At 43.9% G+C, this 144,179-nt stretch overlaps 2 protein-coding genes across 3 annotated transcripts; one reads left to right on the forward strand and one right to left on the reverse strand.

Annotated features, from left to right (window-relative positions):
- Positions 1–13,105: 13,105 nt before the first annotated feature.
- On the reverse strand, positions 13,106–51,376 carry RBM22 (RNA binding motif protein 22). Its single transcript, XM_040353677.1, has 11 exons — positions 51,236–51,376; positions 44,986–45,039; positions 38,468–38,497; positions 34,799–34,931; positions 33,844–33,944; positions 33,327–33,499; positions 30,902–31,102; positions 30,645–30,809; positions 29,037–29,125; positions 22,628–22,750; positions 13,106–13,536 (listed from the first exon to the last, which is right to left on the reverse strand). The coding sequence occupies exons 1-11, from the start codon at positions 51,287–51,289 to the stop codon at positions 13,409–13,411; spliced, it is 1,251 nt and encodes a 416-aa protein (XP_040209611.1). The 5' UTR covers positions 51,290–51,376; the 3' UTR covers positions 13,106–13,408.
- Positions 51,377–54,955: 3,579 nt separating this feature from the next.
- Positions 54,956–114,450, forward strand: RIOK1 (RIO kinase 1). 2 transcript variants are annotated; one of them, XM_040353679.1, is made up of 17 exons: positions 54,956–55,142; positions 57,246–57,426; positions 63,745–63,835; positions 66,869–66,938; positions 67,977–68,019; positions 69,017–69,109; positions 69,611–69,723; positions 74,122–74,202; positions 78,545–78,631; positions 78,979–79,116; positions 80,804–80,907; positions 85,823–85,929; positions 87,321–87,386; positions 106,399–106,506; positions 110,094–110,147; positions 110,924–111,064; positions 113,745–114,450. In XM_040353679.1, exons 1-17 carry the CDS (start codon positions 55,108–55,110, stop codon positions 113,853–113,855), a joined length of 1,623 nt encoding a protein of 540 aa, XP_040209613.1. In that variant the 5' UTR covers positions 54,956–55,107; the 3' UTR covers positions 113,856–114,450. The 2 variants fall into 2 exon arrangements, with proteins under 2 accessions (XP_040209613.1, XP_040209612.1); XM_040353678.1 differs by having other exon boundaries at positions 54,957–55,088.
- The last annotated feature ends 29,729 nt before the right edge of the window (positions 114,451–144,179 follow it).

Raw genomic sequence — 144,179 nt, forward strand, 5'->3', positions numbered from 1 at the left:
ATCTGAGTCTCGACAGGAACCGGAGAATAACTGGAGTTGGGGGAAAAGCATAGGCTTTGTGGAACATCCACTGATCTGTTAGAGCATCCACCCCGAACGCTTGGGGGCAGCGATTTCTTGTGTAAAATTTCTCCAGTTTGTAGTTGCACGGGGATGCAAATAGGTCCACTTCCGGTGTGAATCCTAGTGACAGGATCCAGACGAAAACCTCGCTGTGGAAAGACCACTCGTTGTTGTCGAGTGTCGTCCTCGATAGGAAATCTGCTTGAATATTCTGAGTTCCGGGGAGATAAACTGCTGTTAGATCTGTCAGATGTGTCTGAGCCCATGACATAATCGGCTCCACCTCCCTCAGAAGGGACAGACTGCGAGTGCCTCCTTGTCTCTTTATGTAAGACACGGCTGTCGTATTGTCCATCCTCAGAAGGACTGACGACCCCTTTACCAGATGGGTGAAGGCTTGAAGGGCACAGAAGGCTGCACGGAGTTCCAGGATATTGGATACTACCTTTCGAGATGGGAAATCCCACTTCCCTTGGGCTACTTCTTTCAGGCAAAGGGCACCCCAGCCGTTGCTGCTGGCGTCGGATGTAACTGTGATCCAGGAGACAGGGGCTATTGAGAGACAATTGAGGAGATTTTTCCGCAGAAGCCACCAGAGGAGGCTGTCCCTCATTGACTGAGTTATGCGGATTAATTGGTCCTGGGGCCTCGGATCCCATTGTTGGAGAAAACCCTTCTGGAAAGGACGCATTCGCCATTGTGCCCATCTGACCATGGGAGTCGTGGACACCATGGTGCCTATAATTTTGAGACAGAGTGAAGCTTTGAGAAAAGGGGACTCCAATGCAAGACGAACTCTTTCCCGGATGACTGGGATTTTTTCTAAGGGTAGAGAAATTGTACTCTGGATCGTATCGAACTGGGCACCGAGGAAGACTAGAGACTTTGTGGGTTCTAGATGACTCTTTTCCCTGTTCAAAAGCCAGCCGAACTCGGTCAAAGTGAGAATAACTTGAGCCCGATGTATCAATAGCTGTTCCCTGTTCTGTGAAAGTAACAGCAGGTCGTCTAGATAGTGGTGTAGACGGATGCCTTTCATTCTGATTAAGGCCACGACAGCCAGTAAGAGCTTTGAAAACACTCGCGGCGATGTTGTAAGCCCGAATGGGAGACACGTGAACTGTAGGTGAACACTGCCCACTGCAAACCGAAGGTATTTCTGAAATTCTGCCGCTATGGGCACGTGGAAGTAGGCATCTTTCAAGTCGATTGACACAAGCCAGTCGCCTGGCAGAATGGTCTGACGAATTGTGAGAAGTGACTCCATCTTGAATTTTTCCTTTTTTATAAAGGTGTTCAAATGCGTCAGGTCTATCACTGGCCTCCAAGAGCCGGACTTCTTCAAAACCATGAACAGAGGTGAGTACATTCCCTGAAATCTTTCTGCCGCTGGCACTTGTATAGCGGCGCCCTGGGACAAGAGAGTGTCTGTGTATGTTAGAAGGATATTTCTCTTTTCTTCTGAGTGAGGCAGAGTTGTGGGGACAAACTGAAGTATAGGAGGGTTGACAAAGGACCAGGTGTGACCTAGGGATACTGTCTTGACCGTCCAAAAGTCTTTTATTGAGGCTGCCCAAACGTGCCGGAATTGCAGAAGCCGAGCTCCAACCCGCTGCGTCTGAGCGATCCCAATATCAAAAGGACTTAGGGGTGTCACGGTTACCCGAAGTTGCCCCTTTTGTGGGTTTTTGACCCGAAGGTTGGTTTCTTCTCCAATTTTTCCTGAACTCTCTTCCCGGCTTGTATCGACGAGCCTCTCTAGCACGATCTTGGTCTTGCCTAGGAAAAAATTTCCTTTGGTTGAAGGGACGACGGTCCTGGGGAAGGAACCCCGATTTACCCCCTGTGGCACGGGAGATAGCGCTGTCAAGTTTGTTCCCGAACAGGGAAGACCCTTGAAAGGGAATACGGCACCATGCCTGTTTAGAGGCTGGGTCGGCTACCCAAGGACGGAGCCATAGGGCGCGTTTAGCTGTAACAGATGAGAGCATGACCCGCGCCACTAGGCGGATAATGTCAAGGGAGGCCTCACCCAGGAAGGCAGCAGCCATTTTTAGTTCGTGAACTGGTAGGTCTCTGACCAGAAGACCAGGCATGTTTGACAGAGTAGAATCTACTTCATCCGTCCAAGTCTCCATTGCCTTGGAGAGGGCTGCAAGGGCCAGTGCTGGTTTACACGCCATACCTGCTGTGATATATATGCGTTTTAAATCTGTATCAATTTTCCTATCCAGAGCATCCTTAAAAGAAACTGTGTCTTCCAAAGGAAGGGTAACATGTTTAACCAGTCTCATTAGAGCGGTGTCTACCAAGGGAGCAGACTCCAGGTGTTTCACTTCTTCTCGTTTAAACGGGTACATCTTTGATACTTTGGAGATTAAAGAATTTTTCCTTTCAGTGGTGGTCCACTCATCAGTAATCATTTCACTGAGTTCACCCAAAAGGGGAAAGCTAGGACGCTCCTTCTTGAGGTGTTTAAAATATTTTCTCTGTTTGTTAGGAGATTCCACCGGGTCTTCCCATTTTAAAGCGACTTTGACTGCCCTTACCAGATTTGGGACTAGAGAAAAGTCAAATCCTGTGGAATTGACAACACTCTCCACCTCACTAAAGGAGGACATACTTGAGGAACGATTGCGCTGAGATGGGCCCGGAACCTCAGAGTCATCCTGTAGAAGGACTGGAGCTGGGACTACAGGTGAGAGAATGTCACCAGTGGGATCAGGTTTATTCAGGGACTCCTGGACCACCTTCCTGACCAGAGCTTCAACTTGTTGGTCACTATCCACCCTTTCTCTTGCAGCACGAGAATAGCAGGGATCACAAAGAGATTTCCCTTCCGGGACCTGGGCCTTGCACCCCCAGCAAGATCTTCTTCCGGAATTGCTGGAATGACGGTGGGAATGGCGGTCAGAAGTGGATCTATATTTTTCCCCATGATGTTTGGAGGGTGACCTGCTCTTTGGTCGCTTAGAGCTTGACCTGGAATGATGGCGATGTGATCTAGTGATATCAATGTCTTCGTGGACTGAGGGCTGATGATCAGACCTAGAAGGGCTGATGGTGAAAAAAGAAATCAGGAAAAAAACATGATAAAAAAACCCCAAACAGACAGGCAGAGGAAAGAAAATTTCCATCCTACCTGCGGCGTAAGGGTTGGCCACCGGGGGGCGGTGATACATCCATAGTGGTGAGGAATACACTGCAATAACCATTAAGATAACCATAAGAGTAAGGCATAGGCAATACAACAGCAGAGGAAACTGACAGTACACAGGACAGAGTGCCACAGGGCACCTTACCTTGTCCAGTCAAGACCTGTGCCTGGAAATCCAAGGAGCATCTAGGAGTTTCCCCAAAATCAGCTGTCACTGACAGCTTTTTAAAATTGCCACCCTTGATGATGTCACCGCGCCCCACGCACACGCCACGCACCTGCGCTGTGTGCGGCGTGACCCTGAATGCCATGTGCGCATGCGCGAACCGGCAAATAGGCGCTACTGCGCATGCGCGAGCCGGAGACTCGCGTGCGCGCGCACACAACCACAAGGAAGCTGAAGGAGGAAGGAGTGGAACGCAGCATGCGTTCCAGAAGCCATTAACCAAAACGGTAAGGCTAAACGGCGCAGACACACAAACACACATAAACAGCTGCCATGTGTAGCAAAAGAAAGACAATACATTACCAATCCATCCGGTCCAGCCTGGGATAGGGAGCAAAGATACATCACCTGGGCATCGTTTGTAGGGAAAAAGGGCCTCCTGCTAATAGCCAGGATGAATGACCAAAGTTGCTTGCCAGCCAATGGCTGGATAATAAGCTCCACCAGGAATCAATTTGTACCGCACACTCCACCCTGCTAATAGCTGGGACTTGTTGGACTTCAGTACACATACTCTCCCATAAATATCACCAGGACTGAACTTTAACATATAAATATATAGGTCCTAGGAGGAGGACAAAAAAGGAACACTGTCCATGGCCAGGAAGCAAAGCTTTATGGGAGTAGGGTCCTATGAGGTATGAGAGGCGGGGTTAACCCACACGTAGGCTGCCATGGAGTCTGTCAGGAAACAGGCTTTTTCAAATCTCACTGTGCCATTACATTACATGCCCAGACTGTGCCATTACATTACATGCCCAGACTGTGCCATTACATTACATGCCCAGACTGTGCCATTACATGCCCAGACTGTGCCATTACATTACATGCCCAGACTGTGCCATTACATTACATGCCCAGACTGTGCCATTACATTACATGCCCAGACTGTGCCACTGTGCCATTACATTACATGCCCCCACATTGCCATCACTTGCCCCTCACTGTGTCATCACTTGCCCCCACTGGGCCTGAACTTGTTGCCCCCCAGTGCAATAACCGCAAACACTCACTTTTTTTTTTCCAGCGGTGACAGTCCCCCATGCTGCGAGCGCGAGCGTGAATGATTTCAAAGCCGCGCCTTCACTTCAGAGTGTTCTGTGATAGGCGGCACACAAATTTTCCCAGCAGCGCCTCTGTTCTGTTTTCCGCCTATCACGGACGTCTTCTCATCTCGTCCGAGGATGAGAAGGCATCTGTGATAGGAGGAACACAGAACAGAGGCGCTGCTGGGAAGATTTTTGTTCCTCCTATCACAGAACACTCTGAAGAGAAGGCGCGGCTTTGAAATCATTCACGCTCGCACTCGCAGCATGGGGGACTGTCACCGCTGGAAAAAAAAAAGTGAGTACTGAGACCGTACCCGGCGTATAAGACGACCCCCGACTTTGGATGCATGTTTTTGCATCCAGAAAGTCGTCTTATACGCCGGAAAATACGGTAGTTGTTTCGGCCCTAGTTCATTTATCACTTTTGGAGAGTGGGTGTTTTAGATGGTGTGGAGTTGATGCTCTCTCTTTTTTTTCTTCCATTTTTATTTTTTCATGTTAACTAATTTGTCTCTTTGAGGTGCATCAAGGTCTGTTTCTGTAAGATTAAGAAGTATAACTGAAATGTTTAATTAGGACAGTGTTGGATCATTAAATATTTGTTTTATTTCTTCTGTATTAAAACTTTTTTTTTTTTTCGTTCTTTTGACAAAAATGTATTACACAAATCTCTGAGACAAGCACACACTCCACACAATACTGCTGTGTACTTTATTGACATGGAAGTTACAGAAGGCATCACTGAACACTGGAGTGACTAAGATCGCACACAACACTTCACCAAGAAGACAGCATCAGCACACAATCCCCAAGCATTCGTCCCTTCTGCAGTGTGACTGATATAAAAAAAAAAAAAAAAAAAAAAAAAAAGACTCTAAGGCCCCTTTCACACGGAGCGGATCAGTAATGATCCGCCCCGTGAACGGGGGCGGACTGACCATTAGGACTCTCGGGCACTGCCCGAGGGCCCCATGCCACTAAGGGGCCCCATCAGGGTTGCCAGGCTCAATAATACCAGGAACAGTATGTAAAAATATGTGTTTTTTTTACATCTGTCCTGGATATGTCTGAAACCGACATGCTTTTGATGTGAAAATCCGGAGATTTTAGCTGCCCTGCCTCTGCACTGCCTCCTGGCGTGGTGGCCAGGGGCCCCATAATCTTCTATTGCCCGGGGGCCCCATGAGTTGTCAGTCCACCCCTGCCCGTGAACCTCCGCTTGCTCAACAGGGATCGCTACGTTGATCCCCGCTGAGCCGGCGGATAACAGGGAGGTCCCCACACACTGTGCAGGGACCACCCTGTCTTTTCTCCGCTCTCCCCTATGGGGGGATCGGATGAACACGGACCGTCTGTCCATGTTCACCCGATCCGATCCGCCAGACGGATGGAAAAGTAGGTTTTTCCTCCGTCACACTTTGGCGAATCGGATGTCAGCGGGCATGTCACCGCCGACATCCGTGGCTCCATAGAGAAGCACGGAGCGCCTGTTCAGGTCCACAAAAAAAACTGTCAGGCGGACCTGAACGTGTGAAAGAGCTCTTAGTAGTTCTAATACCAAGCTGTTCAGTCCAAACAGCCTATGCACAAAGTGAGTCTTCAGAGACAGGGCAAGAGCTGAGACAATGCCACAACTCTGGACCTGGAAAAAACGTTATGGTATTACCAGTACACAAAGGTTTGGAAATTGCCACAAGCAAAAACCTAGTGCTTGAAGGTCACATTGCAGCCCAGCTCTCCAACATGTAGTCCAGTGGGGTCCAGGTATGGCGCTCTAAAATTAAGCCAAAAAAAGACTTGTCCGAATAGCTCCATATAGAGACCACCTATGCAATAATGGAAGAAATCTTGATTCAAGAGCAAAAAGAAAATGCTTTAAGAAAGCTAGTAAAAAAAAGGACTGACTTTTCTCAGCAGAAAGGAAGTAAAAAAACACTCATCGTCCAAGCACACTAGCAAAATAAGCAAAGCATGCTGAAAGTAGGAGTGGTTTTCCTAAACTAGTTATATAGTTAGTCAGGTTGAAAAAAGATACAAGTCCATCTAGTTCAACAAAAATAAATAATACAATCCCATATACACAATCCTTCACCCACAGTTGATCCAGAGGAAGGCGAAAAACCCCAGCAAAGCATGATCCAATTTGAGGCAATTGAATTTTCCCTGGATCAACTTTACCTATAAATGTTAGTACCAAGTTATATTATGTACATTTTGGAAATAATTCAAGCCTTTCTTAAAGCAATCTTCTGAGCTTGCCAGAACCACCTCTGGAGGGAGTCTATTCCACATTTTCACAGCTCTTACTGTGAAGAAACCTTTCCATATTTGGAGATTAAGGGCCAGATTCACATAGAATTGCCCAGGCGCAGCGTATCAGAGATACGCTACGCTGCCGTATCTTACCTGGCTCTAAGTCGAATCCAGGAAGATTTTGCGCCGTAAGTTACAGCGGCGTAGTGTATCTCTCGGCGCGTATTTCAAATTGGGCGTGTAGGGGGCGTGATTCATTTAAATGAAGCGCGTCCCCGCGCCGATTGAACTGCGCATGCTCCGTTTTGAAATTTCCTGCCGTGCTTTGCGCGAAATGACGTTGCACCGACGTCATTTTTTGACCTTAGACGTGAGTTACGTCCTTTCCTATTCACGGACGACTTACGCAAAAAAAATAAAAAATTGGACGCGGGAACGACGGCCATATTTTAACATGGCAAGTCTATCTATACGCCGCAAAATAGCAGCTTTAACTATACGCCGGGAAAAGCCGACTCGCGACGACGTAAGAGAATGCGACGGCCGCGCGTACCTTCGTGGATCGACGGAAAAAGCTAATTAGCATACCCGACGTGGAAAACGACGCAAACTCCACCCAGTGGGCGCCGAAGTATTGCACCTACGATCCGAAGGCGTACAAAGCCGTACGTCTGTCGGATCGAAGCCAGAAGCCGTCATATCTTGGTTTGAGGATTCAAACTAAAGATACGACGCGGGAAATTTGAAAGTACGCCGGTGTATCAGTAGATACGCCGGCGTACTTGCTCTGTGAATCTGGCCCTAAATCTTTTTTTCCTCTAGACAAACAGTGCCCCCTTGTCCTCTGTGATGACCTAAACTTGTATAACTCAACACCAAGTTCACTATATGGAACACTTATGTATTTGAAAATGTTGATCATATCCCCCTTAATCTCCTCTTCTCAAGAGGGAAAAGATTCAATTACTCAAATCTTTCCTCACAGCTGAGCTCCTCCATGCCTCTTATCAGTTTGGTTGCCCTTCTCTGCACTTTCTCCAGTTCCCCGATATCCTTTTTGAGAACTGGTGCCCAAAACTGAACTACATATTCCAGATGAGGTCTTAGTAATGATTTGTACAGGGGCAAAATTGTATTTCTCTCTCTCTCTGGAGTCTATACCTTCCTTCTTACCACTCTCCCATAAAGGCCAGTTTTGTGGAGTGCATGACTAATAATTGTCCTGTGAACAGATTCTCCCACCTGAGCTGTGGATCTCTGCAGCTCCTTCAGAGTTACTATGGGCCTCTTGGCTGCTTCTCTGAATAATGCTCTCCTTGCTCAGCCGGTCAGCTTAGGTGGATGGCCATGTCTTGGTATGTTTACAGTTGTGCCATACTCTTTCCATTTTCTGATGATGAATTGAATAGTGCTCTGTGAGATGTTCAAAGTTTGGGATATTTCTCTTCCGTTAATGGACGAACACAGCAGCCTTTGACTGTAGGGTTATATCCGCTTCCTTCCAGGAGAGTTAGGCAGAAATACAGCACTTAAAGTGTCAACAACTTTTCTTCAGTGCAGCTCCTCCCAGGGGGCGTGGTTCCCTGGGTATAACCCACACCCTGCTCTAGCAGCCTCAGTTTTTCTCTGCCTAAAGACAGGAGGGGACAGGCCCTCTAGAGTCCTGATTTTTTTGCTTTTTATTGTTTTGTTCCTGCATTTTTGAATTCTGTGATTCTTCTATCAACAGCTGACTGGGTGACAGGCTGGGTCTTGACTCTTGTATTCCCCCCATGTTCGGCCATCGAGCGTGTGCCGGCCCTCAGCTCAGCTTTGGGTCATCCACGACATGCCCCATTGCTCCAGAGGTGGAGAAATTCTTGTTCCAGGGCACACATATGAACGGTCTCTATGGCTTTGTCACAGTGTGTCTGGCCGACATTTATGCTGTTAGTGGACGTTGGTTCTGTCTGGGATACCTCCAGCCGGTGGTCACTATCGCCTGATTTACGCCTTCCCTCCTCTGAAGCTTCTAACTCGTCTGCTGCACAGAGTGGAAGCCGAGGGGATTCCAACAGTCCTGATCGCCCCAGACTGGCCGCGCCACTCCTGGTATGCGGACCCCCTGGCGTCTACCCCTGTGAGAAGATCTTCTGTCGCAGGGTCTGATCTTCCACCCTGCTTTACAGTCGCTGGCTTTAACGGCATGGCTGTTGAGAGCCAGGTGCTAAAGGACCGAGGCCTATCAGGCTCGGTGGTTTCTACCATGCTGCGTGCACGGAAGTCTACCTCACGTGGGATTTATCATGGTACATGGAAGGCCTACATCTCTGTGTGAGGAGATGAAGTGGCACCCCCGTACATACGCGCTGTCCCGGATTCTGCGGTTTCTACAGCGGGGAGTGGAACAAGCTCTCTCCTTAAATACGGTCAAGAGTCAGATTTCTGCTCTGGCTGTTTACTTTCAGCATCCCTTGGCAGCGCACTCCTTGATACGCACATTTGTGCAGGGGGTTCGGCGTGTGGCCCCTCCGGTGCGCCCTCCACTGCCCCCATGGGACCTGAATTTGGTCCTCTCGGTGCTTCAACAAGCTCCCTTTGAGGACATTCGGAAGATCCCCTTGTAGACTCTGTCACAGAAGGTGGTTTTTCTGGTAGCGATTACCTCGATCAGACGTGTATCTGAACTGGCGGCCTTGTCCTGCAAGGCCCCCTACTTGGTCATCCATAAGGATACGGTGGTGCTGCGTCCGCAGCCTTCTTTTCTCCCGAAGGTTGTTTCGGCTTTTCACATTAATGAGGACATTGTTATTCCATCCTTATGTCCTCAGCCAAAAAAACAGAAGGAGGCAGCTTTACATTCCCTGGATGTGGTTCGGCCCTCCAAGTGTACTTATCGGCGACGGCTCCGTTCGGGGGGGTCGGACTCACTGTTCGTGTTGGTGACTGGTCCTAGAAAGGGCCTGGCAGTCTCGTCGGCCACCATTTCTCGGTGGATCCGACAGGTTGTGCTTCAGGCCTATGCCCTGAAGGGGCGAGCGCCTCCTTTTCGGGTCACGGCGCATTCGACCAGGGTGATCGGTGCCTCTTGGGCTTTCCGACATCAAGCCTCTGTGTTGTAGGTGTGTAAGGCAGCAACCTGGTCGTCGGTCCACACTTTTTCAAAGTTTTACAAGGTGGATGTGAGTGCATCTTCTGATGCCTCCTTCAGCCGCAGGGTGTCACAGGCGGCAGTTTAAGGTTGGAGTTTCTCCGTTGAGTAACTCCGGTTTTATTTGGGGTGAAGCTTGGTTTGCTGTGTTGTTTTTCCCACCCCTCAAATTTTTTTGACACTGCTTGGGGACATCCCTACAGTCAAAGGCTGCTGTGTCCGTCCATGAACCAAAGAGAAAATAGGATTTTTGTATTCCCCGTAAAATCCATTTCTCCAAGTTCATGGACGGACACAGCACCCACACCTCCTTTGTTTATACTGCTTGCTACCAACTGAGGCTGCTAGAGCAGGGTGTGGGTTATACACAGGGAACCACGCCCCCTGGGAGGAGCTGCACTGAAGAAAAGTTAACACTTTAAGTGCTGTATTTCTGCCTAACTCTCCTGGAAGGAAGCGGATATAACCCTACAGTCAAAGGCTGCTGTGTCCATCCATGAACTCAGAGAAATGGATTTTACGGTGAGTACAAAAATCCTTTTCTTTCTATAACCTAACCCTTCTTTAAATGTCTCCACAACTTTATCCCTGACCTGTCTGATGTGTTCCTTGGTCTTCATGATGCCGTTTATTCACTAGGGTACTCTAACACAGTGGACATCAACTGCGGTGGAGATAGTCACCGAGGAACATAGTCCAGAGGGTAGTATTGGGGGCATTAGTGGTAGGTTGACAAAAGGACATAAAAGTTAAGTATAGTAATAAGTGCTAGTTGCAATCTCGGGGAACACATAAGAGGATAGTATGCAACCGGTCTTTCAGAGACTTGGTTTAACAGCTCTCACAATTGGCTGGCAACCATTCAAAGGTATACCCTTTATCGCAGGGATAGAGAAAATAATTAATTAAATTAATGTTAGAGATATCACTAAGGGAGCTAGGGAGAAGGTGAAGAATCCTTATGGGTAGAGCTCCAAAGAGATGAAGCCAAGGTGAAAATACTGAGCATATGCTATAGGCTTCCTGACGACATCAATAGATGAAACGTACATCAAGGCATTCCTGGTCATGTTCAGCTACTTCCAGATTTGGCACAGCGAGGCGGTGGAACACACACTACACCTACCCACGAGAGCAAGACAGGGTGCAGCTGGTGCTCCACGTCACAGCTAGCTGTAACAAGCCTCGATTCCTTAGTGCCAAGGTCTCAGCACTTACACAAAATATCAGAAGTGTACAGTGGATTTGATCGATTCTGCAGGAGGATAATGATCGGTGGATTAAGTTGTACAATGCCCATTGAACTCAACCTTTTGGTGAGTAGAAACCCATAAGGGGAGTGTGACACACTAGAGGAGCGTGGAGTGTACATGGTGGAAGCTGTTTTCAGTGGAGACTTGACTTTACCTTAAAAGCACTCTCACTGGACTGTTAATAATGACAGTTCTAGAGGACAGAAGATGTGTTATCAGTATTATTTTTCTTATGGACTATCATAAGAAAGAGTAGTCATGCTTGATTTGTGACAACTAGCGCTGCTGGAATAACTAACAATTTTTATCAGATTACTTGTTATTGGTTTACCTCTCTTTTGTGTTGTATGCTATAGGCCCTCTAACCTGACGGAGGAGGGGGAGGAAGACCTCCTATCACAATATGGATTAGCAGCAAGGATAGAAAATGTTATCATAATGGAGGATTTTAATTATCCAGACATAGACTGGGGGGAGGGAACCATGCATGCGTCTAAGGCTCGCCAGTTCATAAATGTCTTGCAGAACAATTTCATGGGTCAGATGGTAAACGCACCAACTAGAAACAAGGCTGTACTAGATCAACCATATACCAACTATCCAGACATGATCACGGATGTGTAAATACGGAGCAATTTAGAAAACAGCGATCACAGGACAATTGGCTTCAGTATAAATGACACAAATAGGAAACAAAAGGGAAAGACACTGAATTTCAAAAGAGCCAACTTCCCGAAAACCCAGGTTTTGTTGTTAAATAATGTACTACTGACATATAAATCGCACACATAGGATGGACTTGTGTCTTTTTTCAACCTCACCTAATTAACTGATAGCTGGCTAAGGCACATTTTTTTTTTTTTGCGCAATTTTGATGCAACAGCATATGGCATACCTTTCACTGGGCTGTATTACACACGACAAACCTGCCAAAAAAGCATCTTCTTCTAGCTGTGTTTTGAATGCCATCAAGAAATAAATTGTTTGTTAACTTACTTATATAAAATCATACCATCCCCTCAGTAACATACCAATAAGTGTCCCTGTGTTATACAAAAAAAAAAATATGCTCGTCTGTATTAGCTTGGCTCCCAGCCAGTGCTCATCTGACTCTTCGGGTCTCTCCTGCTCACAGTTCCAGTGGGTGGGGCCGAGCACTTCCACCCACATCAGCTGGAGAGGAGGGCGAGAGTCGACAGTCAGCAGGGAACCACGCTGATATAATTAAGCATATATTTTTTTATATAACACACAAACACTTATTGGTATATTACAGCACGAATGGGAGCTTTTTATATATGAGCGGGGGGTGAGGGCGAAGACAGGTAGAGAGGGACAGATGAGACACCTACACAGGAGAGCAGGGCTGCGAATGATGGAGGCACGTAAACTGACCACGGCCATGATACACCGTTGGCAGTTTACGGGGGAGGGTATAGCCAGGCAAGTTCAGCCAGATATTAAAAGTGATACAGGGTGCCAAAATTACACAGCACAATCACTGTGCTGTGTGACGTACTTTAAAAGGAACAGAATCTGTGTTTTTTTTTCTGGGTTAACCAACGCTTTAATGGCATGCTCCCCAAAAAGGTGTGAATTGGGCCTAAAAGGCAAAAAACTATCAGCATTGCCCTGATCATCATGACAGCTTACATGTCGTCACTACAGATTAAAGTATTTAAAAACAAAAACATAAAAAAAAAAAAAAAAAAACACACTAGAAACTTGTTCCTTAAATAACCAAAAATGCATAATGGTCAGCTTAGATTAAAAAAAAAAAAAAAAAACACACACACACTATGGAATACAATAAACGTGACATTCAAAAATAAAAATAACAGTGCATTCTTGCTATAGATAAAAGTTTGAGATAAACCATTTTTTTTATTTTTTAACAAAATGAAAGTAGGTTGATAGATGTTTATTGACCAAGTATAAATGAAATGGAAGTTTTGATAATTTATTACAAGAGGGGGGGGGGGGGGGGGGGTGGGAAATAAAAGTTGAGGGTAAAAAATACAACCACGCTTGTAATGCATCCTGCTTGTTTTCCCAATTTCTGCTTCTCCTTGATGTGGAAACAAAAATTTAAAAGCTCATCACATCCAAAATAAGTCACCATTTTGCTTCAGATATTAGAAGGGTCCTTAGCACAGTGACAGACAATACACCAGCACCATCAGTGGATTTTATATTACAATGGATAGGGTCTGTGCTTGCAATGACACTGCTTGATCAAGCCATCATTCAGTTGGATCAAAGAAAAAGATCTTATATCTAGGAACTGCTGGGCTTGCCCGAGTGTGCGCCCATCCGTTGGGGATCTTGAGATGGATAATGTATATGACCAGGAGCCCGGAGGAAAGGAGGAGGTGCCATAGGAGGGAACATATGTGCGCCAAATCCTGTACAGGAAAAAAAATAAAAAATAAGTTAAAAATGTGTTGCTTGCTTTTTTTGCCAAAGTTCCATTTTAAATAGATTATTTTTGTAAAAACGTACATAAAATTAGTTTTTTCTTTTAATTGCAGAAAACACATACTGTCTTTCTTGCAGTAAAAGACTCTTACCACTTTGTTTGCAAATCTCATTGTGTGCCAACACTTTTTAAGCAGTCACAGAAAGTTTTTTCACTTTTTGGAATAAAGGCTCTAATAAAAAGCTGACAATTTTAAGCACCCCTTCTCAGTGCTAAATGTTTTCTCTCAACCCTCCAACTCTTACCGTTTCTGCAGATAAGCAATTGGAGCAAAAACGCTCTATGGCAGAGTCTGGAGCTTAAGGCGGAAGTCCACCTAAAAAAATATATATATTAAAAGCCAGCAGCTATAAATGCTGCAACTGCTGACTTTTAATAAATGGACACTTACCTGTCCAGCACGCCCGCAATGTCAGCAGCCGAAGCCGACCAATTGCTCGTCTCTCGGCTGCCCCCGCCGCCATCCTCGGCGAGGGAATCAAGAAGTGCAGCATTGCGGCTTCAATGCCCGGTTACCTACTGCTCATGGACGAGTCGCGTCCTAACTGGTCCCCGCTGTCTCGTGGGACCAGTGCGTTTCCCAGAAGACAGAAGAGAAGAGGCGCACATCAATAGAAGTCCAGATGGAGGACAGGCCGGGAACGTCACTTCACGGATGTTGAGTGGATACATGGGCTCCTTCAGACCTCGGGGGCGCCATTTTGGAAAAGAGCTTACATAGACACAACTGGGGTGGCAGCCTGCTAAGAGGTCCTGCCCCTGTATATGGTGGGTTCTACTGAGAACACTGAAAATTCTAACCAACACAATGGCTGAATGCAGAAATGGGGAAACTTAAAAACAATGCAAAAAACTTCCTTAGATTAAAAATAGAAAGAATGAAAAAATAAAAATAAAAAATTTAGATAAAAAGTAAATACATAAGAAATAAAAAATAGAAAAACATCTTGATATTGTAAATATATAAAAACAATATTACATTTCTGTGTAGATGGAAAAGTGATATACTGTATAATGATACAAATGAGACAATCATTATGCAGTATACCACTTTTCCATCTACACAGCAAATGTAATATATCTACAATATTAAGATGTTTTACATTTTGTATTTCTTCTGTATTTTTTTTCTATATATTCTTGTATATTTTTTTACTTTTTCATTCTTTGTTTGTATTTTTAATATAAAGATAAGTTTAATGCATGTTACGTGTCCCCATTGCTGCATTCAGCCATTGTGTTGGATAGACTTATCCTGCGTTATCACTATAATCCATCATATGCGCATATACAGGGGTAAGACCTCTTAGCAGGCTACCACCCAGTTGCGTCTATTTAAGCATTTTACCAAAATAGAACCCCCACTGACTGCAGGAGCGCATGCTCCGCAAACATGTCGCCGACGTATCAGCGCCACATCCGGGAAGTGACATCACACCAGCATACCATGGAAACAGGAAGTGTCCCACCGGACCACGGGCAGACACAGCCTGTTCTTCTGGGCTTCTATTGGTGTGCGTCTCTTCCTTTTCTTTCCTCCATTGATGTCAAGACACCCGATGTGCAATGCCATCATTTTTATTATGCCTATGACCATTCACAATGTGCAAGTAATACTCTCTTTACTTCATTAGAGTCGATAAAGCTACACTTAGTTGGCGAATGTGTTTTCTCCTAGTGCTCTCACTTTTTCTGCACAGCCTGGTCTGTTAAAAGAAACAAACATAACAGTAGGATGGACAGAAAAACCAAAAAAATATGAAAAAAGGGATTTTTAATACAGCTTACCTGTAAAATCCTTTTCTTGGAGTACATCACGGGACACAGAGCGGCATATTCATTACTAGTGGTTATATGGAGTACCTTCAGGTGATGGACACTGGCAATCTCAAACAGGAAGTGCCCCTCCCTATATAACCCCCTCCCATAGGAGGAGTACCTCAGTTTTGTAGCAAGCAGTATGCCTCCCAAAATGGTCCCCATAAGAGGGGTGGGAGCTCTGTGTCCCGTGATGTACTCCAAGAAAAGGATTTTACAGGTAAGCTGTATTAAAAATCCCTTTTTCTTTATCGTACATCACGGGACACAGAGCGGCATATTCATTACTAGTGGGATGTCCCAAAGCAATGCTTACAATGAGGGGAGGGAGACATCTTCCCAAGACAAAAGGATTTAATTTAGAGATATACTCAAATCATAATAAATCCAACTTAGTTGAGAAAAATAAATTTAAATTTTAAATTTTACTCAAAAGGGAGCCCCCGGAGTCCGAGGGTCTCAAACTGCAGCCCGCAGCACTGCCTGCCCAAAGGCTGCATCAGTATTCCTTCTTACGTCCAACTGGTAGAACCTTGTAAACGTGTGGACAGAAGACCAGGTTGCCGCCTTGCAAACTTGAGCCATAGAGATCTGGTGGTGTGCTGCCCAGGAGGCGCCCATGGCCTTAGTAGAATGAGCCTTTAATGATAACGGAGGAGGCAACCCCTTCAAGCCGTAGGCCTGAGTGATTAACTGTTTAATCCACCTCGAGATGGTGGATTTTGCAGTTGCCTGCCCCTTCTTGGGCCCATCCGGTAAAATGAACAACACATCTGTTTTCCGGATCTTCTCTGTAGCTTTAAGATAGGCCTTCATGGCCCTGACAATATCCAAGGTATGCAGCAACCCTTCCTTTCTGGAAGTAGGTTTAGGAAAGAAGGATGGTAATACCAAATCCTGGTTTAGATGAAAACTGGATATAACCTTTGGTAGGAAGGAAGGATGAGGGCGGAGAACGACCCTGTCCTTATGTAAAATAAGATATGGTTCCTTACAGGATAAGGCTGCCAGTTCCGATACTCTTCTGGCGGAAACTATGGCGACCAAAAATACTAACTTCCTTGTCAGTAAAACCAAAGGAATTTCAGCCAACGGCTCAAAAGGTTGTTTCTGTAAACTTGACAGAACAAGATTTAAATCCCACGGACAAAGCGGGGATTTAACTGGAGGATTAATACGCAAGACCCCTTGAATGAAGGTCTTAACCAGCGAGTGGGTGGCCAGCGGCCGCTGAAACCATACTGACAAAGCTGAAATCTGTCCTTTGATTGTGCTTAATGCCAGTCCTCTACCCACTCCTAGCTGGAGAAAACGTAATACTCTATCGATGGTAAACTTACGAGAAAACCATAACTTGGACTCACACCAGCCTACATAGGCCTTCCAGACCCTGTAATAAATCACCCTAGAGACCGGTTTCCTGGCTCTGATTAGGGTAGAGATTACTTTCTGAGACAGACCTCTACCCCTGAGAATCAGGGATTCAGCTTCCAGGCCGTCAAATTTAGATGCCGTAAGGCAGGGTGGAGGATCGGACCTTGCGATAGCAGTACTGGCCGTAGAGGAAGAGTCCAAGGGTCTCCCACTACCATCCTTAGGATTAGTGAATACCATGCCCTTCTGGGCCATGCTGGAGCTACCAGGAAGACTGGTATGTGCTCCACCCTGATCCTGCGCAGCAGGCGGGGTAGTAACTGGAGCGGGGAAAATGCATAAAGAAGTTTGAACTGATGCCAAGGGCAAACTAACGCATCGGTTCCGCAGGCCCTGGGATCCCTTGTGCGGGACATGAACCTGTCTAGCTTCTTGTTCAGTCTTGATGCCATGATATCCACGTCCGGCACTCCCCATTTCTGGCAGAGTGTCTGAAAGACCTGTGGATGCAGAGACCACTCCCCCGGCAACAGAGTCTGGCGACTTAAGAAGTCCGCCTGTAGGTTGTCGACTCCAGGAATGAATATAGCCGATATGCAGGGCACATGGGCTTCTGCCCACAAGAAAATCAAGCTCACTTCTTTCTGAGCGGCTTGACTCTTGGTTCCCCCTTGGTGATTTATATATATATGCCACCGCCGTGGCATTGTCCGATTGTATTTTCACCGGGAACCCTTGTAGTTTGGACGTCCAAGCCCTGAGGGCTAGTCGAGCAGCTCTGAGCTCCAAGATATTGATGGGCAACTGCTTCTCTGCCGCTGCCCAAGAGCCCTGGCGAGTGCAACCATCCAAAATTGCTCCCCAGCCCATCAGGCTGGCGTCTGTGGTTACTATCTTCCAGGTCACAGGACTGAAAGTCTTTCCCTTCAGGAGATTCTGAGGGTTTAACCACCGCTTTAGACTTTGCCGCACTCTTGGTGAGAGTGGCCAAGGAATTTCTAAGGCCTGATGCCTCTTGCTCCAGGCTGACAGGATGGCTGCCTGCAGGATGCGAGTGTGGCTCTGAGCGTACGGAACCGCCTCGAATGTGGCCACCATCTTGCCTAGTAGCCGCATACATAGGCGAACGGTTGGCCTTCTCTTGCTTAGAACCATTTGTATTAGCTCTTTGATGGCCTTTAATAGGGGTAGAAACACCCTCTGTTCTTCTGTATCCAATCTCATGCCGAGATAATCCAGCTGCCTTGTGGGCAGGAATGCTGACTTGTCTAGATTTAGGACCCAGCCGAACCTCTCGAGGTACTGAACCGTGAGGGCCACTGCTCTTTCCAGGCCAGGAGACGAATGGTCTACGACCAAGAGGTCGTCCAGGTAAGCCAGGACCGTGACCCCCTGGATCCTTAGATTGGCTAGGATTGGGGCTAGGACCTTCGTGAATACCCGGGGGGCCGTAGCCAACCCGAAGGGGAGCGCCACAAATTGGAAATGACGCTGAGCCACCGAGAAGCATAGAAATACTTGATGTGGCTGAAAAATTGGCACATGAAGGTAAGCATCCTTTATGTCTATGGACGCCATGAAGTCGTCCTTCTGGAGCACGGCGACAGCTGACCGAATAGTTTCCATCCGGAATGAGCGGACCTTTAGATACGCATTTACTCCCTTTAAGTCCAAAATTGGCCTGACATCGCCGTTGGGCTTTGGGATGATAAACAGGTTGGAGTAGAACCCCAATCCCTGTTCCCGGACTGGTACTTCTACTATCACTTTCTGGCATGGCAGATGATTCAATGCCGCCATCAATGCGGCTCCTTTCACAGGGTCGCCTGGTACTCGACTCCTGGTAATGAGGAGGAGGGAATTTTAGAAATTCTAGCTTGTAGCCCGTGGTCACGGAAGACCGTACCCAGCAGTCGGGAATGGTGGCCTCCCAAACCTCTGCAAAGAGACGCAGCCCTCCCCCCACCATCGTGGGTAGTGGCGCCCCTTCATAGGGCCGACTTGGGGGCTGGCTTCGCAGGCTTGTGGTACCACTGCTTCTTGCCCCCAGTGGCTTGGCCCTGCGGCTTATTGTTAATGCCTGATCTTGCAGGAGGCCGTCGATACTGTTTGGTATTAGAGGGCCCCTGCACCGGGGAGGGCTGGCGCCTAAATGCGGGCTCTCAGGCCTTCTTCTTGACTGGCAAGAGAGTGCTTTTGCCGCTTGATATAGTCTGAATATATCTATCCAAGTCTTCTCTGAAGAGACGTCCTCCATGGAAGGGAACCCTACCAGGAGTTTTTTGCACGGGGGCTCAGCCTCCCAATTCTTCAACCATAAGAGCCTTCTCATATGGATTAGAAATAAGGATAAACGTGACGCCTGCTGGATGGAGTCCTTGATAGCATCCACCGTAAAGCGTATAGCCCTGGGTATATCCAAAATTCCTCTGCCTGCTGGGCAGGGATAAGTTTAAGCATTTGCTTAGTCTTATCTGATAATGCTTGGGCCACTCCAATAGCAGCCACAGCGGGCTGAACTATCGCCCCTGCTGAAGTAAAGGAGGCCTTAAGTAATGTTTCCAAGCGTTTATCAACCGGATCCTTAAACACCTGCAAGTTTTCTACAGGACAAGCTAAAGATCTGTTCACACATGAGATGGTTGCGTCCACAGTAGGGACAGCCCATCTCTTTGAAAACTCTTCCTCTAAGGGTTACCTGTCTGGCTTAGCCCAGTCCTGAAAAATCAGGTCCTTTAACAAAGGATGTACCGGGAATACCAAATTGGCTTGGGGCGCTTTCAGGGAGCCCAATGAGGATACCACGGAGGCCAGAGGCTGAGGCACAGGCATCTTAAAAGCCAACCGCACCATATCCGTTAGGGACTGAACCCACAGTCTTTCTGCGTGAGAAGCTGAAAAAGGTTCCTCTATTGTAGAATCCTCAGAACCTAAATGGTCAAGGTGATCCTCCAATTCGTCAGTCGGAGAGGATATCCTCCTCCAGAGACTCAGACCTGGGAGACGGGGATCTAACCCGCTTCTTCCCTGCCAAAGATGCCGTAATTAGATCGGCCATCCTCCTTTCCAATCCACCCAAGGTGGAGGCTAACATCTCTTCCGTTACATAGGAAGGAGCTGGTTGAGTAGGGCCAGCCATAGCACCTAGCAACCCTGATGGCTCACCTAGGACAACAACTTCCGGGCATTCCGGAGTAGTAGGGGCCACTAGATTTTGGATATCCTCAGAGCCCGATGGAGAACCTTTTGGTTTTTTAACCGTTTTAGCGTTCTTAGCGCTACCTGCACCCTTAGGAGCCATAATATACAAATTCTGAGGCACTCCGCTAGTATACAACTGACTGTAATAGCTGGAGAAAATAATCATATAATCAAATAAATGTGAAACAATAGGATAGGGTAATGTTAGAGGGACTCCAAACCTCCCATAACCTATAAAAAGGGAAAATCAATACTGAGCCCCAAGGGCTTCAACCAGAAAAAAATCTTTTTTATCTGGTATTGACCCCCTAATGCTGGGCTAGGTGAGCACCCTAAGTGTTCAAAGGTGCTGCTTAGTACACAGGCTTGAATGCAAACTTTTAAGCCAGAGGCTCCTTAGTAAGGTGTACTTCCCACAACTGCCACCGGGTGTCACTGTGCCAGAAAGCTCTGTCAAACCTTCCTATGCTGTAGCCAGCATCGCTGCTCCGTGTCCCCTCACAGCCTTTACAGACTGAACAGCCCTCCAGGATTTATCCTCCCTGTGTGTAACACACAGGGGGGAGGAGCCGCCCGGCGTCAACCGCCCCCTCCCCGCGGCGTCGCCGCGCGCGCATGCGCGCACAGATAAGTAAAAGCGCGCGCACGCGCGCGCGTCAAACGCCGCTAGGGGAAGCAGGAAGCCATGTGGAGAGGAGACACCAGGACCCTAGACGCTGGAGCAGCAGACACAGGTAAAAGGGAAGCTTTAAACTGTCTCCCTAATGGTATGGTTCCTTCTCTGTGGAACACCCTGCCCAAAAAAAGGCCCTCCTTGTGACAGAAGCAGCAGCAGCCTACTAGCCCAGCCAGGGGAACCATACCTGGGTGTTTTGAGCCATCCCGTTTGAAAACTTTGTGGTTCTCCTTTGCCCATGCACAGAGGCATAAATAGGCTGCCCAAGAATCCCCTGTAGGAAGCCTACTGACAAACCAAGTTCCGTAGGCCCCCTGCTTACCTTTCCACGCCGCAGGGTATTGCTCTGCAAGAGGCCCAATCTTCACCCTTCACCGTGGGTATGGTCATAGACCTTCAGGGACTGGGGTCTTAAAAGAACACCACAACCTGGACCTATACAGCACCACTGGCAACAGGTATTCTCTAGGTTAGAAACCAGACCTGGAACCCAGGGTCCAGCCCTCCAAGGAGAGGCATTATAGGCAAAACCCCATCCACGAATTGGGGCCCGGGTACCGTCCACTTTGGCTATGAAGCACCTTGGACAGATCCGGTCAGCTGGCCCTGGTCCCAAGGACTACTACAGGCACAGCCTCAACGTGCACCAACACCTAAGACACTGGCGAAAAAACTGAGGTACTCCTCCTATGGGAGGGGGTTATATAGGGAGGGGCACTTCCTGTTTGAGATTGCCAGTGTCCATCACCTGAAGGTACTCCATATAACCACTAGTAATGAATATGCCGCTCTGTGTCCCGTGATGTACGATAAAGAAAACAAAGCCTGTTTTATATGTTAGTGAGAGACTCTTATTGGCAGCCCCTGCTCCTATAAATCTGTGCAATTGCCCACGCATGTACAAAATGTGTGGTGTGTGAGATAGCAATAAGCACCAAGAGGACAATAAATAAAGCAGAAGATGACATGCACACTTGGGCGCTTCGATCCAGGGCCTACAGCCATGGGTATGTAGTTCGTGAGGAAGCTGGGTTTAAAAGGACTAAAAAACTGCTTTGTTGTGTCTCCTGAATCAGTGCATTTCAGTATATTATACTAAGGTGTACCTTAGTTATGGACGACACTCAAATGTTAACACAGTTAGGGTTTATATATAATTTAACCTAACACTTAACATTATTTGCTCCCTTTTAGTCTGCCAAATATACCACAGGAAAAATGTTGTTAAAACCTGTGCAATAAAAAAAAAATAAAAAAAAAAAAAATAAAGTTTATTTACTGAGAATCTTAGAGCTGTCCGATGTCAATCACCACCGTTTTACTTAAAGTGGTTCTGAAGGCAGAAGGTGTTGTGCATTAAAAAACCTTATGTGCAGCAGCCCCCCTAATACTTACCTGAGCTCCGATCTCAATCCAGCGATTTTGTAGGAGAGTCTCGGCTGTCCGGGACTCTCCCTCCTTTTTGGCTGAGACAGCAGCGGGTGGGTCAATAGGGCCGAGCCGTGGCTCTGTGTCTGAATGGAAACACAAAGCAGCAGCTTGGCTCAGGTGCCCCCATAGGAGAGACCGCGATGGACCCGACAAGAGAAGGATCTGGGCTGCTCTGTGCAAAACCATTACACAGAGCAGGTATGATGTGTTTGCTATTTTTAAATAGAAAACAACAAAGACTTTAATATCACTTTAAAAAAGAGTCCTTGTTCTCATCATGGACTACAGAATGATTAGCCTTTATTGCTATGGATATCTGATAGTAGGAGTGCTTCAGTAGTTTAGCAAAAAATATTAGGTAGGGGTGAGAACTCTACATTTTCTACTCTTTTAAAACCGTCAGCAAAAATCTTATAATATAACCTAAAGCTTGTCTTAATTTTCCAAACAAGTTGTTGAAATCACTGATGGGTTTTTGGTTCATACTTTAATAGAAGCAGCCAAAAAACAATATTACCTGGAGGTGGTCCAGTTAAGCCAGGAGGAGGCAGTGCTATGTTAACTAAAGCAGGAGATCCATTTGGAGGAAGATTAAAGTAATTAGCAGTGGCTTCCTCTTCTGTTGGCGGAGGTGGCAAAGCTGTAGATAAAACAAAAATTTACAGTGTAAACAATAAAACCAAAGCAGATCTGTAAGGCTGGGTTCACACATACTGGTGCAAATTATATGCCAGTTTTCACTGTGAAAAAACAAACAAAAAAACACAGCATTTGTTCAGCAGTTCAGATGCATTTTTGATGCAAATTTGCAAGGCTCAAGGATGGATTTTTGTGAAAGCCATGATTTCAGTGCATAGTAAAGGGTGTTAATCTTCTGTAGGAGACCAATTAGTGCTAAAATGCTGAAGACATGTGCGATTCAGAGGCGCTTCCATGGAATTTAATGAGCCTGAAATTTCGCACCTGAACTGCACCGCATTGTTTAGAAAAGGCACAGGACTCTTAAATTTACACTGGAGATGCACCACTTTTTGTGAACAGCTTTAAAAAGGAAATAATTTTTTCACAGGCCACGCAAATCAGATGCGGTTCAAACGCACCTAATTCACATATATATGAACCAAGTCTCAATGAAATAACTATTGGCAAATAAAGTGAGAATAGAGGGGATGTATCAAATGGAGTAAACATTATGAAGCAGTGTTACAGTGGAAGAAAACCCCAACTATAACCATTCTTAACCACTTGACCTACAAAAGTTTTACCCCCATCATGACCAGGGCATTATTTTCTATTCACCACTATGTTACTTTAACTGCCAATTGCTCGGTCATGCAAAACCGTATGCAAGTTAAATTTATATAATTTTCCCCCCACACAAATAGCTTTCCTTTGGTGCAATTTAAATCACCACTGGGGCGCACCCGGGTAGGCAAGCCTTGGCAAAATGTGATAAATATAGGTGTATAAACGTCCATGTAAAAACAGCATGCGGGCTACAGGAAAATGGCCGCCGACATAAAGAGCCGCGTCACCGCTAAAATGGCGGCCGTACACGCGTTTAAAACACTAGAAACACAGCAGACATGTCCAGCATAAACAGCACATAGCACAATAAAAAAAAATAACAGCACCCCACAGCAGCACACCCCCCGCCCCCCCCCACTCGGCAGTAACTGAGCCCCCCCTCAGGTGGACCCCCCACCTCACAGCCGCCACCCAGAACAGGGAAGGAGGGAGAGGAAGGGAGAGAGGAAAGCAGGGCGGACCCTCAGTCGACCTCCCCAGGAATGCACCAGCCGAGGCAAGGGGATACTACTTACCCATCCTGCGACCACCGGCTGGAGGCATTCCAGACAGACCCAACGTCCGCAGGTAAATACAGCATGGCTGTCGGCCCAACACACTGTGACACAGCCATAGAGACCAGTCATATGTGTGCCATGTAGCATATAGCTCACCAGCCGCCCCTGGAGCAACGGGGCATGTCGTGGACGGCCTAGCTAAAGGCTGGCACACGCTCGATGGCCGAACATGGGGGGACTACAAGGATCAAGATCCAGCCTGTCACCCAGTCGGCAGTTGATAGTAGATCCCAGGATCCAAAAAAATGCAGGGAAAAAAATCAAATAAAAAGCGAGAAATCGCAAAAAATCTCCAGAGCACATGGACTCCAGAAAAGGGCATGTCTTCTCCTAACGCTAGGCAGAAAAAAATGGGGCTGGATGTTTCCAGAGAGTGGGATGTACCCGGGGCATACGCCCCCTGGGAGGTGCTGTACTGAGAGAAGTGTTTTTAACACTTAAAGTGCTATTTTTTCTGCCTAGTCTCTCCTAAAAGGAAGGTATATAACCCCAAGGTCAATGCTGCTGTGACAGTCCATGAACGGAAGAGAATGGGGTGTCAGCTTGAGATGCGCAACTAATCGTCAAATTGAAATCTCGGTTCAACCCCCCTCACGATCCCTATGCAGAATTCATGTAAGGGCTCTGTCACACGAGCAGACCGTTCAGATCCACCGGTCAGTTTTTCAGGTTGGACCTGAACAGACGCTCCATACATCTCTATAGAGAGACGAATGTCCACTGACATGCAATCTGCCCGCTAAATCCATACGGATGGAAATCCTATTTTCCATCCGCCTGGCAGATCAGATGAAAACAAACTCTAGGTCCATTTTCATCCAATTCCCCCATAGAGGAAAGCGGAGATCTGACAGGTCTGTTTCTGCACAGTGTGCAGAGACAGCCTTGTCATTTGTCGGCTCAGTTGGGATTATTGGAGCAATCCCCGCTGAGCAAGCAGATGTCTAAAAAACGGATTCGGTAGTGTGAAAGGGCCCTAACAAGCTAGAGAGTTCTCACTCAGCTGTCAAAAAAAAAAAAAAAAAAAACAGGGCAGCCTGCCAAGTTTTTCACAACATTGTCTGGGCTGGTAGATAGCTAGAGACATTGTAACTTTGTATTCTTAGATCAAAGAAATAAACTTCTGTTTGTTGAGGGAAGTTTTACCACTTGTTTCTTGCAAAAGTTAAAATCAGTATTTTTTGATAGAAAAATTATATTAATACATAAAAAGAAAAGGATTCCAGATCAAACAAGTGATCAAGATTGAAAAAAAGTCAAACGTCCAACGGATGTACATATAATACGAACAAAAAACAAAATGCAACAATTCATGTAAAATGACAAAGTTACTCTCCAGTAGGTAGTATTCCCAAATCCCGACGCGTTTCGAGTTTAACATCTTCGTCGGGGGTATATAATAGAGATGGGGGTGGTCATAAAATGTTTTTAATCAATTGGAGCAATTCAGTGAAAAAAAGTAGATGAGGCAGCTGTCAAGACGGTGGTGCAGATGGTGTTAAACTGGAAACGCATCGAGTATTGGAAAATACTACCTACTGGAGAGCAACTGTCATTTTACATGAATGGTTACTTTTTGTTTGTTCGTGTTATATGTACATCTGTTAGACGTTTGATGTTTTTTTAAATCTTGATCATTTGTTTGATCTGGAATCCTTTTTATGTATTAATAAAATAATTCTACTTAATCCAGTGTTTGTGACCTTTCAAGTCCCATTGTAGGGGGGATTTTTCCTTTTGTTCTATACACGCCAGAGATGTGGCTACTACACTGTTTAAAGCGGTAGTTCACCCACAATCCCATGATTTTACCATCGAGACAGGCATTGTAGCGCGAGCTACAGTATGCCTGTCCCGATTTTTTTAACCCCGTACTCACCTTGTAGTCGTCCATCGTAGATTTCGGCTCCCGCGGGGAATGGGCGTGCCTATGGAGAGGGAGGATGATTGACGGCCGGCCCTGGCACGTCACTCTCCCCGAAGACAGCCGGAGTAGGTCTCGGCTCTTCACGGCGCCTGCGCACAGGCTATGCGCACGCGTCGTGAAGACCAAGCCTATTTCGGCTATTTTCGGAGAAGCGTGACGCGCCAGAGCCGGCCGTCAATCATCCTCCGTCTCCAGAGGCACGCCCATTCCCCGGTATCTTCGATGGACGACTACAAGGTGAGTACGGGATTAAAAAATTCGGGACAGGCATACTGTAGCTCGCGCTACAATGCCTGATTTTAAGGTAAAATAAAAAAAAAAAAAAATTTTCCCGTCGATAGGGTGAACCCCCGCTTTAAACCTAACATGGTGAAACACTTTCTTCTAAAGTATCCCTAAAGGTCATATATAGGTGATACTCGAAAAATTTAAATATCGTACAAAAGTGAATTTATTTCACTAATGCAACTTAAAAAGGTGAAGCTAATATGAGATAGTTCAAGCCGTGAGGTTTCATAATTGTGATGATTATGGTTTACAGCTCATGAAAAACACAAATCCACAATCTCAGAAAATTTACATATTGTGAAAAGGTGCAATATTCTAGGCTCAAAGTGTCCCACTCTAATCAGCTAATTAAGGCATAACACATGCAAAGGGTTCCTGAGCCTTTAAATGGTCTCAGTCTGGTTCAGTAGGAATCACAAACATAGAAAAGACTGGCGACCTGATAGTTGTGCAGAAAACCATAATTGACACACTCCATAAGGAGGGAAAGCCTCAAAAAGGTAACTGCAAAAGAAGTTGGATGTTACCAAAGTGCTGTATCAAAGCACATTAATAGAAAGTTATGTGGAAGGGAAAAGTGTGGAAGAAAAAGGTGCACAAGCAGCAGGGATGGTCGCAGCCTGGAGAGGATTGTCAGGAAAAGGCCATTCAAAAGTGTTGGGAACTTTCACAAGGAGTTGACTGAGGCTGGAGTCAGTGCATCAAGAGCAACCATACACACACGGATCCTGGACATGGGCTTCAAATGTCGTATTCCTTTTGTCAAGCCACTCCTGAACAACAAACATCAGAAGCGTCTTACCCGGGCTAAAGAAAAACAGACCTGGTCTGTTGCTTAGTGGTCCAAAGTCCTCTTTTTCAAAAGAGAGCAAATTGTGCATATTATTTGGAAACCAAGGACCCAGAGTATGGAGAAAGAATGGAGAGGCACACACTGGAAGATGCTTGAAGTCCAGTGTGAAGTTTCCACAGTTTGTACTAATTTGGGGAGCCATGTCATCTGCTATTGTTGGTCCACTGTGCTTCATTAAGTCCGGGGTCAACGCAGCCGTCTACCAGGAGATTATGGAGCACTTCATGCTTCTTTCCGCAGACGAGCTCTATGGGGATGCCGACTTCATTTTCCAGCAGGACGTGGCACCTGCCCACACTGCCAAAAGCACCAAAACCCAGTTCAATAACAGTGGGATTACGGTGCTTGATTGGCCAGCAAACTTGCCTGACCTGAACCCCATAAAGAATCTATGGGGCATTGCCAAGAGATAGATGAGAGACATGAGACCGAACAATGCAGAAGAGCTGAAGGACGTTATTGAAGCATCCTGATCTTCCATAACACCTCAGCAGTGCCACAGGCTGATGGCTTCCATGCCACGCCGCATTGAGGCAGAAAATGCTGCAAAAGGGGCCCAAAACAAGTACCGAGTACATATGCATGCTTATACTTGTTCTATGTACAATCCTTTTTTTATTAATGCATGTAATATTCAAATTTTCTGAGATTGTGGATTTGGGGTTTTCATGAGTTGTAAGCCATAATCATCACAATTATGACAAATCACGGCTTGAACTATCTTGCTTTGCATGTAATGAGTCTATCTCATATATTAGTTTCAACTTTTAAGTTGCATTAGTGAAATAAATTAACTTTTGCACTATATTCTAATTTTTGGAGTATCACCTGTAGAACTTGGAAGAAAAGCCATCCTGACCCAGACATTTACCCGCAGGGATAGCCAAAATAGCTGCAAGCAAGCAGCTCCTCTACAGAAAAAGGGGTCATCCAGCAAGTCTCTAGTGTCCACATTGAGCATCGGCAAAGCTGTTTCGTTAATTGTAATCAGGCAAGCATTCTTTAAAAGGATGCAGAGGTATCGTCGTGTGGATGGGGGAGCCAGTTGTACAAGCACGAGCAATAATCCTGGAAAATGTCAAGTAGACCGAAATCAACTCGTCTGAAGAAGTTTTTATACTGGATATAAAGTGTGTGCTGTAGTAGACAGAAGCACGTTACTGCAGTACACTAGTTTTCAGTGGTTCTAATGCAAGGCACTGGAAGCAACTGAAGAGTTTAACCCTTTTACCATTTAGGCTGGGTTCACACTATTGCGAATTGGATGCAGATTTCTCTGCATCCAATTCACATAACTGGAGATTGTGACCAGCTCTCTTGTGGAGCTGGTTCACACATCTCTGCATTGGCTCCGGTGCAAATTGCACAAGAGTTGCGTGTCTTTTGGTCCATTTCAGGTGCAAATTCAGCCCAAAATGTTTGCTTAAATCGGACCTGAAATGGTAAATGAAGACGCACCGGACTCCTGCTGTGAGCTGGAGCGTGCTGCAGTGTGAACCCAGCCTTAGCCAAACATTCTACATTAACTCGTTAAAAAAAAAAAACCTTCCCCAACTTTAACACTCCCTAAACAGATACCTACCCTCTATGCATTATCTATAGATTTTACTGCATCAATATCTCACAACAAAATAATTTGTGTTGCTGGCAAGTCAGTTCTAAGAAATATCTCGTTCTCATTCCTTTCTGCAGATTATAGCTCTCTCTCCAGACTGTCCTGTGCAGTTGTGGCACTAACTCTGTCATGTGTATTTACTCCATTGGACAACCACACAATAATCCACTTTGAAAACCAATGATCTTCTGATGAAGAGTAGGAGGTTGTCAAATCTTACATGTGCTCTATATAGACTGCAAGGGAAAAGCCAATATATCTGTTCTCAGTATCCCCAGCAGTATTGTTAACTCATTTCCCTACAAAAAAAGTGTAAAAATGGGAAAAACAGGAAAAAAAACATAATGAAAAGATTTTGATCAAAATCAAAAATTGTACCTCCAGGGAGACCAGGGACAGGTTCAAGTTTCAATCCAGTATCCGTAACACCTTCTCGTTCTCGCTCTTTCCCTCGGGCAGCCTGAGATCTACAATATCAAACAACGGAAATCAGAATGTGCGACTTTAACAAAACCAGGATGCTTGAACCAACTGCTGATGGATTGCCATGCAAACTTAACGCGGTATTAAACCCAAAACCGTACAAATTGCAGCTGATCATTAGATGCGATGTTGCATTCGTTTTCTTTTTAGGCTTTTTTCGACTCTGTTTTCACCTAATGATCTGGTCAGTAACACACCTGCTGTATTACAGTGCCTCCACTCTGGACGAAGGAGAACAAGGGAACCTTTGGACAGCAGCATAGTTAGTTAATCTGGGGAGGGGAGTGTTAGATGCACTAGCAGATTTAGATAAACTAAGAAATTGAAGTTGAACTCAGCCAACACCTTTGAGGCTGGGTTCACACTGGTACAACAAATGCTCTGACATTGGGAGCTCATGTCGCATGACGTGTGAAAATCAATGTTTCCCTATGGGAGCCGTCTTAACTGGTCCGACACAAGTCGGTCGACTTTAAAATGCTCCCTGTACTACTTTGGCCAGACTGTGATCCTACTTCAGACCATTGAATATCACTGAAGTCAGATCGCCTTCTTGACTGATCTGACTTTGGCATGCAACTTGTGCTCTGATGATCTCTAGGGTGAACTTCTCTCCAAGCTTAAAATAAAAAAAAACACTGTAAAGGGTTCCCCCTCCTACGGTCTGGTATGTATTTTAAGGGAACCCCCATATGCCGAAAAAACAGCACGGGGGTCCCCCCCCCCAAAGTCCATACCAGACTATTATCCAAGCACGCAGCCCGGCCAGGCAGGAAAGGGGGTGGGGACGAGCGAGCGCCTTGCCCCCATGTTGATGACAAGGACCTCTTCCCGACAACTCTGGCTGTTGGTTGTCGGGGGGCTTATCCGAATCTGGGAGCCCCCTTTAATAATCCTTTGGACACGATTTTAAAGACTTTAATCATTCATCTTTCGTTGAACATTTTTTTTTGGATTGACTTTTGTCATTTTTTGTACTTTATTATCACTTGTATAGCATGGCAATTTATGTTTTATATGTTTTTTTTATACAAACTGTTCTGTTGTGTGATTGCCAGCCGCTTTTTTGTCATTAACATATTGTTTTCACCTGCGCAATATCAATATCCCACAATATTTATTCATGTACTCCAATTTAAATGTTTTCCCGTATCAAATTTGTATATGGACACGTGGCTTGAGAGTCTTGGTTAAGTATAGGTAATGCTCTTAACCCAAAATTGCTGATTTAGGTATGACTGGAGTAGCCTCAACGCTATTTTAAACAATCATCTTGTAAAACAACCCAGTTGAAGATGGAAATTTTTTTGGATTGACTTTTGTCATTTGTGTTTTTGCACTTTATCAATTTATGTTTTACATCAATAAATATGTATGAAGGTAATAAAACAGAAGAAAGAATCCAAGTACCCAAATGCACATCTAAAACAAAACTAAAATAAGTATTGACCATAATAGTTTTATTTTTTCATTTTTTAATTGGTCCATTCCAAGGTCACTCACCTTCCCCACTTGACATTGAGTCGACGACCATTAACTATTAGCTTGTTAAATGATTTCTCTGCTGCTGTTTCTGCCGACTGCCTGGTAGCAAACTGAATAAAGGCACACTGTTGTCGCTGAACTACTGTAATCGTTCGGATTTCACCAAATTGGTAAAAGTGACTCCTATGTGAGGGAAGAAAGAGTTCATTATTTTAATTACCAGTTATAGAAAACCAGGCTATATAAAATCTAAGACAGACGAAACAAATACCTACCTAAGCTCAGACTCGTTTATGTTATCACCTAGCCCTCCGACATATAGAGTGGTGATGCTTTTGTCTTCTGGAGGGTCGAGACGGGGCATTGTAGAAGCCCGTTTTAATAATTTGTCTGCTACAGGGTCATTAATACCATAATAACGGTCTTTGATATTCTGATCTGCAAGAGGGTCATCAGGATCTGTTGGTTTCTCATGCCTGTAAAAGAAAAAAAACGGGTGTGAGAAAAGGAAAGTTTTATAGATTTTCTTTTTATATAGCCATAAATAAAAGTACAACCAATGACCTCTGTATTACACGTTAAACAAATCCCAAATCCATTTACTATGCAATGCACAAGCCTCAAAAGTAAAAAACAGAGATCCTTCCACCCTTCACCTGTGTTTTCCATGATCCCACTCAATGCAGCAACAGAGGCAGTTCTGTCAATGCAGAAAGCAGTGGACGGGACTAGGCGTTAGCCACTGATTAGCAAGCTACATATTTGTGAATCAGCAGTGACAATGCCCACTACTTACTGCATTAGGTGGACTTCGGTGGCAGACTCCACAGGTTTTGTAAGAATTTTTACCACCACAATGGACCAGTGTGAAGACATACATAGAATTTAAAGGGATGCATTTTTCTTGAGCCTTTCTTGTGTTAAAGTGCCAATAATGGCCGACAATAAATGTATATTCATTTAAATTGAGATTAAAAAAGTTGAATACAAATATTTTATATACAATGCTGTGAAAAAGTATTTTCCGGCTTTCTGATTTTTTTTGTATATTTGTCACACTTCTATTAATGCAAAAAAGCTGTCCAAACCTGTCTGGCTTTATGTAAAAAAGTAATTGCCCCCTAAACCTAATACTGTAACTGGCTGTGCCACCCTTGGCAGCAACAACAGCAATCAAGCGTTGACGATAACTGGCAATGAGTCTTTCACATTGCTGTGGAGCATTTTTGGCCCACTCTTTTGCAGAATGGTTTTAATTCAGCCACATTGGAGGGTTTTCCAGCATGAACGGCCTGTGTAAGGTCATGATGCAGAATCTCAATTAGAGTTCCACGATTCTAGCTAAAATGAGAATTAAGATTTTTTTTGTTTAGAATAAAGATCACGATTCTCGCGGCGTAACATCTTTTACATTACACAAATAAAAAATTATATATTACATTAAAATTATTTTTTAAACTGTCGTTTTGGTTTTCGGCACCAAAATTTCCATTCAGTGCACCTTTAAACAACAAAACCCTTCACCCATGTCAAAATGAAGGTCTGCCTTATTTACATAGACAGATCCCCGCTCTGTGTGCTTTACATCTAGTGTCTGGCACCCGTAGATCGGCTTCTTCTGTGTATATGCAACCCCTGCAGGCACAAGTGCAGATTCACACACATTGATATAGAGGGCTCGCATGAGGAAACAACTCTCCTAGTCCTGAGGGAGAAGTCGAGGCGGAGCTCTATCATCTGTATGCTGCCATGCATAGGCACCAGGAAAGGAAAACAAAGTTATGATACAATTTTCTGTTTTTTTTCTTAGTTTTGGATAGAGTAGAGAGAAATTACAATGCTAGGTTTTTATTGCAGTGTGTACACCTACGGTATGAGAGAATCACTCGCTCGATCCAGTTACCATATTCAGAGTTAAATGAAAAGAAAATACCAAATTCTGGGTTGTTACCAGAACAGGATTAGGAGGGGAAATCCAATGAGAATATTAGTTCTGCCAACATTTAAAAGGATTCCCCAATTTTAGAGAGATTTCCGCTCACTTCCTGTTTTGGCTATGGAACAGGAAAGGAAGAGCAATCTCTTCAATGAGACAATTGGATTTTTTTTATAATATATATATATATATATATATATATATATATACACACACACGTGAGAGATATAGAGATTATATATATCGTATGTATGTATGTATGTATGTATGTGTATATATATATATATATATATATATATATATATATATATATATATAAATATATATATATATATATATATATATATATATATATATATATATATATATATATATATATATATACACACACACACACACACACACACACACACAATTTTTTTCTTTCAATTTTTTTAAAGCTAGTGCATTTTTCTTCACTAACCTTTTCCTTTGATTTCCCTTCTAAATGTTTTTTTTCTTTGTCTGAATTTCTCACTTCCGGTTCCTCCTCAGTAAGCTGTTCTGGCTGACTAACCCCCAGCCAGATGATGGGGGCAAGCTTACTGAGGAGAAACAGGAAGTGAGAAATTCAGACAAAGAAAAAAACATTTAGAAGGGAATTTGAAGGAAAAGGTAAGTGAACCAACAATGCACTAGCTTAAAGGAACCTATTTAGAAAATAAAAAACAAACCTTTACAACCCCTTTAACTATAAAACAAAACAGCTTGGCATTAGTACTCACCTGTATGGGCACTCCTCGCCTCTTTTACATTCTCCTTTCACCCAAAATGAACAGATGTGTGGACGGTTACGTTTGTAGTAAGGGGTAGTACGAGCCAGTTTTAAGAGCATGTCACTGCTTGATGTGGCTTTGCCTAAAGCTCCAACTGCACGACTGCCATCAGAATTTGAAATCTATCAGGAAATAAAACCGAGGTTTTAAAAGGGCAGAAAACAGGTCTCACTCTGAAATTTCACTGAACACACCAGAACCTTTTCTGATGCAGCTATTCTGTCTAGGGGTTCTAAGGTACAGTTACGATTTTAGCATCTATAAACAAAGTGTTGCAGATGCTATTTTTTATGATAAAAAAAAAAAAAATACATATTAGCAGCTGCAGGCACACCGTGAGATTTTTATCTATTATGCACAAGAACTGCATTTCTTATATTTTCTTTACTATGCTATTTGATCCAGTCTTTTACAACACACAGTTATAAATATACATGCTAGTTTCAAGGATGGCTCTCAAACTTACCTCTCTTTCCATGTTCTGAGTGTAGTATTCTTTGTTCACATCAGACCTAGGCATGTCATCCTTTAGGGAAACTCCAGCATCGCGTACTTGGATTGGCAGTCCTGTAGAAATGTTTTATCTTTGTTATTGTAAGTGATCAAAATAACATTTTATAATATTTTGGGGAAATGCAGTAGAACCCTATGCCATTGTAAATCTAAAGTGAAGCAGCTACACAAAATCAAATAGCTCTGCCAAATTTTGTATTCTGACTTCATAAACTTGATACTAGTATTGCAAATGTAATTCATGTACTGAATACTATTTCACATGTCTATTTTTCCCTACATTTACATACAGACCAAACTGCAGCAAAATTGTCAGTTAGGACTAGTTGTAGCGTTGTATGCATATGGGAAAGTGCTGCTTACAACTAATCATAGAAACCAATGGCTCTGACAAATATGCCAACACTTGCATAAAGACATACATTTCTGGACACAGGTAATCTGCATCCAGGTTCGTACATCAATACATACATTTACATAAATAGCAGCGCATAACAGCGTACAACTATTGATTTCTATGGGGGAGTGTAGGACGGGCCTGTGGCTCTTTAGTGGGAAAATACTTCTGAATTGTATGTTGTATGATCAAAGGCGCCCATGTGCATGAAGGCCTAATACTTCAAATAGGTACTTGGGAAGTTGCAGGAACAGTTTATTTAAAAGAAGATTAAAAACATATATGAATAAAAAAGGCCACCACTTGGTCTGCATGTTAAATGCATAGAAAAATGTTTAGATAACCACAATTTGAAAGGATATGAATAAATTAACCACCTACAATTATAAAAATACTATGTTTTTCATGATATTTGCAAGCTCAGAAACCATCATTTTCTTGTATATAGCCAATGTAAGTAACTGCAGATTATAAATACTCAATATAACCATCTTGCTAAAGTGCCACTCACCATACTCCAGATCTAGTAGACAGGTCTGACAGACATTTTTCAATTTGCTACATGTCTGGCATACCTCCGTCTTCTTAAAGCGCATGCGCACCCCTGGACACCAGCGAAAAACTGTAAATGGTCGAGCACATATCTGAAAAGGCAGAATCAATGCAGTTAAAAGCTGAACTATTCCAATAGAAAAAACACACATAATTTGTATGGCAGTAATGGTTGACAGTTGTAGATTACTGGAAAATGGCTTTGACACAGCCTGAAGTGGAATTTTAGGCAAACGGCACATACAGGGCCAAAAACTCGAACCTGACCAATTTTTATGTGCAAAGAAAAAAACAAAAAAACTGCACTAATTACAGGTACACAAAAATAAAAAATAAATTCTCAGAAATGAACTGAATTTACTAAAATCAAAAAGGCAGCAGCTTGCATGCGATACACAGAGCAATATAGAAAATTAAAGCTGCGCCACTAGACAGAATTGAGAATAAAAAGTCCACTGAAACTTAAATATGTAAAGTCCCAATGTGCACCAATATTGTGCACACAAATGGTCAATCCTGAAGATAAAATCCTTCAAAACTTCAACACCACCGTGACATCAAATGTGTTTTCACACTGAAGTGAAGACCCACCACCAAGTATTAAAGCCGCTTACCAGAAGGGCAAGCTCGATTAGCAATTGGCTATAGCCCAGCCGCGGCCTTTAGAGACTGTAGTGGACTCACAGGGTTAAAAGTTTCCAGATAAAGCTTCCATAGGTCTATGACGAAACGTGTCTGGGAGGACGCGTAGTGACGTCACCACACCAAGGAGGAAGGGCTCTGCTTGTTGCCGGCCGGCATTTGTTTTATGTCCGATGATTTTATCTGCTTTGTAAGTACCCCTTACATCTTTTTTAAATAAATATGTTTTTAAGGAATTACGCTATGGTGCACCTTTTCTCTATCCATGTTCATCTGGACGAGCCTGTGAATGCGCTGGAAGCTTTATCTGTAAACTTTTAACCCTGCGAGTCCAAACCGTACAGGTGATCAAATACCACCAAAAAGAAAGCTCTTTGTGAAAATAAATGGATACAGCATGCGCAAATTGTCAGCTAAATCAAGACAGTGCCGTATCGCAAAAAACGGCCGGGTCATCAAGGGGTAAAACCTTCTGGGGCTGAATTGGTTACAATTCAATAAACAGAAGTTTACAAAAAAAAGGATTTGCAATTCTGATGAGCCAGCTTTATGATTATACACATTCGCCAACAGCGGCATGGTTGTTTCCTGGTTCAGCAAAGCAGCTTATGTCATGTCTCCAGCCTGTTTACTCCATGAGCAAACAATATCTCTGCCCAATGACCAGGAAGTCTGCCCAATCACCATGAATTTGCATGGTGGGAATGCCCAATTTGTCCCTATTGGTCAGATATTAGAACCCAGTTCAAATCTATCCTAGATTTGGACATACCGGATTTCCCGCTACATTTTCTGCTCTATGTCCCCACCATTCCTCTCAGTCATTACAGGAAATGTTTGCTGCCACACCTCTTGAACGCTGCTAGACAACTGATCCAAATTTATTGGAAAAGATCCCAAAGTGCCTAGTTTAGACTGGATTAAGACGGTGACACATATTATAGATGCTGAGGAAAAGATGGGTACATGTAAAGTGAGTGAACTATGAAAAGTTTTATGAAGTCTGGCCAGTGGCCACCTGGATTCATTACAGCTCCATATTCCAGGGTTCTCTTCTGGGGGTTGACCGATATAGTTTTTTTGACCGCCCTTAAGGCCGATATTCTGTAGATTTGTTTTTACACTGTCCTCAAATTTTTTTTTTTTAAAGCACTTTTATTATAAACTTCCCTTGTGACAGTAATAGGCAGTGACAGGTACTCTTTATGGAGGGATCTGGGGTCTAATAAGATAAGCATTTTTTAATACTTTCTATTTTTTAAAACTGGCACCTTTAGAATGAGAATTCATGACATCGCTTCCGGGTTACTAGATCAGTATTTTTTGGGTCTCTTGCCAGCTAGCGGATGTACCGGTTGGTCGCCCAGGTCTACCGGTAGGACAGGAGACCCTGACTGAGCAACGTTCCCCCCCCCCCACTACTTGTGATAACGGGCGAGCAGCTGCTTAGCCGCATCGGGTATTAAAAGAAAGCGGACCGTCTGCTCTAAGAATGGTACCGGGGTGATGCTTTCAGCTGCATGCATCACCCTGGTAAAACCACTTAAAAGCAATATTTGTAAGTTTGCAACCGATACATAAAAAACAAAGTGACTACGGGCCGCCAATAATCGGTCTTCCCAAATGCCCACCACTGCCACAATTAATGCTGACCTTAGTACATCAGTTTAAAGTGGACCTTCAGTCTCGTCCACTACTTTCCTCCTCTGTAGTTATTGCACTGTTTTTTTCAGGCAAAAACATCAGGCTCCTGTCTGCACATGCCTTAGGTGGATAACGTGCACACTGCCCACTGTGCCATAACCTTCCATTCAGAAAAAAAGGGGGCAGGCCAATCACTGCATCATAGGAAGGCTCACCCGCTGAACCAGGAAGATCAGGCGGGCCTCTCGACGTCAGAAAGAACATGTCAGCACAGAGCTTTAGTCGGGGCATGAGGGGATCTCAGCTTGACATTGCTGGATCAGTTGGATGGGTGCGTAATAAAAAAAACACACACACACACACACACACACACACACACACACACACACACACACACACGGGGAGAAAGTCAACGGGTGCACTGAGTGGTAAACAGGCATCCCATTTGTGCTATGTTTATATTTCATTCTCTTTTTCTGTTTGCCCTATTGGTACATGGTTAAGTTTATGGTCACTCTGTGTGCAACTTACTAAATTCTTACAACACTATCTTGTCGCCAGAGTCATGGGAGACATCTTATTATATAACAAGCGTACTATATGAACATGCCTGTGAAACTACCGGAAACCATGGATACTATTAGCACTTTTCCTCAAAATATGTTTGCTTTGTGAGTGCTTGTTTTATTTGAGATATAATTTACTTTTGCCTTTTATGACTTGCTATGCTGAATGGAGGACATGTTCGCTGAATTTTGTAACGTTTTATACTTTTCTATTGTACGAGAATAATAAGCATTACATACTTAAAGTGGTTGTAAACCCACATTTTTGACTTTTGCCTACAGGCAAGCCTATAATAAGGCTTACCTGTAGGTATAAAGAATATCTCCTAAACCTGTACGGTTTAGGAGATATTCCCCTCTCAATGCGCCGCCGATTGCAGCGGCGCAGGGGGGATCCTCGGCTGAAGGGCCGGCATGCCATGAAGGAAATCTCCTGCGCGCGAGTGACGTCATCACCGCTCCAGCCAATAACAGCGCTGGAGCGGCAATAACCGGAAGACACGCTCGGCGTGGACCAGGCAAGTTCCCTACACCTCGTTCCGAGGCAAGTATTTCATAATGAGCTAATATGCGGTGCATACTAGCTCATTATGGCTTTTGCCTTGCAGGTGTAAAAAAAAAAAAAAAAAAACAAGTGGGAATTCTTTCATCAAGATATTTCCATCATTTAGTGACAGTAATAAGACAACCTTCTGCATCTAATTATCAGGATAAACACAAATGTATAAAAACAAATGTATAGGATGCATTCATAATCAGAGTGGATTGTATTTTACCTTGCATTCTTTTCCATACTTCTCTTTGGTCTAGAAAAAAAAAAAACAACACACTGAAATTAATGAAGTTAGATTGCAGGAACGACTAGAATCATGAAGCCTTTAGTTTACTACAAAAATGGATCTGTACAAGAAACTCTTCATTTCAGACCTGTTCCCATTTCAAACCGGAAAAAGAAGGACCAATTACCTTTTCCAGGAAAATTATGTGGCAAACCTTAAAAAAGTAGAAGTCTAGCTAAATCTGTTTGGCTGTACTTCTAGGGATCACGAGAGTGCAGTTCATTTTGCACTCCTGTGACCCGTTTTCAGCAGAGAGCGGACTGAAGTCCGACACCCGTCTAAGCCTCTCAGCAAGCCGCTGAGAGCCCGAGACGGCTGCTCTGCCTCTCCACAGCTCAGCACTCCAATGAGCAAGGACAGAGATGAGCAGAGAGCTGTGACTGGCAGTCTACTGGCTCTAAGCTCGGGGAGCTCTGAAAACCAAGTTTGGCGATGTTCAATCGGTTCTCAGTGCAGAAGCATCGGAGGACCAATGTTGCATCCACCTAGGCAAGGGAAAAAAATAAATAAAAATGTACTTTTAAAATTAGAGCATGTTGTATTCTTCTGTTAATCAAACAACTTTTTTTGCCATATTCATATCAATAAATGTGCCCTTCTTGTGTTACTAAACCTTGGAACATACATTCACTATATCTCGTCTTCCATAGTACACGGAAATGCAATTATTTTAGTAAAATGCTAAATACATTTGCTCATCAGCAGTATATAGCAGGAAAACCTTGCGACTCCTATCAGTTCCTGGTTAATGTTTGTAGGAGTTTTCATACTGCACTGAGCTGTCCTATTAGGATCAAGGACCCCTGACCCTCTGTCTTGGGCAGTGCTGATCACATGCACTCTCCCAAGAAATAAAAAAAACTAGCAATACACACTAAACTGAGCATGTGCAGCCTGACTGTCTTACCCTGTTCTGGAGTCAGTGGAAGGAGGATCTGTGCATACAAGATCAAATAGCCTTTTCACACAATGCAGAAGATAAACCCCTTAGGTTCCACAGCAATCGCATGCATGCTTTACTGCATATACAGACTGATTTTACTGTTGTGGGTTTAGTAACACTGTGTGTATGAAAAAAAGAAAATTTTCTCTGAAACTGACAAAAGTAATTGGCATTCATCATGGTTTCTTACACATTTAACCAATTTATCTGAAAATTGCCTGGACATGCAACACTGCACCCAAAATGAAAACTGGAGTTAGTAATCACCGGTAACTCCTTTTCCAGTAGTCTTCCAGGACAGCCCTTGAGCGATGGAGTCCCTCCCATTAACACAGGAAACACATTGCCAAACAGTTCAAGAGGCGGTCCTTCAGGTCCCTGGTCAGTCGTTTACCAAGAACCAAAGGATGGAACTGAAAAATATAACCACAATAGTTACGTTAATGCATCTACATAACTTAAAAGGGTGGGATCGTGCTGTCCTGGAAGACTACTGGAAAAGGAGTTACCGGTGAGTACTAACTCCAGTTTTCCCCAGTCGTCTTCTAGGACAGCCCTTGATTGAGAGGATCCCCAAGTACTCACCAGATTAGGGTGGGACCACAGCTTGGAGGACTTTTCTCACAAAAGCCTTATCCTGGCTGGACATTAAATCCAGTCTATAATGCCTTGTAAAAGTGGAGAAGCTTGACCACGTGCCTGCTTTACATATTTGCTCCGGGGTGGCACCAGCTTTTTCTACCCAGGATGCCGAAAGTGCCCTTGTGGAATGGGCTTTAACAACCCCAGGAGGATCTTTATTTAGTATTTTATAGCCTTCTGCTATAGCTAGCCTGATCCACCTAGCTATAGTGACCTTGGAAGCTTTTTGTCCCTTACGCTGTCCAGAAAAACAAAGAATCTGCCAGTCTAAAAGGTTTGGTTGCATCTAAGTACTCTAGAATACACCTTCTCACATCCAATATAAGAAACTGCCTTTCTTTATCATTAGAGGCATTCTGGCAAAAAGAAGGGAGAATAATGTCTTGGGACCTAAGGAATTTGGATGCTACCTTCGGCAGTGATTGCCACAAGGAGTACCGTTTTGAAAGTAGTCTTAGGGCCCTTTCACACACATACAAACGGTCCGTTTACGGACTTGTAATGTAACCCTATGGGATTGCAGAGGTTAGCGGATGATGAATCCGCTAACGTCCACAACCATCCGCTTCCGCAAAGATCCGCTTTTGCGGATGGAAGAAAACCCTATTTTTCTTCCGTCCGGCGGAACGGATCGGATGAATACGGACACACGGTCCGTATTCATCCGATTCCCCATAGGGGAGAGCGGAGGAGAGACAGGGCGGTCTCTGCACTGTGTGCGGGGACCGCCCTGTCTGCCGACAGCTCAGCAGGGATTTACAGGGGAATCCCCACTGAGCCAAACGGGCTAACGGAGCAGATCAATACAGATCCGCTCCGTGTGAAAGAGCCCTTAAGGAGGCCTCTGAGATAGGTTCAAATGAAGTTCCCAAGAAGGCTTTGAGGACAACTGACAGGTCCCAAGTTGGATTTACTTTAACTTTAGTTGGTTTCTGTCTAGTGATTGCTTTACAGAACCTGAAAATAGAAAGATGCTTGCAGGAAGATCCTCTTAACACTTAGTGCCGCTATCTGTACTTTAATAGTACTCTGGGTTAACCCCTTGTCTACCCAGTCCTGTAGAAACTGCAAGATATTTGTTATATCCTTGTTAGGTTTTCCCTGGTCCGCCAACCAGGAATTAAATTTTGTACCGTAGATCGCTTGAGTAACCGGTTTTCGACTCTGAAGCAGGGTTTGAATCACTCTGATAGTCCAGTCCTTTGTCTCTCAGACTCTCTTCCTCAGTAACCATGCTGCAAGTTTCAGCATGGGTACTTGAGGGTGCAAGAGGGGTTCCTGTGAGAGGAGGTCTTGTCTGCATGGGAGCCTCAAAAGGTGGTTGATCTGTTAATTTCAGTAATGTTGTGAACCAAGGTCTCTTGGGCCAAAAAGGTGCCACCGGTATTAAACATGTTGCTTCTACCAGAAACTTGGACAAGACCCTCGGAATGAGATGAAGCGGTGGAAACGCAAAGGCTAGACTGAAAGTCCAGGGTATTTGTAATGCATCTACCTCCCATGGTTGATCTCTTGGGCATAGAGAGCAGAAATTCGGAACTTTGGTATTCTCCTTGGTTGCAAACAAGTCTATCTCTAGGGTCCCCCAGTGAGTTGTTATGAGATTGAAGACTTCCATATGTAGAGACCATTCTTGATTCAAAACTAGTTGTCGACTGAAGAAGTCTGCAGTGTTGTTCTGTTTGCCCCTCAAGTATATTGCGAAGATGGACTTTAGATGAATCTCTGCCCATTGAAACATCTGTTTTGCTACTAACATTAAACAAGGACTTCTGGTACCTCCCTGCTTGTTTACATAAGCTACTGCCATCATGTTGTCTGATCGGACATGAAGGTAGTGACTTTGTAGTTTGTCCTGGAATACTAGTAGAGCTCTTAGGATTGCTGGTAACTCCTTCCAATTGGAAGAAAACCTTCCTTCTGGTGTCCACCTGCCTTGTGCCCAGAAGGTGTTGAGATGGGCTCCCCAGCCCCAACTGACCCAGAGAACCCCTTTGTTTAGGTTCTCTCTGTCCTTCCACCACCAGAGCAAATGTTTTACCTTGGTGGGGAGCGATACAGATTCTTCTAGATCTTTTTCCTTCATTTGTTCCAACAGGAAATTCTGTAGATCTCTCTGGTGGAACCTGGGCCATTGCACAGCTGGGATGGCTGCAGTCATCAGACCAACTTCCTGACATGACCTCCCTTACTGTGCAATAGTGACGAAGGGACTTGAAGGGTTTGAAGAAGGGACATCCTCTGATGTAGGTTGGATATCTTTTCTTCCGGCAAAACTATCTTTTGTTCCACAGATAGTATTTTGTAACCCAAGTACTGAATGTTCTGTGTTGGAGTTGTTTTGGATTTTTCTAGACTGACAATCCACCCCAAGCATCTCAGGTTGTGTTGCGTCAATTCTAGATCTTGGCAGAGTTGCTTCTCTGAATGGGCTGTGAAGTAAATTGTCCAGGTATAGAATGATTGAGACTGACTGAAGCCTCAAGGGATTTAGTGCCTCTCCAAGAACATTTGAAAAAATTTGTGGAGACGACAGGCCGAAGGCAGAGCTCTGCACTGAAAGTGATAAATCTTTGTATCTATCTGAATCGCCATGCGAAGGAATTTCCGACATTCCTTTCTTATAGGGATATGTAGATAGGCGTCCCTTAAATCCAGGGTTGCCATAAATACTTATTTTTGAAGAAGATTTCTTATCGAATAAATTGACTCCATCCGATATCTCTTGTAACGGATGGAGAGATTCAGGGTCGGAGGTTCATAATCAGTCTGAACTTTCCTGAGGGCTTTTTTACTACAAAAATGTGCGAGTAGAAACTCTCCCCCTGTTTGTGAATAGGCACTGGTGTCAATATTTCTTGATCCACCATGTCTCCTATTAATAAGGGTAAAGCCTTGGCTTTCTCTGAGTGACTTGGTAATTTTGTCACCAGAAACTTGGATGGCGGTTCGCTGTGGAATTCCAGTGTGTAACCTCTTTTGAGGATTGATGTTTAGAACCAATTTGTTCTAGGTTGTTTTTTCCCCACTGGGGAAGAAAGTTCTTGAATCTTCCTCCCACAGGGACCCCAACGTCACTGGGGCTTGGGCTCTTGACCGGGGCGATTAAAAAGTATGCCCCCTCTCCCTCTTTGCCCTGCCCAATGTTTTTTGGGCTTGAATTCTTTCCCTGTTTTTTCAGATTCCTTAGGGGGACAAAAAACTTTTTCTGAAAATGTTTATTTTTGATGGGAAAATATTTATGTTTGTCCGTCGTTCTCTCCAGGGCGGTCTCTAGTTCAGGCCCGAAGACTAGGTCTCCAGTGAAGGGGACACTGCATAGCTGCGTCTTGGATGCTGTGTCACCCGTCCACGTCTTCTGGCTGCCACTGAAAGAGCCGCAGACTTGGCTGTAAACTTTAAAGCATCAGTCGCAGCATCCGATATAAAACTGGCTGCTTTGAAGAGCATAGGGAATGTCTTTAGAAGATCTTCCCTAGGAGTACCTGCTTTGAGGTGTTCTTCCAACTGAGATAACCAGAACTCTAGGTTCCTAGCAACACAGAAAGTGGTTAATGCTGGTTTTAGCCCTGCCATAGAAGCATCCCAGGCTCTTTTTAGGACGTCAGTCTTCCTATCCATTGGGTACTTTATATGACCTATATCTTCAAAGGCCAGATCCGGCTGTTTAGATACCTTGAAAAGTGGGGCATCAAGTTTTGGACTTTTGTTCCAGACTGCCTCTAGGTTCTCGTCGAAGGGAAACCTTCTCTTGAGAGAGTTTGGGAAGAAGGCTTTTTTTATCCGGCTCAGCCCATTCTTTGCGAACTAGATCAGAGAGCATACTATGAATAGGAAACACTCGGGCCTTCTTTCTACCCAGGGCAGCATACATTTTGTCATGCCTGGATAATAGAGTTTCTTCCTCCTTGATCTCCAGTGTATCATAGATGGCACTGAAGGGACACCCGTGCTGCCATCGCTATAGTTTCCTGGGACAGTGACCCCTGATGGAGTAACTATGCCCAGCCACCACACTTAGCCTACAAACAACACCAGTACAGGGCATGCCCAGCAGCCTACCTGGGTTAAGCTGGTGCCTACGTCCTCCGGAGTGTCCTGGGGATTAGCCTCCATGGTGACCCCTTCGTATCGCACCGCTAGTCCGATGTTGCTGGACGCTGGTCAGGGATGTGTAGGCCCAGCGTGGCTTTTTCAAACCTCCACGCGCCATCAGGAGACCCAGAACCGGAAGTCTCGGCGCACAGTGATGATGCGATTCTGCCGGAAATGACGCATCAGTGTCTCCGACCCCCACCGCGATCGCGGCAAAGAGCTGGCAAATGGAGATCCACTCACCCACTCCTGGGGGAACCGCGTCATTCTGCCAACTGGCTCACATCGGCACCGGGAGGAGGAGAAAACGGGTCTGCTCCGGTGTTGCTGGACAGTACCCGAGCCCAGCACCAAAAAGGTGCGACTTCCCAGGAGCCGAACGGATGGGACCTAGTCCTCCTATATGGCCTCCCTTCCCTGCAGGCAGCCCCTGAGAGATGAAGTCCTTCAGCATGTTCCTCTGGCAACATGTTCCTCCGATGGAGGAAACACAATGACTGACCAGGGACCTGAGGGACCGCCTCTTGAACTGTTTGGCAATGTGTTTCCTGTGTCGATGGGAGGGACTCCATCTCTCAAGGGCTGTCCAGGAAGACTGGGGAAATTTGTATCTTTCTTTTTCCCCCCCACACAAATGTTTTCCTTTTAGTGGTATTTGATCACCTTTAGGTTAACTTTTTGCTATATAGAGGACCAGGGTAGAGCAAAATCTTGGAGGTATTGATTCCTTCAATGTCACACAATTAATATAACCAATTGTTTAATAAGGTCTTACCATTCGGATATATGGATTCTCTCCCAGGCATGTCTGACAAAGAATTGGAAAGTCCTAAGAAAACACCAATAGGAAATAGATAATAGGTTAATTTATATGAAAAATAAAAATGTAACATATTACAGCATACCAGTTCTTAGAAGTAGTGTCAGCGTTTGTTTTTCTTTTTTTTTCATGCCTTTCCTCCATTATTTTCACCTAGCGATTCTGTCAGAAACACCTTCCTAGGGTGACAACACATACTAAAATAACTAACCACTTCAATACAGGGAACTTTTGCCCCCTTCCTGTCCAGGTTAATATTCAGCACTGTCACACTTTGAATGACAATTGTGCGTTCATGCTACACTGTACCCATATAAAATTTGTATCAGTTTTTGACAGATAGATCTTTCTTTTGATGGTAATCACCACTGAGGTTTTATTTTTTGCTAAACAAACAAACCAAAAAAAAGTTAGTCTTAGTTTTTGTTACACAATTTTGCAGTAAAATTTTCTCCTTCACCGATATGCTCGGATGAGGCTGCAATCACTGAACACGCTATTCTGGGAGGAAGTCCATGGATGCCCTCCCAAAACTGGACAATCGCACTGTAGCCATCTTTTGGCTATAGCACAGTCAGTAACTCGTTAAAATGATTGTAAAGGCTTGTTTTTTTTTTTTTGTTATGTTTTTTAAATAACAAACATGTTATACTTGCCTCCTCTGTGCAGTTGGTTTTGCACAGAGCAGCCCAGATACTCCTCTTCTAGGGTCCCTCTTTGCTGCTCCTAGCCCCTCCCTCCTTTGAGTGCCGCTCATCCAGCAGCTTGCTACAGGGCGGCACCCAAGCCGAGTCAGAGCTCTGTTAATCCATTCAAACACGGAGCCCTGACCTGGCCATCCTACTCTCTCGATTGACAGCCAGGGGAGCCAATGACGCCACTGCTCTGTCTTAGCCAATCAGGAGGAGTGTCCTGAATGGCTGAGGGGTTCGTGGACATCACTGAAGAGACAAGGGGTTCAGGTAGGTAATTAAGGGGTGCAGGGGGGCTGATACACAGAAAGTTTTTTTATCTTAATACATAAAATGCATTAAGATAAAAACCTTCTACCTTTACAACTCTTTTAAAAAGGGTTATTAAACCCAGGACCCTGAATTCACTATATCTGGTTTTCCACAGTGCGCAGAACATGGAAATGTAATTATTTTTAGAAATATAAACTGCTCAATACCCTTTTTCATCAGCAGTATATAGCAGTCTTGTCACTTCTATTAGTGTCTGGTTAAAGCTTGTAGAAGGAGTTTTCATTCTACTCTGACTGACCTATGAGGCTGTAGGACTCCTGACCCTCTATGAACAGTGCTGATTGGCCCTGTGCCGATCACATGCACCCTTCCCAAGGAAGAAAATAAAACTCTAGCAATACACACCAAACTGAGCAAGTGCAGAGTGACTCCAAAGGTTCTGTCTTATTAGGAGATTGGGGACAGTGGAAAAGGTGAAAGATCAAATAGAATGCAGCCGCCGCGCCCCAAATTACATCAATGGAGCTGCCTGCAGGAGATGCAGGTAACACCTTTGCAGCTTAATACAGCCTGTAGTATGCATGATCGTTTAGACTTGAAGTTGCACCCCCCCCCCCCCCCCCATCAAAAATATGTGGTTATCAGGGGTTTAAACTAGGGCTGCAACTAACAATTCTTTTCAAAATCGATTAGTTGGCCGGTTTATTGTTTCGATTAATCGGATAATAGCCTTAAAACATTTTTTTTTATATTTTTTTTGGGCCAATTTGTTGTTGGGCAGATTACAAAACACAAATTGACGCAAAAACACATTACATGCTTTTCTGCAGCTTCTCCATTGAAGTATATTGAACAAAAGAAAAAAAATAGCACAGTTTTGCGTTAAAAAGTCCTTGCCCTTTCCAAATACGCAGCAGCTGTAAAAAAATCATGGATGTGAACGTGTCCCATAGGAAACCATGTAAATGAACTGTAGTGTGTTTCTGCAAAAAGCACCAAAAAAAACAGAGGTGTGAACCCAGGCCTGAGATGTTTAGTAACATAATGGGGTTAAAAAAAAAAAGAAAAAAAAAAAAAGAAAAAAAAGAGCAAATAATCGCTACTGTAAGGGGTTCATTTTTTTACTGTGGGACAGTGAAAGTAATATTTACAGTAGCGATTTGCTTTTTTGTACTATAAAGGGCCAATTTTTGTTTTTTTTTAACCCTATTATGTTACTGCCTGATCTATTATGAAAATTGTAATCGATTAATTTCATAATCGATTAGCCGTTTCGGCCCTAGTTTAAACAGACCACTATATTATCCCCTGAAGCACGTGAAGCTGGCAGGAAGGGAGAGGCTGAGAAGCCAGCAATTGCACAGGAGCCACAGGATATAGGGGTGAGGGGGCATTGGTGCTGCAGGGGATCGGCAAGGAAGAACAGTAAGAGTGTGGAGGGAGTGCATTTTAGCCAAGCGCAGGCAGGGATGTAGAGGAGCAGGAGGAAAAAGGGCAGAGAAGTGGTGTGTGCATGTCACATTTTAGGTGAATAGCCCTGATCAGCAGCTTGTTAGACGCTAGTCAGAGCTATTGGTTTGTTCAGCAGTCTGCTAAACAATTTTGCTATATGCTCATGGTTAGTTCAGTGACCACAAACTTATAGCAAAAGGAGGATTGCAAAGTCCAAACATCGCACGGACCAGGCAGCAAAGGGGTTAAGTAACAATTTATTTATTTTTGTTTTAACTAGAATTATGTGTCACATTCGCTATGTGGCAGAAAATGTATTCAGTACCTTTTCCCCAGGATTGTGAACGCAGTGACCGAGTTGCTTTGAGTTCAACATAATTTTTGGTATATGGCCAAACCGTCCTGTTCACAATGCAGGATGGCATGAACATTAGCAGAGGCTGGATGATCCCAGCCTCCGGTGCTCTCCGATATTAACCAACAGTCCTCCAAACTTGGGGATAAGGAAAGGACACACTCGACGCACAATTTTGTTTTTAGACCACAGAAAACACTACTATTCTTGAGTCGGCTGCTGTTAGAAATCACAGGGCCCTGTACATCCTACCTGTTTTTCCAAAGCTGAAACCAGATTAGAAGAATTCTTCATAAACAACAGACCAACATTCTCACCAATAACCATGCCAAATTTCCAAAGACCTGGTATCTACGGATCACATCTAGCCATCCTGCCCTTTCAGTATAGCACTTGATTGTTCATCAGGGACCCATATGGCGATTGGGAATCCTCAGCATCCTGTCACCCCACCTCTTCTCTATCCTTTCATACAGCTATGGCTTTTTTTGGGGTTATTAGCTTTTCGGACCCTGTTAGTCAGCTGGTTTTGAGCTGACACCATTTCTTTGACCCTGACCCCAGGCCTTACAATTTAAAGGGATTGTAAAGACTCAAGAAGGTTTTTCACCTTAAAGGGTAAGCTCACCTTTACAGATAACGCTGTAAGGTGAACTTACACTGGACCCCCTCCCGCTGTCCAGCGATCTCCCATTCTGACACATCGTACAGCTGCTTTACCAGTCCGGGGATTACAAATCCCATTGGCTTAATCTCCTAAACGTATCTCGTAAAAGGTATGTATAGGAGGCATTCTAATTGGCCGGCGCCATCACATGGGCAGCGCTGACCAATCAGAACCTGCGTAGCCCGGTAAAGCAGCTATATGATGTGTCAGAACGGGTGATCGTGGGACTCCAGGTTAGCAGGACCGGGTGTGATGGGGAGGGGGTCCGGTGTAAGCTCACCTTACAGATTTCTTTTTTTTTTTTTAACTCACAATTGCGCGGTTGTGAGACGTGGCTCCCAAACAAAATTAAGCGTCAATTTTGAAAAAAAAATAAAAAATGCAATATTTTTTACTATAATAAATATAAAAAACATTTTTTTTCCCTCAGTTTAGGCCGATACGTGATCTTCTACATATTTTTGGTAAATGAAAACACAATAAGCGTTTGATTGGTTTGAGCAAAAGTTATAGCGTCTACAAAATAGGGGATCGTTTTATGGCATTTTTAATATTTTTTTTCTTTTACTAGTAATGGCGGCGATCAGCGATTGTTATTGTGACTGCGACATTATGGCGGACACATCGGACACTTTTGGCGCTATTTTGGGACCATTCACATTTATACAGCGACAGTGCTATAAAAATGCATTGATTACTGTGTAAATGTGTCTGGCAGTGAAGGGGTTAACCACTTGGGGGCTAGGAAGGGGTTAAGTGTGTCCTAGGGAGTGATTTTGTTATGGGGCATGGCTACGAGTGACACGTCACTGATCGCTGCTCCCGATGAGAGGGAGCATACGATTAGTGTCAGTAGGCAGAACTGGGGGATGATTGTTTACACTTGCCTCTCCCCGTTCTGCAGCTCTGTGACCCGATCATGGGACACTGGCAAACAGAATCCGCGGGTTCTGTGGGCACGGAGGCAAATTCAAAGTGACGTAAATATACGTTGATTTGCCTGTCCGTGCCATTCTGCCAACATATATGTACAGAAGCCAGTCGTTAACCGGTTAAAGCGGGAGTTCACCCATAATTTTTTTTTTACCTTAGATTGATGCTCATTTTGTCTAGGGGAATCGGCTAGTTAATTTAAAATCTAAGCTGTACTTACCGTTGTAGAGAGATCTTCTCTGCCGCTTCCGGGTATGGTCTTCGGGACTGGGCGTTCCCATTTTAAATGACAGTCTTCCGACGGTCGCATCCATTGCGTCACGAGTAGCCGAAAGAAGCCGAACGTCGTGCGCCTCTATACTGCGCCTGCACACCGACGTACGGCTACTTTCGGAAAATCATGACGCGATGGATGCGACCGTCGGAAAGCCTGTCGGAAGACTGTCAATCAAAATAGGAACGCCCAGTTCCGCAGCCCATATCCGGAAGCGGCGGAGAAGATCGCTCTCTACAACGGTAAGTACAGCTTCGATTTTAAAACTAGCCGATTCCCCTAGACCAGGGGTCTCAAACTGGCGGCCCTCCAGCTGTTGCGAAACTACAAGTCCCATCATGCCTCTGCCTGTGGGAGTCATGCTTGTAACTGTCAGCCTTGCAATGCCTCATGGGACTTGTAGTTTCGCAACATCTGGAGGGCCGCCAGTTTGAGACCCCTGCCCTAGACAAAATGAGCATGAATCTAAGGTTAAAAAATGGTATTTCCAGGTGAACCTCCACTTTAAAATTACGGAAAACTGTTACCGTAATTTTCCTTTCCTGGCCGCTCATCATGTCAGCCTAGGGTTCGTAGGATGACATGTAAGGATGAGCTCAGGCATGTTTGCAAATCCACTAGCCCGCCGCCCAGCAGGAAGCGGACACTCCGCAGCGCTAATCACCGACAGTGAGACATTTCCCGATCCGTGGCTGCACAGATCGAGAAATGTCTCGCTGCCTGCGAATAGCACTATGCGGGGTCAGCTTCCTGGCGAGCGGATTTGCGAACATGCCTGAGCTCATCCTTACTGACACGATTTGCCCCAGGAATACGGAAAATTGTTAGCGTACTCACCGTAATTTTCTTTTCCTGAGAGATCATCATGTCCCCCCATTTCTTCCTATAGCTCCTCAAAATTGGGACTACTGCATTTTTTTAACGTTTTTAGTGCTGCACTTCCTTCCTCCCTCCCCATGGTCATAGAGGCGCACTGTCGTATTCTGCACATGCGTGTCTTTAGGATCCAGCAAAGAGCTGCAGCATTTCTGTTCAGCGCAGTGGGTAGGGTGCCCCAGATATGCACACATGGCACAGGTATCAAGGTACCAGTCTTCAGCAGGGCGTACACATGCACTAGATACCCCTCACACAAGTGCAGATTTCTGGGGTTCCAAAGACGATGGGAGATTTTCAAAGATGGTAGCGTGAGACCAAAACACCAGGGGACTGAAGTTCCATATTAAACTAGTATGGGGTTGGGCAAGGTCCTCACAGCATACATTACATACTGGTAAGCGAAATTATGAGCGAAGCAAGCCACAATCACACCCCAGGGATAGATCATATCACATAGAGCGCACAGGTCCCTGTACACCTAGAACAAAGGGCAAACCTCGAGGGCCCAGCACTACACATAATGCACACTACTCGTCCCATCATACTGGCCACCATGTGTGCATACAGGCGAGCTGAGGCCTACAAGTCAGGCTTCACCGAGCCCAGCTCATCGTGTCACTGCCTATTATTCCCCGAAATGCCTGACCACACGCCGTCACCCTTTACACCCCTCTACTTACCGCGTCCTCCCAGTTTTGCCGGTTGTAAGTATTTGATCCAAGGGACGTAGCCATCTTGCCTAGCTAATCCCCCTCGGTAACCGGCCGCTCAGCCCGTATTCTACGCATGCGCCAAGCGCCACTACCCACGTACAATTGCTGCAGCGTTAGGACAACGACGCTCTACGTTCCATAGCGTGTTTCATATAGCGCCCTCGTGCGGCACCAGATCGTATTTCTACAAGTTGTGGTCATTGATACACAGGGAGAAACTCCTGCACTACAGTATATTAAATCTTGGTGGTATACAGTACTAAAGTACTAATAAATACACTAAAGTACAATAAATACACTAAAGTACTAATAAAAACACTAAAGTACTAATAAATACTTCAGCCCAGAAGGATTTACCCCCTTAATGGGCAGGCCATTTTTTTTGCGATTAACTGACAATTGCGCGGCCGTGCGACGCTGTGCCCAAACAAAATTGATGTCCTTTTTTCCCCCACAAATAGAGATTTCTTTTTGTGGTATTAGATCATCTCTGCGGTTTCTATTTTTTGCACTATATGCAAAGAAAGAGCGACAATTTTGAAAAAAATATATATATTTTTTACTTTTTGCTATAATAAATATTCCCCAAAAATAAATAAAAAAAAATTCCCTCAGTTTAGACCGATATGTATTGTTCTACATATTTTTGGTAAAAAAATGTCAATAAGCATATATTTATTTGTTTGCGCATTTTTTTTTTTTTTTTTAAATCAGAAACAAGTTTTTTAAAGAACAAATGTTTCACAGTATATTTACTACAGTATATTTTTTACTTTTTGCTATAATACATATTCCAAAAAAAATAATATATATATATCCAGCGGGTGTGGACATTTTCCTGGCATCAGTGGGACTAAACAGCTGGTATTAGAGGGAGGAATAGTGCCCCATCGTTGGAATCATAGGGAGGAATAATGCCCCATTAGTGGTGTCAGTGGGATAAATGGTGCTCCACTGTCGGTGTCAGATGGTAGAATAGTGTCTCGTATCAGTGGGAGGGATAGTGCCCCAAGGGCCGGAAAAAGGCAAGCAAAGGGCCGCATCCGGCCCTCGGGCCGCAGTTTGGAGACCACTGGTTTAGGCCAATATGTATTCTGCTACATATTTTTGGTATATATATATATATATATATATCCAGCGGGGGTGGACATTTTCCTGGCATCAGTGGGACTAAACATCTGGTATTAGGGGGCGGAATAGTGCCCCATCGTTGGTATCATAGGGAGGAATAATGCCCCATTAGTGGTGTCAGTGGGAGAAATGGTGCTCCACTGTCGGTGTCAGATGGTAGAATAGTAACTCGTATCAGTGGGAGGGATAGTGCCCCAAGGGACGGATAAAGGCAAGCAAAGAGCCGCATCCGGCCCTCGGGCCTCAGTTTGGAGACCACTGGTTTAGGCCAATATGTATTCTGATACATATTTTTGGTAAATAAAATGGCAATAAGCATTTGTTGATTGGTTTACGCAAAAGTTATAGCGTCTACAAAAAAAGGGGAAAGATTTAGGGACTTGTGATTTTTTTTTTTTGTGATTTTTTTTTTAAATAGTTTTTACTAGTAATGGTGGGTATCAGCAATTTTTAGCAGGACTGCGACATTGCGGCAGACAAATCTAACCCTAAGTGACACTTTTTGGTGACCAGTGAGACCAATACAGTGATCAGTGCTATAAAAATGCACTGATCACTAAATGGCACTGACAGGGAAGGGGTTAACACTAGGGGTGCTCAGAGGGTTAAGTGTTCCTTAGGGAGGTGTTTCTAATGCCCTGTACACACGATCGGTTCAACCGATGAAAACGGTCTGATGGATTTTTTCATCAGATATCCGATGAAGCTGACTTTCATCAGTCTTGCCTACACACCATCAGTTAAAAAAACGATCGTGTCAGAACGCGGTGACGAAAAACACATCGACGTGCTGAGAAAAATTAAGTTTTCCGAGCATGCGTCAACTTTATTCTGAGCATGCGTTGATTTTTAACTGATGGATTTCCCCACAGACGATCGTTTTTTTCTATCGGTTTTTTAACCATCAGATCATTTTAAAACAAGTTCTACGTTTTTTCACCGATGGGAAAAAAACGATGGGGCCCACACACGATCGGTTCGTCTGATGAAAACGGACCGTTTTCATCAGACGAACCGATCGTGTGTACGCGGCATAACTTTCAGGGGGACAGACTGACTGGCAGTAGAGAGAGATCACTGTTCCTGATCATTAGGAACAGCAGATCTCTCTCTCCTCCCTTGTCAGAATGGGGATCCGCCTTGTTTACATAGGCAGATCCCCGTTTTGCCTCTCATTACCACGATCGCCGGTGGCGGGCGGACAGAAAGTATGTGCGGAAGATGGTAGGCATGTGGTTAAATGAGTGACAGCAGCTACTATTTATGTGACATAACCATAGAGTATCTCAATTAAATATAAAAAACTTGTGCTAATCAGAATATGGACCATCAATACTATATTAACAAAATAAAAAAATGAGGATTTATATGTGAGATCTGGCATCAAATCTCACATGTACACTTGAATGCAATAAAAAAATTGTCCCTTTAAGGCCGTTGGGCAGAAGTGACGCTTGAGGTTGCTCCCGTCATCCAATGGCATAGAGTCAAGTGGGGGCCATCATTCCCTAACTCGACTTTCTGCCACTCAGCATCGGATCGTCACTGCCTCTACCGATGGATCCGGTAAGTGGCGGAGACAACTGGGACGCATCAGGAGGGGAGTGGGCATCTCTCCCGCCCCCGTTAAAAGTGATCTTGCGGTAAATCCACCATGGAGACCATTTGTATCTAAAAGCGGACCGCCCGCTGTTGAAGAAAATACCGGGGTTATGGCAGCTATCTGCTGCCATAACCCCGGTAGTTAACATCAAAGTAGCGACGTAAATCCACGGTGGGCGGTCCAGGAGTGGATTTTGATACTTACTCATCCCGCTGCCCACACCACCATTTTCCATTGTACAGTACAGTACTGTATTTTAGGGCACCAATGTTGAAGGGCTTTAATTTACTTCAAGCAGGTTTTGCATTCACAAACAAATATGCGATAAGTTAAGCAAACACTGGTTGTAAAGGTTCAGTTTATTTTTGTTTATAGCGCAAAAAATAAAAACCGCAGAGATGATCAAATGCCACCGAAAGAAATCTCTATTTGTGGGGAAAAAAGGACGTCAATTTTGTTTGGGAGCCACGTTGCATTGTCATTCAAAGCGTGACAGTGCTGAAAGCTGAAATTTCGCCTGGGCAGGAAGGGGCTATATGTGCCCAGTAAGCAAGTGGTTAAAAGTCAGCAGCTGCAGTATTTGTAGCTGGTGACTTAAAAAAAAATAAAAAATTCCAGCGGAACTCCGCTTGAAAGTAAAGGCAAAATTTTGTTTTTCTTCATTTTATTTTTATGACATACTAGTTCTACATTCACCTCACAAGTATTTATGGGAGGGATCGACTAAAAAGAATATAATGGTTCTCCATTACAGAACTCTTGCTGTATATGTGTATTGCACTTTAGTGCAATTACTGTTTTCTGGTAAGAAACATTGTTACTACATTGTGCTCCAGCAAGGATAGCGGAAGTCATCGTTGCAGTGCGGTGGCACGCTATTGATCAAAGACATGAGTGAGGAGTTTCCTCAGCACATGAGGGAAGTGTTAGCCTCCGACTGCGCAAGTGCAGCGCCTGCTCAGTTGAGGTCGGAACCTATCAGCTAGGGGACTATCTCGACAAGACACCGTGTTGTCACTTTGTCGGCCACATGCGCACACATGCGAGCACCAAGATGGCGGCGGATCCGGAACAACTGGAGGAGATGTGAGCAGTTAGAAGTATAATGAATTATGGGGAGCACGGGTGTCCGCATACATTGTATGTGATATGTACGCCTAATATGCGAAGTGCTAGCACTGTCACCCGATCCTTATATAATTGTATGGCTCCTGTATACATGCTCTGTATAGGGTAGACAGGGCTAGATGTATGTACTGGGTAACATCTCGCCGGTTGTGATCTATACAGATTGTGGGGAGTACAACGACTTTCTATATAGGTTTTACTTGTTTTACTGTCATTCTGAACATCCCTTTACCATTTATGTATATCTAGAACATTTGCGTGTGCCCAGGAACACCCTTATCACCCTGTGCTGTGCCAATTCCCCCTGCTTCCTGGTGCCCCATGTCTCACCCCTGTAGTGCTTCCTTCCGCTCCTGTGGGGATGATGATGATATGAATGAACACAGTGTCCGACTGCGCAAAATTGCGTACCTGTACGTGATTTGGTGTAGGGGGCGCGCACTGCTCCCACTATGATTGGATACAGCAGGAACCAATCAGCAGGTCCGTCGGCCACGATTGCCGCCACGACCTGCCAATCATTCAGGGGAGACACTGATCTGTCAGCGAGGAAAAGAGAGATCTTCTGTTTGGATCTCTGTTTTCCTTCAATGTCACAGTCCTGCAAAAAATTGCAGATCACTGCCGTTACCAGTAAAAAAAATAAAAAAATGCCATAAATCTAACCCATAGTTTTGTAGAGCTAATAACTTTTGCACAAACGAATCAAACGCTTATTGGGATCCCCCCCCCCAAAAAAAGTAGCAGAATACGTTTTGATTTTTTTTATTAGGAATGTTTTATAGCAGAAAGTAAGGAATATTATTTTTTATTCAAAATTGCTGCTGTTTTTTTTGGTTTATAGAGCAACAAAAAATCGCAGAGGTGAAAAAAAAATGGGCATCAATTTTATTTGAGCACGTCACATGACCTCTCACAATTGTCAGTTAAAGGGGAGTTCCAGCCAATATTTATGTTTATTAAAAGTCAGCAGCTACAAAAAGTGTAGCTGCTGGCTTTTAATAAACAGACACTTACCTGCTCCAGCGTTCCAGCATCGCGCCGGCCGGGGCTCCGCTCCTCTCCCCCCCTCCCCGGCCGGTGTCTTCATTGTCACTGTGGGCACCCGGCCGTGACAGCTTTCGGCTTCACGGCCGGGCACCCACTGCGCATGCGCGAGCGGCGAGCTGTTTGATTGGACAGGCGATCGCCTAGGACCTGTCACGTGTCCTAGGCGATCGCCTACAGGGAGGGGCTGCCAAAAGGCAATTAAGCTTAATCACCTTTGCAGCCCCTCGGCGGAAGGAGGAAGTGGGACAGGAAGTCCCCTTCTCCTAAAGCTCCCACTCCCCCCCCCCCCCCCAAAAAAATTACATGCCAAATGTGGCATGTAAGGGGGTGAGGAGTGGGATAAGCGGAAGTTCCATTTTTGGGTGGAACTCCGCTTTAAAGCAATGCAGCGCCGTATCGCTCCAAATGGCCTGGTCAGGAAGTGGGTAAAACCTTCTGGGGCTGAAGTGGTTATTGCAGTAGTGAACTGCAGCAGTTGAAAAAACTAAAAAAAAAACACCTTCAAAGGCAATTGCCTGATTTATGAAATACGTACCCTAGAATGAGGCCCTCTAGTGGCACGCTGTCACCACTGACGGGGCTTTCATATTCAGCCAACAAGATCCACCCAGATGCTTGGACCGGCAGCTGCCTTTTCCTCTCAGCAAGCTACTGTGAGCCTGAGCCAGCCTCTCCTATCCCTTCTACAGCTAGGTGCTCCAGGGAGTGCTGGAGGGGCAGAGCAGAGAGCCAGTTACTGAGCCGCTCACCGTCTCTCTGCTCCCTGAAGCCCGAGAAGTGAGTGATCAGCGTCTTTTAATCGATCAGTTCTCGGTCTTAGAGGCGGTGGGGGGCAGATGCCGCATTGGATCGATGCTGCATCCACCTAGGTGAGTATGATTGTTTGTTTTTGTTTGTTTTTTTAATTCCCAAACTTCTCTTTTAAAATCCTAATATAAATCACCCGTTTAGTTTATATCTGAATTTTTTCTAATATTCATTATTGCAAATCAGGTATTTATAAATAGTCCTGGGATTAATTTTGATAACAATGCTGTATGTTATTTTTATTTTTTTATGTAATAGTGATGATGGTTATGAGAAGTTTCTAGAGCAGAAAGAAAAACTTGCTTCCCTTGAAAATTCTGGTGACGCGAGCGAAGAGGAAGTAGAAGATGAAGAAGATGAAGATGATGATGGATGGTACTGGGAAGATGAGAGAACAAATCTTGTTAAGCACTTATGTGGAAGAGGATCTAACCCTCAGGTATTGCTTTGTTTATTCCTAAGTACTATTCATAAAGTTTGCTTGTGTTGCAATTGCTGCCATATATTAACACTTAGATTAGAGCAGTATTTTTCATTTTTTTTTTCAGTCAAGGCACCCTTAAAATTGTGCACAATCCTGGGGTACACCAGGAGGTGTGACCGAGCATGTGTGCTTTTTTGCGCATTCCAGCACGTTGCATTTTGTAACCACTTAGAAGATTTTAACCCCTTAAAGCAGAGTTCTACCGCTTTTTGGAATCCCCCCCCCCCCCCCCCCATCCAGTGTCACATTTGGCACCTTTCAGGGGGGAGCAGATGCCTGTCTCATCCAAGTATTTGCTCCTACTTCTGGGCATAGATTTCAACAGGCTCCGCAGCAATCTATGCCATGCCTGGCCCCTCCTCCGTCCCCCCACTTTCTTCTGGGAGACATACAGGTCCCAGGAGTCAGCAGGGACCAGTGGGATCGCGCATGCGCAGTAGGGAACCAGGCTGTAAAGCCGCAAGGCTTCACTTCCAGATGGTGGTGCCTTCACCTGAGGGACAGATCGGCTTTAGGTGAGGACATCGCGGGCGCCCTGGACAGGTAAGTGTCCATATTTTAAAAGTCAGCAGCTACAGTATTTGTAGCTGCTAATTAAAAAAAAAAAATTGGTGGAACTCGGCTTTAATGACCAGAGCATTTTTTGCGATATGACACTGCGTTGCTTTAACTGACAATTGCGGGATCGTGCAATGTTGTACCCAAACAAAATTTAAATAATAGAGCTTTCTTTTGATGGTATTTGATTACCTCTGCGGCTTTTTATTTTTTGCGCTATAAACAAAAATAGAGCCACAATTTTGAAAAAAATTCAATATTTTTTACTTTTTGCTATAATAAATATGCCCCAAAAATATATAAAAACGTTTTTTTCCTCAGTTTAGGCCGATACGTATTCTTCTACCTATTTTTGGTAAAAAAAAATCGCAATAAGCGTTTATTGGTTGGTTTGCACAAAATGTATATCGTTTACAAAATAGGGGATAGTTTTATTGCATTTTTTTTTATTTTTTATTTATTTTTTTTTTTTTTTTCGTGACTGCGACATTATGGCGGACATTTCGGACAATTTTGACAATTTTTTGGGACCATTGTAATTTTCACAGCAAAAAATGCATTTAAAATGCATTGTTTGTTGTGAAAATTACAATTGTAGTTTGGGAGTTAACCACAGGGGGCGCTAATGGGGTTATGTGTGACCTGAAGTGTGTTTACAACTGTAGGGGGGTGTGGCTGTAGGTGTGACGTCATCGATTGTGTCCCCCTATAAAAGGGATGACACGATCTATGCTGCCGACACAGTGAAGAACGGGGAAGCCTTGTTTACACACGGCTCTCCCCGTTCTTCAGCTCTGGGGACCGATCGCAGGACTCCAGCGGCGATCGGGTCCGCGAGTCCCGCAGCTTCGGACCGGGTCGCGGGAGCACGCCCGCGACCCACGGCTGGGTACTAGTACAGGACGTACATGTGCCCAGCCGTGCCATTCTGCCGACGTATATGTGCAGGAGGCGGTCCTTAAGTGGTTAATGAGTGACATAAGTATTTGACCCCTTCGCAAAACATGACTTAGGACTTGGTGGCAAAACCCTTGTTGGCAATCACAGAGGTCAGACGTTTCTTGTAGTTTGCCACCAGGTTTACACACATCTCAGGAGGGATTTTGTCCCTTTCCTCTTTACAGATCCTCTCCAAGTCATTAAGGTTTTAAAGGCTGATGTTTGGTAACTCGAAGCTTCAGCTCCCTCCACAAATTTTCTATATTATTAAGGTCTGGAGACTGGCTAGGCCACTCCAGGACCTTAAAGAGGAGTTCCACCCAAATTTGGAACTTCCTCTTAACCCACTCCTCTCCCCCTTACATGCCACATTTGGCATGTAATTTTTTTGGGGGGGGAGTGGGGCCTTCAGCACGAGTGGGACTTCCTGTCCCACTTCCTCCTTCCTGTAGGCGACTAAGCTTAATCGCCTTCAGGAAGTGGCTGCTGTAGGCGATCGCCTAGGACACGTCACAGGTCCTAGGCGATCTCCTGGCCAATTACACGGCGCGGCGCCGGGCCGCGCCGCTCGCACAGTGCCGCTCACGCTTGCGCAGTGGGTGCCCGGCCGTGAAGCCGAAAGCTGTCACGGCCGGGTGCCCACACTGAAAATGAAGACGCCGGCCGGGGAGGGGGGGAGAGGAGCGGAGCCCCGGCCGGCGCGTCGCTGGAGCAGGTAAGTGCCTGTTTATTAAAAGCCAGCAGCTACACTTTTTGTTGCTGCTGACTTTTAATAAACATACAAATGGCTGGAACTCCCCTTTAATGTGCTTGTTTTTGAGCCAGTCATTTGTTGCCTTGGCCATGTGTTTTGGGTCATTGTCATGCTGGAATACCCATCTACGACCCATTTTCAAGGCCCTGGATGTTGACACCCTCTCATCAAGCTGATTGGAAATGGTCTTGTAGCCCATTCCTGCCTTGTGTAGGTCTACAATCTTGTCCTTGACATCCTTGGACAGCTCTTTGGTCTTGGACATGGTGGAGAGATTGGAATCTGATTGCTTCTGTGGACAGGGGTCTTTTATACAGGTAACAAACTGAGACTAAGCGTACTCCCTTTAACCACTTCAGCCCCGGAAGAATTTACCCCCTTCCTGACCAGAGCACTTTTTGCGGTTCGGCACGCATCACTTTAACTGACAATTGCGCGGTCGTGCGACGTTGCACCCAAACAAAATTGATGTCTTTTTTTTACCACAAATGGAGCTATCTTTTAGTATTATTTGATCACCTACTGCGGTTTTTATTTTTTTGCGCTATAAACAAAAAAAGAGCGACAATTTTGAAAAAAACACAATATCTTTTACTATTTGCTATAGTAAATATCGCATATTTAAAAAAAAAAAAAATCTTTTTTTTTTTTCCCCCTCAGTTTAGGCCGATTATGTATTTTTATACATATTTTTGGTAAAAATCGCAATCCGCATACATTGATTGGTTTGCGCAAAAGTTATAGCATCTACAAAATGGTTTTATAGAATTTTTTATTTTTTTTTATTTTTTATTGGGACTGCGACATTATGGCGGACACTTTTGACACTATTTTGCGCCCATTGTCATTTATACAGCGATCGGTGCTATAAAAATACACTGGAGGAGATTCAGATAGAGATACGACGGTCGGATCTATGCGACTGATTCATAAGAATCAGTTACGCATAGATCTCCCTTAGATCCGACAGGTGTAAGTGACTTACACCGTCGGATCTTAGGCTGCAATTCCCCGCCGGCCGCTAGGTGGTGCTTCGGTTTTTTACGCGACGAATATGCAAATGCCGATTTCCGCCGATTCAGAAACGAACGCCCGCGTTTTTTTTTTTCGTCGCTTGCGTTCGGCTTTTTCCGGCGTATACTTACCCCTGCTATGTGAAGCAAATCATATGTTAAGTATGGCCGTCGTTCCCACGCCGAGTTTTGAATTTTTACGTCGTTTGCGTAAGTCGATTCAGAATACGGGCGGACGCAAGTTACGCTAACGCCGAAACCAATGACGTCCTTGCGGCGTAAATTCGAGCATGCGCACTGGGAAATATCGCGACGGGAGCATGCGCAGTACGATCGGCGCGGGGACGCGCCTGATTTAAATAACACTTCCCCTAGCCGCGGAATTTGAATTCCGCCGGGGGATTTACGATCCGCCGGCGCAAGTTTAGAGGCAAGTGCTTTCTGAATACAGCACTTGCCTCAAAAACTTGCGCTGGCGGATCGTAAATAAGATAGATTACGCGGATCTAAAGATCCGCTGATCTTTCTGAATCTAGCCCACTGATTACTGTGTAAATGACACTGATATGAAGGTACCCTGTGTCCTGGGATGTAAAATCTTTTTTTTTTTTGTGAAGTACATGACAGGACACAGGGATTCCACCCCTCATTTATTGTTATTACATGGCTTGCTAATAACTAAAGTTTTATCTAGCTGGGAGGAGTTATGCCTGGGAGGATATCTCCTGTGTCCAAATACCTGAAGGTGGCAGCTTAACTCTATCACAATAGATATGAGGGTACCCTGTGTTCTGTGATGTACTCTAAGAAAAGGATTTTACAGGCAAACCAAAACCACATCTTTCTATTTTTTTATTTCTTCTACACAGTTGGATGTCTGTGTTCAGGTCATCCAACTTTAGTAAATCTGTTCCTTAGTTTTAAATGAACAGAATGTTGCTTGTGAACATTATATATTTATCCCCTGTGTACAGAACCAAAAGAGCCCCTCAAGTTTTCTGAAACCCCCTTGGTGTCCAGTAGATAGAGATGGGTAGGGCTAGTTCACACCCAGATCACATAGCTACACATGCTGCTTTCCCGTGCTATGCAATTTTGCAGCCCATTCAATTGAATTATCTGCAAATAGGAACATGGAAAAAATAGTGCATGCACACGTGGCGCACGAAAATAATGGTACTACAATACCATGCAATTTGATTTCTGCAAACACACAGCGTTTGCAATCTGCATTTTGGGGTGCTATACACATTACATTGGCATGCAGTGTAAGAAACTAGGGTTGTCCCGATACCACTTTTTTAGGACCGAGTACAAGTACCGATACTTTTTTTCAAGTAGTCGCCGATACCGAATACCGATACTTTTTTTAAATGTGTCCCCAAATGCAGCCATGTCCCCCCCATATGCAGCCATGTCCCCCACATATGCAGCCATGTCCCTCTAGCCATGTCCCTCACATATGCAGCCATGTCCCTCTAGCCATGTCCCTCACATATGCAGCCATGTCCCTCTAGCCATGTCCCTCACATATGCAGCCATGTCCCTCTAGCCATGTCCCTCACATATGCAGCCATGTCCCTCTAGCCATGTCCCTCACATATGCAGCCATGTCCCTCTAGCCATGTCCCTCACATATGCAGCCATGTCCCTCTAGCCATGTCCCTCACATATGCAGCCATGTCCCTCACATATGCAGCCATGTCCCTCTAGCCATGTCCCTCACATATGCAGCCATGTCCCTCACATATGCAGCCATGTCCCTCTAGCCATGTCCCTCACATATGCAGCCATGTCCCTCACATATGCAGCCATGTCCCTCTAGCCATGTCCCTCACATATGCAGCCATGTCCCTCACATATGCAGCCATGTCCCTCTAGCCATGTCCCTCACATATGCAGCCATGTCCCTCACATATGCAGCCATGTCCCTCTAGCCATGTCCCTCACCTATGCAGCCATGTCCCTCACATCTGCAGCCATGTCCCTCTAGCCATGTCCCTCACATATGCAGCCATGTCCCTCACATATGCAGCCATGTCCCTCTAGCCATGTCCCTCACATATGCAGCCATGTCCCTCACATATGCAGCCATGTCCCTCTAGCCATGTCCCTCACATATGCAGCCATGTCCCTCACATATGCAGCCATGTCCCTCTAGCCATGTCCCTCACATATGCAGCAATGTCCCTCTAGCCATGTCCCTCACATATGCAGCCATGTCCCTTACATATGCAGCCATGTCCCTCACATATGCAGCAATGTCCCTCTAGCCATGTCCCTCGATGCGGCGGCGCAATGCGGCGGCAGCGGTGGGGGGGGGAAGTATTCTATTTAGGTATCGGGGGTATTTGCGCGAGTACGAGTACTCCCGCAAATACTCGGTATCGGTCCCGATACCGATACTGGTATCGGTATCTGGACAACCCTATAAGAAACTCACAGAATTTACCTTTCCTGCACTGCATTCTGGTGTACACTGGCCCTGAAACAGTTGTTTATTTTTTTATTTGTCCCCCCCCCCCCTTTATTTCTGAACCTAGAAGCACTCTTTTCTAAACATTTGCTGGTTCAGTCTTTACTGGAAGAGACCTGTGAGCAGAAACTTACTGACGCTTCCATTTACAACACTGAGTTGAACTGCTGAGTGTGATCTTGGTTTTAAAAATGTTGGGGAGGCTGTCTGGTTATCAGGGGGTTCCTTGGAGTAAGCACCAGACCAAATAAGGTAAGAACTGGCTATAAATGTCCCCCTCCTTTGTTTAAGCCCTTTGTTTACTGTGACTTCCCCTTTGTCATTTGCCTGAACATGACAATACAGGACACTTACTTTTCAGTTCTTGTAGGTAAATTAAAATTCGTTAATTTTATTTAGACCAGGAATTTGATTACAGCTACAAAAAACAAAACAAAAAAACATACCAGCATGATTACAATTCTCTAAAATACTCTGATTCTTTGCAACTAATTTGTATGTTTTTTTTTTTTTTACTAATGTTTTTATTTTAGGCCAACAGGCAAGATATGCAACACGGTTCATCTAAAGTATATACAGTGACGGATAAGGTTTTACAGAAGTATGAAAATAAAATTAATCTAGGTAAGTATATGTGATTTATCATAAAAGGAACTAATGCTTATACAGAACACTCAATTTTTTTTAAAGTTCTTAAAGCAGTTGTTTGGGCTGCTTTTGTGATTTTTACCTACAGGTAAGCCTATAATAAGGCTTACCTGTAGGTAAAATGAATATCTCCTAAATGTACGCCGGTTAGGAGATATTCATCTTGCATGCATCCGATAACGTCAGCAGCGCATGCGCTCTGAAGGTCCGGTGTATTGTTACGGAGCTTCAGAGCTTATTGCCGGAATCGCGCATGCTCGAGAGCGACGTCATTGCGGCTCCAGCCACTCACAGCACTGGAGCCCGCGAACCCGGAAGAGATGCCAGGGGAACATGTCAGCCCCCTCATCGTTGACCAGTCGCTGCTGCGGGGGCTTTGTTCTAAGTAAGTGTTTCATAATGTGCTAGTATGCAATGCATACAAGCACATTATGCCATTATCTTGCATTTGTTTTTTTTTGGGGGGTTTACCCAGGATTTACTACCGTTTTAAAGCTAAACTTCAGGCAGATATATAAAATACACACATTATTGCAGCTCTGTAATCATTAATATGCTATTGAATGTATTTTTATCTTTTTTAATCCAAGCAATGTAAGTACCTGAATTTGACTTAAAATCAGCCTCTTACACTCTACTCTACAGCAGAGATTAAAGAATGGTGAGGGAGAATCCACACAAAAAGACTGTCCAGCTACAGGGTAGGGGTGGGGAGGAAATTTCAATGTAAGCAGATCAGACTACCTGTCATTTTAGGCAGGTCTGTGGTCTGACAAAGCTGTGGACTGGATGCATAGAAATGACAATACTTTGGCAATAGAAATTGGTCTTGTTAATGTATTTTATTTATGTATTGAGCTGTTTGCCTTGAGCTCAAGTTAAAGAGGAACTTCAACCTACCTAACCCCCCCCCCCCCCCCCAAAAAATAAAAAATAAATAAACCCTAACATTTGTCCTTGTCTCAAAAAAAAACATACTACACTATGGAGTACATATTTTGTCTTGCTTGAAACAATAGTTCTCCCATAGTCGCTCCTCTCCAGCACTGCCATCTTTAATGGAGATCCAGTTTATGTGCAACATGCTGAAAATCTTTGCCTTGTTTGTATGCACCAAGTCCCTGATGCATGCATGCATGCACTTCATTGCAATCTCCCATGTATCTGGCAGAAAATCTGGCCTGTCTAAGCATGCATAAGGCCAGTCTGTGTTAGTACCTATGTTTTATGATGTGTATAACTGCATGTCATGTGAATGGTATGGAGTGATGGGTGAAAATAGCCAGGTCATGTTAATATCCAAGTTATATGTATAACTGCATGTGATGTGAACAGTATGGGGTTAATGGGTGGAAGTAACATAAGTGTACCCACCTTACTGTTGAGGGCAATCTATCTAGATTAAGGCTATAAAAGTGAGGCTACCAGCCCAATGTTTATAATCCAACAATATTCCATGTGCATATACATGGGTATGGTCTCATAACTGCAACCCATAATAAAGGTGGAGTAACACGGTAACAAAAATACGAGAGAGCAAGCAAGTAACATGAAACTCACATCAGAAGTTACTTTTAAAGACTAAGCTCACCTTAAAGTGGTAGTAAACCCGCAGCTGCTGGGGGAGAAAAAATAATGCATTGCATACTAGCACATTATGAGAAAATTGCCTTAGAATGAAGTCCTCCAGCGTCGAGATGTCCTCGCTGAGAGGGCCAACGTCTTTCCCCATCTTCCTTCCAGGTTTGCGGCCTTCAGCCATGTAAGTGGCCAGGTGAGCAATGAAGTAACTTCTGTGCATGCGTGTGGGAGCTGCCGTTTCAGGCACGGGCTATGAAGGTCCGGCACTATGAGCCGGACCTTCAGAATGCATGCGCCGGTGATGTCACTGGCTGCATGCACTCTGAATATCTCCTAAACTGTGCAAGTTTAGGAGATATTCACAGTACCTTACAGGTAAGCTTTATTATAGGCTTACCTGTAGGTACAAGTTGTGTAACAGAGTTTACTTCCACTTTAAAAATAAATTCTCATATTTTTGCAGGAAGAATGTGCATTTATTTTTTTCCACAGAAGCCTACAAAGCCTTGCACCAGGGATCAGTGGATCGTGCGTGCAATGCCAGACTCCTGCAGGATATATCCTCCAGCTCCCTGTCTGTATTGAAGTACAGACTTTCAGTTGGAGCCCTGCAGGAGGAAGGGACAATGAACTACGAGTGCAGTGATCACCACACTTGTATTCCATAGGAGTTGTTTTGCTTTTATATATGTGCATACACGCCAATATTCAACAACACTGCCTCCAGGTCAAACGGCATCCCTTCCCAGAATGTTAGGGAGTGCACTGATTAGATCACAGGGGACAGCGTAGGTCCTTGCCACTGTCAAATCCTTCCTCTGTGGACGCAAGTAGAGTCTTCAGTAGTGTCAACCAAGAGCATGCACACAAAGTGGCACCATTGAACCCTGCAAGACCCCTTTCACACTGAGGCGCTTTGCAGGTGCTATAACACTAAAAATAGTGCCTGCAAAGCACCCTGAAAGCCGTTTCTCACACTCCAGTGTGAGTCCTGCTAGCGGCATCTTTGGAGTGATGAAGGAGTGGTGTTTATATCGCTCCTGCCCATTGAAATGAATGGGCACTGTGGCTATACCGCCGCTGCAGCAGCGCTTTGCGGGTGGTTTTAACCCTTTTTTTTCTAGCAGCCAAATGGCACCGGAAAATTGACAGTAAAGCGCCGCTATTTTTAGCCGACGCACCCACCGCCCCAGTGTGAAAGGGACCTAAGGGAATGATGCCACCTGAAAACGGATATCTTAGAAGAGAGCAGTTTGATAGAGGGAAATCAAATTGAATACAGGCTTGAAAATGTTTAAAGGTTTATTAACAATTTAAATATTGTTGTGGCGCCTAGAAGCCTTTTGTAACATGTTTTTAGTGCACAATTTAGCAATGCATTACCAAAAAGTGTTTCAGTGAAATATTTGATATTTTTATGATTTTTAGGTAGACTTAATCTGTCTGATTCGGTTATGAATAAAGTCACAGAAAAATCCAGACAAAAGGAATCAGACATGTAAGTAAAACAGTTTAATGGGTTTTGTTTATTTGAACTGATATGGTATACAGAATAATTCCGTGCTGCGTTAAGGATAAGCTGCTAACACACCAAGTAGACCAATTGCAACAATGTGGAAACAAAAAAGTGTAGTGCTAATTTGAATATATAAATGAATAAGTATGTAAAAACTTGATAAAATAAAAGTGCTCAAATGATAATAGTGAACAATGTGAATAAGAATGTCCTCATAAGCACACTATGAAAGTCTATATGCAGGAAAATCAAAACGGGTGCAAAAATGCAGACCTTAAAAGTCCTTAAAAGTGACTAAACTTTGGTGTTGACAAAGTTCAAAATATGGTGACGACTTCAAACCATGCAAATCTGTGCAAGTGAAGAGGTGATGAAGTGAAGGGAACCACCCCACAGGTAAAAGGCTTACCAGAATGTTTGAACCTTAGAGAACCTACGTTCAATGGGTCAAACAGGCTTGCGTGGTGGAACCACAATGTACTTTGGGCGATCCTATGGACTTCAGGCTGTGCCAGGGATGACAAAACGGCAGCAGGATGGAGAAAGTGACAGAGAAGAGGGGCTTCCTAGTGGGTTATCTCATAAGTGATGGTCCAGGGAATCCCAAATGGATGTAGAAGGGTTATGTCATATGACGGAAGAAAAAAACGGCCACATAGCGTAACTCTGTATTACAAATCAAAAGTTTAATGAAGTCAGAACACTTACATTTGTGATGATATTCAAGCACTTTGTATAAAATGTATAAAACTCCATTGTTGCCACATTTTATACAAAGCGCTTGAATATAACTTTAAGTGAATCGCTTCAACCATGGCATACTTATTAACCAAAGGATCTAGGTAAGTGTCTTTCTAGCAAAACAAGGACTTTGACAGTCCCTAAACTTAGTGACAGATTCCACATTTCTGTCCTGGCAGGTTCTCTTTCAAATTATTTGCAAGCAAAGCAATAAAGTATATAATTATAGGAATATGCAAGTGGCATATTTCTTAAACAAACCTTTTCTTTTTTTAACAGGTATCGAGTTAAAGATAAATCTGATAGAGCTACAGTTGAACAGGTATTCTATTTTTCTTTTTGATTTTACCATAGAACTATATTAGTCCACAAAAACTGTTGTTTTAGGAGTTGTGTTCTTGGTACTGGCAGTAGATGCAGCATCATAAGAATTCAGTATGGCTGAATTAGATAAATTATGGAATTCAGTGTAAGAGGTTACAATTAACCCGTGCTTTGCCCACCGAAAGCTCAGTCTTTACTAGGCTAGTGTTGGTTTCAGGGGTTTATTTTAACTTTTTTAAGATTTAATATTAGGATGTAAGAGTTTTAAGAGTTGAAACTGAACTCCAGCTTTACTTTAACCACCTGCCCGACGACTTTTTACAGCTACAATGTGGCTCTTAATTGCCGAGAGGCAGTCTATATTGAATTTGCATGTTGATAAGAGGCGAGTGAGGAGCCAGGGAAGGAAAAATATAAGCAGATTAAACCAAGTGGTTGTAAATCTTGACATTTTATTTTAAACAACATTTATGGCATATGTTCCTGCTCTGTGCAGAGCATCCCAGATCCTCCTCCCTCCCGGGTGCCCCACCGACACCTCTGGCTCTTTTACCCCACCCCTTTTACCTTTATAACCATCGGCTCTGGGGGAAGGCGCCAGCATCTTCACTAAGGGAAACAGGAAGTGAAGCCTTATGGCTTTACAGCCTGTTTCCTACTGAGCATGTACGAGTCGCGCTGCGCTCTCTGAATGGTCCCGCTGTTTTCTGGGACCTGAGGGTCTCCCAGAAGGCATCGGGGGGGGGGGGGGACTTTCATAGATAGATTGCACAATGTTTGCAGCGATCTTACCTGGAAGTGGAAATGGGTACCTGGTTTTGACAGGTATCCGCTCCCCCCGAATGGTGTCAAATGTGGCAGCGGAGGGGGGAGCAAAAAAGCGGAGCACTCTGCTTTAAGCTATAAAGCTTTTTTTTATTTTTATGGGTTTGGGTATTATGTTAAAAGAAACATCTGATCATTGCTTACTCATGTTAATCTGATCTGTTTATAAGGTGCTAGACCCGAGGACACGGATGATTCTCTTTAAGATGCTTACAAGAGGGGTAATATCTGAAATAAATGGCTGCATCAGCACGGGTAAAGAAGTAAGTATACAGCTAAATGCTTTACGAACTCTCATCTTAATTTCTTGTGTAGTGTTTGTGTATATTTATGTGCATTTCACAGAAAATGTCATCATTTTCGAAATTGGTTTGGTGAATAAACATTTGCTGAGATTCTATAGGGTTAAAATTATAATAACTATATATTTTCAAAATGTGGCGATAAGTGGTTCCCAGTAGGAAAAATGTTATATTCCGAAACAATTGGAATCTTTCTTTCCTGAGTTTAACCAACAGAAAACAATTTGACTGAATTGGCTAGATTATTTTAAAGAATTGTCCTTTCAAATGGTTGATACTTTGTATATTCTAAAATGAAAAATATCAATGATTATTGCAGTTATCATTTTGCTTTAATTGTATATACTGGTACTGGAGGGTGTGATATAAAAATCCTGTAATTTTTTCAGTACCAGAGCTCTTATTGTCATGTGTTGTTTTTACTGAACAGAGGCATTATTATGAAGTATTCTCTCTCTTTAGGCTAATGTCTACCATGCAAGTACTACAGATGGACAAAACAGAGCCATAAAGATTTATAAAACCTCCATCTTAATGTTTAAAGACCGTGATAAATATGTGAGTGGGGAATTCAGGTGAGAATTTTTTTAAATGCATGTGATTATCTTGTCAGGGTGTTACTGTTTTACTGCATTATGAATCCTATGTTGTCTAAGTAGAACCTGATCACTAGAGGGTAGGTCACTTAGGCCGCCATGGCCTAGAGTGCCACCACTGCTAGAGATGACTGATTGCAGCCTAAGATTTTTTATCTTGCACCCCTATCTGCCACCGTTATCGTTTTATATGCTCATATAGAGCCTGTAAACAAACAAGTAATTGATTGCCACCTTCAAATGTATTATTAGTGGGCCACCACTGCTAATAATTACCCCAAGTACAGATCTATTGGCATTTCCTTAAAATCACCCCCAGTGGGTGGGTGGGGGTGTTTTCTGGGCAGAAGCTGACCTCAGACACAGAATATGTGCCTTTTGCAAGCTGGCTTGCTTAGCTGCTTTACACTGTGCAGAGCTGAGCTTGTCTGAGGTGTGTAATATAAAATTGAGATATGCTTTACTGAGCATAGCTCTGTTTTTTCATTTGGTGATTGGTAGTTTGTTTAAAGTGTAACAGTTTTATATTGCATTTATATTCTTACTATGATTTTCTTTAATATATGTTGCTTACTGTCATTTTTGACATGCTGACTTCATCTTCAGTGCTGTTTTAAAGTACCTTTGAAAACATGAACCCATTTATATTCAATGCTGTTTTGTTATGTGTACTTATTGAATGAATTGGGGTTCAACCACTTAAGACCCGGACCAATATGCAGGTTAAGGACCTTGCCCCTTTTTGAGATTCGGCACTGCGTCGCTTTAACTCCGTGGCTCCTAAACAAATGCAATATTTTTAACTTTTTGCTATATCCCCAAAAAAGATATACATTTTTTTTCCTCATTTTAGGCCGATACGTATTCTTCTACCTATTTTTGTTAAAAAAAAATCGCAATAAGTGTTTATCGATTGGTTTGCGCAAATTTTTTTAGCGTTTACAAAATAGGGGATAGTTTTATGGCATTTTTATTAATATTATTTTTTTTTTTTTTTACTACTAATGGCGGCGATCAGCTATTTTTTTTTGCGACATTATGGCGGACACATGGGACACTTTTGACACCTTTTTGGGACCATTGTCATTTTCACAGTGAAAAGTGCTATAAAAATTCACTGATTACTGTGAAAATTACAATGGCAGTGAAGGGGTTAACCACTAGGGGGCGCTGTAGGGGTTAAGTGTGACTTTGTGTGTTTGTAACTGTAGGGGGGGCGGGGCTGGACGTGTGACGTCAGTGATCGTCGTTCCCTATATCAGGGAACAGATGATCACTGACATTGCCACAGAGAAGAACGGGGAAGGTTTGTTTACACTCGCCTCTCCCCGTTCTTCAGCTTCTGTGACCCGATCGCATGATACCCGCTGCGATCGGGTCCGCGGGTGCCACGGTCACAGAGCTTCAGACCGGGTCACAAAAGCGGCGGCTGGGCTCTTAAAGAGGACGTAAATATACGTCCATGTGCCCAGCCGTGCCATTCTGACGACGAATATTGTCGTGCGGCGGTCCTTAAGTGGTTAAACAAGAGAACAACACATAGAGTATAGGCAATAATAAAGAAGATGCACAGTAAGAGAAATGCCATAATCAGGATTCCATATAAATGCAAATAGCTTCTTAACAGTATGATGGTAAGCAGAAAACGTAGTATAGCACAGTAGTTTAGATGTCATTAAAGTTGTAAGTGATCTAATAACCTTGAATGTTGACTAACATAGCTACTAAAAAACAGTGTGGTGGTGAATATTGTAATGTAAATGTCCGTTAGTTATAGTAATTTAGAGTACAAGGCCTGGTAGATACTATAAAAATACACTGCTGCTGAAACTAATAGAGAGAGAAAAAGATAGAAGGAAATGGGGAGTAAGAGTAAGGGGGAGGGGGAATCAGTTCCTCTGGGAACAATATGGCACTGTATGCTTGAGGCATGGAATAATTACAAGGTGTGCGGGAAGAGCCATCATGGGAGCAATAATGACTCAAAACTAGGGGGCAAGTAGTGAAGTTACTCAAGGATGGTAGAGTTTAGTTTAACAAATTAGTTGGGCATACAGGATGGGGATCACATTTAAACACAGTTCAGGCTGGTAGGTAAGGGACATAAAAGGGTCTAAAAAGCTCAGAACGCGGAAGCCCGTGACTTTTTGTAAAGTCGTTATGTTTATGTAACGCTTGTAATCTTGTCACCGGCTGAAATTTTACAGCAACAGCAAAAGGGAGCTGGCCTATGGGAGAAAAACGTATCCATCAGTATCTAGGAGTCTGTATTGAGGGGATTTTGCTACTTCTGTCTCCCCTATAGTGGTAATACAAAAGCAGCTTGAAGTTGATGAAGTGCAGGTCAGAAGGACATCATCTGCAGGCCCTAATGAACCTCTCGATGAATTCAAAATCTCAGAAATGTCTCAGCTTGATGTCAAAAGCAGGCTGCATTTGCCCATCCATACAAGGCAATCAACGTGGTCCAATGAAATCAACCTGACCTTGCCAAACATTCTAAAGTAACCACTCTGTGGGGGCACCACAAATCATTGCGCTTTCAAAATTATCACTTTATCCCTGTTGGAAATTGAGACTGCCAATGGAGAAGAAAATCACTGTGGGCAAATCTTTCACACTTAAACGTGGCCAAAGAAATTAGTTGGAATATCAGCAGTATAGAGTTGGATCTGGAAATCAAGGGATGTTTGTAGGCCTTCTAAAATCTGTGCAGACATCCCAGACTAATCCAAACCAATAGGTAGCCCCAGCTGAATTTCATGAGACATGACTCTGTTGCCGAGACTAGATTTGAAGCCAAGGAGGACTGTATAGTGCTGACTTATGGTTGTGTGCATCACGTATGGAATTTCTACACGTGCCTACAGACTCTTGGTACTAAACATAAAAAAAATACACTGATCAGCCATAACATTATGACCATTGACCGGTAAAGTGAATAAAATTAATTATCTTGTGACCATGACCTCTGAAATTGGGTGGGATATATTAGGCAAGTGAACCTGTTTTCCCTGAAGTTGATGTGTTGAAAGTCTATTAAATGGACAAGCGTAAAGATTAAGCGACTTTGACAAGGAACAAATTGTAAACACTAGATGACTGTTTCAGTCACTCCAAAACAGCAGCTCTTATGAGATGCTCCTGGTCTGCAGTAGTCAAGATCTACCAAGCTCAAGGAAGGATAACTGGCAAACTGCTGACAGGGTCAAGGGCAGTCAAAGGCTCAGTGATGCATGTGGGAAGAGATAGCTGGCCTGTGTAGTCTGATCCAATTGAAGTCCTACTGTAGTTCAGATTGCTGAAAAAGTTAATGCTGGTTATGATGTTGGAACATACAGTACATTGCAGTTTGTTGCATATGGGGCTGTGTAGCCGCAGACCGATCAGGGTGCCCATGCTGACCTAATCTGTGTCCACAGCCAAAAGCGCCTACTATGGGCTTGTGAGCATCACAATTGGACCATGGAGCAATAGACAAAGGTGGCCTAGTCCCACAAATTCCAGAATGGTTTAAGGAACACCACAAGAAGTTTAGGGTGTTCTCAAAATCTCAATCAAATCAATCGTCTGTGAGTAAAGCTGGAAAAACTAGCCTGGTCCATGGAGACCCTACTTTGCAACTCACAGGACTTAAAGGATCTGCTACTGATGGTTTGTTGCTGGATACCACAACATACCTTTTTAGAGATCTACTGGCTTTCTTGCCTCGACAAGTTATATTGGTTAGTCCTAATGTTATGGCTGATCAGTATATGCTGATCAGCCATAACATTATGACTACCCACCTAATATTTAGCAGGTCCCCCTTTTTCTGCAAAAACAGCCCTGGCCCATCGAGGCATGGACTTTACTTGGCCTCTGAAGGTATGCAGTGGTATCTAGAACAAAGCCATCAGTAGCAGATCACTGACTCCGCCAGCTTGTCTTCTTCTCATAGTGCATCCTGGTGCCATCTCTTCCCTAGGTAAGTGATGCACATGTCCAACCACATGATGTAAAAAAAAAAATGGGATTCATCAGACCAGGCCACCTTCTGTAGGTCTTTTTGGCTGTGGACACAGGTTAGCATCTATGTAGCCCCATACACAAAAAACTCTGACACCTTTCTGTCGGTACCAACATTATCTTTTTCAGCAATTTGAGCTACGATAGCTTTTACAATTGGGCCCTTGTAAAAGTCATCCAAATCCTTGCAATTGCCCATTTTCTGCTTTCAGTGTTATTTACTTTACCTGTGTTTTAGTGTTATTTACTTTACATGTCAGTGGTCATAAAATATTTTAGCTGATTGGTGTAGTTTCAGGAGAATTTGTGCAAATACCAAGCAAATTTTGGATAAGGTTTTTAATTGATGATTTTTTTTGTATTTTTTAGATTTCGACACGGCTATTGCAAAGGGAACCCGCGAAAAATGGTGAAGACCTGGGCAGAGAAAGAAATGAGAAATTTAATAAGGTAAATTAATCTGGGCTGTGATCACTTTATCACATTCATAAGGTGGGTATTTTGTACACCAATGCTGTACTTGTTTATGCCATCCATGTATGTAGGGTGAGGGTTATTGTCAAAAAGGGTGGATGGGGCAGATTGTGTAGTTGATAACCTTGGTGTGGAAACCAAAAGCATAGGTGTATTTATACAGCCATGGCCAAATGTTTTGAGAATGACACAAATCTTATTTTTCACAAAGTCTGCTGCCTCAGTTTTTATGATGGCTATTTGCATAGACTCCAGAAAGTTATGAAGAGTGATCAGATGAATTGCAATGCCTCTTTGCCATGAAAATCAACTTAATCCCATAAAAAAAATTCCACTGCATTTGTGAAGGCTTCATAGCGCCCAAGAAAGTCTAGCAAGCGCCAGGACCGTCTCCTAAAGTTGATTCCGCTGCGAGATCCTGGCACCACCAGTGCAGACAGGAATGGCAGCAGGCAGGTGTGAGTGCATCTGCGCACACACACAGCAAGGGGAAGACTTTGAGGATGGCCTGGTGTCAAGAAGGGCAGCAAAAAAGCCACTTCTCTCCAGGAAAATCATCAGGGACAGACTGATATTCTGCAAAAGGTACAGGGATTGGACTACTGAGGACTGGGGTAAAGTTATTTTCTCTGTTGAATCGCGATTCCGATTGTTTAGGGCATCCGGAAAAAACTTTGTCCACAGAAGAAAAGGTGAGTGCTACCATCAGTCATGCCAACAGTAAAGCATCCTGAGACCATACATGTGTGGGGTTACTTCTCAGCCAAGGGAGTGGACTCACAATTATGCCTAAGAACACGGCCATGAATAAGCAAAGGTACAAAAAAATCCTCTGAGACCAACTTCTCCCAACCATGAAAGAACAGTTTGGTGACAAACGATGCCCTTTCTAGCATGATGGAGCACCTTGCCATAACGCAAAAGTGATAACTAAGTGGCTTGGGGAACAAAACATTGACATGAAACTCCCCATACCTTAAAGGGGTTGTAAAGGAATTTTTTATTTTTTTTTCATAATAAGCATCCTTTACCTGCAGACATTCCTCTTTTCACTTCCTCATTGTTCGTTTTTGCTCAGAAGTTGCTCTATTTCTTCTCTGTTCTGTTCACTTCCTGCTTGTCTGATTTTACTCACCACCGTTATGGGAGGCTTTACTGCGGTGGTGAGTAACGTGCTCGCCCCCTCCTGGGAACTACATCTGTGCGGCAGGACGCTCTCTACGTGTTAGAGACTTCAAGCAGGTGTGAATTACTGGGCGTGCAGCAATTCATACTGGGAAATGTAGTTCTCGCATGAACAAACGATGCAAACCAGGAAGTGAATGAGAGAACAGAAACTAAAATGCCAGAGGTGATATAGATGAAGGAATATAATGGGTATTTACTTGTTTTTTAACAGAATCATTACACTATCCTGTCTGTCTACCTTGCAGACATTAATTTTAGGCACATTTTTTTTTTTCCCCTTTAGTGACCCTTTAATCCCCTTGAGAATTTGTGGTCAATCCTCAAGAGGCAGTGAACAGACCCCCCCCCCCCCCTCACAAATTCTAACAAACTCCAAGTATTGATAATGCGAGAATGGGCTGCCATCAGTCAGAATGTGACCCAGAAGTTGACTGAGAGCATGCCAGGGCGAATTGCAGAGGTCTTGAAATAGAAGGGTCAACACTGCAAATTTTGACTCTTGAATAAACTTAATGTAATTGTCAAAAGCCTTTGACACTTATGAAATGCTTGTAATTCTACTTCAGTATACCATAGTAACATCTGACAAAAAGATCTAAAAAAACCACAATCTTTCTGTCACTCTTAAAACTTTTAACCATGGCTGTAGATAACTTTTTTTTTTTTGTAATACCCAGGGCCTGCTATTTTGGTTTTGTAGCTTTAACCTCTTGGCAACCTACTCACAGTAGATGTATTGCGACTTCTCCGTTTAGCAGCACACATGTGCGTGCACCCCCTGCTAACCTGTGCTGTGGTTGGAGACTGTGATTTCAGCCAATGATATAAGGCTGAAACCTGCTAATCGGCTGTGGACAATCACAGCACAGTGTTCTGTGTTGACAAACGCACAGAACTCTGGGCACAGACAGTGATCTGTCTGTTTATTCTCCCTGAAATCAGTTGGAAAAAGAGCAGACAGGTTTGTTAGTAAAAGCAGCACACTTTAGGCTGGGTTTACACTAGCTGCGGCCGTGGCTTGCAGCATGGGGTCCGGTGCGTCCCTGTTCTCCATTTGGGGTGCGAATCTGGTCCGAATTATTACCTGAATTTGGACCTGAAACAGAGGCAAAGATGCACAGGACCCTTTTCCAGTGTGGATCGGTCGCCCCGGAGCTGTGTGAACCAGGTCCATGGAGAGGCGGTTAATAGGCGTGGATAGTAGGAACCCCTTAAGGGGCCTAGACAGACAGCTGGTGAGGTTCAGACACTGATCAGGATATGGGATTTGTGGGGGACATGGCGGCAGGTCCTGCTAGTTTTCTAGTGACATCACATTGAGTGAGAAGACTGGTGCGAGAAGGACTATGTGTTGTGGGAATTTCAGGGAGTAGAGTAAAACTGGCCATGCACTTTTATTTTATTTTATTTTTATTTTTTTATCCTGTCTATTGTATTTTGACAGCCAGTCCCACTGGCTGGTCCCTTTTGATTTTTTGATCGGGGAATGTCACTGAGCACATTTCCTGAGGAACCAGCTAATTTATTTTTTTACTGTATGGCCATCTTAACCACTTCCCGACCTCCTCATGTACATATACGTCAGCAGAATGGCAAGGACAGGCACATGTACGTACCTGTACGTCCTCTGCTAGACGTGGGTGGGGGGTCCGATCGGGACCCCCCCCCGGTACATGCGGAGGTCGGGTCCGCTCGGGGAGCGATCCGGGACGACGGCGCGGCTATTTGTTTATAGCCGCTCCGTCGCGATCGCTCCCCGGAGCTGAAGAACGGGGAGAGCCGTGTGTAAACACGGCTTCCCCGTGCTTCACTGTGTCGGCGCATCGATCGCGTCATTCCCTTTATAGGGAAGACACGATCGATGACGTCATTCCTACAGCCACACCCCCCTACACTAGTAAACACACACAAAGTAAACCCTAACTCCTACAGCGCCCCCTGTGGTTAACTCCCAAACTGCAACTGTCATTTTCACAATAAACACTGCAATTTAAATGAATTTTTTGCTGTGAAAATGACAATTGTCCCAAAAATGTGTCAAAATTGTCCGAAGTGTCCGCCATAATGTCGCAGTCACGAAAAAAATCGCTGATCGCCGCCATTAGTAGTAAAAAAAATAAAAATGCAAAAAAACTATCCCCTATTTTGTAAACGCTATAAATTTTGCGCAAACCAACCGATAAACGATTATTGCGATTTTTTTTTTTACCAAAAATAGGTAGAAGAATACGTATCGGCCTAAACTGAGGAAAAAAAAAATGTTTTATATGTTTTTGGGGGATATTTATTACAGCAAAAAGTAAAAAATATTGCATTTTTTTCAAAATTGTCGCTCTATTTTTGTTTATAGCGCAAAAAATTAAAACCGCAGAGGTGATCAAATACCACCAAAAGAAAGCTCTATTTGTGGGGAAAAAAGGACGCCAATTTTGCTTGGGAGCCACGTCGCACGACCGCGCAATTGTCTGTTAAAGCGACGCAGTCCCGAACTGTAAAAACCCCTTGGGTCTTTAGGCAGCAATATGGTCCGGGGCTTAAGTGGTTAAAGCACTTTTTTTTTTTTTATTATTTTATTTAAATTAAGTCCTACTTGCTCTGTGCAAGCCTCTGCTCTGTCTCTTCTCTGTGTGCCCCTTTAGAAAACTGCTTTGGTGGCACATGTGTGGATGCGCTCCCAAGCCAGGGTGTGTGCTTCCATAGATTCTCTCTGTGTGGCTCGGCCCCCACTCCCTTCTCATTGTATTTGACTCACCGCAGCAGGAGCTAATGTCTCATACTGCACTCAGCCAAGTCTGTGACAGAGGGGGGAGAGAGAAAACAGTATAGACACTTTTTTTTAATGTTTTTACACAGCTATACCTTTTATTGAAGCTACACTTACTGGCAGAAGGGACCCTGGCAAAGGGTTATTACCTGTGCAAGATAACAGTCATAGGCAATGAGAAGTATTTGGTTGCTTTGTAAAAAGTGATTTTCGTTGTCCTGTTTTGGTCCTAGTAGAGTCTGCATGAATGTACTTTTCCTATTGTTAAAAAATCTTTTTCCTCGCATCAAAAACACTGATTTCACAAAACCGTTAAAATGAAATGACCATAAAAATCATGTTCATTGTCTGCTTTTATTATTCAAGGCTAAACACTGCAGGAATTCCTTGTCCGGAGCCCATTTTGCTAAAGAGTCATGTCCTCTTGATGGAGTTTATTGGGAAAAATGACATGTGAGTAACTTTTTAAAACTCCCCTTTCAAAGTGAACTTTAAGAGGATTCGGTATCTAAAGTATTTATTTAAGCAAGTAGTGCTTTGTGAACCACTTTTTCCATTGGCAGTCTGTGTTTTTTAAGCTGTGGGTATCAAAATGCCTGGAATATGCGTTGCCCTGTAGCAATGGATCTAATTCGGTCCTGCTTTTGTAAATGGCAGTCCAGTTATAAGGGGGAGCTCAGACAGCTCTCTTTACAGTTTCAGACGAACAAATTTAGACCCATTTATTTTTTTTCTAAACCTGTTTCTCTTATATTTTTTATTTACCTCTGTTCTCAGCAATCTTTTGCTTACATTTTAAGGCCAGCTCCCTTGCTGAAGAATGCCCAGTTATCGGATACCAAAGCCCGAGAGATTTACTTAGACATCATTCAGTATATGCGAAGGATGTACCAGGATGCCAGGCTTGTTCATGCAGATCTCAGTGAATTTAACATTCTGTAAGTAATGTACATTGTCATATTCTAATTGTGATTTAGGGTGGAAGACTTGTGTTCAGTACTGAGGCGTAAACCTTCTCTAAACCACTCCTAACGGAAGTCATGCTATCTGCAGTGGTATCAATAGGAGCTCTATGGAACTAGATCCAAGTCTGATTCTAATGCCAAGCAAGTATGAATGGTGCTAAAATAAATCCAATTTATTGGCTAATTTATTTTGTAAAAAACGATCACTACCACCACAACCCCCCACCACCAAATAAACCTTGTCTATAGATGCCCTCCCAGAACAGGACGACCGAGCTGTAGCTGTCTTTTGGCTATAATGTGGTCAGCAAGTGTTCAATAAAGCTCAATAAGCTAATAAAATGCAATAAAGCTTTTATATTCAGGTCATTTGAATGTGCAGTATTCTTATATGAGAAATTACTTGGATTAGTTTAACAGTGCCAAGGAAGTACTTTTATACTGAAAACCCTGCAGACTTTGCTCAATTGATCCCTAATGTGCCGCTATCACTCTGAGAGCCAACATTGTTGCTTCTAAATTAAAAGCTTGACTGTTTTATATTCAGCCGTGTAAACACAATCTGGAGGCAAGGCTGATGGTTTGCCCTGAAAATAAAGTACATTCCCATGGGCATGTATCGACCCTTGTGGCTGTCATAAGAGATGACTTGGAAACGTTTGGCAGGAAAACACGTGGGGAATAATTGCTTGTTAGAAGGTTTTAGTCCTAGTATTGGGCACAGTGATCCATATACATTAATGTAATGAATAATGTGGCACTTACTTTGAATATAATGTGATGCATCTCCAAACACAGTGGTGTATTAAATAAACAAAATAAAAAATATTAATGGATTTGCAACTATACACAATAAATATTTCTTCATAGACGATAAAGTGCAGTATTTCAAAGTTAACAAATAATAATAATCCTGAATGTGTAAATATTGCAGCAATATTTAAATATAATAATTTTCATCATAGATAATAAAGTGCAATGATTCCGAAGTGACAATAATAGTATAAATATTGCTGCGATATTTACACATTCAGGATTATCATTATTGGTTTACTTTGGAATACTGCACTTTATAGTCTACGAAGAAATATTATTTATTTGTGTATGGTTGGACATCCATTAATAATAATTTGTAAAGTAATATGCACTATGCTATTGTCTTATTTGCACAGTTAAAGTATAACCAAAGGATAGAGTGGAGAGGGATTAGAAAGCTTGTCAGTTTTTATTGCTGTCTGTGCCCCCTTTAAGGAGATTCACCCTCTATTCGTCCTGTTTACCATTATCGTCAAAAGTAAATGGTTCTGTTTGGTTATGAGACAGAAAGTGAATGGAAATCTCCACAATGAAACGATGGCAAAAAAAATAAATGTGACAGGGCTTGTAACCCTCTTTTAATCTATCCCAATATTTTTTTTTTCCCTATAGTTCCACTTTAATGAGAAATGAGTTACGCATACAATGCTCATGCCTTTTATGTAGGAAATGCACTATGTGTGGCTCCAGCAGGAATTTAGTCACAGATATATATTTTTTTTTATTCTTTCATTTTTCTGCTCCTTCTTCTTCTTTTTTTTTTTTTTTTTTTTTACATTCGATAAGAGTGTATTTGGATAAACTAATTTTGTTTTTTCTTTACTCCTACTTCTCAATATAAAAGCTATCATAATGGCCAAGTTTATATAATTGATGTATCTCAGTCAGTGGAGCATGATCACCCACATGCTTTGGAATTTCTTCGCAAGGACTGTGTCAATATAAATGGTGAGTTTTCTGCATTTGCATGTGATTTTAAAGCATTCTGCGGCTAAACAGTCACCAGGGCTGTGAAGTGAATTTTTCAAGTGCCTGCCCCGTAACATCAACTGGTGTGGGTATGAGAGATGGTATTTAAAGCAGCTAAGTGCAGTGGGGAGGGTGATTTTATATTTTTTATGGAAGAGTTAACTTCTTCTATAATTAAAAATAAATACAATTATTAGTGGAATCAATGAATGGGAGGAGAGACTCCCTCCCATAGTGCAAATAGGACTTTTTATGATATGAGGTTGTTGCTGAGGGGAGCACATAAACACTTATAAAAATTTGTTTTTATTCTACAAACATGGATAAAAACATCATAATAACATGTATAGATGTGTGAATAACACAGGGCTATAACAAGCCAATAATACTTGTTCACAGCAAAAAGATTGAGTTCATAGACATAGAGTAAACCAGCGTGTTTCGCAGAGATGTACCTCTGCTTTTTCAGGGAATTTCATTATGCATCTAAATTCTCATTAAATTTGAAAAAAAGAACATCATTCTAATCGCAACAATCTATTAAATGAATTCATCATTTTACAATAGCAAAAGCAAATACAATGAAATTTTTTGAAAACATACTCAAGTTGTAAGTTTGTAAGTGAGAACTCCTCCATAAATATATAGAAGCCAAAGGGTCAGCACAACAGATGGGGAATTTTGTACCTTATGAAGCTGTTTAGCAGTTGCCTTTAGCTGCACAAATATTAATGGTTTCTTCAAGCATTGAAGAAAAAGGGTCAGCATAGCGTCCAGGCAACTAGCATTCTAAGAAGAAATAGTCAGTGTTAACCGGATTCTTTTACAAGACATTTTCCTCAAAGCTGAAACTTGGTTACATTTTAGTTTTTTTTGTCTTTTTGCTATGCAGCACCAGGGACATCATAATAATTTGTTGTTGTCAAATGTATTTATTGGGTTTAAAGTAAAGAGAAAACAGTAGATGCAATTGGCAATAAAAGATTACAGAAAAAGAAAAATGGTATCGTGTAATAAGAGTATTTGAAATATATATATATATATATATATATATATATATATATATATATATATATATATATAAAACTCAGTGTATGTATGTATGTTCCAGCATCACGTCCAAACGGCTAAAGATATTAACATGAAACTTGGCACACATGTTACTTATATGTCAGCAACAAACATAGGATAGGTGGTTTAACCCTTACCCACCCCCATTTGCCATGGTCGGGGTTTTCCTTTAAAGTCCCATTCAACTCTATGGGAAATACATGTTACTTCATAACTTCCAAACGGCTGTAGATATTTCGATAACACTTGGTCACATGTTACTTATATGTCCACTTAAACTATAGGATAGTTAATTTATCCCTTAACTACCCCCATTTGTGAGGGTCGGGGTTTTTGTTTAAAGTCCCATGCAAATCAATGGGAAATGTATGTTTCCACATAACTTCTGTACGCCTGGAGATATTTCAATAATACCTGGTACACATATTACTTATATGCCAAATAAAAATATATAAAAAAGAAAAAGTGCAGCGCTGAATATTCAGTGAAATGAATCAAAAAATATGGTGAATAATCAAAGTTCAGTGAAAAATCAATGAAATTTAAAAAAGAAAAAAAGGGGGGAGGAGGACACGCCCCCAAGTGATGTGACAGGTGAATGACCTGAAAGGCAGCTAGAAAGTGAGATCTAGCTGGATAATGTGTAATATAAACACACCGTGATAAGTGATGGGACACAAAAATAAATGATAATGAGAACCTCAAATGAAGTCCATATAATTTATACGTGTAACTCCAAAATGTAAGTGTGATAGTCCAAGGTCAAAATGGCCTATACAGTCCAAAGAAATATATATATACAATGTATTTCCTTTTTTGGAGTTGGTCAGAAGTTCTTTGTGGAAAAGACCAAATGACTGTAGAGGAATGGAAGATGGTGTGATCTTCTCAGGTGTGGAATTCAGATGTTCTTAATAAGCAGTTGGAACCTCATCAGCAATCCATAGTAGTATCCAAATAAACAAATATAAAGATGGGTACTCTTACCGGAAAGTGTGGACATACACGTCAGCGACGGTATGTCAAACACGCATGTACGAGCTCCTAGGCAGCCGTGATGTCAATGGGGAAGCTGTTTGATGTGCCAGCCTTTAATCCACCAGGACGGGTCCAATCCAATGAGAGGAGACAGCTCGTGCAGGTGTGGTTCTCAGATGAAGGAGCGTAATATGCAGGCCAAACGTAGAAACCATGTAAGGGAAAACGTACTCACATAGTGCGGTTAATCCCAAAACAAGCCTTTATTAGGCATAGAAAATAAAAGCCAAAATAAACAGAAAACTGGATAAAAATATATAAAATAGATAAAAAAGTACAAGCCCAGTGAAAGACGAGTACAAGTGATCACAAGTAAAATATGGCGTAATGAGCGAGTAGCGTATAAGCTATGTACCCGACATGTTTCATAACCCCAGTTGAAGAGCTCTGCCGCTCGAAACATGTCGGGTACATAGCTTATACGCTACTCGCTCATTACGCCATATTTTACTTGTGATCACTTGTACTCGTCTTTCACTGGGCTTGTACTTTTTTATCTATTTTATATATTTTTATCCAGTTTTCTGTTTATTTTGGCTTTTATTTTCTATGCCTAATAAAGGCTTGTTTTGGGATTAACCGCACTATGTGAGTACGTTTTCCCTTACATGGTTTCTACGTTTGGCCTGCATATTACGCTCCTTCATCTGAGAACCACACCTGCACGAGCTGTCTCCTCTCATTGGATTGGACCCGTCCTGGTGGATTAAAGGCTGGCACATCAAACAGCTTCCCCATTGACATCACGGCTGCCTAGGAGCTCGTACATGCGTGTTTGACATACCGTCGCTGACGTGTATGTCCACACTTTCCGGTAAGAGTACCCATCTTTATATTTGTTTATTTGGATACTACTATGGATTGCTGATGAGGTTCCAACTGCTTATTAAGAACATCTGAATTCCACACCTGAGAAGATCACACCATCTTCCATTCCTCTACAGTCATTTGGTCTTTTCCACAAAGAACTTCTGACCAACTCCAAAAAAGGAAATACATTGTATATATATATTTCTTTGGACTGTATAGGCCATTTTGACCTTGGACTATCACACTTACATTTTGGAGTTACACGTATAAATTATATGGACTTCATTTGAGGTTCTCATTATCATTTATTTTTGTGTCCCATCACTTATCACGGTGTGTTTATATTACACATTATCCAGCTAGATCTCACTTTCTAGCTGCCTTTCAGGTCATTCACCTGTCACATCACTTGGGGGCGTGTCCTCCTCCCCCCCTTTTTTTCTTTTTTAAATTTCATTGATTTTTCACTGAACTTTGATTATTCACCATATTTTTTGATTCATTTCACTGAATATTCAGCGCTGCACGTTTTCTTTTTTATTTTTTGTACACAATATTGTCTTTTGTTGGTGCTAGCTGCTACTGGTTTACATTATTTATAGTTAGCGCAACTTTTTCTTCCTTAAATAAAAATATATGACAGTTAAATTAACCCTTACCTACACCCTTATATAAAAGATGGGTATATTTATATTACTATGATTTTCCTCCCCAAAAGGTTAAGATAGGAAGACCCGGCAACGCCGGGTATTCAGCTAGTCTAATAAATATTTGTAGATCCTATGAGAAATATTAAAGGAATCATTAAAGCAGGTTAAAGTCAAACCAATCATGTTAGTCTATTACATTTGAACTCATATAAAATATTATAGAATATTATGATATAAACTGAACCGGATATAATTATATGATCTATAGCTATGGAGCAATTGTAATTTTAGAAATGAATTGGTTCAAAAACTAGCCGAAATAGGGGGGAGGGTATCCAAGGAATCCTGTGATAAGTGCTGTTTCTTGTCAGAGCGGGGTTTGACTGCCTAAGGAGAATTTGACAGTGCCATTTTCATATTCCCTTTGAGCGGCTTTTCTTTGAGAGTTTTAGTTGCGTTTTTTCCATGGGTTACCCCAAAAACCATGTTGTTTTGATCCCCGGGCTCTAGGGAGTGATATGGTGTAATTTATTTTGTAGTTACCCTGCCATTCGAACGTCTGTGAGAGCCGTTAAGAGCCGAGAAGGACAGAGCTTGAGCAGGACACGTCCATCGCCGGCCACTCCCCATCATAATAATTTATATGTAATAATGTGTGTCCCATGTCTAGCTGGCTGCTGCATAGAGTAGGAATCTTAACACCAACTGTTGTGAGCCTGCTTTCTTCTTTCATTGAAGTATTATTTCCAAGAATGCAAAGTGTTCTGTGATTGGAAGAAGTGCATCCTGTCACCTTTCTGCTTATCCTCCATTCACAGAATGCAAATCGATATAATTAATTCTATGAATGGAGGAGGAGGAGGAAGGAATGGTTGGGGAAGTGGTGCAACTCTGACATTCTCACAAAGGTTGATGTTGACCTCAGCAGCATTTGGAAGATCAGTGCTGTGGGAGAATATTTCTAGACTATTCAGCAGCCAGGTGGACATGCTTAGAGGTAAAGTATGTCTCTGCTGCTATATAGCCCCGAAACATTTACTAACATGGCTATATAATCTCAAATGTCTGTAACAGAGTTTTGATGATGAAAATGTGGATAAACATGTTTTTCCTGGAGGAAAATATAGAAATCCTTTTATGATTCTTTCTGCGGGGCTATGTTTGTAAATGAGTTCTGTAAGGAAAATATCCACACATAAATACAGGGTATACTATTTTTAAATATGTATTTGGCTGACTTAAACAGTAGATATTTATCTTCCTGTACCTGTGTTGAGTACATTTTACTAATAAAAAAATAACCTAAACATTTTTGTGCTTGGCAGATTTCTTTGTGAAGTACGATGTTGCAGTAATGACAGTACGAGAACTGTTTGAGTTCATCACAGATTCATCCATTACTCAGGATAACCTGGATGCCTATTTAGATAAGGTATTTTGATCTTTCATTTTTTTTTTTTTTTTGTAATCGCTTTACAGTGGCCTACCGGGCTAATTCTGAAATTTCTGTCATACATGTAAAAATCCTAATTTTATTTTATTTGCTACAAAATTACTTGGAACCCTCCAAACATATATATTTTTTCAAGTGGTTGTAAAGGTACATTTAAAAAACAAACCTGTCTATATTTGCCCGCTCTGTGCAATGGAATTTCACAGAACAGCCGCGAGCCTCTTCTTTTCGGTTGCGCCCGCCGGCGCTCCTGGCTCCTCCTCTCTGTCCAGTGCTCCCATGGGAAGTTGCCTCCCATGGGGCATTTGTGCATGCCCTTACCCGAGCCCTGCTGCTGTGTCCATTGACACAGACAGCAGGACTTGGCCCCACTCTCTTGTCACTGGCTTTGATTGACCGCAAAGGCCTCCCAGTTCCCCAGCAAAGCCAGCGAGACCCAGAAGTGAGGGGAGAGAAGAGCTGCAGATGTGCATGGCACTCGATCGAATGAGTGCTCAGGCAAGTAAAGGGGGGGGGGGGGGGTGAGGGGGATGCTGACACCTAAACATTTTTTAATTTAATGCATGGACCGGCTCTCAATGAAACTGGTTCACACAGCTCTGGGGAGGCTTCGGAGCGAATTGCACAGGAGTTTTATGTGTCTTCTGGTTCCGTTTTAGGTCCGAAATCTGACCTGAAACGGTGAACAGGGACGCATCGGACTCTTGCTGTGAGCAGCTCCGCACGGAGATGTGAACCTAAATCTGTTTTATCAGTTTATAGTCCACTTGTCATTATAATGTTTACATTTCGCTTATGGAGGCATTCTAATACAGGAGGTGTGTTTACTGGTCAGATCAGGGGAAAACAGAAAAAAAAGCATAAAAAAACAAATACAGCCACCACATCTAGTTAATTGGTAAGCTACAGTATATTACATTTTGGTTTTGGGTTTAATACTGCTTTAATAATGCCATACACTTGCCCTGCAAGTATTGTGCTCCAAACAAAATCTACACACACAGTTACATGGTAAGCAAGGTTGAAAAAAGACACAAGTTTATCAAGTCCAACTTATGTGTGTGCATTTATGTCAGTATTGCATTGTATATCCCAGTAGTCGTGGTCGTTCAGGTGCTTATCTAATAGTTTTTTTTAATTATCGATGCGCCCCCCCCACCCCTGCTGAAACCAATGCCTGTGGAAGAGAATTCCACATCTTTACCACTCTTGCAGTAAAGAACCCTCTACGCAGTTTAAGGTTAAATCCATTTCTTCTAGTTTTCTTCTAGTTTTTTTTCTAGTTCTTCATGATTGAATTTGTGTGGAGGCCTTCACTGTTAAAGGATTTTTATTAAAAATAGGTGTTTTTTTTGTTGTTTGTTTTTTAGGCTATGAAGATATCAGTTGAAAGAACAGAAGAAGAAAGATCAAGTCAAGATAAGGTTGATGAAGAGGTAAGTGCCTTGCAGCATATACACAGTATAACAACCAGTCAAATATCTGCATTTACCAATATTAAAAAAACTAAGTAAATAAGATGTCGGCTGCAGTGTGATTTTTACAGGAACAAGGTGTCCCATGTGGAGGATTTTTTTTTTTTTTTGCCTACTGCTCCGGTGACAAGTCTGAATTTTTGTGATATGTTTGTGGTCACTTGTGGTAAATCTATCGCCAAACCAATAAGCTTAGTCCAACTTTTTTGCTGTTATCGTGCAACCAATTTCCCAGCTGGGCTCTTGTCAGTCCCAGCCACTTAATACTCGAAAAAGTCAATGCTGGAATCCTTACATAACCTGCAGTTTATCAAGTGATCCAAGCAGCTTACAAATGAAATCATCACTGACAACAGACTAGCTAGGAGTAAGTCTTTGTAAGATGAAATGCTTTTTGCTGTGTACCGGACCACTTTTTGTTAACCTCCCTGGCGGTATGATTCTTTCAGAAAAAACATGCTGAAAGCGGTACCATTATTTGCAAGGAAATTTGGCGTTTTATATTGTAGGTCTGTCATTTTTAGAAATAACTCACTTAAATCTGACCAAACAAGCTTCTAATAGGCATCCCGGGTATGAATTTTTTTTAAAAACAAAATTATAAATTATAATATAATAAATAATTATAAATCAATATAACAAATAATAATATAATTATAATAAAAATTATTCAATAATGTAATCAAATCAAAATCACTGAAATTTGCTCAGTTGCAGAATTGTTGCTGTCATTATTTTTTTTTTTTTATGACGAATTTCCCCACAAATCGCTATCGCACAATTCTGCAAGTGATTATAATTTATTATCGCTGTTTTTTAGCTGATCTAAAACTATTTTTGACATAAAGGGACACTTTTGGTTGCTATGGACAATCTACAGTTTGCAGGGAGAAAGAAACGTTTTTATTATATAAAATGACATGCAGGGCAATGGACAGACCACTAGGGACAAGGGGGGTGTGTTTTTTTTACATACAGTACTGTAATCTATAAGATTACAGTATACTGTATGTATAGTGTTTGTTTACTTTTTTGAATTTGGCGCCGTTCTCCGTCCCCGTGCGTCGTAACGTCGCAGGGAACGGAGATCGGCGTCACACGGAGGCACTGTGTGAATCGAGCGAGGTCCTGCTCGCTCACACAGCGCGGTGGCATCGCTGGATCCAGGGACAAGGTAAGTGAAACTCCCTGTACATCCAGCGAGGCGAGCCCGAGTCTGACTCGGGGTTACCGATCCTTGCCCAAAAATCTCACCCCGAGTCAGACTCGGGAACACCGCCCAGGAGGTTAATAAACAAACTCTCCATGTTTATGTATAGACTTCATTGTTGACTTTTTTGGAGTATCAAGTGTTTATCCTGTGCACAGTTTAAGGCTGCATTCACACCTTCGCGACAAGATACGCCGCGTACGCGACGTTTTTTGCCGCGAGTATGTAACCTTTTTTTTTTTTAACAAAGCCTTCCCATTGCTTTGTATGGCCGAACGCCAATGCCGCCTGAAAAAAAGGGTCCGGGACTTTTTTTCAGGCGTACGGCGTCTGAGATGTGAACCATCTCATAGACAGCAATGGGAATTCTCCCCTCCAGCGGCACGAGCGTCCGGCGTTTTGTCGCGGAGGTGTGAGTGGGGTCTTAATGTGCCTCAGTTCAAGTGTTTTGTGCTGCAGCATGATTCATTTATGTATTTCAATGTGTATATATAATAAATATAGCATGAATTTTTGGTTGCTTTTTTTCAAAAGGGTGCTGGTTATAATCCGCTTCATCTGACTTTATGTATGTGATGCTCTTAATTTCCACCAGAAAATTGATAAATGCGCCTCAGTAAATTTATCAGATTAAAAACATGGATTGTTTACAGATTCCATGGCTAGGCTTTTGGATCAATAGGGTAATTTCCAATGCCTTCCCTACCTTTAGGGCAGTGTTTCTCAATTCCAGTCCTCAGGCCCCCCCAACAGGTCAGGTTTTCAGGATTTCCCTCAGATGAAAAGGCTGTGGTGATTACTAAGGCAGTAAAGCTGATCAAATCACCTGTGCAAAATAATGGAAATCCTGAAAACCTGACCTGTTGGGGGGGCCTGAGGACTGGAATTGAGAAACACTGCTTTAGGGGAACCAGGCAGTGGTGTCCAATTTTGCCTTTTGTTCCCACTAGTGCCATTGAGCCACTGGCTTCAAAACTGAAAGGAGATGCCAGAGGGTAGGGCCTAAGGATTTGGGCATTAGAGGAGCACATGTCATATGCTGGTCTTGGACACCTTGACACCTGGACAGCTTTCTCCTTAACCACTTAAGCACCGGACCAATACGCTGTCTAAAGACCAAAGGTGTTTTTACAATTTGGCAATGCGCTGCTTTAACTGGTAATTGCGCGGTCATGCAATGTTGTACCGAAACGAAACTTGCGTCCTTTTCTTCCCACAAATAGAGCTTTATTTCGATGGTATTTGATCGCCTCTGCGATTTTTATTTTTTGCGATATAAACGCAAAAAGACCGTAAATTTTGAAAAAAAATGATTTTTCTTATAACAAAAAGTAAAAAAAATCGAATAAACTAAATTTTAGTCAAACATTTAGGCCAAAATGTATTCAGCCACATGTCTTTAGTAAAAAAAATCGCAATAAGCGTATATTTATTGGTTTTCGCAAAAGTTATAGCGTCTACAAACTAGGGTACATTTTCTGGAATTTACACAGCTTTTATTTTATGACTGCCTATCTCATTTCTTGAGGTGCTAAAATGGCAGGGCAGTACAAACCCCCCCCAAATGACCCCATTTTGGAAAGTAGACACCCCAAGGAAACTGCTGAGAGGCATGTTGAGTCCATTGAATATTTAATTTTTTTGTCCCAAGTGATTGAATAATGACGAAAAAAAAAAAAAAAAATGTTTACAAAAAGTTGTCACTAAATGATATATTTCTCACACATGCCATGGTTATATGTGGAATTGCACCCCAAAATACATTCTGCTGCTTCTCCTGAGTACGGGGATACCACATGTGTGGGACTTTTTGGGAGCCTAGCCGCATACGGGGCCCCAAAACCCAAGCACCGCCTTCAGCATTTCTAAGGGCACAAATTTTTGATTTCACTCCTCACTACCTATCAAGGTTTCGAAGGCCATAAAATGCCAAAATAGCAAAAAAAAAAACCAAATGACCCCATTTTGGAAAGTAGACACCCTAAGCTATTTGCTGAGAGGCATGTCGAGTCCATGGAATATTTTATATTTTGACACAAGTTGCGGGAATATGACAAACTGATTTTTTTTTGCACAAAGTTGTCACTAAATGATATATTGCTCACACATGCCATAGTTATATGTGGAATTGCACCCCAAAATACATTCTGCTGCTTCTCCCGAGTACGGGGATACCACATATGTGGGACTTTTTGTGAGCCTAGCCGCATACGGGGCCCCGAAAACAAAGCACCGCCTTCAAGATTTCTAAGGGCATACATTTTTGATTTCACTCCTCACTACCTATCACTACCTATCACAGTTTTTGAAGGCCATAAAATGCCAAGATGTCACACAACCCCCCCAAATGACCCCATTTTGGAAAGAAGACACCCCAAGCTATTTGCTGAGAGGCATGTTGAGTCCATGGAATATTTAATTTTATGGCCCCAAGTGATTGAATAATGACCAAAAAAAAAAAAAAAAAAATTTTTACAAAACGTTGTCACTAAATGATATATTTCTCACATATGCCATGGGCATATGTGGAATTGCACCCCAAAATACATTCTGCTGCTTCTCCTGAGTACGGGGATACCACATGTGTGGGACTTTTTGGGAGCCTAGCCGCGTACGGGACCCCGAAAACCAATCACCGCCTTCAGGATTTCTAAGGGCATAAATTTTTGATTTCACTCCTCACTACCTATCACAGTTTCGAAGGCAATAAAATGCCAAAACAGCACAAAACCCCCCCAAATGACCCCATTTTGGAAAGTAGACACCCCAAGCTATTTGCTGAGAGGCATGTTGAGTCCATGGAATATTTAATTTTTTTGCCCCAAGTCACTGAATAATGACCAAAAAAAAAAAAATACAAAACGTTGTCACTAAATGATATATTTCTCACACATGCCACGGTTATATGTGGAATTGCACCCCAAAATACATTCTGCTGCTTCTCCTGAGTACGGGGATACCACATGTGTGGGACTTTTTGGGAGCCTAGCCGCGTACGGGGCCCCGAAAACCAAGCACTGCCTTCAAGATTTGTGTGAGTGAAATCAAAAATTTATGTCCTTAGAAATCTTGAAGGCGGTGCTTGGTTTTCGGGGTCTCATACGCGGCTAGGCTCCCAAAAAGTCCCACACATGTGGTATCCCCGTACTCAGGAGAAGTAGCAGAATGTATTTTGGGGTGCAATTCCACATATAACCATGGCATGTGTGAGAAATATATCATTTAGTGACAATGTTTTGTACATTTTTTTATTTTAATTTTTTTTGGTCATGATTCAATCACTTGGGGCAAAAAAATTAAATATTCCATGGACTCAACATGCCTCTCAGCAAATAGCTTGGGGTGTCTACTTTCCAAAATGGGGTCATTTGGGGGTTTTTTGTGCTATTTTGGCATTTTATGGCCTTCGAAACTGTGATAGGTAGTGAGGAGTGAAATCAAAAATTTGCGCCCTTAGAAATGCTGAAGGCGGTGCTTGGTTTTCGGGGTCCCGTACGCGGCTAGGCTCCCAAAAAGTCCCAAACATGTGGTATCCCCGTACTCAGGAGAAGCAGCAGAATGTATTTTAGGGTGCAACTCCACATATAACCATGGCATGTGTGAGCAATATATCATTTAGTGACACATTTTTCTTTTTTTTTTTTTTTTTTTCATTATTCAATCACTTTGGACAAAAAAAAAAAAAATCAATGGACTCAACATGCCTCTCAGCAGTTTCCTTGGGGTGTCTTCTTTCCAAAATGGGGTCATTTGGGTTTTTTTTTGTGCTATTTTGGCATTTTATGGCCTTCGAAACTGTGATAGGTAGTGAGGAGTGAAATCAAAAATTTACACCCTTAGAAAGCCTGAAGGCGGTGATTGGTTTTTGGGGTCCCGTACGCGGCTAGGCTCCCAAAAAGTCTCACACATGTGGTATCCCCGTACTCAGGAGAAGCAGCAGAATGCATTTTGGGGTGTAATTCCACATATGCCCATGGCATGTTTGAGCAATATATCATTTAGTGACAACTTTGCGCAAAAAAAAAAATATATATATATATATATATATATATTTATATTTCCCGCAACTTGGGTCAAAATCTAAAATATTCCATGGACTTAAGATGCCTCTCAGCAAATAGCTTGGGGTGTCTACTTTCCAAAATGGGGTCATTTGGGGGGGTTTTCAATTGTCCTGGCATTTTATGCACAACAATTAGAAGCTTATGTCACACATCACCCACTCTTCTAACCACTTGAAGAAAAAGCCCTTTCTGACACTGTTTGTTTACATAAAAACATATTATTTTTTTGCAAGAAAGTAAAGTTGAACCCCCAAACATTATATATTTTTTTAAAGCAAAGGCCCTACAGATTAAAATGGTGGGTGTTGCAAAAAAAATTTCCACACAGTATTTGCGCAGCGTTTTTTCAAACGCATTTTTTGGGGAAAAAATACACTTTTTTTTATTTTAAAGCACTAAAACACACTATATTGCCCAAATTATTGATGAAATAAAAATTATGATCTTAGGCCGAGTACATGGATACCAAACACGACATACTTTAAAATTGCGCACAAACGCGCAGTGGCGACAAACTACATACATTTTTAAAAGCCTTTAAAAGCCTTTACAGGTTACCACATTAGATTTACAGAGTAGGTCTACTGCTAAAATGACTGCCCTCGATCTGCCCTTCGCGGTGATACCTCACATGCATGGTGCAATTGCTGTTTACATATGACTCCAGACCGACGCTTGCGTTCGTCTTTGCGCAAGAGCAGGGGGGGACAGGGATGCTTTTTTTTATTTTTTTATATATTTATTTCGCTTTTTTTATTTTATTTGTTAACTGTTCCTTCCATTTATTTATTTTTTTACCATTTTTATTGTTATCTCAGGGAATGTAAATATCCCTTATGATAGCAATAGTTAGTGACAGGTACTCTTTTTTTTTTTTTTAAATGGGGTCTATTAGACCCTAGATCTTTCCTCTGCCCTCAAAGCATCTGACCACACCAAGATCGGTGTGATAAAATGCTTTCCCATATTCTCAATGGCGCCGTTTATATCTGGGGGGGGGGGACATTCCCTCCCACTGAATGTAAAAGCAGTCTAGAGGCTAATTAGCCGCTAGGGCTGCTTTTACATGAAAGCCGACCGCTGGCTGAAAAGAATGATACCAAGATGATGCCTAAACCCGCAGGCATCATTCTGGTATAACCATTCAAAGTCCTGCAACATACCAGTACGTTGATGGTTCTTGTTGGACATGTATTGTAATCTTTTTTTTTTTTCATGCAGTCTGTTGGCTGAACAAAAAAAAGATTGATCGGTGGGTATGCCCACCATTAGAATACCTCCTTTCATCCACCCACTTCTAATGATGGGCATACATGCACCATTTATATATGCCGAAGCATGGGGGCATCCTCCCGCAAAAAAGTTATGCCGCGTACGGTCGGACTTTTCTATGCCGCGTACACACGGTCGGACTTTTCTATGCCGTGTACACATGGTCAGACTTTTCCACAGGAAAGCCTCCGTAGGAATGTCAACCGTATGTACGCGGCATTAGGAGCAAAATCGCTCCTCCGCCCCTAATGCCCCCATGCTCCGGCATATATGCTCTTTTTTGAACTGTAGTGGTGAAATCACCTCCTACAGCATTGGAGTCGTGGCTTTATATATCGTGGGAGCAAACGCTGTTGCTGTCACGCTAAATAAATCCGCACTGCAACTGAATGGCGTACCTGCTAAGCAAATGATGGTTAACATTAAAACAAAGTAACATTCCAGTATAACAGTAAGATCATACCATACCTGCAAAGCAAATACCTATAAAAAAACATAGTAAAAAATAAAACATTTTTTAACGCAACCTGTGCCTAAAATATATATATGCCAAAGCATGGGGGCATCCTCCCGCAAAAAAGTTATGCCGCGTACGGTCGGACTTTTCTATGCCGCGTACACACGGTCGGACTTTTCTATGCCGTGTACACATGGTCAGACTTTTCCACGGGAAAGCCTCCGTAGGAATGTCAACCGTATGTACGCGGCATTAGGAGCAAAATCGCTCCTCCGCCCCTGCTGCCCGCATGCTTCGGCATATATGCTCTTTTTTTTAACTGTGGTGGTGAAATCACCTCCTACAGCACTGGAGTCGCGGCTTTATATATCGTGGGAGCAAACGCTGTTGCTGTCAAGATAAATAAGTCCGCGCAACAGCTGAATGGCGTACCTGAAAACAGTAAAATAAATTACATACCTGAAAAGCAAGCATGAAAAAACATAACAACAATAAAACTTTGCAGAATAGAATACAGTAAAAAGAGCAGAACAATAGAGAGAGAATAGAGAGGGAGAGAACAATAAAACGACAACTATTTTTGGTTTTTTTATTTTATATTTTTTTGTGTGTTTTTATTTTTTACTTTTTTTTTTTTTTTTTTAACACTTTTTTTTGTAACTGTGAACTGTAACTTCAACTTTTCGGTTCCAGGTTTGGGTCTCTCAAAATGCGATGGCATCTTGGGAGACCCTGTGTGAGTGTGCCTAGCCTGTGAAATGTTTCACCCTACACTAATAATTAACGTGTGTGTGGAAGCGTTCAAAACATTCACCAATACAAAGACCAGGATTGCCAGGACATTTGGGACAAAAATAACGGGTGTCACGCCTAAATCCGTGCTTGGTACAGACACGACATTTTCTTTGGGGGGCTCGTTGGGTAGGGGTACTCGGGAGGACATAAGAAAAATGCCTCTCATGCAGTCGGCTTACTGCATTTGGTAGGAGATGGTGAGGTACAATACCGCCTGGATACAGGAGTTCTGTGATGATATCCCTCTGGAATTGAAGGAAGGATTCATTCCGTCCTGAAGCTCTGTATACGACATGAGCATTCAGTAGAGCCAATTGAAATAAATGTAGAGACACTTTTTTGTACCAGCGTCTCGTCTTACGGGCAATATGATACGGCGCCATTAACTGGTCGTTGAGGTCCACCCCTCCCATGTTTTGGTTATATTCGTGGACACAGAGGGGTTTCTCCACAACACCAGTCGCCGTACGAATTTGGACTGTCGTGTCTGCGTGAAGGGTGGTAAGAACGAAAACATTCCTATTGTCCCGCCACTTCACAGCGAGCAAATTTTTACATCTGCAGCAGGCTCTCGCCCCCGGCCTAACACGGGCATCTACAAGCCGCTGGGGGAAGCCCCGGCGATTAGGTCGCACGGTGCCACATGCTCCAATCTGTTGATCAAATAAGTGGCTAAAAAGTGGCACGCTGCTGTAAAAATTGTCCACATACAAATGGTACCCCTTTCCGAATAAGGGTGACACCAAGTCCCAAACAATCTTGCCAGCGCTCCCCATGTAATCTGGGCATCCTTCCGGCTCTACCTGACTATCTTTTCCCTCGTAAACCCTAAAGCTCCATGTGTAGCCTGTGGCCCTGTCACAGAGCTTATAGAGCTTGACCCCGTATCTGGCACGCTTGCTGGGAAGGAACTGTTTGAAAGACAAACGGCCAGCAAATTTAATCAGGGACTCATCAACGCATACAACCTGCTGGGGATTAAACAAGGCTGCAAAACGTTCGTTGAAATGGTTTACGAGGGGCCGAATTTTGTAGAGCCGGTCAAATTCAGGGTCTCCACGTGGACGACAAAGTGCATTGTCACTGAAATGCAGGAACCGCAGGATCGCCTCGTATCGTCTCCTGGCCATGTGAGCAGAGAAAATGTACATATGGTCAATGGGATGTGTGGACCAATACATCCGCAATGACGGAAATTTGTGTATGCCCATGTTGAGGGTAAGGCCCAGAAAGGTCTTAAATTCGGAAACCTCGAGAGGTTTCCATTCTTTGGCAAGGCGAGACTGGGGGTTAGTGGCGATGTAAGTACCAGCATATAAATTAGTCTGGTCCACAATAGATCTATAGAGATCTTCCGTGAAATACAGCGAATAAAAATCAAGTGACGTAAAGTTCGCTGTATCCACCTGAATACCGGGTTGGCCAGTGAATGGGGGAAGTACAGGTGCTGTAGAAGTGGTGGGGACCCAATCAGGATAGGCAAATTCTACAGGAAGGGCACTATGGGCACGACGGGCCTGTCTCTGTCTTCTTCTTGGTGGCAGCGGGACACTACTTGTGCTTGCCACATCGCCAGCTTCAACTGCACTTATGGGACTCGCCACGTCACCAAGTGTTACTGCAGTGCTGGATAAACGACCAGGGTGTACTAGGCCGCTGGTGCTTGCCAATTCACCAGAAGGAATAGCGGCGCTAGTACTGGATCTCTGCTCCATACGAGGGTCCTGCGGTTCTTGCTGCTCAACAACATCAGAATGGGATCGGGTACGCCTGGCCTTAGCAGGGACCTCAACTTCGTCGTGCGAGCTATCTGACATGGAGCCGCTGTCGTAAATGGGTTCATATTCTGAGCCAGAATCTGTCAGATGCGTGACCTCCTCCTCTTCACTATCTGACATGCACATGAACTCCAAGGCCTGCTTATCATTGTACCTTCGGTTTGCCATTTTGGACTCTAAATTTAGTGGTACAATGGTAAGGATTCACAGGTAAAAAAAGCACCTGACTATAGAAAAGCAAATGTAGAAAACGCTTCAAAAAAAACTGTAAGCGATCGCAGGGATCAGGCCTGTCTCTGCGAACGCTGCAGTTATGTGTCTTGTGTTTTGTAAGTGACAGTGATCGATCGATACTGCACTTGGGTGGGTTGGGCTGGGCAGAGGGGGAAAACGCAGGTGCTAGCGGGTATCTGGGCTGATTCCGCTAACAATGCGTTTTTGGGTACCCTAAACTGCTGGGTACGCTAGTATAGATCTGATCAGATCAGGTATCGATCCGTTCAGATCCTATACCACTAAGGGGGGTGTATGCTTAGCGAGTGGGTGTAAGCGGTACTGGCTCTAACCTAACGCTGCCTGGGGCGACGCAGACCCTGACTGGCGCTAAAATTAAATTTATATCACCCGCCGGGTGATCAGGGGGTTAAACCTATTGGGTTATATACGGCGGGTGCTCTGATGCTATAAACAGCAAACTAACCAACCAGCGTCAACCGTAACACTTATACGGTGATCACTGGTGAAAGGGTTAACTAGGGGGCAATCAGGGGGTTAAAACCTTTATTCGGTAATATATGGGGGTACCTAACGCTTTCTAAAAACCTGGTGGCGAACCTAAAATAACTAAATAACTAACTGGCTAACCACGTCACCAGTGACACTTATACAGTGATAAGTGGTGAAAGGGTTAACTCTAGGGGCAATCTGGGGTTAAAACCTTTATTTATGGGCGTACCTAACGCTATATAAACCTGGCGGCGAACCTCAAAAAAAACTAACTGCCTAGCGGCAACAGTGACACTAATACAGCGATCAGAAACCGATCGCTTAGTGACACTGGCAATAGGGGTGAAAGGGTTAACTTTAGGGGCAATCAGGGGTTAAACCTTTATTGGGGGGGGGTAGGGGGCTACCCTGGACCTAAAGGGGCCTAAACCTAACTGCCCTGACACTTTTTTCTGTCACACTGACACTAAAAGCAGTGATCAGAAAATAAATGATCACTGCAATCAGTGACACTGTGACAGGGGGTGATCTGGGGGTGCTGGGGGGGTGATCGGGGGGGGTTATGTGCCTATGTGTGCTGTGTCAGTGTGCTGTTGGTGCAACTCACAGTACTGACGTCTTCTCTCCTCTGGAACCGGACGAAAAGACCGCCAGAGGGGAGAAAACGTCACTTCCTCCCTGCCTGTGTTTACAGTTACACAGGCAGGGAGGGCTCAGGTGGAATCCGATTCGCCGAGGGAGATCGAGAGGGGACGGCTGGAAACCAATAGCCGCCCCCTCCTCCCGGACCTCCCGTACACCGTTCCCGGCCGTCGCATGTACCGGAGGGGGTCCCGATCGGACCCCCGAACCGAGGTAAGGCGGGGACGTACCTATACGCCCATGTGCCTGTACGTGCCATATTGTGGACGTATATGTACATGCGGTGGTCGGGAACTGGTTAATTAATGAATTTGGAGATTATTCTGGATCTAGTATAAACTGGACCAAATCCTATAGTGCTGGTTTCCCCCACATGCCCAAACCCACTATCGTCCCAGTTTAGATATTACTCTCCAAATTTCAGTTAAAACTTTTAGCGCTAATCTGCCCCTGATTATTCATGCATTTAGAGACAGGACTAGGAACTGAAGGGATCTTCCTCTTTTCTCTTCCGTTCATGGACAGACACAGCAGCTCCTTTCAGGAGAGACTAGCCAGAAAAAACAGCACTTCAAGTGTTAAAACACTTCTCTCAGTACAGTACCTCCCAGGGGGGCGGGCCCCCTGGTATATCCCTCTCTCTGCATCATGCAGCCCCAGTTTTTTTTCTGCCTAGTGTTAGGAGAAGACATGGCTCCTCTGGGCCCATGTGCTCTGGAGGTTTTTTTCTGCGTTTTTTTTTTTTTTTTTTTTTTTCGCTTTTATTTCATTTTTTCCTGCATTTTTGGATCTTGGGATCTACAATCAACTGCCGACTGGGTGACAGACTGGATCCTCGATCCCTGTAGTCCCCCCATGTTCGGCCATCAAGCGTGTGCCGGCCTTTAGCTACGCGCTATTCACCTATTGCGTGGTTATGCTCAACCTCTATGTGGTTATATATGTTGTCATCAACTGTTATTTATTCAATGTATTTTTATACCAACTATTGTATTATGTATGAAATGTATGTTCTGTACTTTTGTCAAGTTATTTGTTTCTACCAAATATTCTATTTTCTTAATACATGAACATTTCATCTATGGTTTGTTTCATTACTTTGTCCCCATTTAGCCCACTGTTTCATTTAAAGTCCCAAACTCCCTTTGTTGCAATTTTCCGCATATGGGATGGAGATATAGTATGGATGTAATCTCGTATAAAGTCCAGACACAAGGATGGAGATACATCACAGATGTATTCTCATTTAAAGTCCCAAACACCTTCGGGTGGTCCCCCCCTTTTTTCTTAGCTACACGCTGGGCCGTCCACGACATGCCCCGTTGCTCCAGGGGTGGCCGGTGAGCTATGCGCTCCAGGGCACACATATGACCGGTCTCTATGGCTGAGTCACAGTGTGCCGGGCCGACAGCCATGCCGTGACTGCTGCGGACATTGGGTCTGTTTGGAATGCCTCCAGCCGGTGGTCGCAGGATGGGTAAGTAGTATCCCCTTGCCTTGGCATGGTGGTTTGGCCGGTGCATTTCTGGGGAGGTCGATCGAGGGTCCGCCCTACTTTCCTCTCTCCCTTCCTCTCCCTCCTTTTCCGCTTTCTGGGTGGCGGCCGTGAGGTGGGGGGTCTGCCTGGGGGGCTCCATTTCTACCAGGGGGCTGCGGCTGCTGTGGGGTGCTGTTTTTTATAATGCCGTGTGTGCGGAGAGGGACCTGCAGGGTCTGGTACATTTGCTGTGTTTTCTGCTGTTTTTGTCACTGTATGTTTTAAAACGCGTGTTTGGCCGCCATTTTGCCGATGACGCGCTCCTATTGACTCGGCGGCCATTTTCTTGTAGCCAGCATGCTGTTTTTTGCATGTCGGCGGCCATCTTGGAAAGGGTTTTGGCCTCTAGTGACCAGAATAACGGCACAAATGCTCTCAGCATACTTCCTGAGGGACGGCACAGCACGGGCAGCGTTCTCAGCAGCACTACAGCCTGGTCGGGTGGTGAGTCCCCCAGGGTGGGTCCCCTGCTCTCTGTTGCGGCCGGGAGGGTGGCCTGTGGGTCTTGCCTTGCAGTACAAGGGTGGCAGTTGCAGTTGATTAGCATGGCGTCCGAACCGGAGGCTTCTACCCCAGACATGCCAGAGTTAACCCTTAGTGCCTCTGTTCCTGCAGGCCTCAGTGGATGCTATGACGGCAGTCCTTGAGGCGTTTGTTGCCAGGATTGAAGCGGCGGGTGGCCGGAAGGGGGGTAAAAAGCGCCCCCTCCCTGCGCCTTCTTCTGGGGATGTCTTTGACACTGAATCGGGCCCCGCTACTGCGTCCGGCCCGGGTTCTGTTATGTCAGAAGATGCAGGCCTAGCCCACACGGACAGTGAGGATGACTCTGCTTCAGGGTCAGCACATGATAAGGCGTTTGTTGGAGCTCTTATCACTGCGGTGCGGGATACTCAAAAACTTGAGGATTCAGCGGAGACATCAGAGATGCCGGTACCTTTTGGGTTCCGCAAGCCGCCCCGCACCGCAAAAGTGTTTCCTTGTGTTCCCTATGTGGACAAAATTTTGTACAAGGAATGGGATCGGCCGCAGAAAGTTTTTGCTGTCCCAAAATACTTTGCGGTCCGTTACCCTTTTGAGGAGGATTTTCTAAAGAAGTGGGTATCCCCTCCGTCAGTGGACCACCCTGTGTCCAGACTGAACAAGGCTACCACGTTACCTGTGGAAGGGGCTCCCTCCTTACGGACCCTGCAGATAGGAGAGCTGAGGCTGTGGCCCGCTCCATGTTCACAGTGGTGGGGTCGGCGGTGAGACCGGTTTTGACCGGGGCTCTAGTGTCAGACACTTACCGAGCTGGCAAAGTCCCTGCTGCAGCAGCTGGAGGCGCATAATGCTTCTGAGGTCTGTGTGGACCTGGCCAACCAGTTGGTGCAGGGCCTAAAGTTTGTCTGTGAGTCGGCCCTGGATACGCTCCCCTTGCTCTCCAGGGCCTCCGCGGTGGTGTTACGCCGCCTTGTGTGGCTAAAGTGTTGGTCTGCGGACCAGTCCTCTAAAAAGGCCTTGGTAGACTTCTCCTTTATGGGTGAACGGCTCTTTGGGGCGTCCATGGATGACATCACAAATGATGCCACAGGGGGTAAGAGCACTCTGCCGCAGTCTGGAAAGGGGAAGGAGCCTCACCGTAAGCAGGGGCCCTTCTTTACTGCCCCCAAGCGTTTTTTTCGCTCCCCGGGTGCGGCAGTAAAACGTTTCCAGGGTGTTAAGGCGCCCCCTGAAGGGCAAAAGCGCACTTGGTTCCGCAAGCCCAACAAGCCTGCGGACAAGCCTGCTTCTGCATGAAGGTCTGCCCCTGCCCGTCACCCGGGTGGGGGGCCGGCTTCGCGAATTTGCGTGTCGATGGAGATCTCTCCTTTTTGACCGCTGGGTTTGCGAAGTAGTTTCCTCGGGGTACAAGATAGAGTTCCTCTCTTGTCCACCAAACAGATTTTTTCCTTCCAACTTCCAGGTTCCTCCCGAATGCCAGGAGGCCCTGTCAGGGGCTGTTCAGGATCTGCTGGTCAGGGGAGTGATTGTGCCGGTTCCCTCAGGGGAACGGTTTCAGGGGTTTTACTCCAATCTGTTTGTAGTCCCCAAGAAGGAAGGGGTCCGTCCAATCCTGGACCTCAAGGCCCTCAACTGTTTTGTCAAAGTGCAAAAGTTCAGGATGGAGTCGGTTCGCTCTGTAGTGGCGGCTCTCCATCAGGGGTTTTTCTGGCATCCCTGGATATCCAGGACGCGTACCTGAATATTTCCCATATGCGCAAAACACCAGAGGTTTCTGCGCTTTGCGGTCAGAGAGGACCACTTTCAATTTGTGGCCCTTCCTTTCGGCCTGGCCTCGGCACCACGGGTTTTCACCAAGGTGCTCGCTCCGGTTCTGGCTCTGCTGAGACGGCACGGGATCGCTATTGTAGGATACCTGGACGACCTTCTCCTGAGAGCTTCTTCAGGCTCAGAATTAGAAGAGGATGTGTCTATCACCTGCCAGACCCTCCGAGAATTCAGTTGGCTACTGAATGTCCAGAAGTCAGTGTTGGTACCGTCTCAGCGGCTGGAATACCTGGGGTTGATCCTGGATTCCTCAGAGGCGAGAGTTTTCGTTCCAACAGAAAAACTACAGACACTGCGATCAGAAGGTGGTTTTTCTGGTAGCAATTAATTCGGTCAGACAGGTATCTGAACTGGCGGCCTTGTCTTGCAAGGATCCTTACTTGGTCATCCACAAGGATAAGATAGTGCTCCGGCTGCGTTCCTTCCAAAGGTTGTTTCGGCTTTTCACAATAATGAGGACATTGTTTTACCATCCTTATGTCCTCGGCCGAGGAATCCGAAGGAGGCCACGTTGCATTCCTTGGACGTGGTTCGAGCCCTACGGTGTACTTGTCTGCTACGGCTCCGTTGCGGAAGTCGGATTCACTGTTCATGTCGGTCTCTGGTCCTAAGAAGGGTCTGGCGGTCCTGTCGGCCCCCATTTCTAGGTGGATCAGACAGGTTGTGCTGTCGCATTGTCGCCTCCTTTTCCGGTTACGGCAAATTCGACCAGGGCGATCGGTGCCTCTTGAGCTTTCCACCATCAATCGTCTGTTTTACAGGTGTGTAAGGCAGCGACCTGGTCGTCAATCCACACCTTCTCAAAGTTTTACATGGTGGATGTGAGTGCATCTTCGGATGCCTCCTTTGGCCGCAAGGTTTTACAGGCGGCTGTTTAAGGTTGGAGTTCCTCTGTTGAGAAACTCTGGTTTGTTTTGGTGTGAAGTTTGGTTTGCTATGTTTTTCCAACCCCTCGAAAAAAAATTGACACTGCTTGGGGACGTCCCTAAGGTCAATGCTGCTGTGTCCGTCCATGAACGGAAGAGAAAATAGGATTTTTGTACTCACCGTAAAATCCATTTCTCTGAGTTCATGGACGGACCCAGCACCCTCCCCTCTGTTTGTACTGCTTGTTTAAAAACTGGGGCTGCATGATGCAGAGAGAGGGATATACCCGGGGGCCCCGCCCCCCTGGGAGGTACTGTACTGAGAGAAGTGTTTTAACACTTGAAGTGCTGTTTTTTTCTGCCTAGTATCTCCTGAAAGGAAGGATATATAACCCTAAGGTCAATGTGCTGCTGTGTCCGTCCATGAACTCAGAGAAATGGATTTTACGGTGAGTACAAAAATCCTATTTTCTCTTATGAGCAGGATTAATTTTAATCAAGATGATTTTTCTCCCTAAGGGCTAGTTAACGCCATAGAAACACAGTGCGAATGCATTCCGGATGCTTTTCTGCATGCACATTTGACATGTGTTTGATGCGTTCCAGTGCATTTTTCACCTTAATTTTTCTTCACCTTTTAAATAAGGACTAAATAAGTGTGTTTTTTGGTGCATTTTACAATGTTCCAGTAAGTTCAGTGCAGAAAAAATGCAACATGTTCCACACTTTTTTTCTGGTACTGAAATGCACCGGAACTGACGTGTGAACTATGCCGTTGAAAACAATATAACCTTCTTTCCATGTGTTTTTGATGCATAAAAAAACATACTGGACTGCATGTGGTGTGAACTGGCCTTTAGTCTCTCTATATATCCTTTCTAAGACTCTATTCACACCAATGCAGTTTGCTTTTGAGAGTTTTTTTGCTGCGATCCACATTTTCGTTTTTTATGTTTTTTTTTTGGAAATGTGTTGTTGGGCAGATTAAAAAAAGGCAAATCGCAGTAAGAACACACTACATGCTTTCCTGCAGCATCTCAGTATAAGTCTATTGAACCAAAAAGCAAAAAAAAAAACACACTACACTATTTTGCATAAAAAAAAAAAAAGTCCCTAACCCTTTCCAAAAAAACGCAGAGGCACAAAAATGCATTGATGTGATGCGTGTTCCATAGGAACCCATGTTAGAAATAATTTCCTGCGTTTCTGCAAAAAGCATGAAAAACTGCATTGGTGTGAAATGGAGCCTTACTCACCGTTTTATATTCCCAGACATACTTTTTTTTATTTTTATCAAATAGGATTTTATTGAAAAACAATAAAACCCAGGCGTACTTTTAAATGCATTGAATCCCTGATGCTCACTTTTCTGTGGTGTTCTCAGTTCCTAGCATTGCGATGGCCATGTTGAAATTGCCCATTGATTTGGGGGGAGGTTGGCACAACCTGATTTGAGCTTCTTTTTAGCTTCTCAATAAATTTTCTTACATTGGAGAATGTTTCTGCAGTTGAACAACGCTGTTGTGACTGTGGAGGCGGCTGTGGAGGAAAATATTTTTCCCCTTTCGTCTTTCAGGACAGCCACAATGAGAGACATAGGCTCTTCCCCTTCCTCAGGAAACACTGCGCCAGCCCATAAATTCTCACTTCCCCTGCCGGACCTTAGTTGTTAGTGTTTCCTCCGGAGGGGAGACACTGTGCATGGAACCAGGCTGGTCAGTCAGGGGACTGAGTCTGTTTTAAGAACCTTTAAGAGAAGCAGGGGCTTCCAGGGTACCATAGGTGTGGTACTTACCCACCATCTGAAGAGACCCCATCCTCGTCGAGCTCGGCAGCAGGCTGAGGAGGACCCCTATCGCATCCACAGGGACGCAGCACGGAGGCAGCCTAGCTCTCCCTGTATTTTCTACAGGCCGCATTTTTGGAACCAGCGGGCCGGATGGCGGGTGACGTCCTTTCCGGCGGAGGGAGGATGCTTTCCCTTTGACCCGCAACTTCCGGTTCTGGGTCGCGGAGCTGATAGGGGACCAGGCACACGCTGGAGAGAGTCGGGAACGCGCACAGGCAGTGTGAGACTCCGTAGCAGCAACCACCTGCGGTCATATCGGAAGCGGACGCTCAAACGACACACAGTGACACTACCTCCAGCCTTCCTAAGGTAAGAGTACCCTGGGGAGGGTTCCTCTCTATCTAGGAATGCCCCTCCATACATGGTTCCTGTCTATGGGAGGGCAAACCCCCTGGTCGGGGGGGGGGGGGGGGAGGCTCTGATCCCTGCAGGCTAAAGGGGTCAGTGCACTCCCGGGGTTGTATCTGTCTGCCCATTTGTTAATTTTTTTCTGCCTTTTTGGGTACATGTTTTTCAGAAAGCTACAGAAAATTCAAAGTCATCCCATGCCTCTAGAAGGAAGGGTGCCTCCTGTAGGGACATCGGTGTTCCTCTGTACTGGGAACACACATCAGTCTCCTCTTCTCTGACAGGACGTGGATCTGTGTGTTTACACACACAGATCCACAGTCCTGCCGTGTTCACTGGCAATCGCGTGTGCCCGGCGGACATCGCGGCCGCCGGGCACGTGCATCGGGTGCCTAGAGGCTCGGAAAAAAAAAGACGTCCTATGACGGCTGCCTGGAGGGACAAAGGGTTCCTGCCGCCGTGATATTGGCATAGTGTGGTAGGGAAGTGGTTAAACAACAAACATGTTATACTTGCCTTCTCTGTGTAATGGTTTTGCACAGAAGAGCCCTGATTCTCCTCTTCTGGGGTCCCCCACGCGACGCTTCTAGCTCCTACTGCCTTCAGAGTGCTCCAATAGCAAGCTGCAGAGTATAGTATATAGTGCACCTATAGCCAAGGAAAAAAAACGTCTGCCTTTTTAGAACCACTCACTTTCTGTCCAGGACTACATGTCCCATGAGGCATTGCTCCTCGCACATTCACAAGATCTCAGGCACTTACTGACATGTATGGATGGTGTACTGAGCTGTATGAGTGCTGCACTGTATTTCCTGATATGTAAACAAATATTGCATTCTGTATGCAGGCCAACTAATCAACTAATTGGCTGGCTGATTCATCGATTATAAAAAATAGTTGACAACTATTTTCATAATCGATTAGTTGTTCCGGCCCTAGTCTAGATAAACTGTGTGTCTTCCACGTATGACAAGTGATGTAATATTTTTTGGTTTCTGGCAAAAAAAAAAATCTTAAACAAAACATGGATTGCTAAATTAAACCTTTTCCCTTTGCAGGCCTTGCAGTATCTGTGAACTTGGATATATCACATTTTATCACGACTCTTTTTTTTATTTGTAGGTGTTTAAGAGAGCATATATTCCCCGAACTCTGAATGAGGTGAAACACTTTGAAAGGGATGTTGAAGTAATGCAGAAGGACCTTTCATTGAACACCCAACATGATAATGTGAGTAACTTACCCTAGTGTATCTGATTGTATTGATCTGCGGATTGGTAGGTAGCGGTGATATAATATTATGATTTTTTTTTTTTTTTTTTTTTTTTTTTATAGCAATAATTTAAGTGATATGCGTTACTGTTAAATACCGTTATTTATGGTATTGTCGATATTCTGTAAATTATATTGGTGAGAAAAGTTCTGAAGTAGTCCGTTCAGTTCTTGTGTAAAAACTCAAAGATTTTTTAAAATGGCCGCCACTCTGTCACACGGGAGCCCGCCCGCAAACTAACCCCCTTGGAAGAGCTATTCCCAGAAGGGGGTTAGCTCTTGTGGGGAGGAGCCCAGACAGTCGCCGAGAGACCTCAGAAAACAAGGATCGGGGCCATTCTGTGCAAAACAAACTGCACCGTGGAGGTAAGTATGACATGTTAGTTATTATAAATAAAAAAAATAAAAAAAAGAACCTTTACTAACCCTTTAATATGAACCATATGTACAACATGTACCTATACAATATAACTTTATCGTATATATCAAATAATGTTACATATATCAGTATGTATATTATATTTAATGAAAGGCTCTTGTTCTTAATTTCTTAACCAACTCAGCCCCGTAAGATTTGGCTGCTCAATTACCAGGCCATTTTTTAAGATATGGCACTGCGTCGCCTTTAAGTGACAATTGCACGATTATGCGACGCTGGACCCAAACAAAATTGACGTCCTGTCTCCGCTGAAAACGGGTCACAGGAGTGCAAAATTAATTACACTCCTGTGACCCTTAGGAGAAAAAGCTCAGGCTGGACTTCTCCTTTATGTGGCCGGGAGGAAGTGCACATCCAGCACATTGGGAAGTGTCATCATTTGGTTCAGAAACTGAGCTGGCATCCTCTTGGTCCTCCTCGGCCTGCCATACAGGGGCACTATACTGCTGGAAAGATGTAGGAAGTAACCCAGCAGGAAGACCGATCAACACCACTACCGCATCAGAAGAAACAGGCCAAAAAAGAAATTTGCTGCTGCAGTTGCCTTCATCAGTCAAGCAGCAGGGGCCCAGCACATGTCTTCAGGGGGAAAAAAGCCTTGGGTAAGCAACTTGACCAGAAACACAGGCACACCAGAACCTAGTCATCTGAGGGGGGCCTGAGCGCTACAATTATTAGAACCAGGGGAAACAAAATAAACATGACAAAGTGTACTCCTGAATGGTCGGAGAAACAAAACAACTGAGAATGAAGGCAAAGGGAGGGGTTTTTAATCTTTCTGGTTTGTGTTTTCTATTGAAGATGGAGCCAATCCTCACATAGCTGTCCTGGAAGATGATTTGGGAAATAGTTTTTTTTCACACATCTTATTTGTTTCTGTGCTGTCCATCTTCCTCTCAAATATATATTTTTATTTTTTTCTTCTGACCTGGATATGGCTGCGTGAATATCAAATGTGGCACAAGTAATATATAAAGTAACTTTAATAGCAGTGATCTCTAGCAGTCTATTGTAACATTGTCTCCAGTTTATGAATGTCTCTTGCAGCATTTCCACAGGCCCAAACAACTGTCTGAAGTCTGACAGTTTTCTGTAGCAATATATCTGGAAAATATTATGCGCAGCCCTTTGGTTGAGTCAGGGACCACATTTGAGGTCCCCTATATCAAGAAGACTGACCACCACTAGTTTAACCCTTTTCAAATTTAGAGCCTCTTTTTACTAAATTGATGACTGTCTTCAAAGAAAATCTAAACAACCTCCAGTCTGCTGTAATAACCTGGAATCTGTTTACAGGTCAGTGCTGTCACTGATTTATTCCTTATGTCGGTGGCAAAAAAGGGTTGAGCAAACCAGTCTCACAGAAGACTGCTGGCCATTCACAAAGTGCTGCGCGACTCGTGCATGCGCAGTAGGAAATGGGCAATGATGCCGCAAGGCTCCACTGCCGGTTTCCCTTGGTTAGAATGGCAGCGCCTGCACCTGATCCGATGAATGGATCGGCCTCGGGAGACTGACATCGCAGGCTCCCTGGTGGACAGGTAAGTGTCCCTATTAAAAGTCAGCAACTACAGTGTTTGTAGCTGCTGACTTGAAAAAAAAAAAATTGCGGGTGAAACACGGCTTTAATATTATTTGGCAATTATAGATTTAAACAGATGCACACTGCCATCTTTAGGCGGCTTCAGTCTGATCCGCATGCTGAAAGTTTCTTTTAGGAATGAAGCTTTCAGCCTGCATGCAATCACTATCATAGCTGACATGGTGATCACGTGATCAGAAACCTCAGGACCAAAGCTGTCGGTGACGGACAGATTTGGCAGCTAGCAACCACACACGGTGTTGGCTGGTTACTGTCAAAAGGGGAACATAAATGATTTTTTTCCCAACACTGGGCATCAGGCAGGGAAACAATAAGTACAATGGGAACTTTAGGGCTAGTACTGTTCTGCGATTGTCTGGCGCTGATTGTGTTGTTGACTCTGCTTCAGCATTTGAAGCTCACAATGACTACGCATTAGTAGGAAAGAGAATATTTTAAATGAAGCCCTTTATGTTTGAGCTTTGCAAGTTATAACTGTGCACATTTACTTAAAAAGGGTTTAGAATTCTGCCTTATTTCAGCTTTATCTACTTAGTCCAACCCAGCCTGAGACTTTACTCGTCAGGAGGTTAGCAAACCTGTGCTTTGTTCATGAAGAGCACCGGTGTCAAACACAAGGCCTGCGGGCCGAATCCAGTCCTCCAGGCCATTTCATGTGGCCCTCACACTTCCAGCCCTCCTCTGGTCCTTCTCCAGACCCTTACTTTCTGCTTTTAAGCAATGCATCCAGCTTCTTCCCAGCAGCAGCATAAGGAAAGGGGGTACACTGTGATGTAAGGGAGGGTGGGGGGACTCAACGTCTGATGGTGGGGTGGCTCTTGACATCTAATGTAAGGGGAGGGGATGCACTGGACATCTAATCTTACAGATACAACCGGCCCTTTTGAGGGCAATCATACTGCTGATGCGGCCCACAATGAAATTGAGTTTGACACCCCTGACATAGAGTAATGCAACAGGTTCGCTTTAATCCATAATTTTCAGCATGTGCTAAAAATATGCACGTCTCTGCACATGGTATGAACAAGCCCAAAATATTCTATGCAAGTCAAGTTGAATCTGCAAGTTTTTTTCCATCTCACTTTTTTTTTTTATTGCACATTAGGTGTGAATGAGGTCTAATGGTGGCCCCACCAGCAGCACACACTTAACATCTTTATGCTCCCCCACTGCTTCTTCTGGCCACCATGGGGGGAAAGTGGAGGCCCTGTGTAAACTTCAGTTCATAACTTAGATCCTACACAGGACTAAGTTCTCTATCCTTGCCCCTGTGTGACAGTGCTGTTTGGCTGGTCTGTTTGTGGTGTTGGTTTTCTTTCGTTTGCTTTCCTCACTGCTGCATAATAGGAAATCTGCAATCCTTCTCACAAAGTCATTAGACTAAAATGTTATCCACACAAACGGTGATCCTGATCAGTTGATCGGTTGTTGGCAAAGGTGAAGTTTTCTGTACCAAGAAGCAAGTATATATGAATAAGCAGTTCTATTTTTATTTCTTTGTAGATTCTCTATCAGACCGTCACTGGCCTAAAGAAGGACTTGTCGGGTGCTGAAATGGTAAAAAAAAAAAAAAATGTGCTTATAGAAATACATTTACATTTTGTTTCAAAGTTGTCAGTAAAGTCTGCCACACACAGGGAGATCACTTAAATCCCTTTTTAGTTTGACTTTTTTTTTTTGTATGTCATTGCATTCCTCATTTGTTTCTTGTGAACTAGAGTGAAGCTGTATAAATAATAGATGTTTATTTTACTATAAGTCTGAGTTTGTGTGTTGTACCTGTTATGTCTTTTATGTTCATGAGCTTTTATGGTGTACATTGGACCAACTCAGTCATTGGCTTAATTTCCATCACAGTTGATCTCCCGCTTGTTAAAACAATGGGGGTTATTTACTAAAGACAAATCCACTTTGCACTACAAGTGCACTTGGAAGTGCAGTCGCTGTAGATCTGATGGGGACAAGCAAGGAAAATAAAAAACAGCATTTTTGCTTACACATCATTGGATGATAAAATCAGCAGAGCTTCCCCTCATTTCAGAGCTTCCCCTCAGATCTACAGCGACTGCACTTCCAAGTGCACTTGTAGTGCAAAATGGATTTGCCTTTAGTAAATAAACTCCACTGTATCATATACTCTTATAATTTGTGATCCCTGTGTTATATAAAGCAGTAAACAAAAATAAACAGACAAGACCTTAATTTGCTGAATACAAAAAGCTGTTGTCTTGGAAAAAACAATTCTATTAAAGGAAAAACAAAATTGTAGCTTAGTGCTGATGAACATAGGCTGCATGCAGAACATTTGTAAGGTCCTCATTTTGTGTGTGCAGATACCAGCTCTGCTGCAGAGCATTGATCACGGGCAACAGGACGACTCTGATTCAGATGGACAGAGTGGAGATGAGTCGGTTTCAGACTCTGAAGAAGTTCACCGGAAAGATCAGACGCCTAACATAGAAATGGATAAAAAAGTAAGTGACTGAGTTCATTGTTTCCTATGAGACAGATCTTGCATTGGTGCTGTCAGTCCTTATGTTCTGCCTCACTCAGTTTACTCAAATTCTTTTTAATCTACAAACTCACCATGTGTATAACAATAAATCATTCAACTGCTTCAAATTGCCCACAAAAAAGATACATTTCTTAATTTACTAAAATTCTTCTCCATCAGTGGTTGTCTCTTTTCAATTAAAAATATTGTTTATTCATAGGTCCAAACAAAAAATGAGGAGAAGGGTTGCGCTAACAACACACCCTGATTAAAGTGGAGTTTCCATCCCAAATTTTTTTTTCCTTTATTGTGCTCATTAGACCTAAAAAAAAAATATATATATATATATATATTTTTTTTTTACTCATCTGGAAATGCCTGTTGCTATGCGGTCCCACAAAATCTGCCTTTGAAAGCACCTAGGATTCTGACATCATCTCCCTCTAATGCGCCTGGGAAATGTGTGTCATCATTTCCCAGGATGCAGTGCGCTGTCCAATTATCACTCCCCATCCAAGACTTCCAGGAAGTAAGTGCTTGTAGGCTTCACAATGCCTACAAGCAAAATGACAACGGTGTAGACATAGTTTATAAAAATATATTTTTTAAATATCTATCCGGGTTGGTGGCGGATTGTAAAATAGTAAGTGACCGGGTTTATATTATAAAAACGCATGATGAAAGGACATAGATTTAAAAAATGCTAATTGTGGTTGGAACTCCGCTTTAAGTGTGTAAATCCAAATAAATTGATACCTGAACCGTAAATTGAGAATAGTATGTAAATAATTATATCATACACTTAAACCATATCACACAAAGGTCAGCATAGTATGTATAACCAAGTTCAGTGAAGCGGACGTTTAGGTATTGAAACCAATCCCTGGAGGGTTAGCAAAAAACAGTCCCAAATCCGCATACATGTAAAAATTGTGTGTATAAAGTAAATGTCCCAATCTAAGAACATCCAAATAAAAATATGGAAAGGATGAAGAAGAATTCACCACCGGTTCCAGACTGAGGTTGATAGAGGAAGAGGAGATTTTTGAAATCACACCGAAGTAAGGTAAGTATGTGCTCTTACCAGATATATGATCAAAACAGGCTTATCGATCCGTTCAATCCTCGGGAAAAGTAACTCCAGGATTCCAGACTCCCCAGCCTCCAGCTAATCCTCGCACTCGTGGTGCAGATGGTTATCTCCACATAAGCACTGCACCTGACGGAACTCCAGATCCCAGAGGGATCACCCAAGGGAAAGAAAGCGAGGGCTTGAGATGGTGAAGTACCGTTAAAAACGGGATTTATTTAAAACATTGTGTTAATAAAGTCAGATCGTGTGTATGGACCTTTAGAGTGAGAGCAATAATTCTAGCAATAGACCTCCTCTGTAACTCTAAATAGGTAACCAGTAAAGGCATTTAAAACATTGCCTATGGAGTTTTTCAAGTACCGTAGTTTGTTGCCATTCCACAAGCTTGCGCAGCGTAACATCAACTTTCATTTTGTACCAAACAATTGGGGTACATATTGTGGTGTTTTGCATTTCAAAAACTACTGCGCATTAACTGTGTGACATAAAAAATTGCAACAATCACCATTTTCTTCCTTCGGGACTCTGCTAAAAAAAAAACATTTATATAGTGTTTGGGAGTCAAAAGTAATTTTCTAGCAAAAAAAAATACTGATTTTAAGCTTGTAAACAAAAAATGCCTGGTCTTCAAGTGGATAGTTTTGGAAGACAACACGTTCATTACCGATTTGAATTGTACGATAGTAACTTTTTCTTAGATCTGAAAATTTTAATTTTATGTTAAATCGTGAAAACAAGATGTATTGCATTTAATATAATCTCCCAAGAGTAAATTCACACGTATTTAGAGCTGACAACTGTTCCAGTTTTTTTTTTATTAATAAATAATTTTTTTAACATTATTTACTTTTCAAAAAGACAAACAAGAATGTAGGCATATCAATACAACCAAACAATCGGAGCGAATATAAAGATATCCAGTGGCAGTAAATCTCTTGGAAGAATCACCCACTCGGATCCAAGCAACAGAACACCCATTGACATGCTAGCAAACCCACATCCTGTCAAAACCATTTTTTTAACACAAATCCTCAGCCACCATAGAGAGAGAGGAAAGAAAAAAAAAAAATCACTGGTGGGTGGGGGTCAATAGGGGAGGTTGAGAGGGAATCTCCTTCCCCCACAGCCAGAGCCCTTCCCGTAAGCAAGTGAAAAGTGTCCAGTAAAACCACTTTTGTAGAACTTATTCTTCCTTGTCCTATAAGGATGCCGAGAGGCTTTCCATAGAAAGAATGAATATCTGTTATTCTCGCAAACCAGTGCAGGAGCATGGGGGGGGGGGGGGGAGACTCTGGTTTCCAGAGTGCTGGAATATACGTCCGAGCGGCATTTAACAAATTTATCAACATGGATTGTTAAAACCTGCGTTTCCAGTCTTTTTTTTTTTTCCTGCTGCTTTCTTTAACTGCTGAAACATCTGCTTTGTTCCCATTCATATTTATTTTTTACTGTCACATTAAGCCTCACGTTTCTTAATCTTGTTTGTATGAATTCCTACGTGGCTCCCTGTAGCTTTAAAAAAGACACGCATGCAACTTATTTCATGCAGTGTTCCTTTTTTCAATAGGAAAATAAGAAACTGGTGAAAGAAGCACAGAGAGAAAAGAGAAAAAACAAGATCCCAAAACACGTGAAGAAAAGAAAAGAGAAGACGGCAAAGACGAAGAAAGGCAAATAATGTACAGCAAAGTCTAAAGAGTACTTGCTGTGTAATTTTCCATCTTACAGATGAGCTGGCAACATTTTGCAGTGTGCATGGACACACAATTTATACGATTCCCATAGACATCAGACTTGTACTCTACCTTCAGTTATGATGGATTTCAATCACTACTTTGATGTCGTTGAGGCCAAACAGTGTTTGATTTCTTCATGTCTCACCTGCTTCAGGAAAAAGCAGACTAAACTGGACAATTTTAATTGATCTTGCTTTGGGACTTGTTTGGATCATTTTCTATCAGTTAGATCTTACTCATGCCCAAGGTCTTTGCACTGCACTATAGACATAAATATTGAAAGAAATTGCAAAAGGTCAAACTATAGTAACAATTCCCAAGGTAACATAATTACCAGTGTGTAAACTTTAATTGGAGAAACAGTTGTGTCATGTTTAACGTAATATACATATGACCAAATCTTAATGGAGATATTTTAAAGATTTTGAGGATCATTGAAAATTATGGTTATATCTTAAGGAAAATATTATGTGTAATGACTTGAAACAATCCATTTGAATAGATATGTAGTGCAAATAAAATGAGCTAATATATAAAGAGTTTTGGACCCCTATAGCTAAAAAACAAACAGGGTGCCCCTAATAGGTTTTCAAAAATAAACAAGCAGCTTTTGTAACCTTTTCGTGTTCAATCAGCTTTTTCACCCTGCAGCAGGCTATCACAGTAGAGAGACTAAGAGAGCCTCAGTCAGCTTACATATATAAAGGCCTATGGACATCTGTTTAATATTGAGGTTTGGCTACCAGGTAAGATGTGAACCTAGGAATTCCACCAAAAGCTCTACTAAGACCCCAGGCTCCAAAACCCAGATTCTAAGAGCCATTTTCCTTAATATTGGTCATAAACCTTTGGAGCCCCATACTATAAGGCCCCGTACACACGACCGGATCTGTCCGCTGGGATTTATCCGCGAATCAGTTCCAGCAGATCCGGTCGTGTGTAGGGTCTAGCGGACATTTCCCAGCGGATAAAAATCCAGCCGACGGATTCCCAGCGGATAAAAATTTCTTAGCATGCTAAGAAATCTATCCGCTGGAATCCAGTCCCTCGGACTTATCCGGTCGTCTGTACAGACTCACCGGATAAGTCCGCCCGATCCCCATCCCTCGCATGCGTCTAAGTGATTTGACGCATGCGTGGAAGTATTTACCTTCCAGGGTCGCGCACGTCGCTGGGATTTTGATCTGATGGTGTGTACAAGCCATCAGATCAAAATCCGGAGGAGGAATGTCCGCTGGAAACGGTCCGGCGGACCGTTTCCAGCGGATATTCTCTCGTCTGTACGAGGCCTAATGTGTAGTTGGGAAACTTAGGTGACACGTGTACATCATCCAGAATCCTACCAGACAGTGCCTCACTGTATACAAAGTTTATGTCCCCTTTACACGTGGCACAGGGTGTAGACCATGGGTCTTCAAACTACGGCCCTCCAGTTGTTCAGGAACTACAATTCCCATCATGCCTAGTCATGTCTGTGAATGTCAGTGCATTACAAGGCCTCATGGGATGTGTAGTTCTACAACAGCTGGAGGGCCGTAGTTTGAGGATCCCTGGTGTAGACTCTCCTGCAAAACACCTTTTCCTCCAATTATGTTTAGGAAAAAAAAGTTGAGGCCACAATTACTAGTTTAATTTGGCTCTAAGGCACTGAAACACCTGCTTGAGCTCCTCCTTATAATTTCTCTTGTAAAGAGTTTATTTTATGTTTCAATGGTGTTTATTAAAGTTTTACAGTAATTAAAAAAAACAAAAAAAAACAAATTAAGAGTTTATTTTACAAATCTCATTACAAGTGAAATGTGTAAGATGGAGTAGCCCAGCAGTGATATTCTATTAGTTCTCACATGCACTAACACATTAAATTTTCATGCATTGTCAAGAACCTTACAGCTTTGAAGGATCAAGGAGCCAGGTATATGTACACAATTTCAAATAGTAAACGGAGTGCCGCACTATAACTCTCTACCTAACTTTCTGTTAAAAACATTCTTAAAATATATATATATATATATATATATATATATATATATATATACGCGCATCGATAAATTCTTAGTGCCTTACTGTGATTGATTGAGCAATTTTAATCAAAAAGTGGCAGTGCAGAGTAAACAAATTTCTCTTATCGTCCATGGACGGACACAGCTCCTTAAATCTTGACAAGTGGGTTATGTTCCCTGTTTACAGGAGAGGACTAGGCAGAAACATGTTAAATAGTTAAATACATGTTACATTAACAGAGTTGAACAGCCCCGCCCAGGGGGCGGTCCCTCCAGACATAACCCTCCTCACTGCAGCTTGCAGCCCCAGTTTCGTTCTGCCTAGCAAAGGAGAAGGACGTATGGCTCCCTTTGGGCCCAGCGCCCTGAGGAGAAATTTTATTTTATTTTATTTTATTTTACTTTTTCTTGAAGAATCTTCTTTCAACTGTCGGCTGAGAGACAGGCTGGATAATATAGATCCTTGTAGTCTACTCAGTCCGACCAGCAAGCGTGGGTACACCTTTGCAAAGAGGCTTGGTCTGCCACGCCATACCCCATGACTCCTGGGGTGGCTGGTGAGCTTTGCTCCGAGGTCCACATATGACTGGGCTGTGGTGTTGTCTCACTCACAGTGGACCGGGCCGACAGCTACCTCCATTGCGGTTGTAGTTCTGTCAGGAATGCGTCAGCGAGTCCTCGCTTGGACGGGTAAGTACAGTCCCTCCTGCTTCGGTGGGTTGGTACGGCTGGGCATTCCTGGGGTTCGGGGGTCCCTTCCCCTTCCCTGCTCCTTTCCCTTGCTGCATTGCTAACATTGCCACTGTCAGGGGGGAGGGGGCCTTCCTGAGGGGACTGTGTTATCTGGCCTGTGTTTTTTCTTTTTTTGTATTGGGCTTTCCTGTGAGGTAAAAAGCCCTGTGATGAGCACAGATGTTTATGATTATACTTCAGCAGACGCTGACTGATTGGTGACACCTGTAACGGTTTTGCTTTTTATGCTGTATCTGTGTCTTATCCTTGCATAAAACAGCCCTAGGAGGCTTTTCCTGTTTAAACACAGGTCCCTGCAGAAGTTACCTCACGGTTCTTTTCCTCACAGGCAGCGCTGGGCAGTCTCCTCCTGAGGGAGTCCCCTGGTTACCCCTGGTCAGTGCAGCAAGTGGGTGAGAGGCCCTGAATAGGGCTCTAGGAGCTTTTGTCTATTTGTATGGACAGGTGTGCATATTATAATACACACTATATGTAAATATTGGAGTCAGTATCTGGGTCCTTCCCCACATGCTGGTGGTGGCAGCAGGTGTTAGCACCTGGGATTACCATAGAGTTTTTATTGTTAGTCCTGGACACAGTTTGTGCCAGGGTGGGGGTGGACTGCGGGCGGGCGGTAAAAGAGTGCCCCCTTCCCCCGTTATCCCCTGGGGAATGCTCTGTTATGGAGCCATGGACCAGGTACCTAGTTAAAAAAAAAGGCAGAATAAGGTATTTATGGGTGCGCTTTTTACTGCTGCAAGGGACTCTCCTAAGCTGCATAGTGCAGCTGGGTTTCCGCTAAGGGCTCGGTCTTTTTTGGATCACACAAATCAGACTGCTGTGTAGGTTTTTTCCTTCTGTGCCCTTCTTTGATAATTTCTGAGATGCGGAATGAGAAAAGCCACTGAGGGCTTTTGTAGTCCCTCACCGCCGGGCGGGAACCCCCGCTTGTATGGATCTGACTGATAGAAGATCCGAAGTACTGACCCGTTCCATGTTTACCATGGCTTGCGGGCCTATTGTGGCCACTACACTGGGGTCTCGGTCGACGCTTGCGCCATTTTTTGGGAGGTTTTTCAATTACATTGAAAACGCCCATTGGCGCCCATTTTGTCGTAGCCGCGCTATGGCACAGCTTACATTGTGCCGGCCATTTTCCTGTGGCCTAGTTCTGAACGCTCGGCGGCCATCCTGGAGTAGTCCTGACCCCTAGTGCTGTATACAACTCACAGAGTGAGCATTTTGCACCAGACAGTGGAGGAGCACCTACTCTCTCCTGAGGTTATTAGCCTAGCGGACCAGCTGGTCCAGGGCCTCATATAGGTCTGTGATGCTTCATTGAATGCTGCGCCCTTGTTATCCAGGGCGTCTGTTTCAGAATGGTTTTATGCACACGGTGGTGTAGTGCTTAACTCCATTACTTGGCAGCAAAAGAGTCATTGGTTCGAATCCGCACACTGACGCCAATCTGCCTGGAGCTTGCATTGTCGCTCCCTGTGTCTGCGTGGGTTTCCTCCGGGTACTCCGGTTTCCTCCAAAGACATGTGTGCATACACCTACATAATATACATACACACTATGTGTGTGTATTATTCAGGGGCAACCCTCCCAGGCCGTCAAAGGCCCAGCTGGGGGACTAATCTGTCCCTGGGTGCATAAGCCGATCACGCCGGCACCCAAATCCTGCCAATGTATATAGCCTTCCCTCCCTGTCTCTAGGTGGGAGGGGCGGCTTGCAGGTTCACAATTCAGTGAAACCTCCCTGCTCTCCCACTAGTGGGTCTGCGAGGTGGTCTCTTCGGAGTACTAGATAGGGTTTCCTCCTATCCACAGAACAAAGTTCTGTCCTTGTGTCTTCCTCTCCCGGCCCATCGGTCTGCCTTGGGCAGTGTGGGATTTGCTAAGCTGCAAGGTAATTTTACCTTTCCTGCAGGATGAGAGTTTTGGGGTTTTCTATGGGCCTCAGGCCCTAAATACCTTTTGTGAACGTCGGGTAGTTCCGCATGGAATCCATTTGTTCGGTGGTAGCTGCGCTTCATCCGGGGGATGTCCTGACGTCCTCGGACATCAGGGACGCATACATGCATGTCCCGTTTTGCACATGTCACAGTGTTTTTTTCTGTGCTTCGTGATGAGAGGAGGGTCTCTGTCAGCCTGTGGCCCTCCCTTTTGATCTGGCGTCGGCACCATGGGTTTTCAGCTAGGAGCTCGCACTTATTTGAATTTTGTTGCGACAGCGAGGCTTTGCCTCATTGGCTACTTGGACGACTTTCTTCTGAGAGCAGCTTCTGTCTCCGACCTAGTGGATGGGTTATTCCCATTCAGACCCTCCGAAGATTCGGGTGGACGTTAAACGTTTAGGCCAGAAAGTGTAGCTCAGTGGCAGCAAGCCTGCCCTCCATGTGTGCGACCCAGGGTTCAAATCATGGGCATGCTAGGTTCCGACTCAGCGTTGGAGTATCTAGTGTTGACCCAGACCCCTCAGTGGCAAAGGTCCTTCTTCCCCTGGAGAAATTGCAGACTCTTCAGTCTGCGGTGAAGGTATTGGCATCACGCAATCGGTCTTCTCTCCGGGGTTCGGGGTCTGTGGGTAGCCTCCTTCAAGGCGGTACTGTACGCCCAGTTCCACACCCTGGTTTTCCAGGGGAACTACTGTCCAGGTGGTAAAAATCTCTTGTCTCTGAAATCATTAGATTCCTGTGCGCCACCTAGTCAGAGTCTCTCTGAGTTGGTGACAGAGATTCCCGACTCTTCGGTCCGGGAAGTTGTTTCTTCCTTCCAGTGGTCGGTGTTTACGACGGATGCCAGCTCACGGGTTGTGAACCTGGGGGTTCACAAAACTGGGGGGTCCAGTCGACCCTGAGTCGCTGGACTTGCGTGGACCTATGACCACACCTCCTTGAATGTGTCTGGTCTCGGTAGCTACCCAGGGTCGGGCCTGGCTAGTGCCTGGTGGGAGACCGCCTGGGATTACCAGGTGCTGTCTACTGTTCATTGTCCTACTATTTTAGGCGATCAGGCTATGCTTCTCCTTGTGGTCGACCGATCTGGTTTCAGCCGGACAACGCCACGGCCGTGGCTTCAGTCTACCATCAGGTATGCCGGCAGGCGGACTACTGGAGTCGCCAGATGCTGGACCAGGGCGACTGGTCTTTGTGCTTGGGGTGTTTCGGCTCCCTTGCAGGAAGTGAGCCTCACATGGCATTGATCTCCTGGCAGCTTGTCTCCGCCGCAAGGGTGTCAAAGTTGGTGGCCAGGTCTAGTGATCTTGTACAGACGCGTCAGTCGCCCTGGTGGCCCTGTGTTGTCTGTATCGGTGATTTTTTGCCATTCCTCCATGGTAGTTGCTTCCTCGGCCGCTCCACAGAGTGGATGCTGAGGTGATCCCGATGATTCTAATCGCTACAGATTGACCTCGGCGTCCTTGGTACGCTGATATCGGGCCCCTGATAGCGGAGGCACCCTGGCGGTTGCCAGGGCAGGAGGTTCCTGTCTCAAGGTCCCATACTTCCTCCTGTTGTACAGTCACTGACTTGCTCAACATGGTTATTGGAAGCCAGACTTTAGGTGACCAGGGTCTGTCTGACTCGGTCATCTCAACAGGGCACCGTAGTCTTCTTCCGGAGGATCTACCATCTACCTCTCTTGGTGCGAAGGGATGGAGTGACGTCCACGGGCGTACTCTCGGTGTCCAGGGTCCTGCTGTTTTTAAAGCTTGGATTGGATCTAAAAATTGCTTAAAGCACCGTTTGGGGGCAGATTTCAGCCTTGGCTGTGTTCTTTTAGTGGTCTTTTTGCGGCCCGTTCCCTGGTGGGTCCCCTTTTTTTGTGTGCAAGGGGTTTGTCATATACTTTCCCCTCTTGGCCCATCTCTTCCCCCATGAGTTTTGACTCTGGTGCTCTCGGTTCTTCAGGAACCTTCCTTTTGGAAACATCAGAGAGATTTTCTCTTGACACTATCTCAGAAGGTGGCCCCTTTAGTGGCCTTTACCTCTGTTAGAGGGGTTTCTGAGTTGGCGGTCTTGTCTTGCAAGCCGCCATGCTTGATCCCCCATAAGGATTAGGTGATGGTGCACCCGCGACCTTCCCTTCTTCCGAAGGAGGTTTCGGCCTTTCATACTTTAGGCGTGGTACACGCTTTGCGGGTATACCAGCCTACTACGGGCTCCATTTCGGAGCTTCTGACTCTCTTTTGTGTCGGTTTCTGGTCCACAAAAGGGCCTGGCGGTCTCGTCGACCACCATTTCTCGGTGGATCAGGCAGGCCGTCATACAGGCCTATGCTCCTAAGGTGCGGGCCCCCCTTTCCGGTCACGGCACTTTCGACCAGGGCAATTGGTGCTTCCTGGGTTTTTGTTTTTTTCTCTTTTTCCGACATCATGCGTCGGTCTCACAGGTGTGCGAGGCGGCGATTTGCTCGTCCGTTCACGCTTTTGCCAGAATTTACATGGTTGCTGTGAGTGCATCTTATGATGTTTTTTTCAGCCGCTAGTTTTTGCCGACTGCTGTTTAAAGTTGCACCTCCTCCGTTGAGGAGCTCTGCTTGTTTTGGGGTGAAGTTAAAATTGTTTTTACTGATATATTTCCCACCCCTCGTTTTTTGACACTGCTTGGGGACGTCCCACTTGTCAAGATTTAAGGAGCTGTGTCCGTCCATGGACGATAAGAGAAAATAGGATTTTTTGTACTCACCGTAAAATCCTTTTCTCTGAAGTCCATGGACGGACACAGCTCCCACCCCTCCTTTTTAGGTTTGTACTGCTTGTTACGAACTGAGGCTGCAAGCTGCAGTGAGGAGGGTTATGTCTGGAGGGACCGCCCCCTGGGCGGGGCTGTTCAACTCTGTTAATGTAACATGTATTTAACTATTTAACATGTTTCTGCCTAGTCCTCTCCTGTAAACAGGGAACATAACCCACTTGTCAAGATTTAAGGAGCTGTGTCCGTCCATGCAAAAAAACAAAAGAACAAAAGCTGGACAGCCGCACTCCAAAATTTTCTTTAAAAGAGATGTCTTTTGTTCTTTTGTTTTTTTGCTATTACCGCATTGCCAGCACCCTGGTGGTTCAACAACCCCTGATCATCACGAGGCTCACCTGGAGCGGTGAGAATTCTGTCTGTGTGTCCGTCCATGGACTTCAGAGAAAAGGATTTTACGGTGAGTACAAAAAATCCTATTATTCAGGTACTTCAACTCTATACATAAAGTTATTTTTTATATATATATAATCTTTATTTCTACCAACCTAGATATCTTTAAAATCTTATCCATGTCAAGGAACAGCATTGGGGTGCCCCATTAACCACTTCAATACCAGACACTTTCACCCCTTCCTGCCCAGGCCAATTATCAGCTTTCAGAGCTGTCACACTTTGAATGACAATTACCTTAGTCATGCAGTACCCAAATACATTTTTTATCATTTTTTGAGACATGTAGAGCTTTCTCTTCATGCCAATTGATCACCATTAGTGTCACATGCCTGGTCCTGAAGTCTAAATGCTGAGAGCGCTCTCCTTGCGGCTAGGTGCTTGGTTTTCCTGAAGGTGGTAATAGGAAGCACAAAGCCCAAAGTAGCAGGGGTTGCCAGCTGTGCCCCAAATGAGGGTTGGTGGTATGGACATCTCTCTGTGAGTGGACGCCAGAGGAGGTGAGCACTAGGACCCAGGAGCGCTGATGATGGTGCAAGCTGCACATGGCTGAAAGCAGGTTGTAATGGTAGGTGCAGCAGGCAGGATCAACACGTAAGTACTGAAGGTAGGTTCTTCAGGCTGGGTACATCAGATGGACACCGAGGCAGATGACAGCAGACAAGACCCAGCAGAAGGTCGGGGACAGAAGCAGAGGTCAGTAGATCGGATAGCGGAGTTGTGGTTAGGCAAGCCAGGGGTCATACATAGTGCAGAAGACAAGAGCAGACCCGTGAACAATCTGAGGTCCGAGCTGGGAGCGAGACGAGAGCAATCCAAGAGCAAGCCAGGTTGATAACGGGTGTTCAGAAGCAGCAGCAAGCACAGGAAGCTGAAGACCAGTCAGCAATACTCATGTGCCACAGTCATCCTTTTAAAGGCCTGAGGGTGCTGGGATCTGGCATTCATTGCTCGTGCCAGCGTGAACACGTCTTAGCAATGACGACATCTGCGTATTTGTGAGGGTGTGGCCATATTGAGAATTGGCTAATATGCCAGGTCTGTGAGCGACTATTCTCCGGCTAGTTCCCCGACAACTGGGTTATTAAGGGTTTGTTTTTTTGCGCTGGTGATTTGGCTGCTTGACGTGCTTTTCACTGACAGGAGTGACTGTAGCATCATTCCTGTCAGAAGAAGCAGTGGCCAGCTGCTGCTGGAAAGTGGATTCTGTTTCCTTCTCCCTCCAGGCTGCAGGGGCCAGATCAGAGACAGTTCTGAGACTAAAAATTGCCCCAGTCATAGTTCAGTGCTGCTGTGGAGTGAGGGCAGAATGCCCTTGTCATGTGGGAGGCAGTAAACGCACGTCAACTTGCTGCCTTTACTGACCCCCACCCTCCCAAAACGCAAGTTTAAACAAGGCCTTAGGAGCTCCTTCATGATGGCGGGCAGGAAGGCAATAAAAGCATGCGGTTGAGCTGCATTTTTACTGACCATCCACATGAAAAGGGAGATGTAGCTGCTCTGCTTCATGACCATGGCAAAAAAATTAATGAAATGGGGGCACACTGCAACTGCATGCAATGCAGACAACTGCAGCACAGTGGGTTTAATATCTGGCCGGGTGGGACAAGCGTAGCATTGGGAGGACATGCTTGTAAGTGCTTTCAGAACTGTGCTTTGTGCATGCCCGTGGGGGGAGCACAGTGGAGCATTCCAGTGACAGATGTGTCCACCGGACACAGCACATCACTAGGTACTGTGTAATTGCAGCGACCAATCACAGTGATCACATGTCCAGTAGTTACAATGACTACCATTAAGAATTACTGTGATTGGTCACAGTGATAACATGGCACAGGGCCATTCACAGCGACCCTGTACCATGTGATGGCTGTGTGGCACAGTACATAATATATGATCATGTTCCTTCATTTTTATATTTAAAAAAAAAAAAAACACTTTTCTTTCAGGCCTTGATCTGGGTAAAGAGCCGATGATGCGGCTCTTTCACCATGTGATCGGCTTCGTCTGTCCTCGCTTCACACAATCAGCGACATCTGGCAGCACGAGTGTACAGGTAATCAGGGCTTGCTCATCAGTGCTGCCCACCAGTGTGGCATATTAGTGCCTCTCTATCAGTGCAGCCTCATCAGCGCACATCAGAGGAGAAAAAAATTACTTTTTTACAAAATTTACTGACAGAAACTTTAGTTTATTTTTCCAAAATTTCAGTCTTTTTTTGTAATTTGTTTTGCCAAAAACAAAAAAAAATACCCAGCAGTGATTAAATACCAGCAAAAGAAAGCTCTAGTAGGAAGAAAACTATAAAAAATTGTATTTGGGTACAGTGTTGCATGACTGTGCAATTGTCATTCAAATTGTGACAGCGCTAAAAGCTGAAAATTGGCCTGGGCAGGAAGGTGGTGGAAGTGTTGAAGCGGTTAAACTTGTTGCCCGAGGGAATATATTTTGCCGCTGATTTGTATATAGTCGTTTTTAAAAATTCTAATTTGTGTCCTTTGTTCATTTATGCCAATATTCCCTCCCAGTCTATAGCCTTGTACACAGGATCAGATTTTTCGACAGGAATTATGTGTTGACAGCCTGTTGGCCGAAAATCCGTCCGTTTTGTACATTCCATCGGACAACTGTCATATTTTCCATGGACAAATGTTGGATGGCAGGCTTTCAAATTTTCCGTGGACAATGGTCTGTTGTCGGTTTTTCCGATCGTGTGTACACAAGTCCATCAGACATAAGTACAAACACGCATGTACGGAAGCAATGCTTACTAAACACAACATTAGCAGAAGGTCCCCAAAGGGTGATGGTAAAGAGCTGAAAAACTACGTAATACGTCACTACGCTAGTGTTTGTTGGCCGACAATTGTGTGCTGTTTGTATGCAAGACAAAATCCCAGTACACGCCCTTTGGACAAAAGTCTGACACTTTGTCTGCAGAAAACTTGATCGTGTGTATCAGGCTTAAGTCTTAAAGCGGGAGTTCCGCGGGAAAACAGTTTTTTTTAAAGAGCTTTTTGTCACGCTGGTGGTACATAGAAAATAGTACTCACCAGTCTCATCCTCGCTGCCGCTAGCACTACGATATCGCCCAGAAAGATATTTTATAAAATTTTCTGATGGACATTGCCATCTTTACTACTGGCACTCTGAAGCCGTCCTGCAGGATCTTCCGGGATGCGGTGAATGCTGTCCCAGCATTCACCGCTCTATCCTGCGCATGCGCAGTGTGACGGCGAGGCGCGCCGTCAACACTGCTGAGTTGCTAGGACAACGGCCGGCAGCGTCCTGAAAAGGACACTCCCCGCTGTGCCTAGCATATAAATTTATGTTTACTATGGGAGAATTGTATCCGCCCCCGGTCACATGACCGTCACCTGACCGCGTGCAGTCAGGTGACGTTCGAAAGATCGCGAGATTGCTTCTCTAGCTGCTGTGTCTCGTCACCGTCCAGAGACACACGTGTTAGCTCCCAAAATCCTTTGCGGAGCTAGCCGACACGCCCATTCCCGAACCCCTACAACCCGGATGTGCCTGCTCGAGATGCTGAAAAGGGGGTATGTAGATTTTTATATTTTTTTGGAACCGCCAAATCGTCAGGCACACCGGGGGGACTGTTATATTAAACAAAGTGACCTAATAGGGTGAACCTCCGCTTTAAAGATCAGCCCTCAGCCTTGGAACATTTACTTTCATATGGTTAAGTGTTTTTATCCTTCCAGTATGTGCTTGTTTACAGCTAACATTAAGGCCTCATGCACACTGAACGTTTTTACAGTAGATGTTTTTTTCTACAGTCATTAAACTCTCCATCATGTTATCCTATGGTTCCATGCACACTTATCAGCAGTGGTGTTTTTGGGCAGTAAAAAAAAAAAAAATAGAGTGTTCTGAGAAACGTTTTTCAGCTGTAAAAACGCTCTAGCGCTGATAAACGTCAATAAACGTTCAAAAACGTCACGCTCCTTTTGAGATCACTTCTCATATACAGACACACCACCACTTTTCTGTTTACCCTGTCTCTCTCTGAAAGAGAGTATAGCCAGGAATATTAATAGCCCAATCATGTGAAGAATGAAGCCAAGATTCAGCAATACAAATTAAATCGTATTTCTTTGTGCACCAAATCTTCCAATGCGCCTATTTTGTTTGGCAGACTTCTGGCATTGGTGAACAAACTCTTTAATTCATTGTCACATTTTACACACTTATTTTGCATTTTATTTTTATTTTAGTACAAATTGTAAAATTTCCAGTTGTTTGGAACCTTTGGAAAACCTTATGTCCTGTCATAGCCCCCCATGCCACTCCACCACCAATAAGGGACTGACCTCTGCCCCCCCTCAATCCTAGTTTAAATACTCCTGCAGCCATCCCATAAACCTCTCCCCCATCACAGCAGATCATATTAGGTGCAAACCATATTTAGCATATATGTTGTACTCCAATAAAAACTCAGCCCAGTGCCCTGGAAACCCAAATCCTTCCCACTTACAGTTTGACTACAACCAAGAAGGAGATCTTAGTGTTACGGAAAAGGAGTCTCAAATGAAAATTCAAGAGGCAGAAATGGAGACTCAAATAAAGTTCCTTTAAATAAAACAAGCAATAGACAAAAGTCAATATTCAGACTGCCACCCTGGAGTCATTTTTTTTTTTTTATTGTGCAAATGTTGTGTCACGTGCACAAAAAAATATAATAATAAATATGTGTATTATTTCAATGTGTATCTTAACATTTATGTGTCGGATCTGCTACAGTCATGAATTCCCCACCGTTGGTGTGGAATAAACAATGTTTCAATATGTTTGATAACGGCGCTAACCCCAAAAATAACTTTTACCACATACCTGTGACAGTGAATAATAATATACATCCAAAAATATAGCAATCATTAGTGATTCGTATTAACCATGGAACATGCTGTGTAAACTGTATATACAATATACCACTATATAATCCAAATAAAACTTGTGTATTAATAGAAAAGAGTCCCAGTGCTCCACTTCAAAAATGGGTATTTAAACTCATGTTCACAGATCTATATCCGTATTGAAGAAACTTCAACCAATCCGTGATTCACCACCACCATCTAAAAGGGACACTCACCAGAGACCAGAAATATAAAAGCCTTGATTTTATGCCTGGATCAACCACTCCTCTCATTAGAATGTATCAGGGGATTCCCAACCGGTATCTCAATATTCATTCCATATATCTCCACATAAGGTGATCTTAGAATCTCATAAGAAACAAATTGCCATCATTGAGCAACATTCTGTAATTTATTACATCAAAAAATATTTGTAAAATATTGCACTTACAAAGTATAGTGCTTTAGGACCGGCACTGAGTCTTTTCGGCAGTATGTTTGGAGCTTGTGTATCGCTGTTCCGGCATGCAAAACAAGCATCGATTTCGTACAGGTTAGGGACCGGTAGTGACGTCCAATTTAGATGGTGGTGGTGAATCATGGATTGGTGGAAGTTTCCTCAATACGGATTCTGATCTGTGAACGTGTGTTTTGAATACCATTTTTTAAAGAGAAGCACTGGGACTTTCTGTTCTATATATACACAAGTTTTATTTGATTATATATTGGTATATTGTATATACAGTTTACACCACATGTTCCATGGTTAATATTAATCACTAATGATTGCTATATTTTTGGATGTAAACTATTATTCACTGTCACAGGTATATATACAGTCATGGCCGAAATTGTTGGCACCCCAGGGGAAAAAAAATCAAATCGGACATAATGTCACACAAAACTCCAAAAAATGGGCTGGTCAAAATTCTTGGCACCCTTAACTTAATATTTGGTTGCACACCCTTTGGAAAAAATAAATGAATTCAGTCACTTCCTATAACCATCAATAAGCTTCTTGCACCTCTCACCCGGAATTTTGGACCACTCTTCCTTTGCAAACTGCTCCAGGTCTCTCTTATTGGAAGGGAGCCTTTTCTCAACAGCAATTTTAAGATCGCTCCACAGGTGTTCAATGGGATTTAGATCTGGACTCATTGCTGGCCACCTTAGAACTCTCCAGCTCTTTGTTGCCATCCAATTCTGGGTGCTTTTTGATGTATGTTTTGGGGTCATTGTCCTGCTGGAAGACCCAAGATTTCAGACACAAACCCAGCTTTCTGACATTGGACTCTACAGTGCAACCCAAAATCCTTTGGTAATCCTCAAATTTCATGATGCCTTGCACACATTCAAGGCACCCAGTGCCAGAAGCAGCAAAACAACCCCAAAACCTCATTGAACCTCCACCATATTTCACTGTAGGTACTGTGGGCCAAATTCTCAAAAACTGTGCGTAACTTAAATTTCAGCAGTTAAGTTACACTGACTTAAAATTTCTACCTAAGTACCTGATCGTCAAAGCACTTAGGTAGAAATTACACGCAGTGTAACTTAAGTGCCGCCGTCGTAAGGCGGTCCTCCTCTCCTGGGGGCGTTTAAAATTTAAATGAGGCGCGCTCCCGCGCCGGCCGTACTGCGCATGCGTGTGACGTCATTTTCCCGACGTGCAGCGCGCGAACGTAATTAACGCCGGTCGGCTTTGAGAATTTCAACGGGACACTAAAGTTGCGACGGGTGAAAAAAAAAGACGCGCCGGGAAAACAAATAATTATAAAAAAAAATGACAGCGTCGCTCAGCATGCATTCCTGAGAGGGTGAACTCCATGCCAATTTTCAAAGAAAAAACCGGCATGGGTTCCCCCCCCAGGAGCATACCAGGCCCTTAGGTCTGGTATGGGTTGTAAGGAGACCCCCCCACGCCGAAAAATTGACGTAGGGGGTCCCCCTACAATCCATACCAGACCCGTATCCAAAGCACGCTACCCGGCCGGCCAGGAATGGGAGTGGGGACGAGCGAGCGTCCCCCCCCCTCCTGAGCCGTGCCAGGCCGCATGCCCTCAACATGGGGGGGTTGGGTGCTCTGGGGCAGGGGGGCGCACTGCGGGCCCCCCCACCCCAGAACACCCTGTCCCCATGTTGATGAGGACAGGACCTCTTCCCGACAACCCTTGCCATTGGTTGTCGGGGTCTGCGGGCGGAGGCTTATCGGAATCTGGGAGTCCCCTCAAATAAGGGGGCCCCCAGATACCGGCCCCCACCCTAAGTGAATGGATATGGGGTACATCGTACCCCTATCCATTCACCTGGAGGCAAAAAGTAAAATGTAGTAAACACACAACACAAGGCTTTTTAAAATATTTTATTATTCTGCTCCGGATGCCCCCCCTGTCTTCGTTATTAGCTCTATTTCCAGGGGGGGCTTCTTCTTCCGCTCTCCGGGGGTCTTCTCCGCTCTCCGGGGGTCTTCTCCGCTCTCCGGGGGGGCTTCTCCGGACTCCGGGGGGCTTCTTCCATCTTCTCCCCTCTTCCGCTCTTGACTCGGCGAACCCCGGTTCTTCTGCAGCTCTCCGGTGCCTTCTTCTTCAGCGCTGGCTGCCTGCTATGTTTGTGTGTTAGCTCGATTTCAAACAGGCAGCCGGCGCGGTCTTCTGTGGCGTCAGGGTCTTCTGGTCTTCTGTTCTTCCGATGTTGCCTCGTCGCCGGTTGTCGCTGTAATGATGGAAGCGCGCCTTGCATCCCATTTATATAGGCATCACCGTCCCATCATGCTCCGGTAGGTACCCACGTGGTGGGTGCACGTGGGTAGGCACCCACCACGTGGGTACCTGCCAGAGCATGATGGGACGGTGATGCCTATATAAATGGGATGCAAGGCGCGCTTCCATCATTACAGCGACAACAGGCGACGAGTCAACATCGGAAGAGGGGAGAAGAACAGAAGAGAAGATGACGTCACAGAAGACCGCGCCGGCTGCCTGTTTGAAATCGAGCTAACACACAAACATAGCAGGCAGCCAGCGCTGAAGAAGAAGGCACCGGAGAGCTGCAGAAGAACCGGGGTTCGCCGAGTCAAGAGCGGAAGAGGGGAGAAGATGGAAGAAGCCCCCCGGAGTCCGGAGAAGCCCCCCCGGAGAGCGGAAGAAGAAACCCCCCCCGGAGAGCGGAGAAGACCCCCGGAGAGCGGAAGACCCCCGGAGAGTGGAAGAAGAAGCCCCCCCTGGAAATAGAGCTAATAACGAAGACAGGGGGGGCATCCGGAGCAGAATAATAAAATATTTTAAAAAGCCTTGTGTTGTGTGTTTACTACATTTTACTTTTTGCCTACAGGTGAATGGATAGGGGTACGATGTACCCCATATCCATTCACTTAGGGTGGGGGCCGGTATCTGGGGGCCCCCTTATTTGAGGGGACTCCCAGATTCCGATAAGCCTCCGCCCGCAGACCCCGACAACCAATGGCAAGGGTTGTCGGGAAGAGGTCCTGTCCTCATCAACATGGGGACAGGGTGCTCTGGGGTGGGGGGGCCCGCAGTGCGCCCCCCTGCCCCAGAGCACCCAACCCCCCCATGTTGAGGGCATGCGGCCTGGCACGGCTCAGGAGGGGGGGGGACGCTCGCTCGTCCCCACTCCCATTCCTGGCCGGCCGGGTAGCGTGCTTTGGATACGGGTCTGGTATGGATTGTAGGGGGACCCCCTACGTCAATTTTTCGGCGTGGGGGGGTCTCCTTACAACCCATACCAGACCTAAGGGCCTGGTATGCTCCTGGGGGGGAACCCATGCCGGTTTTGAATTTAAAAATTGCCGTGGAGTTCTCCCTCAGGAATGCATACCAAATGCCGTCGCTGAAATGGGCCTTTACAAGGTTTGGCTAACTTTCCACATTATAAATCCAGCCCTAATTTTGCGCCGGCAAATTCGGAACTTAGGCAGAAATCAAAGTGCTGAAATGCTTTGAAAATCTACTTAAGTCCTCATTTGCATACGCAAAGCTGGATTTCAATGAGAAATGCCCCCAGTGGCGGATGCGGTACTGCATCCTAAAATCTGACCGTGTAAGTGTCTTACACATGCCGGATTTTCTGCCTAACTTTGGAAAAAGCCTTTTGAGAATCGTTTCCAAAGTTAGGCACAGAGATACGCAGGCTGAACAGCAGTTAAGTCTGCGTATCTCTTTTGAGAATTTGGCCCTGTGTTCTTTTCTTTGTAGGCCTCATTCCATTTTCAGTAAACAGTAGAATGATGTGCTTTACCAAAAATCTTTATCTTCGTCTCATTTGTCCAAAAGATGTTTTCCTAGAAGGATTTTGGCTTACCCAAGTACATTTTGGCAAACTGTAGTCTTGCTTTTTTATGTCTCTGTGTCAGCAGTGGGGTCCTCCTGGGTCTCCTGCCATAGCGTTTCATTTAATTTAAATGTCAATGGATAGTTAGCACTGTCACTGATGTTTTCTGAGCCTGCAGGACAGCTTGAATTTCTTTGGAACTTGTTTGGGGCTGCTTATCCACCATCCGGACTATCCTGGGTTGCAACCTTTCATCAATTTTTCTCTTCTGTCCACGCCCAGAGAGATTAGCTACAGTGTCATGGGTTGCAAACTTCTTGATAATGTTGCGCACTGTGGACAAAGGAAAATCTAGATCTCTGGAGATGGACTTGTAACCTTGAGCTTGTTGATACTTTTCCACAATTTTGGTTCTCAAGTCCTCAGACAGTTCTCTTCTCCTCTTTCTGTTGTCCATGCTTAGTGTGGCACACACAGACGCACAATGCAAAGACTAAGTGAACTTCTCTCCCTTTTATCTGCTTTCAGGTGTGATTTTTATATTGCCCACACCTGTTACTTGCCTCAGGTGAGTTTAAAGTAGCATCACATGCTTGAAACAATCATATTTATTCACAATTTTGAAAGGGTGCCAAGAATATTGACCAGCCCATTTTGGAGTTTTGTGTGACATTATGTCCAATTTGCTTTTTTTCCTCCCTTTTTATGTTTTGTTTCAATACACACAAAGGAATAAACATGTGTATAGCAAAACATGTGTTCCTGCAATACTGTTCTCTGAGAAATACTTGATTTTCTGGAAAAATTTCTGGGGTGCCAACAATTTCGGCCATGACTGTATATGGTAAGAATTATTTTTGGGGTTAGCGCAGTTATGAAATATATTGAAACACTGTTTTTTTTTTTTTATTGCATTCATTTTGTTTGTATCTTTCCATTTTGTATGATGTAATTGCCTTCTTCTTGTATGTTCCTGCTATCCTTAAGGCAAACCATACATGGTGCAAATTTCTTTCCTGCAACCACAGGTTGCAGAGGTCGCAGGGAAGAAATTTGCTCAATCCCCTCATTAACACAGACAGAGTTGATGGGGGAATCCCTCCCGCCGAGCCATTGCCTTCTCCCAGCAGGAGCCATTACCAGCCACTAGTGATAATTGCAAGTTAAATCCACTGTGAATATCAATAACTACCCCATCATGTTGGTGTTTGTGGATATTATGTTCCATTATCTGAGGAAGATTGTCAGCAGTGATTGTCTCTACTCCACTCAGGCCGGGAACAGAGATCTCAGGATAGGACGTCGCTGTTTGAGTCATAATACATCCCTTTCTCCCTCTTTTGTTTAATGGATCTTGTTAAATAAAAATCAATTGTGGCACAAGTAATTTTTAAGGCGGCAGTCGAGGGCACAAATGTGGAATTAATGAGGCTGTAATTGTAGTCTTGTGTAATGTGTATCCAGACAAACTTTATAGCATGTTAGCAATCTCATCCCTTAATCATCACTTGTAGCATGTCTGTAGTCGCCAACCAACTCCTGCTACATGTCTGCAGCTTTCTGTAGCACTACTTTCAGTGAATATTATGTGTGGCCCTTTTTTCAATGCCAGGTGGTGGACTTTAGGTCTTCTAGATCAAGTATGTTTACCACAACTTATCTAAACAATTGAATTTAATCAGTTCCCATTTTCCATTGTAATATAATGCAAATGACGTCTGCACAGCCTTAGGGTCCAAAGTTACCGTATGTAGTAGTAAGTGTTGTATTGAATAGGGTGTTTTCTGTGGCATGACTGGTATGTTTTGGATGTAATAAACTGAAGTATGAGAATTGATTCATAAAGGCACTGCTATCCTTTAAAAAAATGTACTTCCGGTGTTTGTTGGTACCTTATAAATGATCTGATCAGATGATGAGCATCTGATGTGCTATATTGCATTTACAGCCGTGGCCAAAGGTTTGGATGATGACATAAATATTAATTTTCACAATGTCTGCTGCTTCAGTGTTTTTAGGTCTTTTTGTCAAATGTTACTATGGTATACTGAAGTATAAATACAAGCATGTCATGGGTGTCAAAGGCTTTTATTAACAATTACATTAAGTTTATGCAAAGGGCCAATATTTGCAGCATTGACCCTTCTATTTCAAAACCTCTGCAATTCGCCCTGGTATGCTGTCAATCAAATTCTGGGCCACATCCTGACTGATGGCAGTCCATTCTTGCCTAATCAATCATTGGGGTTTGTTACAATTTGTGTAAGTGTGTGCGTGTGGGGTGGTTCACCTGCCTCTTGAGGATTACCAAAAGTTCTCAATGGGATTAAGGTCTGGAGAGTTTCCTGGCCATGGACCCAAAATGTCAATTTTTTGTTCCCCAAGCCACTTAATTATCACTTTTTCCTTATGGCAAGGTGCTCCATCATGCTGGAAAAGGCATTACTCCTCACCAAATTGTTCTTGGATGGTTGGGAGAAGTTGCTCTCGAAGGATGTTTTTGTACCATTCTTTATTCATGGCTGTGTTTTTAGCAAAATTGTAAGTGAGCCCACTCTTGGCTGAGAAGCAACCCCACACATGAATGGTCTCAGGATGCTTTACTCTTGGCATGTACAAGTTTTTTTCCTGATGCCCCAAACAATTGGAAAGGGGATTTATGAGAGAAAATTACTTTACCCCAGTCCTCAGCAGTTCAATCCCTGTACCTTTTGCAGAATATCAGTCTGTCCCTGATGTTTTTCTTGGAGAGAAGTGGCTTCTCTGCTGCCCTTCTTGACACCAGGCCACCCTCCAAAGTGTTCGTCTCACTGTGCATGCAGATGCACTCACAACCTGCCTGCTGCCATCACTGAGCAAGCTATGCACTGGTGGTGCCCTGATCTTGCAGCTGAATCAACTGGAGGAGACGTTCCTGGTACTTGCCGGACTTTCTTGGGTGCCCTAAAGCCTCCTTCACAAATGCAGTGGAAACGTTTTTTTATGGGATTAAGGTCATTTTCATCCAAAGAGGCATTGCAATTTATCTGATCACTCTTCATAACATTCTTGAGTATATGTAAATTGCCATCATAAAAACTGAGGCAGCAGACTTTGTGAAAAATATTATTTGTGTCATTCTCAAAACTTTTGGCCACGGCTGTACTAAAGCATGGAAAATATACCAGTGGGAAAATGTAATTATCAGTATTGTGGCAGTACAATATAAATATGAAGTGAATGTTCATTAAATTTAACACATTGACAAGACTAAAAGTGTATCACACTTCATAAGATCAACTCCCATTTGCTCATGCATGCTCAGACCTTCATTCACATTGCCACCCTTTAAGTTAGTCATCAGCACTACAGCAGCAGGTTGTGCAGACAAACTTGATTAGTTTCTGATTCAGATAGACATTTAGGCGTGGTAATCACTTTGGCTAGAAAGCATGTAAAACCGGCTTTGCTTTAGCATGGGTGTGACTACAATAGGTTCATAGTCGCTAACGTGATACCATGCTTGAAGAATGTTCTACCAAGGATGACTTGGAGAGAAATATACCCATGAAACATTGATTTGTTCTGTATGGCTGTCTGTGCTGCCACACCTGAGGGTGGAAGAGGCAGAGGAACAGACAAGGAAGCTTCCATCCTCTGGTCTGTAACGCAGGTAGCAGAAAAACGATATGAGAACATATTGTATTAGGTAAATAGAATTTCTTCAAATACCAGTGTGGTTAATTGACACAGTAAGTTATTAGTCAATACCACAATCAAGCATTGACTGATAGAAACACATTTTCTGAACCACAAAAAAACTGTTCCTCTAATCACACATTTTCACCTCAATGAGAATTGTTTGTTGTTTAATTCTAATCTAAATCCTATTGTTGTACACCTATTTTAAACAAGCAGAGTCTATTTTTTTTTTTAAAACTTGCTTTAGAAATTACACAGCATCCACACAACCATCATATACAGTGGGGCAAAAAAGTATTTAGTCAGCCACCAATTGTGCAAGTTCTCCCACTTAAAGCAGAGTTCCGGCCACAATTTCACTTTTTAAATATAAATACCCCTGTAATACACAAGCTTAATGTATTCTAGTAAAGTTGGCCTGTAAACTAAGGTCCGTTTTGTTAGGTTGTTACAGCATTTAGACACTTTATAAAATAGAAATTGACTGGGGCCATCTTAAGTGTGGGCATCATGAAGCCAGACTGTATGACTTCCTGGATTTCAGCCTTGCAGATCTCGAACATGCTCGGTGCTGCACAAGCAGTGTCAGATCAGGTTTCAGCACCTGTGCTGTTCAAGTCACATGATTCTTTGAGACTGAGGAATGCACAGACTCCTAGAAAGTTACACCCACTACATTCCCAGGAGTCTGTGCGGTGTAGGTTAGGAAGCATTAAGCACCTAGGTGCAGGAAGTGGGAAGATTAACTATTCTGCCTAGCAACAACACTTTGAAGGCATCTAAAAAAAAAAAAATTTTTCGTAAAGGACTAATGACATTTTTTTAAAACTACTGATGTAATGTTATATTTATGGGTGGAACTCCACTTTAAAAAGATGAGAGAGGCCTGTAATTGTCATCATAGGTATACCTCAACTATGAGAGACAAAATGTGGAAACAAATCCAGACAATCACATTGTCTGATTTGGAAAGAATTTATTTGCAAATTATGGTGGAAAATAAGTATTTGGTCAATATCAAAAGTTCATCTCGATACTTTGTTATATATCCTTTTTTGGCGATGACAGAGGTCAAACGTCTGTAAGTCTTCACAAGGTTGTCACACACTGTTGCTGGTCTGTTGGCCCATTCCTCCATGCAGATCTCCTCTAGAGCAGTGATGTTTTGGGGCTGTCGCTGGGCAACACAGACTTTCAACTCCCTCCAAAGGTTTTCTATGGGGTTGAGATCTGGAGACTGGCTAGGCCACTCCAGGACCTTGAAATGCTTCTTACGAAGCCACTCCTTTGTTGCCCGAGCGGTGTGTTTGGGATCATTGTCATGCTGAAAGACCCAGCCACGTTTCATCTTCAATGCCCTTGCTGATGGGAGGAAGTTTGCACTCAAAATCTCACGATACATGGCCCCATTCATTCTTTCATGTACACGGATCAGTCATCCTGTTCCCTTTGCAGAGAAACAGCTCCAAAGCATGATGTTGCCACCCCCATGCTTCACAGTCGTTATGGTGTTCTTTGGTTGCAACTCGTCATTCTCTCTCCTTCAAACATGACGAGTTGTGTTTTTATCAAAAAGTTCTACTTTTGTTTCATCTGACCATATGGCATTCTCCCAATCCTCTTCTGGATCATCCAAATGCTTGCTAGCAAACCTCAGACGGGCCTGGACATGTACTGGCTTAAGCAGGGGGACACGTCTGGCACTGCAGGATCTGAGTACCTGGCGGCGTAGTGTGTTACTGATGGTAGCCTTTGTTAAGTTGGTCCCAGCTCTCTGCAGGTCATTAACTAGGTCCCCCCATGTGGTTCTGGGATTTTTGCTCACCGTTCTTGTGATCATTGAGATCTTGCGTGGAGCCCCAGATCGAGGGAGATTATCAGTGGTCTTGTATGTCTTCCATTTTCTAATTATTGCACCCAAAGTTGATTTCTTTACACCAAGCTGCTTGCCTATTGCAGATTCAGTCTTCCCAGCCTGGTGCAGGTCTAAAATTTTGTTTCTGGTGTCCTTCAACAGCTCTTTGGTCTTCACCATAGTGGAGTTTGGAGTGTGACTGTTTGAGGTTGTGGACAGGTGTCTTTTATACTAATAACAAGTTCAAACAGATGCCATTAATACAGGTAATGAGTGGAGGACAGAGGAGCCTCTTAACCACTTGCTTACTGTGCACATATACCCCCTTCCTGCCCAGGCTAAATTTCAGCTTCTGGCACTGCGTCGCTTTAACTGACAATTGCGCGGTCGTGCGACGTGGCTCCCAAACAAAATTGACATCCGTTTTTTCTCACAAATAGAGCTTTCTTTTGGTAGTATTTGATCGCCTGTGCGGTTTTTATTTTTTGTCCTATAAACAAAAAAAGAGCGTAAATTTCTAAAAAAAAACACAATATTTTTTACTTTTTGCTATAATAAATATCCCATTTAAAAAAAAATAATGATAATTTTACTCAGTTTAGGCCGATACGTATTCTTCTACATATTTTTGGTAAAAAAAAAAAACATAAAACGCAATAAGCGTAGTGACTGGTTTGTGCAAAAGTTATAGCGCCTACAAAATAAGGGACATAATTATGATTTTATTTTTATTTTATTTTTTTTATACTAGGAATGGCGGCGATCTGAGATTTTTATTGGGACTGCGACCTTATAGCGGACACTTTTGACAAGTTTTTGGGACCATTCACATTTATACAGTGAACAGTGCTATAAATATGCACTGATAACTGTATAAATGTGACTGGCAGGGAAGGGGTTAACACTAGGGGGTGAGGAAGGGGTTAAATGTGTAGCCTAGTGAGTGATTCTAAATGTAGGGGGAGGGGACTGACTGGGGAGGTGACTGATCTGTGTCCCTATGTACAAGGGACACAGCATCGGTCTCCTCTCCCTGACAGGACGTGAATCTCTGTGTTTACACACAGGGATCCACGGTCCTGCTCGGTTACTGGGCAATCGCGGGTGCCCGGTGATCATATACTGCCGGCCATATGCATATACTGTATATGTGGCCTTTCTGCATTAACTACTTGCCGACCTGCCGCCGTCGTTTTACAGCGGCAGGTTGGCTCCCCTGCGCGAGAGCTCGTAGCTCTACGCCGGCTCACTCGCAGGCCACTAGGGGCGCTCGAGGCCGCCGGAGGCGCGTCCCCCCGCTCGCCCCCCGAGTCCCGTGCGCGTGCCCAGCGGGCGTGATTGCCGCCGGGCACCCGCGATTGCTCGTTACAGAGCAGGGACCGGGAGCTGTGTGTGTAAACACACAGCTCCCGGTCCTGTCAGGGGGGGAAATGCTGATCCTCTGTTCATACAACGTATGAACAGAAGATCAGTGATCAGTGATTTCCCCTAGTGAGGCCACCCCCCCACAGTAAGAACACACCCAGGGAACATACTTCCCCGCCCCCTAGTGTTAACCCCTTTACTGCCAGTGGCATTTTTATAGTAATCAAATGCATTTTTATAGCACTGATCGCTATAAAATCGCTGATCACCGCCATTACTAAAAAAATGTAAATAAATTTGAATAAAAATGCCATAAAAATACCCCCAATTTTGTAAACGCTATAACTTTTGCGCAAACCAATCAATAAACGCTTATTGCGATTTTTTTTTTACGAAAAATATGTAGAAGAATACGTATCGACCTAAACTGAGGAAAAAAAATATTTTTTTATATATTTTTGGGGGATATTTATTACAGCAAAAAGTAAAAAATATTTATTTTTTTCAAAATTGTCGCTCTATTTTTGTTTATAGCGCAAAAAATAAAAACCGCAGAGGTGCTCAAATACCACCAAAAGAAAGCTCTATTTGCAGGAAAAAAATGACGCCATTTTTGTTTGGGAGTTACGTCGCACGACCGCGCAATTGTCAGTTAAAGCGACGCAGTCCGGAATCGCAAAAAGTGCTCTGGTCTTTGGGCAGCAATATGGTCCGGGGGTTAAGTGGTTAAAGTGGTTGTAAACCCACTTTGAAAAAAATAAAACTAACACCTCTCACTCCGGGTGTACGTCTGCCCACGGCCAATCCCTACGCGTTACGACACGGTCACGTGTCCTCCTATGAATGAAGACACGTGACCGTGTCATAACTCGTAGGGATTGGCCGCGGGCAGACGTACACCCGAAGTGACGTGAGACGGCGCAGAGGACGCCACTGTTCATTTCTTTTATATGCACTCGTTTTCTTTATTTGAACCGCAACAAACATTCCCCTAAGTTTTAAAATACTACACATTTGGAGGTCCTCTCTTTGTTCCTCTTGTTCCCCGACACGGAGATCAAACAGGTATTAATAGAGGAGACGGGTTAAGGCTTTGGCTATCCGGACGGAGAGACACCAGTGAAGTTTGTGTGTGGAATGGTTTATGCAGGTGGAGACATCTAATACCGTACTGCTGTCTTTATTCATTAGTGAGGTGAGAGTTCTGGGAGACCAGATTGACGTTTCTTGGTGCAGTTTCTCACTCCTCCCTGGGATTGGTGGACATTTATTCTTCTCCTTTAGCAGTATTTACTGCCACTTCACTTATGGACTTTATTTTATGTCTTTTTATATTTTGATTGATTTATTTACCTTTTCCACTTTGCACGATTTATGGGAATTTTTTGATCACAATATTAGTGTGTGTTTTATAGATTTTGCGCAATAACCTAATTTTACTCATTTACAGGTAAGCCTTATTATAGGCTTACCTGTAGCAAGAAGTGTGTTGTAAGGGTTTACAACCACTTTAAAGCCCACCTGCTGAGAGGCCACATATATGCTTCCCAAATGTAAACATTTATGTGCTGAGAGTGTGCACCCTGCTCACTCCCAGCATGCTCCCAACAAAGTTACCGATGGAGAGTAAGAGTGCCTATGAACAGTTCAGAAGTCTGTGCCAGTAGAAGCCGGGAACTCATGAACAGAATGCTGGACTCAACAGGTGGCAGGCAAGCGAGGTGGCAGACGGGCTGGCAGACCTGGCGATATGCGAGAACAGGAGCATCACTGGAAGCAGGAACTGTAGCCGACTGGCAGCTGGAAGCGGGGTCAGACGAGCTGGGTTAACAACAGACAGGCAGATCAGGCACAGACAGCAGGCAGAGACGTAGTTGGATCACAGGCAGGTTTTCAGCAACGGTCAGATCAGGCAGAAGCAGTAGGCAGAAGCGTAGTCGGGTCATAGGCAGGTTTGGCAACAGGTACTGAATAGCAGAGATTGGAGACAGGGATCGATCCGTAGGAAGCCAGAGGGCAGAGGGGTAGTCGGGAGTAAGCCGGGTTAGTATCAGAAGTCACACACACAGGTATCGGGGTTCAGGTAAATGCTGTAGACCAAGCAGCAATAAGTCAGTGTCACAGCTCTGTTTAAATATGCCGACTAGCGGCAGTTCTGGTAACAGGCGCGCGCACGCACATGTGCATTTGCAGAAGCGGCCATTCTGATTGTCTTTGGTTGGCGCCTGCTCACAGACGTGCACCGGGGAACAGCAGCTGTACCTTGCAGACGTCTTGCCTGACATTCACTATATGGACTACTTATGTTGGTCATATACCCCCTTAATCTCCTCTTCTCAAGAGTGAATAAATTCAGTTCCTCTAATTGTTCCTCAAAGCTGAGCTCCTCCATGCCTCTTATCAGTTTGTTTGCCCTTCTCTGCACTTTCTCCAGTTCCCCAATATCCTTTTTGAGAACTGGTGCCCAAAACCGAACTGCATATTCCAGATGAGGTCTTACTAATGATTTGTACAGGGGAAAAATTACATCTCTCTCTCTGAAGTCTCTACCTCTACTAATACAAGAAAGGTTTTTGCTTTCTTTGGAAACCACTGCTTGGTATTGCATGTCCTTATTAAGCTGATCTACCAGAACGCGTTTTGGAAATCCTTCTTCAGAGGTGTCCTAAACAATGCAGATAATTCTCTGGAAGGTAAATATAAATGTAAGTATACAAAGTTATAAATATATATGAACAATTTGGTTCAAAGATGGTATTATACTGACCAGGTAGTAAAGGTTGCATCATAGGTGTATGCTACTATGCTTAAAAATCACAAAGACAGCAGACGGAGATTGTACTGTCACCCACACTACCATGGACACTCACTACTAGGCCGAGAGGCCTACTCTGGTATCAGCATGAAAAAGCTCCCCCAATGGTGGCCTGAGCCCGGAGGCAAGAGATCTTGGAAGTTATAATATGAAGGAAGTCAAGAAAAGCACCAAATCAGTCAGCAAAATAAAATAAAACAAAATAATGACAGTATCAATTTTGCCTACATATCATTTGCAGGATAATGGTATGATGAGTAATGTATGTTTACAAGATTTTTTATTAGATTACTGCAGCGGCGGTCCATCCATTGAGGGTGCACAAGCGCCACCACCCTATCCAGCGCCACCCCCCCCTATAAATGAGTCCATCCCCTTGCAGGGCGCTGGAACTATTAATTCCTAATAGGCTTAACAATGGGGTGGGCAGGGAGCAGGGTGGGCACCACCCAGGTGTGTTAAAATAGCGAATGAACATTCGCTATTGTAACACTGAACCTCCTCCTGGCCAATCAGAAAGTGGGTCTGAGACCCGCCACTCGATTGGCTGAAAGGACAGGCTATTGGACGCTTAGGAGGAGAGGAGGAGGAGACTCAAAGCGGAAGCGAGAAGAAGAGGAGTGGTGCACCCCCAAAAAAACACCAGCCGCCACTGAATTACTGTATCATGTGTATACAAGTAAACAAAATCTCCCCTGTATAGCCTAATGCCTGGTACACATAATGAGAATATTGGACAAATGATCGTCATTTTTTTTTGCATGCTAGTCTCATATCAAAAATGAAAAATGAAATTTAAAAGTTATGAAAATTCTCGTATGACATAATAAAAATTTGGAAATGATGTAATGTGTTGTAGTGTATTTGTATTGTATTTTCGAACGATAACTGTACAGGTTAAATGAAAATTATACATTCTGGTATCGTACAAGAAAATGTTTTGTGCTTGTCCCATTATTTAGCATGAATTGTCGTATTCGGCTCTTGAAAGTGGTGTACCAACAATCAGATTATCATATGGTCGATTCGAAAGCGATATTTTTTATAACATTTTCTGATTGTGTGTACGAGCCATAACCCTAACTTGCTGGCTGTAACCCAATGTATGGCTAATTGTATTTAAACTTTATGAACATCAGCAATTAACTGTAAAAGAGTAACAAATAATGAAATCTACAGACAGGTGCGTAATAGCCGCAAATTTACCACAAGGGGGCATTGCACCCTTATCAACTGTGAATAACCACATACAGAGATATATCTCTGTTCTTTACAGAAACTAAATATGATGTGGACACATTTATGTGTTCATGAGTTTTTAATCTACTATAGATGTGACCAGACCAAATTTTATTGGGTTCTGTGTATAGGGCTGCATAGCTCAGACCAGGAGTGGACTGACCATTCGGGCACTCTGGCACTGCCGAGGGCCCCATGCCACTAGTGGGCCCATCAGGGTTGCCAGCCTCAGTAAAACCAGGGACAGTATGTAGTCCGCCCCTGGCTCAGACACTTTGGAGTAGGGTTGTCCCGATACTAGTATCGGTTTCCGGGACCGATACCTAGCATTTGTGCGAGTACTTGTACTCGCACAAATGCTCCCGATGCCCAGTCCGATACTTTTTATTGGAGAGTGGGCAGAGAGCTGGGCGGTGACGGAGCGGAAAGAGGGGCGGGGGCGGAGAGCGGGGGGAACGGAGAGCGGGGGGGAACGGAGAGCGGGCTGAGAAAGCTGTGGTGGGCGTAGAGGGGGCGGGGACGGAGAGCGGGCAGACAGAAGGGCGGGGATGGAGAGCCGGCTGAGAGAGCTGTGGTGGGCGGAGAGAGGGGCAGGGACGGAGAGCGGGCAGACAGAGGGGCGGGGACGGAGAGCCGGCTGAAAGAGCTGTGGTGGGCGAAGAGGGGCGGGGACGGAGAGCGGGCGGACAGAGGGGCGGGGACGGAGAACGGGCTGAGAGAGCTGTGGTGGGCGGAGGGAGGGGCGGGGACGGAGAGCGGCTGACCTAGAGGGGCAGGGACGGAGAGCGGGCGTAACAGTGTTACAATTGGCGGTTTTAGGCAATACAGTGTACATATGTATGTACCATATCTGCGGGCACAGCTACTACAGTGACCTCTACAACTTTCAGCTCAGCTTCCTGTAATAGGGTGACAACAACCACCCTTTTTTTCAAGGTCTGTATGAAGTAGCACCATTTTACAGATATTCACAACATGCCAATGTATAGCATGCCGACATGTCCAGCCTCTGGTTCAGCCTATTAGAAGAAAGAACTTTTTTAACACCACCGCAATGATTGACAATAGCTGCTTCTCTCTACTTGCAAGCAGATTGTGGTGGATTTATCAATGTTGGTTTATCCTGTACAATTTTACTATACTTTAGAACATGACATTAAAAAAAAGTATCGGTATTCAGTATCGACGAGTACATGAAAAAAAGTATCGGTACTTGTACTCGGTCCTAAAAAAGTGGTATCGGGACAACCTAATTGGAGTTTATTCATCAAAGCATTTGTGACATTTTTCTGGCGTCATGGCTACATTTGTAAAAGTCGTGCAATAGGATTGGTCCCGATGTTCGAATCGAAGAAACCAAACATATGGGGCAAAGAAAAAAGATTTCCAAAAAATTGGAAAAAACACTGCACTAAACAAAAAAACATAGATGCTGCATGTGCCAAAAATTGTAGATACAAATTTAAAAATGTGTTAAAATGTGAGGTACAGCGCAAAAACAATATAAATGATAAACTTGATAGTGACAACAAAATAAAAGAAATTAATAAATATCAAGAAACACCCCGATATGAGGTTATAATACATGTGCAAATGCAGAAAAGGTAAGTGAATACAAACACTGCACCCATGAATAAAAAAGGGAATATGATATATGATTCATATAATCCAAATTAATAAGTGTACTATTATTGAAATAGGATATAAGTGAGTAAAAAAAGTCCAAAAAAGAGTCCCAAATAAAAACAAGTGAATCCAGGGTCTTCTTATGTTAAAGCGGTGGTTCACCCTCAACAACAACATTCTACCATTAAATCAAGCATAGTAGCGCGAGCTACAGTATGCCTTTATTTATTTTTTTGGCCCTGTACTCACAGTTTAATGGCATAGTGAATTTTCAGACTCCCCGCGGGGAATGGGCATTCCTATGGAGAGGGAAGATGATTGACGGTCGGCTATGGCGCGTCACGCTTCACGAAAATAGCCAGAGTAGGTCTCGGCTCTTCACGGCGCCTGCGCACAGACTAGGCGCAGGCGCCGTGAAGAGCCAAGTCCTATTTCGGCTATTTCCGGAGAAGCGTGACGCGCCATAGCCGGCCGTCAATCATCTACCCTATGCATAGGAACGCCCATTCCCCGAGTGGAGTCTGAAACTTCACTACGGGATTAAACTGTAAGTACGGGGCCAAAAAATAAAATAAAGGCATACTGTAGCTCGCGCTACTATGCTTGATTCAATGCTAGAATTTTTTTTTTTTTTTTTTAGGG

Source organism: Rana temporaria, chromosome 5 (assembly GCF_905171775.1).
Source record: "Rana temporaria chromosome 5, aRanTem1.1, whole genome shotgun sequence".
In the NCBI taxonomy this organism is placed as follows: domain Eukaryota; kingdom Metazoa; phylum Chordata; class Amphibia; order Anura; family Ranidae; genus Rana; species Rana temporaria.

What these genes read in the sequence shown, in the direction of transcription:
- RBM22 (XM_040353677.1), bottom strand. Translation starts at nt 51,289, where the DNA reads ATGGCTACGTCCCTTGGATCAAATACTTACAACCGGCAAAACTGGGAG. An exon ending in AGAATCCATATATCCGAATG is followed by an intron (nt 38,498 to 44,985) that starts GTAAGACCTTAT and finishes TTTTTTTTCTAG; the next exon opens with ACCAAAGAGAAGTATGGAAA. An exon ending in CTCAGAACATGGAAAGAGAG is followed by an intron (nt 33,500 to 33,843) that starts GTAAGTTTGAGA and finishes ATTTCCTGATAG; the next exon opens with ATTTCAAATTCTGATGGCAG.
- RIOK1 (XM_040353678.1), top strand. Translation starts at nt 55,033, where the DNA reads ATGCGCACACATGCGAGCACCAAGATGGCGGCGGATCCGGAACAACTG. An exon ending in ATAGAGCTACAGTTGAACAG is followed by an intron (nt 68,020 to 69,016) that starts GTATTCTATTTT and finishes TCTGTTTATAAG; the next exon opens with GTGCTAGACCCGAGGACACG. An exon ending in CTCAGTGAATTTAACATTCT is followed by an intron (nt 79,117 to 80,803) that starts GTAAGTAATGTA and finishes TCAATATAAAAG; the next exon opens with CTATCATAATGGCCAAGTTT.